This window comes from Mytilus trossulus, unplaced genomic scaffold, assembly GCF_036588685.1.
Source record: "Mytilus trossulus isolate FHL-02 unplaced genomic scaffold, PNRI_Mtr1.1.1.hap1 h1tg000373l__unscaffolded, whole genome shotgun sequence".
Lineage (NCBI taxonomy): Eukaryota > Metazoa > Mollusca > Bivalvia > Mytilida > Mytilidae > Mytilus > Mytilus trossulus.
This window is the reverse complement of record NW_026963340.1, coordinates 2,444,429-2,567,888: the sequence shown is the minus strand read 5'-3', so window position 1 is coordinate 2,567,888 and position 123,460 is coordinate 2,444,429. Positions and strand designations below refer to the sequence as shown.

Sequence of the window (123,460 nt, the reverse complement as noted above, 5' to 3'; positions counted from 1 at the left end):
TTCCTCAGAATATTGTTATGAGTTTTTCTGTGCAATGTATTCTTGTAATGATAAACCAATGTCAAAAACCATGCAACAGATAAATTCAGAATTTAATGCGACGTTTTTATTATTGCAAAAAATGCTATAGAATTATAACCACAATAATTTAAACTTGCATTTTGAAATTTTTTATATGAATTAAACAGGATTTTTCTCAATATCACAAAAATTAAATCGCATTTTAATCTAAAATGACAAAATCGCAATATCAAATGCATGCAATTCTGAATTTACGGTCAATAGATTAATACTTAAAAGACGTAGTGTTTCATAAAATTTTCTAGTAAAAGACTTTACCTTGGCAACACATTCACATCCACAAATTTGTTGATATTATTTATGTATTCCTCTAAATTTTAAACTTTTCATTTGTTACCTCTTTTACAAATACAGAAGACAGAAAAGGAAAGTGTTCTCTCCATTATGATTATTTTTTGAAAAAGTGTTGGTTTTTGTTTTGTATGCTGAAAAAGGGTTTTTTATTTTATTTTTGTATGTTTGTATGCAAAGGAATATGTATGGAATATTAAAAAATTCTCTGTCCTGATTGTCACAATTTTGACATATATAACTAATCTTCATTTTTTAGAGCAGTGTATTAAAATGTTTCCTAAATGATCTTGTATTTTTTTTATTACATAAAATCATGAAGTCGTACCTGTTTTAAGGTAAAATAGTTATATAGACAAAATGGTTTCTTTTATTTTTATACTCTGCTCATTTTTTATGTTTAATCATGCTATGTCCAAATCAAAAATAAAAAAAGTACTAATTTGTTAATAAATAAAACTGACCTTTGCAAGAGAAATATTATATTTTTCCAAATTGGAAATTTTTTTAATGACCTGTGGGTCTGATTTTATTGGACATCTATAACTCACTAAGGTAATATGGTTATTTTCAATCAAGAGGGTTATTAATAGAATGTATATTTCTATTCCTATGGGTATAGTTATGAAATAAAGTTCAACGATTGCTAAATTACTTCCTGATGTGAAACCTGCATGTTCAATATAAATCATGTATGAAATTTTTATCTGGTAATGTATTTGAAATTTTGTTATGTTCTTGATAAATGTGTAGTCTGTCGAAGAAAAGAAAAAAAACATGATTTTATCTATTATTTCAGGTCACAAAGAAGTAAGTTAGAAACATGAAAATGAAAAGAACTCTTAAAATTATAAGTGGGCTATTCTAATGAAATAGAAATTGAGGGAAGGTTGGGTTATTGGTATTTTCTAAGGAATTTTACAATTTTCATTTCTATAAGTCATTTTAGGCTATCCCTTTTAATTGAATCTGAGATGGTAGGAAGGATAATTTATTTTGGATGTACGTTAATAATTTAATGCAGGCAAATTATGGGGGAAATAAATTGTAGGGGGAGTGGTGTTGAAAGTCTCTTCCTACCGTCCTTCGTCCATTATAATGGAATAGTCCTTATGAGCAATTACAGACCTTTACATTTCATTTATCTTTAGTTTGGAGTAATACAAAACAGCTTTGTTAATGTTCAAGTTTTGAAAGTTTTTATGAAAAGTTACATTGTTGATATTTGTATATTATGTAAACATTGTTTATGTCTCGCTGTGTATAATATACATATCATATCATTTTGTATATAGTGTTCATAGGGGGTATGTTTAGTACACTATAAGTGTGTTTTATAAGTGTACTAGTGTTATGTGTACAGTGTACAGTTTTGTATATATTAGTGTACAGTTAAATGTATTAGTGCTACAACTATAAGTGTTGCTTATTGAATTGGTAAATATTCATGTCCTTTGTACAAACAAAAATGAAATTTATCAATAAAAAAATTGAAGAATTATTTATAGATATTTTTTTGAACGTAACCTAAACCATTCAGCTTTAGTTGCTTCTTGGTAGCAGAATTTCAGGGATTATATACTTGCCATGTTAATCTTCCAGATTTGAGATCGCCAAGCAGAGAGGAAGAAATAGAAAGGGATCACGTAAAAACGGTTAAATTCTATATTTTGCATTTTTTTTAAATTTTTATAAAATGTTAACCATCTCTAATGAAGAAATATATTTAATCAGAATTGATGCAATGATAGAATCTTTATATACAGATGCAAAGATGTGGTATGATGCCAATGAGACTACTCTCCACAAGAAATCAAAATGAAGTAGAATTCAACAATTATAGGTCACCATTTGAAAACAATCTGCCAAGCCCATACTACATCGTTTGCTATAAAGGGTTTTGAAATGACAGATTTAAAACAATTAATATCGAAAAAATTTAACAGCCACATTTGTAAAAACAAATATGATAAACAGAAACAAATGGCAACCACTAAGCTAGAGGCTCCTGAATTAGGACTAGCACTTACAGAATGTGGGTGTGTCTGAACATGTTTGCTAATATGAGACTCATTACAAACAAAGCACCAAAATTTTCTTTTTTTCAAAAGTTACAAAATTTCAGACAGTTTAATACATAAGACTCATCAGTGACGCAGATCAAAATCGTTTTATAGACAAAGTTGAAGAGCATTGAGGCCCAAACTTCCAATTAGTGGTGCGAAATACCGCTCAGGTAATCTATTCCTGGGATTAGAAAATCCTTTGTTAAAACCTTATCTAGATCATTGGAAAAATCACAGCTATAAGACTTAGTTATCAATCAGAACACTTCAACATTTAAAGGACGTAAGATATCATTAACTGTCAGATAATACCAAAATATAGATATCAACAGATTTTAGGACCGTGATTGATTTATACATAACAATCACATTTTGTTTGGTGTTAATTTACAGTTCATAAAATCAATATAGGTACTGATAAACACAATATACAATGACCTTATTACAATATTTAATTGGTAATCTTTTAGAATAAGTTTACCCGTATCATATCTGAATTAAAAGGCTTGATAAAAAGAATGTGCTATCCTGCAATTAACTTTTTAGGTACAGCCAAACTTCCAAACAATATTTTAGTATTTGCCGAAAAATTCACTAAAGGTTTTAGGTAATATCTGTTAATGAAATTCTTTACCTAATGATTAAAAAGTAGCCTACTATTAGTTCATTGTTTAGCATGAAGAAAATATCTGTTTCTATCAAAGGTCTGTGGTTATCTCCGTCTATAAAAACTGACGCCATGAAATAGCCAAAAAGTAGCGTTAACATACCATCAATTAATTTAGATACTTGTTTATCTGCAAGTTTATGTTATATAGCTATAGACACACAGTTAGCTCCAGTATTTAAGAAGGGGGACGTCCACGCAGCTGAAAATTACAGACCAGTTTCACTGACCTGTGTTTTATGTAAGCTTTTGGAACATATCATCTGTAAACACATCCTTAAACATCTGGAAAAGCACAAAATACTGACAAATCATGGATTCAGATCAGGTTACTCTTGTACAACACAGCTCTTAGTCACAACAGAAGACCTACTAAAGAGCTTCGACAGTGGCATTCAACTCGACATGGCTATACTCGACTTTTCAAAGGCTTTTGATACTGTGCCACATAACAAACTTCTGGCAAAACTAAACAGCTTCAGAATAGATGGAAATCTGAACAAATGGTTAGCAGCATTTCTGCAAAAACGATCAATTCGGGTTGTCGTAGAAGGTGAGCACTCAGAATATGCCCACGTAGAATCTGGCGTACCACAAGGCACAGTACTTGGACCGCTGCTTTTCCTATGCCACATCAACGACCTCCCGGAAAGCGTAAAATTTCAAGTTCGTTTATTTGCAGATGACTGCCTACTCTATCGAGAGATTAAAAACACAAAAGACCACCAAACTCTCCAAGAAGATCTAAAAGCTCTGGAAGTATGGGCACTAAATTGGGGAATGAAATTCAACGCAAAAAAATGCTATATAATGAGCTTCAAACAAAAATCGACACACTTCTACCAACTAGACAACCACATACTAGAACAGGTACAAACAAATCCTTACCTAGGTCTTAACATATCTGATGACCTAAAATGGACCAGCCACATAGGGAAAACAACAAGCAAGGCAAGCTGTACACTAGGGTTCCTGAGAAGAAACTTACGCCAGTGCCCCCAAGAGTGCAAAAAACTTGCCTACTTAGCCATGGTAAGATCCGGACTAGAATACGGTGCTGTCATCTGGGACCCATTCACCATCAGGGAAATAGAAAAATAGAAAGTATACAGAAAAGAGGAGCACGTTTCATTCTGCACGACTATAAATCCAGAGACACCGGATGCGTCACAAATATGCTTTCTAAGCTAAAACTACCACCTCTCCAAGAGCGAAGGAAACATCAGAAGCTGACTATGTTCTACAAAGTGGTTGAGGGATTGGTGCTGGCTATTGATCCAACAGATTATCTACAAAAGACAAGAATTAAACGCCAAGTCAAAGCAAAAAATATTAGCGACTTCCAATATACAAACATAGTGGAAAGACAGAAACCAGATCGTATAAATTAATAGACTGCAAAACAGACATTCGAAAGAACTCTTTTTTTCCCAAAAACAATAGTTGAGTGGAACCATCTGAACGAGGTACATGTATCTGCATGTCAAAAGACAGTTGAGGGTTTCACGACTGCCCTCCAACGGTTGGACTAACCAACCCGCTCTCCTTCCAGTGCGCATATATCCGCGATCGGATCCTGCACTGTGTAACATACAGATACAGATACAGTTAGGAAAAATCCAATACTTCTATTTTTTAAATGATATGAGCAAATAAGCCCTAATACGGATAAATCAGCATGTGCAATACTAAAAACGTTCCACTGTCGATATTAATCAAGATTTAATATTGCTCTTCGAACAGGGCCAATACAGAAAAAAAGCGGGAAAAAAAAGCCGTATTAGCCCTAGGGCTAATACAGGACGTTCACTTCCGGTTTTCAATTTTCTTACGCCATTACTTAGTTTAAACAATATTTATTCAGATAAATCAACATTAAACATATTATACAATGAAATAATATTAGGGATTCAGAAACAAGCAATTTGCTTTTACAAATCTGTCTCCCTTTTCGCCATTACTTAACTTTGGAAGTATCGTTATGCATAAAAACATTTGTATAATATTTTTTAAATTAAAGTCATAAAATAAACAGGTTAAATGATGTGCAATGTTTTGTAACGTCTGAAAGTTTTGAAACGGAAAAAAACAGGGCCAATACAGAAAACAGCGGGAAAAAAGCTGTATTGGCCCATGGGCTAATACGGGACGTTCACTTCCGGTTTTTAATTCTCCTATGATCATTTAATAAAAGTGTTATGAACTGGCTGTTTCTGTATTGGCACTGGTATAGGGTCTCGAGGCCAATACAGCAAACCTTGAATCTATATCAGTGCCAATACAGAAACAACCAGTTAATAACACTACAGTAATACGCTAAATCAAACCACCAAATAAATATTTAACTCGTGCTATCCTAATTTAATGAAACCAGTTGGTGTGAAAGGGCTATTTTAGTTTTCTGGAGTGAAGAAAAATCACTTTCTAAATGATCTTTTAGAAAAAATAGCACTCAAGGCATTGTTAATGTTATGTTTATTGAAACATGTTGTTCCGCAATCGTCCTTTACTTCTATATTGATAAGTTTGTCTTATAAATCCTAAGTACTAGTATCTGTCTGGTAGGTCCACTAAAGTCAATATTTTCTTCATAATTCCGTGAAATTAAAAATAGTAATAATAGTAGTGTTGTCAACAGTTAACCGTTAGAACAACCGAATACCGAATACCAAAAATGCTAACTGGTTAACTGGACTTTTTTTCAATTCTATTTGATTTGATATGAATTTGTATTAAAATCATTAAATAGTTCTTTCTTTAAAAATTGTCGTCGTGGTGATTAATTTGACGGATCAAAGGTCCAGTATATTAATTGCTATTGTTAATCCAAAACTATAAAATGAATCAGAAGTGGTCTTTCAGCTCAAGTCAAAATCTTAAGGAAACATCATTAGTTACATTTTGTTTTAACAGTAATTTTTAATCAGTAACACGATTAAATTTTACAATTTACTTCATTATTTCATTTTTGATCTTATTTTGTGTAGACCTACATCTGAACATGCAATCTCCATTGTGCAAGTCTTTGTCATACTTTAAACTAAATTATAACTCAAGCACTGTAAAAAGCAAACCAACGTAAATGTAATCAATGTATACTTGATGGTACGAATATCAGGATTAATCAATTTAAATTGAAACACCTCACATTATTTTCGGAAACAACAAGACACAATGAAAGAATCATAGGTTTCAGACATATTCAATTCTACGAGATCATGACATGTTTTTTTTTCATGCTGAAGTAAGTACAAACGCCATAGTTGGTATCGTGTATTTGATTATTAAAAGTCAAACTTCGCTAGGAATATTCACAGACAAGCCTTATAATACTAAAGGACAAACTTCAATTCATCGTATTATAAAAACGAAAATATATGATTTATATGGAAGGAAGCCACATTGCGATCATATCACATCTTCTTATACTGATGTGTAGGGTACTATTGATAAGGCTTTCAAACATCAACTTAAACTACCGGGTAATCGGTTAATCGGTCGAACGATTATACGAGTAACCTATTAGGCAACAGTGTACGATTTGACAACACTTAATAATAGTAAACATATCTGACAAATAAAAAATGAACAAGTTGGGACGCATCAGAACAACCATTATGTTATTATGAGATCATACGTGTGTGCTCTTGTGAAGAACATGTTAAATTTGACTAAGTTTTTGCTAAATATCATCCAAGTGAAAGGTTTAGCTAGCTATAAAAGCAGGTTTCATCAACAATTTTCTTCATAATAAAATGCCTGTACCAAGTCAGGAATATGCGCTTGTTTACCATTCGTTTGATGTGATTGAGGTATTGATTTTACCATTTGTTTCGGGTTTTTCCGTTTTGAATTCTCTTCTGCGTTCGGAAGTTTTGTGATTTTACTTTTTTCAATAGTATTTGCTTCAAATAACATTGTTCAAAAGCAGGGACCACCATGATATGTTGTTAGGATATGTGTCTGATCCATTGACATCTTTGTATAACATTATTTTTGACCAAAGGATGTTGCCAATGTTTTCAAAGGGAATATTTCAAAATGCATCAAAACTGTCATTCTGGCTCAAATCCTATATCATATCATACCTTTCAAGCTGTTTGGCCTTTCTTAGTCTTGTGATTTTTAATTTGAGTTTCTTGTGTATCATTCGGAGTTCAGTATGAAGTCCATTATTACTGAACTAGTATACATATTTGTTAAGGGGCCAGCTGAAGAACGCCTCCGGGTGCGGGAGTTTCTCGCTACATTGAAGACTCATTGGTGGCCTCCGGCTGTTGTCTGTTCTATGGTCGGGTTGTTGTCGCTTTGACACATTCCCCATTTCCTTTCTCAATTTTATTTAAAGTTAAAAACTAACTTCATTCAAAAATGGGATTTAGTTTTCTGAATTCGAATGTTTAAGATCACAATTGTAGATTTTTGTAAATGAAACCCGTATTACAGAGTGCAATTTTGAAGTCGATGTGACCCTAATCCCTTGTTCGCTGAAATGAGAAAATATGTAGTATGACTGCTAATGAGTCATATTAAGATAGTCAACCCCGCACGACAAATTTAATCAGGAAAACTGACGGCCTGATTAAGGCTTAAACAATATATGACAAATATACATGGCAGACACCAAAAACACATATTACTGAATGCCCTGACTTTGTACAGCCATGCAACTCATATGACATGTCAGTTAAAGAGGCATGTAAGCGACCTAATTGAAACATCATGTAAGAAAAGGATTGACTCAAACATTCACATGAAACAAGCAAAAGACTTTTAGTAAATTTTCAGATTTATCACAGTTACTGAAAGCTAATTTAAAGACCGTTGCATCGAATAATTCATTTTTTCCAGACTAAAATATTATTGATTACATATCCAATTACCTTGACAGATGCCCTAAACAGTCTGATAAATGTTCGTGCTGTAGTCGAAGTTTCTTTCTTCGTAGTATATTAAGATATTCATAGGAAATAACAAAAACGAATTCCTAAACGAAGTTCCCAAATTAGACAATGTCTGACTATTCAAAATACATTGTGAAGGATTAAATTTGAAGTTTTTTGGAACAATGATTTATTGTCAGTTAGAATACGCGTTAAGATGACTAATACACTATTATAATTTTGCTTGTGGGGAATATATTGAAAATGAATCACCATTTATTCCAGCTTACAATTGACTATTTCAAAAAATCATAGTTAAATTTACCAGACCTCTAAAATGGAAATATTTGTATTGTATTTTTTTTTGTTTTTAAACTAACTAAACATCCAACTCAATTGGGTTTGTAGGCACAATTTCGCAATGTTTTATACAATGTAATCTAAATAGCAATTCATATTCATCTGTTTGCGGTAATTTGATAGTTATCTATTTTAAAAATGACTTTTAAACGAACGTGACCGTAAGGGCAGGTTGGAGGACAAAGTTCGTGCCCATCGTATACTTTTTCAAAGATCTCCTCTGAAACTTCTGACAAAATTTCAATCAAACATCAGATGAATGATCCGTATGATATCTTACAATTTTTTGGGTTTCTTTTAGGTCAGTTGATAAACATTTGTTTGCATTTTTGTCGCTTTTCAATGCTCCAAAAATTATTCGTCATTCATTGGATATTACAAATGTTATCATATGAGGGCCAAAGATAACTCTTTTGTCTTGTGTAGACAAAATACTCTTCTGGTGTACTTGTATTTGTTTTTAGATTACACCTCACAAGAAGTTGCACAGACGGACAAGCATACACAAAATTGATATGGTCTCTTTGAAAATGTTGCATAAAAATATCCTCTCATTTTATTTTACACTGCATCGCTTATCGTATGAATATAACCTAATATGATGCAAAAATGCAAATATACAGATTATGTGATAAATAAGAAAATATAAAATGATAAAAGCAAAACAAGAAGAATCCACTTCACAAAATATATTGCTAAAGTAAACACTGCTTATAACAATTCATGTAATTGTATTTGTTTCTAACTGGATACTGACAAACTAAAAAGACATGTAGATAAACGCCTTTTGGTGACATTCAAAGACTAATTAAGAGAAATTGCATAAGTTGATGCAGTCTTGAGGATGCATCTATTTGGAGTATCAAAATGCTGACATGATGATTTACCAAATACAGACTTCAAATATTTACTTAACTGTAGAAGTCTTTTAATCAATAATTGATGAGGCTGTACAAACGAAATTGCTATTGACAGTTGATGGATTGGATTGCATAAAGTATACAATCAGCGCTTTATAAATTTCATACGTTCAAAGCGCTTTTCTTTATCAAATTCCCTTTGGACCGATATTTGAAAGCTAATAATGTTTAAGAACCAAATTAGTTGAAGAGCTATATGAACATAAAGGACCTAACCATAATAGCTAACTCTATCGGAAGAAAACTTTCCATGATGTTTTTGAAACCTTTTCTTACATTCAGAACAATATTATCAAAACAAAAATTCATCTTGAACAAGTGGTACGAGGTCGTTGACATGCAGATTTTAAATATAAACTATGGCATGATTGAACGCCAATCACGTGATGGGAAAAATATGAATAACCATCACTTAAAGACAAAGTATCTTTAGTGAACGTTCAACATTGTTAAATCTAAATTGTTTGTTTGAAATATATTTGTCGTTTCATATATTTCTAAAGTCAGAACTGTAGAATTTGGTAAACTGTTCTGGTACGAGAAACTACCCACAAATGTGCAAGTTGAAGTTGATGCTTGTCATGGCATTAACTACTTTAACGCCAAATATACCAAAATGTAAAATAACAAAAATATCGAACTCCAATGACAATTCAAAACAGAAAGTCCATCATCAAATGGCAAAACCAAAAAGCTCAAAACACATCAACGAAAGTGCAAAATGTTGTTTGATAGACTCATAAGGATAACAACAGATATCAAATTGTGTTTAAGAATCACACTAAATTAATCTGGTTACCCCTAGTCACCATACACAGATACATAAATATCAAATATTCAGTTCCATCTAGTCACCTTACGATTTATGAGTTTGACTGTCCCTCTGGTATCTTTCGTCTCTCTTTTACCTTGATATCGACTTAGCTAACACACAATATTGACTCCATGTCACCTAATAAAGATGCACACTGACTTTGGTTACAACCTCTGGTCACCACACACATACTAGTTTAATGAATTTTGTTATCTATGGTCACCTTACATAGATATATTTATTGAGGATAACATTGGTCAGTCACCGAACACATTTCACTGACTATGGTTAGCTTTGGTTATCTTAATGACGCAGATGTTGACGTTGATTAACCTTAGGCACCTTACATGGCTATCAACTTGGGTGAACTATGGTCAACATACACATGCAAATATTTACTTTAGTTACATCTGGTCACCTTACACATATATTCATTTTGGATTGATTGATTGATTGGTTGCTTTACCTCTTATATTCACTTTAATAACATTTGGTCGTTGTTCACAGATATTATTGTTTGGGATCTCTGGTCATCTACAGAGATGATTTATTGGTTACCCCTGATCACCATATACATTTATCTATGTTGGTAACCACTGGTCAACTTACAAAAATGTACTGGGGCTACCATTGCTCACCGTACCCATATATTATATTAACCTTGGATATCTGTGGTTACTATGTATCTGCATATATTGACTAAGATTACTTCTTATCACTATACACATCTATCTTAATTTCTGAATCCCTGATCACTTACTAATACAGTAATCATATATACACATGGAAAAAAGTATTGCAACAACAAAATTGAATTTCAAATAAAAACAACACTCTTTATTTTTTTGAGTATAATTTGTTGAAATAGAACTAGTTAAACGTTATTTTTATATCACCTGAGTTTAATCAATAAATTTCGACTCGATAAGTTCTTACTGTACTCGTAAACAGCAAAACAGCTGTTTTTATCCTCATTGTTTTCAACACTTTAAATAACCAAGTTTATAAAATGTTGTGATTGACACCTTGTAATAGGTCATCAACAACTCATAACTGCAGCAAGATGGCAGATAATAAACATGAGAGAAGCAGATATGTCGCTGTGACAATCGCACGTATTGTTGGTCATCACTATTTCACTATAAGTTGTTTAAAGAATACAAATCAGGCAACAAACGATGTTAAAGACCCCAGGAGATCACGAAGACCCCCTATAACATCAGCTAGGGAAAATCAAGCATAATGAAGGTTGGTCAGAAGGAAACCCATTACAAACAATACAATCCTAAAAGGGAGTGATGACCATACATGAGCCTTTCAACAAGAACTGTTCGAGATCGGCTTATCGCTACTGGTTATCGCGCAATAAGACCATGTCGGGGACCTTTGCCTACCAACAGACACACAGTTGCCCGTATCCCATATAAGTTAGAGCTCGCCAACGTTGGAAATACGCATCGTGGAGGAAGATCCATTGTTCCAATGTAATTCTGTTTATCTTCCTTGTCCCGATCGTATCCCGAATTTGAACCATCTCGAGCATATATGGGACACTTTTGGGCGTAAAGTGCACGAAAGGACACCCATTTCAAAAACGTCGTGAAATAAATAATACCCTTCGTCAGGAATGGTTGCTGCTACCTTAGTAAAAAATTAGTCGACTTATGGCAGGTATCAGAAGACGTTTAGATGCGGTTTTTCATTTGAATGGAGGCTGCTCACAAAGTACTTATTATTTGGCCAGTAACGATCAACCATGATGTGAACAGTCATCTATAGATTAATTTTGAAATGTCTGACATTGTAAAGTTCGACTACAGTAAAAGTTGTAAAATGCATTTTTTTTGTACAAAAAACACTTCATTTTGTAATAAAAATTTTATTTCCATAACACTTTTTTTGTTTAACCTAACACATAGATTAACATTAGTTAACTCTGGTAATCCGCCACAGATATTTACTTTGGTTAACTGTGGTCACCATTAACACAAAGATATAGACTTTTTTTACCACCAATGGTCACATCACACATATATAGAAAATGGTTTTATAGGGTCACCAAACACAGATGTTTAATTCCAATGGTTACTCCTACATGTCGTAGAAGTGAGAGGTTTGGCGCTATAAAACCAGGTTAAATCCACCATTTTCTACATTTGAAAATGCCAGTACCAAGTCAGGAATATGAAATTTGTTGTCTATTGGTTTGATGTGTTTTTTCATTTGATTTTCCATGTGATTAGGAACTTTCAGATTGAATTTTCCTCGGAGTTAGGGTTAGTATTTTTGTGATTTCACTTTTTTTCTAGTCACATGAGCGCGAGTCACCTAACTTTTATCATTTCTGGTAAACTTACAAAGATATTTACTGAAGTTAGTACTGCCCTGGCAATACTTAATATGTCAACGTTGGTCAGCTTACACATTCGTATATCAACTTTGGGGTCCTGTGGTTCCCTTACACCTATATATGCAATTGGCAACCCTTATTTTATACGACAAAAACGCATTACAGCAGTACGAACCGGCATATGTATGTCTTTCTTTGTTGTGATGTTACACTATTGTTTCAGATGAAGGTACATATTAGTATCTATTTAGACGTTTAAATCACCTGTTGTGTGCACCTGTCCTAAGTCAGAAATCTAATGTTCAGTAGTTGTCATTCATTTAACATGTTTAAGTGTCCCTTCCCCTTTATTATATAGATTATACCGTTGGTTTTCCCATTTCAATGGTTTAACACATGTCATTTTGGAACCCTTTATAGCTTACTGTCCGGTGTGAGCCAATGACTCGTTTTAAAGACCGTACTTTAACCTATTAGGGTTGACTTTTACAAATTGAGACTTCGATATAGAGTTGTCTCTCTGGCACTCATACCACATATTCTATAACTACATAGTAAATATCGTCTGTTTACAGCAGGAATACTTAAGAGCATTTGTTTTCTATAGGATTGTTGTTTCAAAGGAAGGTGATGACGGAATAGCACTTATTGAAATCATCATTTGGAAATGTAATGATTTGTTGTTCATTACGACATTCGTATTTCTTCCTTTTCTTTGTACTGTATTATCGTGACAAAAGACTGATTAAACAAAAGCTAACTGTTTCAGTTTAAACGTTCTTGTATACCTAAAAAAAAATACATCATCTTTAAGGATATTAATCTCGGAAAATTACATTCTTATATTTGTTTTAATTGATTTGATTTCACTCCTTTGGTTGAAAAAACGTGACAAAATGTCACGATAAATAACAGTTATACTAATACATTTTCAACACGTTTTTCTACGGTTTTTTCTTTTTCATTATGTCAAGGAAAATGATGGAAGGTCGATCTGGTCTTCATTGATTCTGATTTGATTTGATAATTATTTTATTCGCCAACCGTGTTCAGCATGCTAATATATGTGCGATCTTTTCAAAGACAATTTGTAACACTCTTCACAATTTAAACTTATTATTCTGTAGATAAATGGTCCGTTTAAAGTACTGACCTTTCGAGATCATCCTCTATTTTTGTAAAGATTTTCTTAAAAATTCTGTTCAAACTAGATTTGTTTTAAATAATTATATAAATTTATAAAAGTACAATTTGAGATAGAATTGTCAAAAATTCACGTCAGAATGGAACTACTGCTGATGTTATCTTTGAGACTAATAGTCCACCAACAGCAGTGTCGATCCAGTGCTGTAAAAAATTAAAACCACAACACTTTACAACTTTCATATCCCACATGATATTTTCTAGATTGACCTTAATCCGGAACGATCAAAGGCGAATATTCAAAACCAAAGGATGGAAAAGAAACGAACATTTGAAAATTATATGCTCAACAAGGACATAAAAATAAAAGCCAAATCCATCGAAGATCAACTTTGTACGAATATGTTGAACCCTTAGTTTCGTAATAATTAATGAATCTATAAACTGACAATATAAGACAGGTTAATTATAAATCATTTCAGTAACGAAGTATTGACCAATAAACTGATTAAACTTCCCTTGAGGAATGAAAGTTTACCAACAGGGGTATCGATCCAGTGTAAAAATAATTTCAGCTTTCCAATGCTTAGCTTAGAAGACTGCAAATGAGTGAGTTCCAAATGTTAAAATAGAAATCAACTTTTCGAAATTTTTCAGACTCTCTCACCATTTGATTGACCGTTATGTTTCATCTATATATCTAATGATGGCGAACTTGTTCAAATTGTTGAAATCATGATCCAGTCATCTTTAATTGAATGTGACATATCGATTAAGAATCACTAGGTTTGTACTAACGGGTTGTGATAATCTAGAAGTTCTAAAACACCTATGTAATTTAATAATCAGTCTCTGGACTGAGAGGGATAAACTGATAAAAAATGTAAATAATGCCAATTCGCTGACCCAGTGAATCATTCATAGATCAAATTTAAATTTTATGGCACTAATGGTATCCATAAACAGCTCAATAACATTTTTACATGTTCAATATATGCATATATATATATAAATATCTGTGGTTTTAATTTTACTTTTGGGCTCATTTTCTTTATTCTATATTTTGTCATTTGCATATCATTAAGAATTAATTACAATCATTGAAACAAATTGCTTGTAATTATACTGCTCTTTTAGGGCGTCCTTGATTGACAATGAAAATATTGTATTGTATTGTATTGTACTAACACGAGACAAAAAGAGTACCACATCTGAAGCGGGATTTTTTCCCTTCCAAAGCACCTGAGAACATATTGCTATTTTTTTTTTATAGTTTTTTTAAGTTTTGTATACGGTTGTTTGTCATTTTCATCTTGTTTTGTTGTTTTTTCATGGCATTGCCAATTTGGTTTCGTCTAATGCGATTTAATATCACTTAGTGCTCTTTCGCCTCCCTTTTTTGTCTCGATCAACCTTATTGCAAAATTCTAGATGCAAGTTATTTTTTTTGGTTGAGAAATTTTGCATAAAGGTAATAGACGCATACTGAAAAAAAGGCCCATGACCCACATTCAATAATTAAACTTCCCTTCCTAGCACTTACAATATTTAGAATCACTGCGTTCTTGTCCTACTGACACAAGAGATAGAAACATCCTTAGTTTAAAAATTAAAAATTTTAGCAGCAGTAGTTTATCGGTGTTTAAAAAATCTTTTAATCAAAATCTGTCTACTAAGCAAATTATTGTTATTCGAACTTTCTCTACACAATGTAATCAACATACTGTCGTGTTGGTGACTATCAGATATTACATAACTCGTATTCAAACTGCAGCTCAAAGAAAGACATTTATTTCACATTGTGTTTTCCCATTCTACTTTAAGTTTGTATTTACATCAATTTAATATTGTAGAAACTAATTTGAAATACTAAACCTAAATTATAAACGATTTACGTAATACTCTAGAATTTTATTTATTGATGATTCAGATTCCCTATATATGTCGGTCGGTCGGTCGGTCGTGATTTGATTTTATTTGTAATTCTGTTCAAATAAAGTAAGATGATTTATTTTTTAAAATTAAATGTAAAGCAGTTGCATGCTACAAAAATGGTATGCAATAGATATAGGAAGATGTGATAGAAGTGCCAGTGAGACAACTCTCCATCAAGGTCAAAATCTATAAAAGTAAACCATTATATAGTGCAATATGCAATACGCACTCTGAGTTAGATATTACAATTTCTAGTTAAGCTTTATACCGCATTTATTAATAAGATAATTTTAATAATCAATTTTTGATAATTTAAAGTTGACTTTTCGTTGACAACACAACGATATATTGTGAACCATCAAACCAATGATGAGGAACATTCCGTTTTAAATTTCCCTCTGCGTTTGGTATTTTTGTGATTTTACTTTTTTTGTAAACTAACAAACCAAAATGTGACTCAGAGTACGGGTAAATGATTTATATATTTTCCACAATTATTACTGCGTTTTAAGTCAAACTAATTTTTATCAAGTCTTGTTCATGCATATTGCTTCCTTGTCATTATAATACACTTGACATTTGTCCCTTGTAGCTTTACTTTCATTTGAAGCTTGCTTTTACCTCATTATAAAACAACTCATCAAAGATACCAGGATTGAAATTTTGTACGCCAGACATGGGTTTAAAAAAAACCCTCATCAGTGATGATCGAATCAAAACAGTTAATAAGACCTCACATTTCGTAATGTTTTACCAAATACACTCTTAGTTAAATTCTTAAGTTTGACTAAATATCAAAAGATTTGTTAAAGGTTAATGTATAGCCATGATCATTTCAATGATAGTTTATGTTAACACATGGTTCATTCCGCTTATTGTTACTTTTTATAAATCTGGTAAGATAAGCTAAAATTATGTGTGCGAATAGGGATGGATGGAGGGATGGTTGTTTAACGTCCAGTGGCAAGTCAGATGCATATTCAGGACGAGAACATGATAATGATAAATGAATATTAACCCCGCTTTGTACTAGACCGACACGCTAAGCCGGATTTTTAACGTGCTAGCTCACAAGGTAACAGTTCGCAGGAAGACATGTCACCTTACCCGGACACATTATTCTGACTCCGGGCCGACCAGTCTTTGCTCTAACTCCTTTATGCCGCGTGCTTGGCGGAGAAGCAGCAAATACCAATTTTCAAGTCTTTGGTGTGACCCGGCCGAGGGTCGAACCCACGACCTACCGCACTCGAGGCGAGCACGCTAACCATTACACCACCGAGGCGGTCGCGAATAGGGAAAAAGCTTGTGCAAATAAAGGATTATACTATTCAAACATTGTTAAATCAACTTTTAATTGACAAGTGTTATTTTTTGAAAATGTACTTGGTTAATTTGATATGTGTATGAATGTTGTGTTTTTGATATAGATACACATAAATATGAAAGAAATGGAAAGACTTTTCCCACCGACTCATATAACGAATCATGTGCAGGGATTAGCTTCCTCATGTGTCAGTAGTTAATGAGTGTGAAGATATTTTGATGTGGGTGCCGAACAGCTTGCTTTGCCACCCTTCTAGAAAATGTGTAGTCCTAAGTCCCTGTGTTGTGTAATGGTCACATCACCATTTTGTCAAATAGTGTCTGTCAAGGGCTTGTAGTTGATGTTAGTATCAATCTAAAATATGGTTTTAAGGAAATAAACAACATATCTTCTACCTCAGTCGAAGTTCAAGTGGAAAGAGAGCACTAGATCACTGGTTTATTGTGCTTTTCTTTAGGTCCATGTGTGTATTGAAAAAAAAACAGTGGTTTGTGTTGATAATGGATATTCATAATATGCTGCATTTCGGATGGCGACTTCATAGTCAGTCCAGGAAAATAGTGGAATTCTGGATTTGTTTGTATTTGGTGACATACATTTTTGAGAAAATTTAGGAACCTTGTGCATACTAATTCGCTTTCGGCTGGGATTAAACTAAATTAACGTGGATACATTACACCGTCAACCATTGCGGAATGGGTAAAGATTAAAAAATATGCATGGACAGTAGTAAAATGTTGTTTTACCATAATAGTATATGATATATACTGCAGCTATCGTGTTATATTCTTTCACATTTTATAAATTAACTGTTAACAAAACTTTTGAATTTTTGATTTACTAAGGCTTTCTACCTAAGAATTATATGACCTTAGCTGTATTTGGCTAAACTTTATTTGAATTTTGTTCATCAGTGCTCTTCAACTTTGCCTTTTTTTTTGCTTTTTTCATGTTGTTTTTTTATTCGAGCGTCATTGATGAGTCTTTTGTAGACGAAACGCACGTCTGGCGTAAATACAAAATTTAATCCGGGTATCTATGATGAGTTTATTGAGTACTAAAGATAAACATACACTTCTAACTGTATTGTCGTCTGTTAACATGAACTGATCACCTCTGGTAGTACTTGTCTAAACTCTGATGGTTTCTTGTACCTTTTGTATGGTGAAATTGGCATGTTCATCTTGCGCTTACTGTATATGGATATCTTGCAAGATGGGAAAGTTTATTTTAATATTATCTATCATCAATTTATATGTTTGAATGACATATTTTTAGTTTTACAATTTCAATGAGTTTTAATCTTACATATATGTATCTGTGTGATGTTATACTATTGTTTCAAGATAAGTAAAATCACAAAAATACTGAACTCGGAAAGTCCATAATAACATGGCAAAATCAAATGACAAAACACACAAAAACGAATGGACAACAACTTTCATATTCCTCACTTGGTATAGGCATTTTCAAATGTAGATGATAGTGGATAAACCTGGTTTTATAGCGCTTTACCTCTCCCTTTGTACGACAGTCTCATCAAATTCCGTTATATTTACAATGAGAAAAGGGTGAAAGTTTGGTACCACTAAAACGTTTAATCCCGCTGAAACTGTTTGCACCTGCACTTAGTCAAGATTCTGATGTTCAGTTGTTGTCGTCTGTTATATGGTTCATAAGTGTTTATCGTTGCTCGTTTTTATATAGATTACACCATTGGTTTTTCCGTTTGGATGGTTGTACACTTGTAATTTTGGAACCCTTTATAGCTTGCTGTTCGGTGTGAGCCAAGGCTCTGTGTTGTAGGCCGTACCTGAAACGCGCGTCTGACGTACTAAATTATAATCCTGGTACCTTTGAGAACTATTTACACCACAGGATCGATTACACTGCTAGTGGACGTTTCGTCCCCGAGGGTATCACCAGCCCAGTAGTCAGCACTTCTGTGTTGACATGAATATCAATTATGTGATAATTTTTATAAATTTACTGTTTACTAAACTTTGTATTTTTCAAAAAACTAAGGATTTTCATATCCAAGGAATAGATTACCTTAGATGTATTTGGCACAACTTTTTGGAATTTGGGGTCCTCAATTCTCTTCAACTTCGTCCTTGTTTTGCTTTATAAATATTTTGATATGAGCGTCACTGACGAGTCTTATGTAGACGAAACGCGCATCTGGCGTACTAAATTATAATCCTGGTGCCTTTGATAACTATTTACACCACTGGATCGATTCCACTGCTGGTGGATGTTTCGTCCCCGAGGGTATCACCAGCCCAGTTGTAATCCTGGTACCTGGTAATAGTGATTTCAACAAAGTGGGAATAGGAAGAAGACACATAACACGTTGTTTCATTAAAATGATTTTTTATGTAAGTCTCCCTTTTAAGTTTCCCTTGAAGTAGGAAAATGTCGTAACAATATATCAAATTGTGCTCATTAGTAACAGGAAATTTCGCCATTTATATTTTTGAGCTTCGTAATAACCGGAATAAGACTGACTTGACCTTTTCTTATTATGTAATATTTTGGCATCTGGCTTAAATCATTGAGCTATTAATAAAATACGTCTCGTGCTACAAAGTAAGTAACGTCGTCGCAAATTGGAGCCCTCGAGGTTAATCAATCGTATTTAATGATATTTGACTTGTTTACACTCTAACACAAGATTTGTATAAATAGTGTCGCATTTTCATTTCGAAGACATCTCGCATCAGGACATAATCGTGTACGTTGTATCTAGGATATTTTCTTTCAAAATATTTTTTCGATAGACACGACTTTATAGGCTTCTTCGCTTCGTGTATCTTTACAAAACTGTTTTCTTTAAAGGAACATTAGCTGCGAGATATACAAAAAATATAATATACAATTGCAATCATTAATGAAATGAAAATATTGAAAAAATAATTCGCTTTTAGCAGCCATGATACACGGTTCAATTTTGTCAAAATAAGCTACAAAACATGGATTATCAATTATTCACCTGCAAATGAATAATTCGACCTCATTGAATCCGTATCCATGTGAACTTTAATTTAACCCATTTACTTGAGATGAATACCACGTGAGTTGTATGTTTAAAGTTATTAAAAAGAAAAGAGTGTCAACATCGAAAGTGAAACAAAGGTAAATCATTTGATTGACTGATTCGAACACAAAACATTCGTATAAGTTGAAAACGATGATAAATATAAAATTAAATAGACCTAGAAAAATCCAACAGTACGAGTTTGCTTAGGGTGGTACTCAACACCTTGACTAATATTAATTTAGCTCGTTTAATTTTCATAAAATTTTGACAAAATGTTTACTTTGACACTTCCACAAAAATATATTCAAAACATTTGAACCAACCACTTTATTAGAAAAATTTCATTCGTAATAAAGTAGTTTGACATACACTAATTTTGATCATTGGGAAGCTTAATACTTCCTTGACAAGACAACGTAATTAAAACGTTTAGCTGATTTTTACAGAGTTATCTCCCTGTATTGTTAGGTACCATCTTAATCTATTTATATTTATATGTATGCTATCATCGCTTATATAGTCATCATCAGATGACTTTAGAGGTCAACTCGGTGGCTATTTGATGGATTCTAGACTTAAATACACATGAAACGAAGCAACGTATTTTCGTGCTAGTTCCCTTTTCATTGTTTATTTTAGACTTTTAATACTTTGGATAAATGTTTTACATTGCTATCATCTAAATAAAAAAAAATGATAAAAATCGGTGAACATGAATTTGAAAGCTAGCGTCCCTTTAAAGTTGTCCGTATTCAATATTCTTTTTTTTTAATTGAACTTGAGAACAATGTAAATTATAATAATTATCTGTTACAATCGTTATTCCATCATAGAACGCATATTTATCTTCTGGATTTAATTGAATTTTTGAATTATGACTACATTGTGTTAATAATTCTTTTGACCGAGTTAAGCCGTTTTTAGTGATATTCTAAAGTGTGTCTTTCTATGTGATTATGTTATATTACTGCTGCAGGTACGGGTGTAGTCAGGAACATGTTATTCAGTGGGTGTCGTGTCTTGGTGTGGTTCATACGTGTTTCTCTTTCTCGTTTTTTATACGGATAATACCATTTGGTTTTTCTGTTTAAATGGTTTTAAATGGGCCAAAAATGCATTATTTCAATGAAACAGTTATTAAGCGCATTTGAATGTCTTCCTTGGAGGCTTTTACGAAAATGTTGATATTTGAATTAATCGACTGTGAGCATTGATTTGACGTCTATTTCGTATTTACCAAGACACACGCATCAATATTTGTTTTTCTTACATAACTTTGTACATTGTTTTTTTTTTATAAATTACTCCATCATTTCTCTCGTTTAAATTGTTTCGCCTTTTCCATGTTGAGCTGTTAAATACAACTACTAGTATAAGGTGTGAGATTTTTAAATCATTGTTATTCAACCGTATTTGGCACAACTTTTTGGAATTTGAATCCTTAATGCTCTTCAACTTTGTACTTGTTTGGCATTATAAATATTTCAATTTGTGCGTCACTGATGAGTCTTCTGCAGAGGAAAAGCGCGTCTGACGTTTTAAATGATAATCCTGGTACTTTGGATAACTATTTAAAGGTCGAACGCAGACTTATAATTGCAATCATTTACTTTTTTAAAATCTGGTGGGTAGCTTCACGACTTTTTCTGCTAAATTAGAAAAGATAACAAGCTTCATTAATAACGTCTTTTCGTAGTTAGTTGACAAACACAATAAGAGCAAGGATAAGACTATTTATTAAATCCCATTAAAGGGTCTATTTCCTAGCATAGTATTAATTATCTAGTGATAATATAAATCTATGAGTCAATTGTAAGGCGTCATTATCTTTCTGTTTAAATGGTTGGTTTTTTTTTAAATCGGCCGCCACACAGTTTTAATTGTATTATATATTTATAGTGAAGTGTCTTAGGATAATCTAATATTATCTATATATTATATTTCATATGCTTTATTTTTCATTGTCAAGTAAAGTGTGGGAAAAAATATCATAACCACATATAATTTTTAACATTATTATTAAGGGACGATTAAGAAATAATTCTATTATGCCATGCTCTATGCTCATTTTAACATGGGTAGGCATTATATTTGTTAATATCTTAATACCGAGCGTTAGCGAGGTATTAAATGTTTACAAATATAATGCCTACCCATGTTAAAATGAACATAGAGCATGGCATGATAGAATTATTTCGATTCTAATAGGAATATTTTGAACTTTTGTACTTCGAAGCGGACCTATAGTAGACGCTCGAAATGTCGCCATTTTGATTTGGTGAACAAAAATGTTATAGAAAAATCAACAGTTAATCAAGAAAAAAAGAACAAAAACATTTAAACTTACTTTTATTAGAATGTTTTATTTAATTTCCTAGCGAACAATACCATAAAAAATATCCATTTTGATCTCTGGCGTTGTTCAAAATTCATCTGACGTTGCAATTTCAATTGTGACGTTAATCACGTGCAGCCCATTTTCTTCTTGAATTAGAACATGGCTTTGTATCCAAAGCTAAATAAGAACGTCATATTAGAATTTAGATTTTGATATATCGGAATATAGGACACTTGTCTAATGTATACAAAAAACCATGTGTGGTGATCCTTGATGTTCTGTTGTCATATTTGTCTTTTGGTTGCCATCGTTTAGAGGTATAACCACAATTTCTTTTCATTAATATTATATATCAGAATACCATACGATGATTAAATTGATATTCCGTTACACTGGGTCGATGCCACTGCTGATCCACGTTTTGTCTTTTGTTTAGACATGAATATCAATTATATGGTCATTTTTATAAATGTCTTCTTTACAAAAGTATTTTTTTTCGAAATACTAAAGTTTTCTCATCCCAGGCCTAGATGATCTAAGCCGTAGTTGACGCAAAAAGAATAAGAATTAGAAGACAAATAAGTTTTAAGATTTATTACATTAGAAAAAATTATTGAAAAATACACTCCATACTAGATAGTGTTTGAATAAAAATAAAAATAGAATAATAACCCTCTACAACCTACAACTACTACGCGTATATTTAGTTTCTGGAATGCAACTACATTGTACTATCTTATTTCAAAACAAGTACTTATAAATCTTGACTAAGGATTATCTTATCCCACAAATAAATTACCTTAGCTGTATTTGGCACAACTTTTTTGGAATTTCGTTTTTGAATGTTGGTTCCTAAATGCTCTTCAAACTTTGTACTTGTTTGGTTTTATGATATTTTGATCTGCGCGTCATTGAAGAATCTTATGTTGACGAAACGCGCGTCTGGCGTATTAAGTTATATAAGCCTGGTACCGTTGAATACTATTTTGTATTCAGTTGACGCAAAAAGAATAAGAATTAGAAGACAAATAAGTTTTAAGATTTATAACATTAGAAAAAAATATTGAAAAATACACTCCATACTAGATAGTGTTTGAATAAAAATAAAAATAGAATAATAACCCTCTACAACCTACAACTACTACGCGTATATTTAGTTTCTGGAATGCAACTACATTGTACTATCTTATTTCAAAACTAGTACTTATAAATCTTGACTAAGGATTATCTTATCCCACAAATAAATTACCTTAGCTGTATTTGGCACAACTTTTTTGGAATTTCGGGTCCTCAATGCTCTTTAACTTTGTAATTGTTTGGCTTTATATCTATTTTGATCTGAGTGTCACTAATGAATCTTATCTTGACGAAATGTGCGTCTGGCGTATTAAGTTACAATCCTGCTCATGACATCCTGTGTAACGATTTTTTTCGGATAAGTTTGGTGCTCTCAGTTAAATTGTTATACGATCATTAGCAAATTAAACATCTTTACGATTCACTATTGTGCATGCCTGTTTAAGCAATATCTTGCAAATGTATTCTTAATTGGTTTAGGAGGTTTGAATATCAGTTACGTTATTTTTGCCTGCAACAATATCCTTATATTAACCATACTCTGTTTAACAAGAACATTTATATTAAGATATGTAAATTGGAAAGACTTTCAATCATAATTCATTTCAAAGCCAAGTTTTCTGAATTTTGTATCTTGATATTTATTAAAATTTAATTAAATTGACGTCTTTTCGTTTTCTGCTGCACAGTAAACTTAATAACGGTTATAGACAGTCTTATCGTATTCAATGATTGAAATAATAATATGTAAAATAGATTTCTTTCTCACAGATCTCTGTAAAAGAGGAACGAAGGATACCAGCCAGAGGTACAATCAAACTCATCAATCGAAAATAAACCATTATTTGTTTTATACCTGGATTGTACTGGATGAATGAAATTTGAATAGCTATAAATATAGATTTAAGCCGATGTGGTATAAGTTCCAAGTCACAATTTATAAAAGGGAATAGTTGTGAAAGGTACCAGGCTTATGATTTGATAATACAAACGCGCGTCCTGTGTACATAAGACTCATCAGTGACGTTTCAAAATAGTTCAAAAAGAGCATGAAGTTGAGGAGCACTGAGGACCCAAAATTCCAAAAACATTGTGCCAAATACGGCTAAGGTTATTCATAACTGGGATAAAATAAAGTAGTAGTATTTCAAATAATGCATACTTTTGCAAACAGCAAATTAAAAAAAAATAACCTTATATATTGATAATAATGTCAGTACCAAACTACTGCTAAACCATTATAGGTCAAAGTAAAGTCTTCAACACGCGTATGGCCCATTGGCCAAGAACAAACATCAAGCTATTAAGGGCCCCAAAAATGACTAGTTTCAAACTTTTCAAACAGGAATACAACGGTCAAATATATACAAAAAAAAAGAAATGGTAAAAACTTATAAACCACATCAACAAACGACAACCAGTGAACATCAGGTTTCTGAATTAGGACAGGTATAAATAAATGTATCGGGCTTTAAATATATTTGCATTTTATCTACTAGTATATCAAAGTTAACTGTATACTTTCACGATCTGCATTCCGATGTATTCTGTTATAGTAGTATAAATAGTTTTCAACTTTATAAGTCTACTTGACCTTTTGTATATAAATTTGTTTACACGCAGATTTAAGTGTATCCGTCCTTTTAAGAAATTATAGAACACCATACTTAACCATGGCCAATTTCGGATGGAACTCGAGTTCTGACTAGAGTTCCATATGAACGGTAAACAATTTTGAAGAGTAAGGTCTCTAAATTACCGGGAGTACAAGGCCTTACTCTAAATACATTTACATTCAAATTTGGTTGGATCGATGTTATTACATCCGGGATATCGAGTGGATCTTTACGAACCATGCCACAACCCAGGTTCTCGAGTGTTAATGGCAGGACAAATATATCCAATTATAATCGTTGTTATAAATGATCGACGTCATAACATCCGGGATATTGAGTCGATCTCTAGGAACCATGCCACAACCCAGGTACTCGAGTGTTTATGGCGGGAAAGCTATATCAAATCATAATATGTGTTATATATGATCGATGTCATAACAACCGGGATATCAAGTCGATATCTAGGAAACATGCCACAACCCAGGTTCTCGAGTGTTAATGGCGGGAAAGCTATATCCAATCATAATCGGTGTTATATATGACCATGTCAATCCCATCTACTCTAGAAATCCATCCGAACTTTGCCAATACCCGGATAGTTAGTAATGATATAATTGAGAGGGAAAATTTATATATTGTTTTTTCCCTTTGTGTTGCACAAGTAAACGCTGAAATGACTATTTATATCTTAAATAAGTACGGCTCATACTTTTCTTAAACGAAAATCCAGTGCATTATTGGTATCAAAGATACAGAGTTTCAGCTTACTAATAAGGTTTTAACTATTTTACGGACTCTAACATAATCTGTTACATATTATTACAATAATTTCATGTTTTCCCATGATAATATCATCTTTGCTATTTTATTTGTTTTTTCGCTTTCATATCATGACAATGAGTTTGTCTCATTGACACTCATACCACATCTTCTTATTTATAGTGTCTGTCATTCTTTGACTTTTTATTATTTCCCTTGTGTGTCTGGTTCCTTTATTTACTTGTTATGACAGATAACTAGTACAAATCCTAAACTCTTTATTAGATGCAATTTCATCTAACATATAGCACTAAGATTTTATCATAAAAAAATACTCTTAAGATTAGGAAATGTCATATGCAACGAATTGTCTTTGAACAACAAATAGAAAAGAAATGATGCATTTTCTAAACATCTGAAATATCATTCCGTTTACATAAAAAAAGTCAAATGTTTTGAAGCGCAATAAATGCAGCAATACACTTGTTTAGTACAACACTGAAAATCCAATATTTGTTTACAATGTATCACTACCCAGTACAGATGAGACCTTTGTTTTCTTTTCCCTGGTATTATTCTTGCTACAATACATGATTTGCAAATTCAGATGCATTGAAATAATGTATTGTTGTTTCACTAACGAAACTAGCATGCGTGTTGATTGTATATTACCAATTCAATTTACTCGAAATAAGAATCTTAAAAAGCATCCAAACAGATGGAGTTCAGACAGAGTGTAATTGCAAAATCACATCCAATATAAGTACACAAAACTGGCGACGGATTAGTAATTAGAATATGAGGCTAGGACTGATAAAATACATTTATTCCGGGTCAGTACGCTAATTTTACCATTCAGGGTTTATCTATGCATTTTTGGAACTTTTCATTTTATTTAATCTTCATAGGGTATATTAGATTTGTTTTCTTAACATACATATCATACTTAAAACTCAATATTTTCAGATGAAAGTCAGACAAAGTATTTCTCAAAACGTCTTTGTTTTCAAATAATTTGATGTCTGGCTGTTATTTTCTGTTTTGATAAATATTGTTCTTATTTATATACCTCGTTTGCCAAATTTTTAACAAATTTTAAGTAAAGACAAGCAAGAATCTACAAAAAACATGATGTATACATGATGTACTTTATTTGATCTTTTTTTTTTTTTTTTTTTTTTTATCTATAAGGAGTTTATTCTAAAGAGTTTCTATCTTCTTGAAATATTTTTTCGAATCCCTACATTAACTTGAATCAGTATAAACAAAAAATGCTGCATTTCCATATTGCCGAGACTTAGCAATGACAATCTTACAGTGACCTATAGTTGTTAATGTTTGTGTCATTTTGGTCTTTTGTGGATAGTTGTCTCATTGGCAATCATACCACATCTTCTTTTTTTTAAACCAATACCATGTTGCAGTAAGGAATAGGTCAACGAAATATCAATATAAAATTTCACGTCAGAAATCCTTTCCAGTAATTATAACAACGGCACAAGTATACGAGATTTTATATAAATAAAGGCAACAGTAGTAAACCGCTGTTCAAAACTCATAAATCCATGGACAAAAAACAAAATCGGGGTAAGGTGTAATACCACCAAATCATGGTACGCCACATCCGGTTGCATACGAAAGTAGGCCTAAAAAAATATTCCCTTGAATTTGACAGTTGTAGAAAATTAACCCTGCATTTCAATGCACTTAAATTTTTCTGAGTCGTAAATATGTATGTTGAATGTCTGAATGCATCATTCTTTTTTTATTTGATGGTCTTATAAAATATTTTGGAACGTTAAGGTTACATAGTTACCAGATCAAGTAACCAGTAAATAACAGTGTAAAAATTGGGTTGTTTACTTCCGGTGATGATTATTTTCTTATATGCAATGAAATGTAGTGTGAAATTTTCACTGTGTCACTGGAAAGGATTAAACTTTACACATGCAAAGTATTTCTTTGGTTGAAATAAAGGTAAATACTGTACAATTTTTTTAAAAGTGCCAATTTAACAAAGACTAATAGGGAAAAATCAATGGTGGTATTACACCTTGACGAAAACCGAGGGAAACGCATTAGATATAAGAGAAGAGCAACGACACAACACTGAAATGTAACACACAGAGAAACGGACCTCATCATAGATACTAGGATTGAAATTTCATATTTACGTCAGACATGTGGTTCGTCTACAAAAAACTCATCAGTGACGCTCGAATCAAAATATGTTATTAAAGCCAAATAAAATACAAATGTAAATGACCACCCACTCCCAGGATAACCTAATGTGACAATATCTTGTTAATAAAAATGTATATATGGGTAAAGGAAAACATTAATGTAGCGAATAGAAAATAATATTTGTTACATTTTTATATGCAGCCTTAAATATTACAAGTAATAGTTTACTATTTGACCATCAATATAATATATAATTGTCATTAAAAGACATTTTTTATGCCTGAAAAATAAGTCATCAATAAGATAAAAGTGTAGGAGAAACAGGAATGCTGTCAATGAAAGACTTAACAAAAACATGAAGTAATATTTGTTACATTTTTTTGTATGCATAATTTGCTATTTGACCATTATATAATAAATAAATGTCATTAAAAGACAATTTTTCTATGCCTGACAAATAATTCATCAATAAGATAAAAGTGTAGGAGAAAGAGAAATGTTGGCGATGAAAGACAAAAACAAACAAGATTTATCGATAATGAAATGGTATGACGTTGCATTGATTGCGCATTGATTTCAATTTCTTAAGAAATAAAGTTCGCTTTGCAAGCATTTGAATCATTTATCGAAAGATTTTCAGTATGTTCAACATAAAGATATAACGCAAATATTTTATAATGGCATTTTTTCAAGACGTTGAAAGTTTTAAAACATTTGTTCATTTAAATAACATTACTATATCAGAGATAAGAGTTATACAGCAATATTATAAACAAAATCAACATTATGAATGTCCAGTTATAGTTATTGCTTTATTTGCCGTTGCATATGGACTTGTTTCAATCATCGCCGTCGTTGGCAATTCGATGGTTTTATTTGTTGTCAAATCGAGGAAACGAATGCAATCTGTCACAAACATATTTATTGCAAACCTTGCTTTTTCCGATGTACTTCTTGGAATGTTTTCGACGCCATTTCATTTTCAGTCAGCTTTGTTGCAGCGTTGGTTTGTTGCCGATTTTATGTGTAAAGTCGCGCCATTTGTAAAAAGTGTGTCTGTAAATGTGAGTGTATGTTCATTAACACTGATTGCTATTGACAGGTGCGTGGCAGTTTTGTTGCCATTAAAGGCTAGGTTTGCAAACAAAGTTGCTATTTTGATTTTAATTGGCGTGTGGCTAATTTCCATCGGATCTGCGTTGCCAGAGGCAATTTATTATGAGATCGAAAACCGGTTTATGCTTGAAGATTTAACAGACGGCAAGGTTTGCTTACCAGTTTGGCCTACATATAAGTTTAATATATCCTACTCAATTGTACAGCTTTTGATGCAGTATGTTATCCCTTTATCCGTCATTTCATTTTCGTACATTCGTATAACACAGCGCTTATGGCAAAGCACATTTCCTGGAATTAAATCCGGACTTCATAGGGATAACAGAAGGCGCAAAAATATGAAGAAGGTAAGCTAACTTGCACACCTTGTTTTTTTATTGAAAAGATAACACTCTGATTATACACTTTTTATCAGAAAATAAATGTGAGGTGTGTTAATAGTAGGAGTTTAAAGATAAAAATCTACTACAATAGTAATCAAAGGTACCAAGATTATAACAAACAAGATTATATAGATACAACTAAGAAATGCACAATGCATAAAAATATCTTATGTAAAATCATAATCAAGAAAAGGAATAATTAACAAAGAGAAAGGAAACAATAGTAGGTTTGAGGAATATCGTCCACTTTTACTACAAAACTACGATTATAATTTAGTACGCCAGACGCGCGTTTCGTCTACATAAGACCCATCAGTGACGCTCATATCAAAATATTTATGAAGCAAAATAAGTCCAAAGTTGAAGAGCATTGAGGATCCAAAATTCCAAAAAGTTGTGCCAAATACAACTTAGGAAATCTATGCCTGGAAAAAGAAAATCCAGTTTTGTGAACAGGAAATTTTATACGTGTTTCTCATTTCTCGTTTTCATATACTGTGAATTCATTATTATTTATTGGATACCAAATTTCGTGGATTTCGTGGGTACAGGAGAACCACGAATTCAAAAGTTCAACGAAAAACATTTTTTTAAAGGAAAGAGTGCAGACTTTGCCATAACCACGAAATCAAATATCCACGAATATTTCAATTTTCCTCAAACCACGACAATTGGTATCCACGAAATTAATTGAATCCACAGTAGATTAGAACGTTGGTTTTACCGTTTGAATACTAGTAGTTTTACACTTGTAATTTATGGGGACCTTTATAGCTTGCTGTTTAGTATGAGCCAATGCTCCGCGTTGAAGGCCGTACTTTGACCTATAATGTTTTACTTTTATAAATTGTTACTTGGATGGAGAGTATACACCTTATCGCTATTTATCCGCCATTGCTGGATTTCACACAGGTTCCCGTAAAATGTTGACGTCATAAAACAAAATATCTGACGCCACAATGGAAAAGTGATTGTTGTTGACGTCAAAAGTTCAAGCGGCAGGGCCAGCCAGGATTAACGATAAGGTGTATTGGCACTCGTAACACATCATCCTTTATCTATGTTTATGAGTTATGTGTATGAATGTCTTTATGATATACTTTGCATCCCCTTTACTCGTGCTATCGTAGTCTGGAATGCATTGGCTAAAGAGTTCCAGAATGGCGAAGCACGCATCCTTCCAATGTAAGGGTCCTTTTTAGTGGTAGTTTATTGTCATAACTAAATGTGGTTCGTTTTCAATTTTCGTGATGTAAGAGTCTCGAAGTTTAAGCACCTTTTTACGATTTGTTGCGATTTTAAGCACCTTTTTACGATTTGTTGCGATTTTAAGCACCTTTTTACGATTTGTTGCGATTTAAAGCATCTTTTAACGATTTGTTGTGATTTTAAGCACCTTTTTACGACTTGTTGCGATTGTGTATACATTATCAAAACCATTTGCATACCTTTTGATGTCTTTTGTATATAAAAAAAACCAACCAAAAATTATATGTTTCTGAAGCACTTTTGTAAATTTATAATCATAGATAACGCTCCAGAAACAAACTTTTAAAGTTAAACATGATTGAGACAAGACTCACGAGAATAGTATGACCACATTATAGCGTTATAAGGTTTATTTCGTTTAATGTAGATTCTTAATCCACTAGGGAATCAATATACGTATTTAGGAATTCTTAGTCAGTGTCTCGGTACTTTCAGTCAGTGTTTCAGTACAGTACTGGAATTATTATTTGGCCGTTTCAGAATCTAAAGCATCATGGGTAATTTAAATGTTCGTACCCCCAGAAAAATAAATTCACGTCATTGGTTAGAATTTCGCTTGTTTATGACATTTTTACCCAATCTGGACGTTTTGGTGTACACTTTTGAAAATATTACCCAGGATGCATTAGATTATGCAACGGCGATTATCCACTAAGAAGTTAAGATTCTTACTCACTCAGGCATTTTGTTATACTTTATGGGCCACTATTGGTCACATTGCTCATCCTGTATTTAGATAATTATTATAAATGAGAAGATGTGGTATAATAACCAATGAGACAACAATCCACATAGACCAAATTACACAGAATTAAACAAGTATAAGTCACTATACAGCCTTCAAAAAACGATTAAGCCATTCCCGCATAGTCAGATATAAAGGGTCCTGCCATGCCAAATGTGAAATAATTCAAACTGGAAAACTAACGGCCTGATTTATGAACAAAATAATGAACAAAAACAAAATCGTAACAAAGCAAATATGTAACATAGTATTCTTTGCTTGCACAGGGTTCTTTTTTAAGGTTACTTCATGAATATATATCCAGTGTGATTAAAAAAGCACGAATTTTTGCATAGGATAAGACTTCCCAGTGATGAAGTTGAACATTCCCTTCGTAAATTGTACAAACGCCATCACGAGGTTTTTGTTTTTTTATTTAAAATTATTTTTCTTCTGAAATCTTCTAAAATCAAAAATGAAAGTTAAATTGCTTTTCTGTTTTAGGTTGTGAAGATGTTAATTATCGTTGTTTGTCTGTTTGCCTTTTGTTGGTTGCCTTTACAGACCTACAACATTGTGTACGTGTTCTGGGCTGACACGATGAATCGGTACGTATGGCATCAATATATATTCATTTATATAAATACAATACACAAGTGTATGTATAGTTTGTATAACTGTTTCGTCGTTGATACAAAGAAACATTTAGTATTAGTAGCTTAAGGTGGTACCCAACACCTTGACTAAAATAATTTGGCTATTTTGATTTTCATAACATTTTGACAAAATAATCACTTTGACCCTTTGAATTTTTTTAATTTTTTTTAACCAATCACCTTCTATGAACATATTGGTTGGATATATAGCAGTTTGACAACACTAGTTTTGATCATTTGATCATTGAGAAGCTTAATATTTCTATAACAATACAATGTGATTAAAACAGTTAGCTGATTATACAGAGCTATCTCCCTGTTGTGTTAGGTACCCTCTTAAAGGACCCAGCTATGCATGTTTTCATTGGTCTGATTTTTATCATATGTAATAGATAAACTATCGAGACGGACGTTCATGTAATCAAATGAAATAAACATCATTTAAGAAGACAGATTTAACTATAGCGTCTAACAAGTTGTTTGAGGAAGACGAAACCGATCTAAAATGATCTTTTAATCTTTTGTTGAAAAATAAAAGGCATATCCTACATATTTTGACATTACTTCATGACTACATAAGTTTGGGATTACTTGTAATTTTAATATTCCAATAAGATTGACATTTCATTTTTTTGTAAAGATAAACAATAATTTTAAATTGTGTAGCCGTGCGTAAAATGAAAGTCGTAATTTTTCTTTTAAATGGAATAAAACGTCTTATTAGTAAACTTTCTTTTTTTTCGCAATAAATTTGAGAATGGAAATGGGTAATAGGCTATTATGAAATAATTTATCTAATGTGTATGTTGAAATTTTTGTGAAAATATAAGATGTGGAAATTATTACCTTTCATACCTTTAGTTTCATTGTTAAAACGTAATATGGACTCGACCAGTGGCCTGTTCGAAGGTTATTTAAGTTACTGTTCACATTCATGCACGGTCTGATTTGAAAAATATACTTGTTTGAAAAGCCTAAACAGTTTGAAAGTAAACTTATACAATATTAAACTAATCAAATTGCGTAAGATTCAATAAAAATGCGCGGTCCACATCATAATAATAAGTAATAGGGGTAAACTGGATAGGAATAAAGTGGAAGATATTTGAACTAATATTTATGCAATAACGAATAAAAATTGGTCAACCAAAAGTTTTGCTAGAATTTTATAAAAAAATTCATTCTGTATTGTTATAGTTTTCGGATCTTTAATTTGCGTATTTAAAGCGATAAAAAAGTGTGGGCTTCATAAGTCAATACGTGATTTCCAAGTAAATTCATTTTTTAAAACACTGCAAAAAATCGTTCTTATTGATATAGTAGTGTTGTAATAAATTGCGTTGAAATGAACAGTGGTATAGCAAACATTGAAAAGTAAAAACACAAAAATACCGAACTCCGAGGAAAATTCAAAAAGGAAAATCAAAAATCAAAAGGCAAAATCAAAAGTCCAAACACATCAAACGAATGGGTAACAACTGTCATATTCCTGACTTGGTACAGGCATTTTCTAATGTAGAAAATGGTGGATTGAACCTGGTTTTATAGCTAGCTAAACCTCTCACTTATATGACAGTCGCATCAAATTTCATTACCTCACAAAATGTTGTCACACACTTTAATGTATAATATCACTGTTGTTAACGAACTACGGTATTTATTTCGTAATCACAATTAAAATTAATATCTATATTTGGTTATTATTTCATTTTTAGTCGAAGATTGTGCTTTTATATTTTTTTCGGATTTCTAAATATACATTCGTCTTTATTTTATTTAGCCTTTTAAAATCATCATTTGTTTCGTATTACTGGTGTAATTCGATTGCTTAAAATTAAACTATTCGTTTCCTTTTCCAGATTTAAGTATATTAACATCGTTTGGTTATGTTCCTACTGGTTGGCTATGAGCAGTGCATGCTATAATCCGTTTATATATGGACTTTTAAATGTAAGTACATGTTATTCAAGAATCACTTATGAATACAAAAGTAGACATAACGTGCGTCTGGCATACAAAAGTATAAGCCTTTTATCTTTGAATTATTTAGACTTGATAAAATTAAGGATTGTTTGTTTAGAGCGTCATAGCATATTTTCAATTAAATATGTTTAAAGAGGACCGGTAGATATTGTCGTTTGAAACGTCATAGCACATGCATAATACTATATACAGTGGATACATTTATTTTCGTCAGTAAATAGTTATCAAAGGTACCAGGATTATAGTTTAGTACGCCAGACTCGCGTTTCGTCTTCATAAGACTCATCAGTGACGCTCATATCAAAATATTTATAAAGCCAAACAAGTACAAAGTGGGAGACAATTTTCGTGGATTGAATAAAATTTCCATTTACGTGGATATTTGATTTCGTGGTTTTGCCACAGTCTGCATGCATTTCGATATACCATTTGTAATTCGTTAGACGTTAAAATTCGTGGTTTCAAGGTAACCACACAATCCAGGAAAATTGGTTTCCGACGAATGATAATGAATCCGATATATGACTTGCAAAACATAATTTTCATAGCCGTGCATCTATTTGTCAATTACCACATATCGATTCTTTGTTTTTGGTCACCGATTGAAAAATTGAACAGTGTGTCCAGTTTGTATCTTTTGTTCTTTCACTAATATTGGAATGAATAAAACAATAAAGAGATACAGGTCAATGAGATATCAATCATCCTAAAATCTGAAACAGCATACATCTTAGAGGCAATGTCTACAAACATTAAAGTATTTTTATAAAATGCGCAGCTCTTGTTGACTCCGGTACAGATATGTATTGAACTACCAAAGACAATCAAAAATCTATCTAAAAATGTATAATCCAAGAAGACAACAACACGTCAACATACGACTTTGGATTTACAAATGCGTTTGCGTATGTGAGTCAAGCAGCACGAACCTCACAGGATGAAACTAACTTTCCATCGTTTTATTTAAGGAAGTTCGCGTGTCATGTTTTGTAAATTTTTGTCAGAGCTTCGGAATCCTCTAGTTTTTATTAATTTGAATTCCTCAAACAATTTATGCCCATTGACCCCCATTTTTCTTTTTAAAAATCGTTAAAAGTCTGTAAAATCGTTATTATTTTTTAATAGTTTTTGAGAACTTGTCATTGATGAAGCTATGAAAAGTCAAGAGAGAACATTTTCCCGCCACAATTTAAATGACTTATATCTCAAAAACAAGCTCATTGACCTATATTTTTTTTGCTCCTGTGATTCCTTTATTGATCCACTATCAATAAAAACTACAGTTTTGGAAACTTGTTATTTTGAAACTTAGCAGCGAACTTCCTTAAGCAGGTAATCACGGATGTCTGTTCGATATTTTCTAAGAAATTAGTGATATGCACGTTAAGATAGAACAACGTTCAATTGTTGAAAGATTGGACTATAATGTGAAAAATAAGGGCTTTCAATCATACAACTTGATTAATTCAAAAGCAACAGTTTACGCAGTTTTGGGTCATTTTAATTTCATCCATCTGTTCCTATCACACAAATCAGTAAAAAAACAAATATCTAAAATTCAAAAAGACGAGAATTAGCGAGAAAGAGTGAATGATGCAGATTGGTTTAAAAAACTAAAAAGAAAACTTTTTTTTTTTTATCAAAATTGAATGATGCTAACTATAACTGACGGATTCGGAGCATTTGAGATACTCCCAAGTTTCGTTGGAATAAGGGTTGACGAGGGTTTTTTCTAAGTTTTCTAAAAATAGTTTTGTGAACTTGTCTTTTGGTATGTTTTATCGTCGTCTTTCGTTTCGTTTTTGCGTTGCTAAATTTCTCTTGATAACCCGAATTGCACGTGTCCCTTTGGTGTATCACCTCCTTTTTCTAGCAGTGGTAAGAGTGTTTCGATTGATTGCGTCAGTATAACCAAGGCCAAATATTAAAAAAAGATTGTCAATTATATCAAAATGTCTTAAAGTAAGAACAAATTCAAATCATTATGACACATTTGGTTTCGTAGACTGTTATATTGATTTTTTAATGAAACAAAATTTGTCCAAGTGATCACAGTACATTCAAGTTATTCTTAACTTATATAATTCTGACGAAAGCCGGAAAAATATGCCGACAGGTACGTAGGCTGTTAAAGATTGTTAGAAAGTTAATACGAGTTCGTCTACAATATTAATTGTATGTCTTGGAGGTATCTTATCTATCATTAAAAAATATGTAGCTTTTATTTAGTTATATCATCGGTTTTATTTACCATAAGAAGTTTTCATTATTTTTTTTTAAGGAAAATTTCAAGAATGAATACAAGGTTATCATGAAATACTGAAATATTATCGGTTTTGATTCTTAATAAGAAGTTTTTCTTATATTGTTTCAGGAAAATTTCAAGAATGAATACAAGGTCATCATGAAATTCCGAAATATCATCGGTTTTATTTCTTAATAAGAAGTTTTTTTTATATTTTTTTAGGAAAATTTCAAGAATGAATACAAGGTTATCATGAAATCATGCTGCAGATGGACAACGAACTCCGACATGTTAGACATGAGAACACAAACACGATTTACTCGAAGTACCACTGCGGTCAAGCAGACAAGCTTGCAATGATTAAATTACTATAGATACAGCATTCAAATAGAAGGAGACAAACATGCTAATTTTGGGAGTCACCAATTTTGTTGTTTTGCTGCAACGTAGATACAAATCAAAAACGATGAAAGAGATATGGGATGTATAATTTGATTGACCCTTACACCAAATATATTTTTTTAACTTTTAATTTTGAAATGATTAATTGCATTTTTCATTTCGAAAATGTCTTGTTCTTGAGTTAAAAAGTACTGACATAAGAGAACGTTTCTACTTCTTCGTTATAAAGCCGAAGCTACACAATTATATGAAGCCATACATGCAGGAATTGTGTTCACTTATTTGTCGACAGAAATGTATCTATGTTTCCCATTTCAATTCTCAATTTTATTGCTCCACAAGGATCACTTACAGTACAGCAATGTAACACTTACTTACCAGGTCTCCGCTGACATTGACTGAATAATTCTTTCATGTCATGCTCTTTACTCATATCACATCAAGAAATCACCCCTGGTTTTGTAGAGTTAGTGTGTGCTGGGTCTTTAGTTTCCTATGCGGCGTTTTGTATACTGTTTTTTTTTATCGATATGGATTTTTGTGCCTGATATTTTAAATTGTTTTGACTTTCGAGTTTAAATATCCCTTTGATTCCTTTCGGTTCTCTTCTTTAACTTTTATAGACATTACATTTGTATATATGTCAACCATGAGCAAAACCTGTTTAATCCCGCCACATTCTGTATGTATGTGATTGTCCCAAGTCAGATGCATGTAATGCCGTGGTTGTCGTTGCTGATGTGTTATATATTTCGTTTCCGTTATTTTTTATTTGAACATAAATTAGGCCGTTTTCTCGTTTGAATTGTTTTATAAACTTGTCATTTCGGGGCCTTTTATAGCTGAATATGACGTATGGGCTTTGCTCATTGTTGAAGGTCGTGCGGTGACCTATAGTTGTTTGTTTTTTGTGTGATTTGGTCTCTTGCGGAGAGTTGTCTCATTGACAATCCTACATCATCTTCTTCTTTCTTTATAAATAAGGTAAAATATTGAAAAATGAATAGCGTACCATTTTTTTTAATTAAAACAATATACTGATCATCAAGGTTAATTCAAAAATGAAAAGTCCATAAATGTTCGACTTTCTAGCGCAACTGAACGAATGGAAAACCGGTGTCATATTCCTGTCACAAAGGTTATAGAAAACAGAATTCAACAGATGATCCCATTTGGACGATGACGTCGCGTACGTAAACCCAATGTTTTACTGTAAATAGCTTTTGAGAGATGAATAAAATTGAGAATAGAAATGGGGAATGCGTCAAAAAGACAACAACCCGACCAAAGAGCAGACGAAAGCCGAAGGCCACCAATACACCTTATCACTAATCCCGGCTGACCCGGCCACTTGAACTATTGACGTCAGATATTTTGTTTAATGACATCATATATTTTGTTTAATGACGTCAGATATTTTGTTTAATGACGTCAAAATTTTACGGGAACCTGTGTGATATCGAGTAATGGCGGACAAATAGCGATAAGGTGTATGGGTCTTCAATGCAGCGAGAATCTCGTGCATTCTTTGCATTCTATGAAATTTAATTTTATGTTCTAAGATATAATCCCGCACCCGGAAGCGTTCTTCAGCCTTTAAAAGAAGAACTTCATTGAAAAACTACATGTGTAAACAGCTTCCTTTCTTGATTTTAACATGACTGATTCATTCATTAACATGTATTTGTTAGATGAAGTTGAGGCACAAAATCAATCACGGCATGCTTTTATCATTTCCCGTCAGGTACAACATTTTAGCAATCAAACTTTTATTTAAAAAAAAAGGAAATACTTTGAGGGAAAAATGTCGCTTAAAGTGGTCGGTCTATGTGAAGTTAATTTGTCGAATATTAGAACAAATGGTAATGATAAGGATTTTTAAAGTTGGTTCTTGATAAAGAAATATTTTGAGGAAGGAATTTCGCTTAAAGTGGTCGGTCTATATGAAATTGATTTGTCGAAATTTAAAAACAAAATGGAAATGATGAGGATTTTAAAAGTAGAATCTTTATAAGTACAAGGATAAACCTGAATAGTACAAATATATAGGTGGTAAGATTCTTGTCATTTCGGAATAAATTTGAGATCTTGTAATTTACGTTGTTTTTAAATTTGCTAACGTTTCATGATCTGTTAATTTGAATTCAAATTGAAATTTAAATGCTCAATTTTTAAGCGTAGGATTAATTTCTATGTAAATGCCTATGACTTACTTTGCTAAATTGTCTTTTTGGAAAACATTTGTCGATTAACAGTTCGAATATATCACTCCATTTATTAATATAAAAAAAATAAAATCACATAAATACAGATCTCTGAGGAAAATAAAAACGGAAAATACCTATTATAAATCAAATGTCAAAAGCATGTGCAAACACATCACACGAACGGATAAGGACTGTCCTAAACTATAGAAAAAAGGTTTACAGCTAGCCTAAACTCTCATTTGTATGACAATCGCATATAATTTCATTATATTGAAAACGATGTGTAAAATAAAACCAAGCAGACATAATAGGAACAATGTACCAAGCCACATCAAATCGACATAAAGTTCTTCCCGGAATTAAACTCATGACAATTTGGTATTGAGACAACACATCCAGTGTAGTATACTAGTCTACTGTTGTTTATGTCCTGTAACAAGTCAGGAATATGTCCTTTGTTATATTATAGTTCGTTTCTGTGTGTGTTGCAATTTAACGTGGCGTCGTTTGTTTTCTCTTACTTTTGAGTGTAAATTCACACTGCGATAAGACTTGTCACGGTACCTGTCTATCCCAAATTCGTGTATTCGGTTTTGATGTTATATATGTTATTCTCGTAGAATTTTGTCTGATGCCCGGTCCGTTTCTGTGTGTGTTTCATTTTAGTGTTATGTCGTTGTTCTCCTCTTATATTTAATGCGTTTCCCTCGGTTTTAGTTTGTTACCCCGATTTTTTTTTTGTCCATGGATTTATGAGTTTTAAACAGCGGTTTACTACTGTTGCCTTTATGTATACACTAGTGTTTAAAGTTCATTAATGATTTTTCTGGTAAAACATTTTGTTCCCTCGGATTTGTTTATTCTCAATCAATATATGACTATTAAACAGCGATGTACTACTGTTGCCTTCATTTGTTTTGAACAGCGGTATACTACTGTCGCCTTTATTTCTCTACTTTCCTCCGAAAGCCATTCAGAATGATTTAATTATGAGTGGTACATGTAAAAGGAAAAGGAGCGCTTCTTAAGTATTAGTTAGCGAGTTTGACGTGTACACCTCAACTAACAAAAATTTGTTTCCTTGTACACTGATAATTAATATTAAACTTTAACAACACCACGTATGGCTGTTCTTACCATTCTTGATCACCAATGATGGTCTTTGATGGGGCTCGTATTGCGCAGTATTGAGTTGTATATGTTATATTTTCTTTGTTGTTGTTTGTCTTTCTACATTTGGTATCTTCAGTCTCTCTACGAGAAGTAATAGAAAACCTGTAGTTGCATGATGATCAAATGAGAAGATTGTGTAAATTAGATTGTATGCGAGGATAGACATCCGATCTGTGAAAAACTGGCTGTGTCCTATTCCCTGTAGTATCATTATGTTCATGCGTTTGGCCTAAATATAAAATTTTAATCTTGGTATCTATGATGAGTTTATTTGACGGTCGAAAGATATGAAGGAGACAATCAAAACGTCGAAGAAAAACTGACATCACAATGGACTAAAAACTAAGAAAAACGACGAAAATACAAGCATGGTTCACAAAAGGTGCGAACCAGAGGAATAGTTAAATACATAAATCGAAAATATACTGACAACGACATGGCTAATAAGGAATAAAACAAACAGACACAAACCTACTAAGAAAAATAATGATAGAGCAACAAGAATCTTTTAAATTCTTTATTACAAATTACTATTATTTTATGTATTTTCTTTATTTGATAGCTCTTCCACTGTTTCGGTTTTAAGCATGTTTTGACATTTTTCTGCATAACCTTGAAACAGTTGTATGTAAGGAGAGAACATAACTGTTAAAGGAGTCCGTATAGAACGTTACTATGAGATATATATAATTGGATTGTTTAGTACTCACATACTTGTGGGAGCTATATAATACAAACAATTGTTTTTAAGATAAGTATTATCATTTTTATTCTTTTTGATATACTTTTTTCTTTATAATAAACATAAATGAATAAATAGTTTGACGTTTGTCAATTTTTCTAATTGGAATTTTCCTTTGGTAGTCATTAGCAACTTATATAGCATAACCAAATGATAATTTTTAATCTGCTTCTATCATTAAAAAATAATATAGCAAATGAATGGATCATTGTTAAGGGAAACAAATGATAATACATTTCATACAAATAGTTCCCTCTTTGAAGGTTTTATGCTTCAGTCTTTCATTGTAGCTTAATAATAATGGAAGGATTTAATGATTTAATGATTTTAAGGCATAGAATACAAGTCCTAATTCATCAGATATTCATGCTATAAAATGTGTTTCATCATATGCGGGATATGTTTACGCCAGACACATATGCGATAAGGTTGAACGGTTTATTCGAATAACGAACGAGCCAAATAATTCGGGAGATTGTGAGAAATGCACTGGGGCTATTTATTAATAAGTCTTAAATAGGATGTCATATAAAATGCACTACAACTATACTAAAAGTAAATTAAGAAATTATTGCATGCATTTATTATTCATGTTATTGCGATGTGCTATTTCAGACCAAAAGTATTTTTATTTCTGCGATACCGAAAAATCCGGATTCTTTCATAACAAGAAAAAAATATCGCCTTTTTCATTAATAATAAAAATATCGCTTTTATTTTCAAATTTACAACAAGAAGAAAGGGCATGATTGCCAATTCGTTGTTTTAAAATCAAATGCATCTTGGGTAATATTTCCAAAAGCGTACACTAAAACGTTGTGATTGGTTTAACACCTTCTAAACATTGAAAATTCAACCAATGTCGTAACGTTATTTTTTCATTTTGGTTAATAAACAATGAGATTACACATAGTCCTTTAGATTCTGAAACGGTGAAAAGGTCAATAAGACAACTGTGTAAAGAGTAAAAAATGAATCAGATGTAAGTAATTATAGGCAACCTCAGAATAGTCGGAACTAAAAAGGCCTCTAAGGATACAAATAACTACTAGTATCACGTTTTCCAGTCATTGTAATTGTCTCTGGTTTGAAAGAAGATAATCCTTTATCTAACGACTATTGAGGTCAATATCTTGACGATTGTATGATTTACTGCTTTTTGGTCTTAAGCTATTTACAAAGTACAGTACAACGTTTCGGTTACGACTTGAAATGTAATGACTTTTTATCATGACTATTTTTTATTGGTTAAACAGATTATGCTCTCAATATCTAATACAGAAAAAACAGAACTTTTATTAATGCTACATTGACATGTGATCATGGAAACTTTGCACTTTTTGTTTTTGTCATCACATTTCAGTGAAGCCACCATCGAACATCAGCTTAGCCATCAGCATTATAAGTCACAGAAACCGAACATCACACTTTAGCGTTATCTAAATGCACTCCAGTGTCAAACAATCGCACGCACACTAGTGTTACTATGTCGATTTGGAGTACCATAGCTATTCAGAGTCTAACACATTTACTATCTTATGTGACGTGGAATTTTGTTCTTTTTAATAAAGTTAACACATTTTAAATTTGATCGATCTCTTGGTTCATGATATTTTGTCATTAGAATGGAAAATGAATTTCAAAATCATTGCATTTATCGATATTGATAAAATGACTCGTGTAACTGTTTATTAAAAAGAAACAAAGAAACTGCAAGTTCTTTAAAATCAGAATGTACGTCGACATATTAAGAAACTTATATTGAAGTTTAGTGTTTAATGTTTAAAGATCTAAATCGTTATTCCTGATAAAGTGAAATCAGAACTGTCGTGTTGACTTTGTGTGATCGGGTGCAATTGAATTCTCATTGAATAACGTATTTTACCAATGTCAATTCCCAAAAGGCTAGGTTTCGTCCCTTTAAACTTTAGTTTTTGTCAAATGCGGTGAATATGGAGCGATAATGAAACTTTTGTTCGACCCTTTTAAACTAATTCATTATTAAAAAAGAATCTGGGTGATTAACAGCGTTCACGTGTGATAATCGTTATTGTCTTTATTTATCTGTTATTGGTTTTTCTGTTTGTTTATTATCTTTTAAAATGTTCCATGACTTAATCAACATCTCCTTTTATTTATATTTGAAAGTGATTATTAAAAGAAAACCGAAATAAGAGACATACAACGACTACAAAACAAAATCTGACCTAAAACCTACAAGACAACAATAAAGTGGTTCAGACGTAAAAAATGCAGCATGGTTAAACAAAAATACTAAAAAATGAGGACAATTCACAAAGGAAAGTCTCTAATCAAATGGCAGAATCTAAATCTAAACACCATCAAACTAATGGATAACAACTGTCATACTCTTGAGTTGGTACAGAAATTGTGGAGTAAACCTGCTTTTAGCGAGCAAAACCTCTCACTCTCAACCCTTCGTTTTACTTGGAATAAACAAAACACAACAAATCACACAGCAAAACTCAGTTAAAAAGACGTTTGATGTTAGCATATCTCTATTTAACAAAAGAAACTAAGCAAAGTGACAATGATTAATATAAATCAACAAAGGACTAGTAAAAGTAATTGACATAATAGATCCAGACCCCATTCAAACTGATAGTAATATTATGTCTTCATGATATAGAAAATCAACCACAGCACAACCATTAGGGGCTTAGTATCATATGATCATAGATTATACGAGTAAAATATAACCCGTATTATGTCAACAACTTGTTATAGAATAAATGAGCTAATATCTGATGTAAAGACAGTATAAGTGAAATAACCATCTATTTTTCGCAGTTTTCACATGGCCTATATTCGAATTTTATCTCGAATAGTGATGGTTTAAACGTACGAATACAATTGCTAGAGCCATGTGAAAATGAAAAAAAAAATCTATTGATTCTAGTATGACAAATATGGTAGCTTAAAAACTGAGGCAAAGGAAAGTTTTCCGAAAGATACAGCGTGCACATAACGGAATAACCTTAACCATTTGAGTTTTTATCCATATGACCGCATTTTTTGACAGTTAATTGCCAATATCATTCACGAATTATTGCAAAGTTGTTGTTTCTGTGATGCGTTAATATCAGAATGACGGTTGCGTAGTTTCTTTTCTAATTTCGGTTTGAACATAACATGCACAACATATCCACATGAATTTAACACATATGTTACGATACAAGGTGATTTACGCTGGAGATACTTCATCTTTTATATAAGCTTTGGATTTTACATATTTTGGCACGAGCATCACTGAAGAGACATGTATTGTTGAAATGCGCATCTGGTGCAGAAAAATTGGTACCGTTAATGTTGTTAATAGTGACAGCCACTAATATGTACATCTCGCAGTCTGTGCTTTGTACAGATATATATATCAAGAACTTATGGCATAATCTGTCAAATTCATGTTCATTGATTTTATTCATATTTGATTTATAACATACTAAAACATTTATCCAAATTACAATAAGTCTGAAATTAACAATTAACTCGATAATAAATATCAACATTTCGTGTGCATTTTACTCTAGACGCCATCTGATTAACCATCTAGATTACTTCCGACTGCCCACGGTCACATAACTCGATTTCTTGTATAAGTTTTAATAAAACAAGTCAAAGTCAACCATAATTTGTGTAACTTTATTACAATACATATTTTTGTAGATCATTTCAGTCAACGAAATGGTTTACTTTTGTTTCATTTTCAATGCCATCGTCCTTTTCCTTTTAATTGCTTAAAACGTCTTATACTTACGTAACCAAACTGTAGTTAAGGAATTAATGTGAAGGTCACAAAAATATGATCTCAAAGAGGTTGAATTATTCCCTTGCAATTAAATAATTCATCATCAATGTTTCTTATGTTTATTTTGACTACTTTTAACTATTATTTCATTATTTCAATTTCATTAATAATTGGACAAAAACAAGTCATATTTAAGAGAAATCATATCTCGTAGCTAATGTCCCTTTAACAACAATTTATTTTATCTATATCCCTTGTAAATGTTTGCTAAACTTTTCAGGTAAATAAAGGCAATAATGATATACAGTTCATATCGCTTTTCCAAAGTGAAATACCCGAGCATTAAATATGTATGCACGTTGCTTTATATTTACGAGATATGACTTGGTACTTCTGATAAAATTAAGCAAATATTTGGAAACTTTTATGATACCGAAAACCCTGGTGAATTTATTTTTCATTTAAACAGAGATTTTTCCAGTTGAAAAATAAAAACATTGATACAAGTTGTAATACATGAACATCAGTTGATAGTGCTCGGGGAACTTTTATAGAAACAGACAACGCATATGTTTCACTATTTCTCTTTCATTGATGATCAAACATACATCAATCATATTTAAAAGAAATCATATCTCGAAACTATGCTCCTTTAACTCAATATTGGTTTAAACTCATCATAGATACCAGGACTAAATTTAGTATATACACCAGACGCGCTAGACGCGCGTTTCGTCAACAAAAGACTCATCAGTGACGCTCGAATCCAAAAAAGTTAAAAAGGCCAATTAAAGTACGAAGTTGAAGAGCATTGAGAACCAAAATTCCTAAAAGTTTTGACATATACAGCTAAGGTAATCTATGCAGGTGGTTTGCAAGACTTAATACTACATTGATGTTAAGGTGTAAGAGATCATTTAAAACCTGATGATAAATACCGAAGGATAACATTGAACAGATGTAAGCAATAAATCGATGTTGTTGTAAAAAGCATAACAATGATAAATGTGCATCAGGTTTGAAATGAAGTAATACAAACAATTTTAAAAGGTGGTAAAGTGGTAGCAATCAGGAACGTCTACCCTTCGATATCAACACACTTGTATTTACCTTATTTATACCCAAACACCATGCATAACAATAGCAAATGTTCATCAAGGTTTGAGAAGAAGTAATAGAAACAAATGTAAATGCGGTATAGCGGTAGCAATAAGGAACATCTCTCCTTATGTCATTACGATATCAACAAAGTTGTATTTACTTAATTTATATCCAAACAACTGAGATTTTGTTTATAACTGTAATGTATGTAAGATGGTGATTGGGACATCATACTTTGTAGCTAATGACCCTTTAACAACAATATATTGTAACTATATACCTAATATATAAGTCTATTAAAAGTTTTTCAGGTGGACAAAAATGCAACAGTAGTGCACAGTTTATATCACTGACAGTATACCTCTGTTCAAAAGTCAAATACTTGAACGTTTTTAAGATGAGTGCATGTTGCTTTATATTTACTAATTATGACCTTGTACCGATGATAAACGTTTGAAAAAACATGATTCATCAAATTTTGAAAGAAGTAATACAAGCAATAGCAAAGGGTGGTATAGCGGTAGCAATCAGGAACGTCTCTTTCCTCTCAACAAAATTTAAACTACGTTGAATATGCACCCCAACACCTGAGTGTGTATTTATAACAGTAATGTAGGTAAGCTGGTGATGATAGCATGACATGATAAGTGGGTCAAAGGTTTATTGTCGATAGTTTTTCGATTGAATAAAATATGTGAATATATTCCCTCGCATGAATTGTTAAAGAGGGGTGGCGTGAAGAAACATAAAACCAATTCGCTCATCTGCAGAAACAGTGTTAATAAATCTGGTATTTTAGCTTGCATGAAATGATCTTAACATTATTACTTACTATCTATTGTTTACTATTTTGTGTTGTATTCATTTAAGAATTGAATGTTTTTTTCTGTAAATTTTTTGAGGTATGAATAAAAGCAGCAGTAGTATACCGCTGTTCAAAACTCATTAAACCATTGACAAAAAACAAAATCGGGGTAACAAACTCAAACGAGGGAAACGCATTAAATATAAAAGGAGAAGAACGACACACCACTAAAATGTAACACAAACAGAAACGGACCCAGCATCAGACAAAATCCCATGAGAATTACAAATATAACACCTAAACCAAATACATGAATTTGGGATAGATAAGTATCGTGACACGTCTTATCGCAATGTGAATTTACACTCAAATATAAGAGAAAACAAACGACGATACATTAAAATGTAATACACACAGAAACGAACTATAACATAAGAATGGCCATATTCCTGACTTGGTACAGGACATTTTCAAAGGAAAAAAATGGTGGGTTGGACCTGGTTTTGTAGCATACCAAACCTCCCTCTTTTATAAAAGCGTTGACTTAAGTTTATTTTGTATATATCGAGGAAGCGCTTCATTAAAAAATATGCGCATGGTCAATGCTTTAATAACCCAATAAAATAATTATATGAAGCATCTAATACTTATAATTACAATTTTGTCTATAGCATCAGGGAAAAAACAATTTATATCAATGGTTTGGTCGTTTACCTGTGCACTTTATTGTGGAAGTTTTGTGCCATCACGAACGTTACGCCTCATTTAAGAATTGAATGCTTCTTTTTGCGAGTTCATTAGTGTGTAAAAACATTGACCGAAGTCCATTTTGTATGAAGCGTTGAAGCGCTTCATTTTAAAAATGTGCGCACGGTCATCGCTTTTATAACCCTATGAAATTACTAAAAGAAGAATTTAATACGTATACTTAAATGTTTTATCATTTATTTGGGTACTCAAAGCTCTTCCACTTTGTACTTGTTTGACTTTATTTTGATATGAGCGTCACTGATAAGTCTTATGTAGACGAAACGCGCGTCTGGCGTATTAAATTATAATCCTAGTTACTAATTATCCAATCATAATAACGGATTCTTCTTAAACATATATGAAATAGACTTCCTTTGAAATACAGGTTAATTTCAGATTGATTTAAGGTTATCAACATAACGTATTATAATGAAACATTCATGTAATGTGATTACTGTGACCTACATTTTAACTAGATCTTCCAAAAATATATTTCTGATTATATGTTATATCATATTGCAAGAAAAGTTTTTAACAGAAATAACAATCAAAAGATCAGACATTTTAGTTTTAAAAATTGTCTGGTTATTTTTGTTCATGACATTTACTTTTAGATTTCTCAATTAGGGTAATGCATATGGCATCTATTGACATTGTAAAAGATCGTTGCCTCTGATGCACTTAATTTAAAAGTATGTCTGTGCATTAAAAGTCAGGATGGACGTCGAAATATTAAGAGACGTAAATTGAATTTAGTAAGATCTTATTTCGCGTGTTAGTGACATGAAAATTGTCATGTTGAACTGTATGATCGGGTGAAATGAAATTCACAATAATGTATTATACCGATGCCAATATCATAGAGTAAAACTTTCTAAATTGATTTCTTTTCTGAGATCTGTATTTAATTGTCCAGGTCAAGTGTGTTAGGTTTTTGTAGATTTATTGTTTGCATGAACTTGTGTATACTGTCTGATTGACCTTTAATGTATGATTCAGCTGTGTTTTAACTGTAATCATTTCTAATTAGAAGCTGTTTCATGTTTTTTCTGTTTTTTTATATTCTGTCTATATAGCTGTGTAATCTTGAGGTTAATGACGATTTTAAAAGTGTGAAAAGTAAAATCAAGAGAAGGAGAGTGGAACAAAGTTAGCGATAGAGAATATACGTGTTTGTTTCTTGAACTATGTAATTTAATGAAAGTGTAAATATATTAACTTGTACATAATAAATATGTATATATGAAAATTACTTTTTAAACCCAGTCGCTTATAAGAGCCCCTTGATAGCTATCCCCATAAGGATAGCTTTAGTTTTTCCCAAAACGAATTTTCTTGTGGTGAGTTTGATGTTTATATGAGAGTTTTAGTTACCTCTTTTAAAATTAATCCGTAATAAACAGTACCATGAGAGATTAACTGCATTCACGCGTGAAAATCGTATAATTCTATATTGATTTTGTTGATTTTGCTCTTTCTCTCATATATTGTTTACAGTGTTCAATGAGATTATTACATCTCATTTTATGTATATTCTTGTGTGATTGTTGATAGAAGAACTAAATGAGAGACAACACAACAATATAATAATAAAAATACAAACCTTAAAAAGAGTAATGATCTCTGACATGGGACAGGTGTATTAATGAAGGAATTTTGAAAGATCTCAACCCCCTTTGTTTTTTGAAGTTACAGGTATCGACAGATTGTAGATCCATGTATGTGTATATATATATAACAATAATTTTTAGTTTGTTTATAATTTACTGATAACAAAATCAATATCAATACCAATCAAAACAATAGTCAATGATCTAATTACAGTGTTGCATTTGTAACCTTTTAGTAGAAATTTGTTTAAATGATCGATAAGACTAGAAGGATCGTATCTAAATTTCCGGGCAATGGCGACATTTCCGTAAAAATGAGGATTTGCTATCCCGTTTAAAATAAGTTCAACCAAACTTCAAAACCAAATTTTTATATCTATGAAGGTATTAAGTAAAAGTTTTCAATAATGTATGGTAACGAAATCTCTGGCTTATAATTTACCAGTATTACATTTTCTATATATTCCAGTACACCGTTATTTTCTATTCCTTGGATATCTTGGGGGAACTATATCTCTATATTTCGTATTGTTTTACCCACTTTTAACTATTTTTCCTTAATCTGTAATAGACGCATAGAATTGTGTCAATTTTCTATCTTTTTACTAACGTATTTAAGTGCAGTGAATTTTAATCTGTCCTTTATCCCTGAAGTTCTAAATGAAAAATCAAAGGTACCATGATTATAATTTAGTATGCCAAACGCGCGTTTAATCTACATAAGACTCATCAGTGAAGCTCATATCAAAATATTTATATAGCCAAACAAGTACAAAGTTGTAGAGCATTGAGGATCCAAAATTCCAAAAAGTTCTGCCAAGTACGACTAAGGTTATCTATGTCTGGAATAAGAAATCTTTAGTTTTTCGAAAAATTGAAAGTTTCGTAAACAGGAAATTAATAAAAATGACCATATTATTGATATTAATGTCAACACCGAAGTGTTGACTACTGGGCTGGTGATACCAGCAGTGGCATCGACCCAGTTGTTTAAATAGTAATCAAAGGTACCAGGATTATAACTTAGTATGCCAGTAGCGCGTTTCGTCTACATAAGACATACAAAGTTTGTTTAAATTGATGTTTATCTTTCTTTAAGTTATGATGAAATAGAAAAAAAGCTTCTGTTACAGCAATTCAATATGATAAAAACGTTTAAAGACGTTTTCTGTTTAATAAATAAATAGTTGTTCAAAGAACCGCTACTCTGGCAATATGGTTGAAGCTTCTTCCATAGACGAAGAGTTGTTTTTTTAACGAACATGACTACCCTTGAGCGTACTGCACGTCGGTAAAAGCTACCGTGATAATTGTTATGTTTCAAAATCATACCAAAAACGGGGGTGATGTCGTGTGCTCTGGAAAGATGGACGAATCATAATCCATATATACAACTGTCGATTTGCTCAAGTAAGGACGAAGCCGGTGGTAAGTCTTTTTCAGAAAGTCACATTCAAGTGAATGAACGGGATTATGGTGACAAGTTTATTCGAATTCAATTACCCACTAGGCACTGTATATATTTTCTTATCTTCAATCCATCATTTTCTACATGAGTAAATCTCAGACCAAGTGAGGAATATGACAGTTGTTGTCCATACGTTTGATTCAAAATTCAAAATTTGGTGACTATGTGGATCGCATCTATCCCATCGAATAGGAGATAAAGGATACTATAGATACAGTTAAGTCTGCTTCATATATTGACTTACATCTAGAAATTGATAATGAGGGTCGGTTGAAGACAAAACTTTACGACAAAAGAGATGATTTCAGATTTCCAATTGTGAACTTTCCATTTCTAAGTAGCAACATTCCAGCAGCACCTGCATACGGAGTATATATCTCCCAATTGATACGATATTCCCGTGCTTGCATTTCCTATCATGATTTTCTTGTTAGAGGGTTACTGCTCACAAGGAAGCTATTAAACCAAGAGTTCCAAATGGTGAAGTTGAAAGCATCCCTTCGTAAATTTTACGGACGCCATCACGAGTTGGTTGACCGTTATGGAATAACCGTTTCACAAATGATGTCGGATATGTTCCTTACGTCGTAACTACAGTCCCCTTCCCTTTCATGAATTTGACCTACCGAATTAGACTATTTACCGGATTTGTAATCACATAAGCAACACGACGGGTGCCGCATGTGGAGCAGGATCTGCTTACCCTTCCGGAGCACCTGAGATCACCCCTAGTTTTTGGTGGGGTTCGTGTTGTTTATTCTTAAGTTTTCTATGTTGTGTCATGTGTACTATTGTTTTTCTGTTTGTCTTTTCATTTTTAGCCATGGCGTTGTCAGTTTGTTTTAGATTTATGAGTTTGACTGTCTCTTTGGTATCTTCCGTCCCTCTTTGATGTATTTTATCCTTTTATTTTGCCATTGAATTAGGACTTTCCGTTTTGAATTTTCCCAATCAGCCATGTGCATTTGTTAATAATCTATTAAGGATGTACACCTCTGAGGAGCCAAAAATTTCTAGAATTAAACTTTTTTTCTTAACCTGATTTTTGGGTTTATAAGACTGTAACAAAATAATTGGTGAAGAAAAAATCATATGGTGGTGCACTTCGTTTTTTGCTACGGCCCTTTGAAAATGCCCAATGTTGATGATTTTACCATTTTTCATCGACTTTTAGCTATTTTTTGGCCATAATCATGAAAAAATCACAGTTCCACAATTAAACTTTTTTTCATACTTTCTATAAAGATGAAGTGGACCAATCTGAATAAATATTACTTACAAAAACCATAGGTAGGTGTTAATATAAGAAAGTTTTATCATATTTTGACGCTTTTTTGTGTAAAATTTACCATGCTGTCAATTTTGTATTTTTGTGATTTTTCTCAGTTTAAAGACCAAAATGCATATAATTTAAACTTTTTTGTTTTAAATGATTGACAAAATACATATCTAAGAAATTGGAAAAGACCAAAATGATATGGGATGTACATGATTCTTGTTAAATCATTTTTTGTATCCCTCACCCATTTTCTCAAAATTTTGTCTTAAAATACTGACTTGATTGGTCGTAAAATTTGAAAGCTTGATTACTCAAAAACCATTCATTATAAATACACAACTTTTTCGCAGATTTATGTTTGATTATTATATTTTTAAAATTCATTGACATTTTCCACTTCTATCACATGTTTTGGAAATAATTCAAGAACGAGATTTCAACGAGACTGAACGAGACTTAAAAGTCAGAAGAATACATCCTTAAGTATAGCTAAAACTAATTAACAATACAATATATGAATAAAAAAGTAAAACCACAAAAATACTGAACTCCGAGGAAAATTCACAACGGAAAGTCCCTAATCAAATGATAAAACACATTAAACAAATGGACAAAAAATGTCATATTCCTGACTTTATACATGCATTTTAACACTTTTTCCTTTGTTCATGAGTATTTAAAAGTAACAAATAGTGCTAAAACTGAATGAATTTAAATGAAATTTATTTGTTTTTGCATTGTGCTTCCTCAAACAGATATCATGATTCTATCACAAAATGATTGAATATTATATATTGGATTGTCCATAAATTAAACGAAGTAATATACTTGAAGATTTATATTGTGTGATGTTGTGTCAACCGGATGTGACATATTTGCGTAGAAAACTATACTTTACATTTTTTGCTACCATTAAATATCAGGATTTCACTTTTATTGCACTTTACATGTTATTTTGGAAAGCTTGTTCTCTACTCTTGTGTTTTTGTTGGGATCTTGTATTAGAATGTATTTCGTTTCCATTGACATTTGCAGGTATTTGCAAAAAATATAGTTTGAAGGAGTTACGTGATCTAGATATCATGCTTGAATTTATTAAATTGTACCAGAATGATGTTAAGAAGTTATCTAAACAAGGTTACAAGAAATGACTTACGTACCCTTAAACGAAAAAGACTGATTACCGGGTTTGTAATTACATGAGCAACACGACATGTGGAACAGGATATGTTTACACATCCGGAGCATCTTAGATCATTTCAAGTTTCTGATGGGGTTTATATTGCTCAGTCTTGTTTGTCTGTTGATTATTTTACAGGCATGGCGTTGTCTGTTTATTTTCGACTTATGACTTTGTACGTCCCTTTGATATATTTCGCTTCTCATTTGCAGATATAAATTGTTTACATGTACCAGCAGTTTAACTGTCCAAGTGGTAAAAGATCGTAGACTTTTTTTTATAATTCTATATGTCTACATTAGATCTACCAGTCATATTTGAATCAAAATAGTTATAGGCCGACACAATTACAAAGTTTATGATTGAATAAAGTTTCTACGTCTACATTAAACCCACAAGTGATTTGTGAAACAACATATGTATAGGCCAAATCAATAACGAAGGTTATCAGGACTGAAAGGAACAAAAGTATGGCGTTTTATTTCTATGACATAAAAGAAAGAATACAAACACAAACATGTTGTCATTGGTCAAAGAAAACCTTACCAAATGATGACAAAAAAAAAGAAACACAATCAAAGGACAATCAACAGTCAACAAGACATTTAATGAAAAACAAACCCGACCAAAATCATTGATTCATCCCCTTCGTTATTTAACCAACGTTAACAATAAAAACACATCTTTATACAACTACATTTATTGTTTTCCATTTTCCAGTTTGTTATTGTACCAATTAGTCATTTACAGATTTGTGACAATCGCATCCAATATAAGTGACATATTAAATTGTTGATCTTTGACCGTCTGTAGCCCTGTTAACCACGTGCTTTTCGATGTATCATAGAACAGGTCGAGGTAATTCAAGGACCAAGGAATTGCTTCTGTTTTAAGTGCATTTACAAAATATTTGCAAAAATCAATTACTTCCGTCTGGTTTAAGGTTCCACTTTTATTGTCGACTGCTGACCAAGCTCCCCAGTAAACTGGAAGCCCTGAAGTTGTTTTATTATTGGTTGCATTATCGATATTTTTATCTACAATTACTTTGCCAATTTTTATGCCATCATCTTCCCAACATCTAGGTGGAGAGCTAGAACATTTTTCATCTTCATATTGATTTTGTGGTCCAGAAGCATATGTATTAGTTTCCACCATGACATAGTCATCATCTTTGATGGGTGATGCTAGCATTACAACTCGGTTCTTATTGTTTCCACCAGAATTACGAATTATCTTTACTGCTGCTTCAGTCCAATCGGCAAATAAGCTAAAAGAAAGTCCATAGTCTTTGTCCTTCAATTGTGTAGCAACATCTGTCCACCATTGCAAATAGTCCTGTTGATTTGCTGCCGAGGCATTGCCTTCCATTTCAGTATAGACCCAAGAAATGACAGGTGTGACACCAACGTCAAGACAATCGTCTACAACTGTCTCTAAATTGGTTAACAATACTGTCATGTTCAAACCCTCAAGATTAGCTGTGCATGGTATTCTTAAGTTCCTGAATCCTTTAGCGTAAACATCCTTAACATTTTGCTTATCATAGACATTGTCAAAATTTAGAGTATTGAAATACTTTGTGGAAAATCCTTGTTTCAGCACCTTAGCATACGCCGATGGTGTTATTGGAGTTGTTGAACCTAATATTACTTCAACAGTACAGATGCAAATGAGCAGTATAGAAAACATTGCCATTTTTGGTAAAAACTTCCTGCTTGTTATACAAGTCTATAAAAAGAATACATAGCATGGTAAAAACTTGTAAAACGACAAAGTAAAATTAATATTTGTGTAAAGATAAAAAAGTTTACCGTGTATACAGTTTTTTTTTTTAATTGAAACAAGGTATTAAATAAAACTGGAAATCAACATCAAGTTTAGAAAACCTCCATTTCTTCTTACCTCTTAATTTCATGGTGTTAGTTCAATTATTTTTTAATTTGATGTAATTACCTTTTTTTTCTGTTTAGATGGTTTTTTTCATATTCAACCTATTAATTATGTTTTACATACATATTGTGCATTATAACTTACCTTAGGAAATAAATTACAAAACTTGATAGTAAGGCTTAACCTTTTCATGATTTGTAAACATGACAATTTAGAAACTAAGCTTACTCCATACATGCATGGACGAAGGTAACTAACGTTAACTTAGTCCATGCATGCATGGACTAACACAACAGACTTAGTCCATGCATGCATGCACTAAGGCAACTAACCCTAACTTAGTCCATGCTTGCATGGACTAACACAACAGACTTAGTCCATGCATGCATGGACGAAGGCAACCAAGGCCAACTTAGTCCATGCTTGCATGGACGAAGGCAACTAAAATTAACTTTTTTAAAGTTTGAAAAATTTATAAATGCAAAATATTTCAAAAAAATCTAATTTTTCAAAATTAAAAAAAAAAAAAAAAATATTTAAAAAAAAAAATTTTCTTTTAAAATTTAATTCTTATAAAAATAAATGAAAAAAACATGAAAAATTTACAAAATGCTGAAAAAAGTTTAAATTCCATTTTTTTTTTTCAAAATTAAACAAAAAGAAGAAAAAAATGGTTAGTTATCACCACGAGATATAGGTACCCTTGGATATTGGTATAAATGCCACCTGAGAATATTCACGTCTGCCAAAAGATTGGAATGTGTTCACATTTCATTTCAATGGTAAAAACTCTTCACTGAACAGATCAGTTGGAGGTGATTTGTTTAACATAACCTGGACAGTAGCTGCAATTAGTTCCTGAAAGTTCCTATTCATTTAGTAGTGGTAAGTGTTATTTTAGTTTGTTGTTATTATATCTGTAATAAACATGTTTTGTTGCACTATGATTTTTGCCTTTGTCTCAATAGCAGCCAACTTTTTGTATATATTGTACATGTACATGCATTTAGTCGTCAAATCATCAACCCAACAATGTAAGATCTGTAAATTTGCTTTCAAAAATGTTTTGTTCTTCCCATGCCAGGATTCTAATCCATGCTACTGAGATATTGTGACACCAAATCTGTACAATTTTTAAACACCAGAGAAGAGCAGATGATTTAAACACTTTTGTGTAATCCAGCATTATATAAGATGTTTTTGTATCTAATGTTATTATTGCAGTTTGAGCATTTCTAAACATGTTCATTATGTCCATTGGTTGTGTTTGGTTGCTGTCAGCCATATAAAATGGATTTCCTTTTTTTGTTATTTGCTTAAATTTGTCTATTAGCTTTCTCTTTTGAAATTTAATAAAAACAGTTCACAAATTAAGTGTGCTGGGCTTATTTTATTTAACCTTCATCAGAAACATACTAACAAAAATTTGAAAGCAAATGATGTAGATAGCATTATCTTGGGACTTAATAAGCCCATGTATAACGATATTTAAATTCAGGCTTTTGCTCATTGTTGAAGACTTCAGGTGACCTGTACTTGTTTACATCAATGCCCTACTATGCAGGGCTAGTAGTTGCCTCAATTGCAATCATTCAATGTATCCTTGCTTTTGTATCATTTAAAGACTTCAATTCTTTAAATCATTTCAGTTAACACATTTTAATTTCAAAACATTCAACAGATATTTCCAAATAACAAATTTTGTAAACAACAGATATAATTGGTAACTGGTAATTATTTTACAGTCAATATGTTTTTATATTTATCAAGAGGCATCATAATCATGTTCATTAAATTCTTTCCTTGTCAGACTGTTACTGATCTCAAAACCAGTGAAAATTGCAAGTAGCTTTTAGTTTCTAGTAGTACTATTTTGATAAGATGTGTAATTTTTCGTCATTTCTTTTGATGTTCTGTCATATCCAGTCAGACTATTTCACATGTTGATCTTTACTCACAATTATATTTCATCTGTAAATGCTAAATTATGCAACTTCTAATGCAGGGAGACATGAGGGTTACTAATTTTTTAAATGTATAACTAGTATTTTTCTAATACAGTATATTTTTTAATATCAAAATAAAAATAACTAAAACTGAGTATTTAATAACAATATTTATTTGCCATTTTTTTTCGTTTTCCGTTATCTAACTTTAGTTTGCCTCAACTAAATGTTATGAAACTTATAAATCTAGGAAATGTGTAGAACATATTGTTGTTAATTGACCATGTTGATTTGCCATAATTTATCACATTCACACATATTCATTGCAAAAACATCTTCTTTTTCATAAGTGTCTACAGGAGCTTGTGTTTCTGTATCTTTTCTTTAAAGAATCATCATGATAGCTTCTGGTCCCTTCACATTCGAGACATAAATGAGATCTTCAGGAAAATATCTACTCTTTATATCTTAATCTGAAAAAACAAAACAAAAAATATGCTTTGACATAGTTTGACATATTTTTACAAGATTGTACATACTGAAATGTCTTGCCTGCTTTATGGTCATGATTGAACTTTCTGTTGCATGTTTCAATCTGAAGAATATACCACAATTAGTTCCTAAAACATATACACATGACTAAATTTTTCTTCCAACATGATTTTTATTTATTTACTAATCAAGGTGAGAGTAGACAATGAAAAATAGATAAACATTTAAAGATTACCGTAGCTTCTCAACTTTAATTTGATATCAACAAAATGTATTGTGGCAATTTCTCAAATATCAGTGGTGGATCCAAGGGGAGGGTTCCGGTGGTTGGAACCCCCCTTTTTTTGAGACGATCAATGCACTTGAATGGAGGCATTTAGTTTGAACCCCCCCCTTTAGGAATGTCTGAATTCACCCCTGAATATAATACAGGTTACCCAATCATCACAGTTGGTTGACCATTATGGATAAACCATTTCACAGATGATATCGAATGTTTCTTACTTCGTACCTACAATCCCCTTTCCTTTCATGAATGCGACCTACCGAAATAGACTATATATATATACCAAGTTTGTAATAACATGTGCAACATAAAGGGTGCCACATGTGGAGCAGGATCTGCTTACCCTTCTGGAGACCCTGAGATCACCCCCAGTTTTGGTGGGGTTTGTGTGGCTCAGTTTTTAGTGTTTAATGTTGTTTCTAGTGTACTATTAATTGTCTGTTTGTCTTTTTCATTTTTAGCCATGGCGTTGTCAGTTTATTTTCGATATATGAGTTTGGATATTGCTATGGTATATTTCACCCCTCTTTTTTTTAACAGGAGGTTAATAAGCTGTTATTAGCAATGGATGTTAGTAGCCATTTAATTCTTTTAAATTAAAACTAGTCTTAAGTACTGAACCATGTTTGATTGAAATATTTGTAGATGCTATAATGACACACTTCTTCAAACATCAATAACAGTTATAATCATACCTTTGCTGACTTCAGCATTTGGTTATGTCTTCAGTTTCTTTTCTCATCTGTCATAGTATCAATATTATATATATGTAGCATACCACCATCTTGATGCATTCTGTATTACAAATAGTTACTCAACAGTTTTATCTTAGCAATCTTTTGGTGTTTTTTTTTATCAGGAACTACATGTTCTATATTCTGGAAATCTTACAATGCATGGAAAAGCTGAAATTATAAATTAGGTAAATAAATTTTAATTAATATGAAACGACACAATCAGCTTTTTTAATGATAAATGTGTACTAAGTTTCAAATTGATTGGACTTTAACTTCATCAAAAACTACCTTGACTTAAAAAACTTTAACCTGAAACTGAGGGAACACTTTTAATTTCTATGTTCAGTGAACCATAAAAATGGGGTCAAAAGTCTTTAATTTTGTTTTAAAATAAGAAAGATCATATCATAAGGAACATTTGCACTAAGTTTCAAGTTGATTGGACTTCAGCTTCATCAAAAACTATCTTGACCAAAAACATTAAACTGAAGTGGGAAGAATGGATGGACAGACAAACAAACAGACGAAAGGACGCACAGACTAGAAAACATAATGCTTCTCTACTATTGTAGGTAGAGCATAAAAATTCATAAAAGAACTAGCAAAAAAAGGCACCAACAAAAAGAAACAAATCTAAAGTAATTGTCCATTAACCAGGAAACCCTTGTTTTCCCCTTTTGTTGCTCCTAATTCATAAACAGATTGAGTCATAACTCCAATATTCCAACCCTTACTATCCTTTGTGGTGTAGAAACTTCAGGCAATTCTATAAACTGTACTACAAATTATTGTCTGGACAATAGAAAATTGATTATTTGGGCCCCTTTTATACCCCTTTTTCCTACACCAAAGGGACCATAAATTAACCCCCAAATCAATCCAAACCTTCCTTTTTGTGGTTTCAAACTTCAAAGATTTATATTTACTTTATATGCTAAAACTATTGGCATTTTTTTTAATTAAACTTAAGTTATCATATATAACTTCAAATAACTGATTTTTACTGAAGTTATATATGTTGGTAAATTTCAAAATCACATCTTTAAGGTGGTACCCAACACTTGAACTAAAATTAATTTGGCTCGTTTAATTTTCTTAAAATTTTGACAAAGTATTTACTTTGACTCTTTGACAAAAATATATAATAATTTTTTATTTTTTTTGAACCAACCGTTTTATCAGAAAAATTACACTGGTTATATAGCAGTTTGACAAACACTCATTTTGATCATTGAAAAGCTTAATATCCCTTTAACAACACAACGTAATTACAACGTTTAGCTGACTTTACAGAGTTATCTCCCTGTGGTGTTAGGTACCACCTTAAAAGTTGTGTGAAATAATTCAAATATAACTTTTGGATTACCTCCCTTACACAGCTTTCAAATTGTCTTGACTATCCTTTAACCAGAAAAATGATTGTTTTTCATCTTTTTTGCCCCTTATTCATAAATGGTTTTATCTATACCCTCCAGTGTTCTCCCCAGGATTTTTGGATAGCGCTGTGGTAAGCGCGTGATTTTCCACAATTCTCAGTAACTTTGTCGCGTCGCGCGGTTGGTTTGTAATTGATTTTTTATGTGGTTTTCCTATATAAATATGCTATTGATGTTTTCTCTTGTAATGATGTCCTCATCATGCTCATGGAAGTTACCCTTTGTTTGCTAATGTTATTGTCTGGATATAGACATGATAGAAGAAAAGTCTTTTTCTCCATTGTAAATTCATATAATCCTCATATTATTATCTGTCTGTAAAACTCAAGGAGAAGTCTTTTCCATGGTGGGTCTATACCAGACTGCCTATGTGAAGATTTCTTTTTACTAACAGGTGATGTTTCAGAACATGTAGGACCAACAATAAAGTCATTGTCAGCTTCTGTGAGAAAGTTTTCAATGACAAGATTGGTATTTTTTACATTTACTTTTATAAACATTTCTAGCAAAGTGCAACTTTGCAATAAAAATGAGTATAGCATTTTAAAGGAAGAAATGAACTTGCCCTTTCAATAATATTCAAATGTTATCAAAGATTTGCTTAAAAAAAGGCTAAAATATTCCAATTATGAATACATGTATAACATGTATGAAAGAAATCCTATAAAAATATTTTAAAGATATTTTTTATTTTAAAGGTAAATTACCAATCAAATACATTATGTATGAAAATTGAAGCAATTACCACTTTTAGAGGTTGTGCTTGATAATTTTAATTATTTGAATTAAACATTTGAATATGTGCCACAAGATCGGTTTGTCAAGATTTGACAATACTTCTTTTAGGTCTTTCCCTCCCAAATTATCTCCCTTACTGGCTGATATAACTTCCTGTTTACATTTGTGGCCTTTTTAGCATTAAATACTATTCCTAATCCAAGCCATCCTCTGTTTACATTAAATTTAAAGCAGTATTTAAATAATATATATTGATGATTGGTTGACAAATATCGATATTTCAAATATATCTACACCAAATTTTCGTTTTGTCTTATTCCCTTATCCATTTGAAATAGAGCCACGGATGGACAAGTAATCGTAATATACGGGCTTATAATGAATCCCTTGATAACAGGGTTGCCTCCTTCAAACAATTCAGGGTCGACAGTTCGGTAGTAAACGCGAAAAAGTAATGATATAGTCATAGATTGTTCAAGCAATGGTCAGAGAAGGGGGTAACACTTCCCTTATATTTGTTAGAAATGAACTTTTCAGCACCCGAGACATGCATTAAATGTCTCTGTCCATTCCTTTCATAAGTTTTGGTATCTCTTAAAAGCGAAAAACTCGAGGAAGGAAAGGTTAATTTGGCAGCAAAAGTTTTGCAAATGGCGCCATTTTGATCATTTATTGAACTGGTCCCTACGATATTTGACATCGTTGGGTGAATAAACGATCTCTCGGATAAATAAACCAGTCGATCACGTGATCGGAATGTGTACAAAATAATACAGGATGTTTGAAATTCAAAAACAATAGCGCTGATTTTTGATTGGATAGTGCCGCGGTCTCCCCAAATACCACCGCGGTGAATTCAAATAGCGCTGAACATCGCGGCGCTAAAACGGCCTGGGGAGAACACTGCCCTCAGCCAATCCTAACCATCCCATAGTAGTATAGAGCATTGGGGTATAATTTTAGAAAGATCATACATGTACACTTTTAAACAAGTCATTAACTTAAAACTACAAAAATGCTTGTGTTTGGCCCATCATTCATGACTGTTTGCCCCATAACCCTAAAAATAAATTCCAACCTTCTTCTTATAATATTTAACATTGTGGTACAATTTCAGAGGAATTGAAATACTTATACACAACTTATTGTCCTGAAACTAGATAAATGCTTGTTTTGGTCCCCTTATCCTAAACCTTAGGGACCATAACCCCCAATATCAATCCCAAGCTTCCTTTTGTTGTTTTAAACATTGTGTTAAAATTCTATTCATTTCTATTAACATGATTAACTTATACTAAAGTTATTATCTGGAAACCATCCGTCTTCGAAAGATGCTCAGCTGACCACAAAGACGATGTGATACCAATATAATTATATGATTGCAAAAATTTTATGGTTGTATAAAAAGGTATTCTAGACTTTAAACTAGAGGCTCTAAAGAACCTGTGTCGCTCACCTTGGTCTACATGTATGTGAATATTAAACAAAGGAAGCAGATGGATTCATGACAAAATTGTGTTTTGGTGATGGTGATGTGTTTGTACATCTTACTTTACTGAACATTCTTGCTGCTTAAAATTATCTCTATAAATAATGAACTTGACCCAGTAGTTTTAGAGGAAAATGTTAGTAAAAATTTACAAATTTTATGAAAATTGTTAAAAATTGACTATAAAGGACAATAACTCCATAGGGGATTAATTGACCTTGTTGACCATTTCGGTCATGTTGACTTATTTGTAAATCTTTCTTTGCTGAACATTATTGCTGTTTACAGTTTATCTCTATCTATAATAATATTAAAGATAAAAACCAAAAACAGCAAAATTTCCTTAAAATTACTAAATCATGGGCAGCAACCCAACAATGGGTTGTCTGATTCATCTGAAAATTTCAGGTCAGATAGATCTTCACCTATTAAACAATTATACCAATTATACTCTTGTCAGATATATGCTCTAAATGCTTTGGTTTTTGAGTTATAAGCCAAAAACTGTATTTTACCCCTATGTTCTATTTTTAGCCATGGTGGCCATCTTGGCTGGTTGGCCGGGTCATCTGACATATTTTTTTAACAAGATATCACAATGATGATTGTGGCCAAGTTTGGTTTAATTTGGCCCAGTAGTTTCAGAGTTCTAGAAGATTTTTGTAAAAGTAACAACGCCGGATGCAAAGTGATGGGAAAAGCTCAGTAGGCCCTTTGGGCTAGGTGAGCTAAACATTACTTTTTTTCTAGTTTATATAACTGAGTGAAGGCAATATCATATATATATACCCAATAAATCATTAAATTCTAAACATATTTCTATGTTGATTAAAATGAAGCTTTTTATTATTTGATGCAAATTTTATGTTCGGAGAGCATTCTACAGCTATTTTCCAGTATTCATTTAGGAATTACTTGATCATCAAAAAAGCGGTGTTTAAAATATAATACAGGGGACTCATATTCATTTTAACTTTATTTCGTGCTGCTACTTTTGATTTTACACAGTTAAGATGGCTCAGACTTATTCAAAGTCTCTATCAGAATGCCGTATTATTTTAATCTTTACAAAGAGTACCTCAAATTTGTCGAAAAAATAGGGGTTCCAGACCATTTAAGCTCAAATTTTACTTTAAATAGGTACAATCATGTTAAAGGGACCATTTTCAATGGAATGATAGGGAAAATAGAGGTGCTGACATATTTTTATGGGATATCAAATAAAAACTGTCTGTGATACCTCAGGTGTGACCTGGTCCAAATCTGTAATGTACAAAGCTGAAATATAGCTTCAAATATTAAGCAAATACAAGTACTTATATATACATGTATGTGTCCCTGGCAAATACAAGGGTCACCAATAAGGAAAAATAAAAATTTTGCCTTAAAACCCAAATTTTGGAGGGAAAATGGTGAAATTGGGTGAAATGTCAATTTGAGCCTTTAGCAGACCTGTACAGAAATTGCTAACAAAACCACATAGAAGCACATTTCAGAGATGCAAGTAAGAATTGTATAGCTTAAAATTTATAAAAAAAACATAAATATTTAAAAGTTTTTAGGAAAGTTAATTGTTCAATAACATGTAAATTATTCTCACTGATTTTTGTGATAATTGTCTTTTGATGGATCAATAATAAAAAAACAAACTTTTTGTTTTGATTTATAAGCTAGTAGTCAGCTTGGAATTAATAAAAACAATGATGTCATGGATTTATGAACTGTAAATCACGAAAAACAGGAATTTAATACAAGGATTTACAAGTTCGTTTAAAATTACATTTTGTATATTCTGAGACTTGTATTAAAAAACAAATTATTTTGTTAAAAAATAGCAATGAAGATAAATTAATACATTGTACTCCAGTGTTCTACTATCATGACAGTGACTAAGCAAATAGGGGAAATAATAAATTGGTTGTGGCAATACAAAAATTCAGCAAATTTTTCAACAAACTTTAACATGTAATGTTCAAATAATTAACATTATGCCACTGGAGTATAAAAAAAAAATCAGAGCAAATTGATCCAGGGCAACAAGTACAAGTGTGAGTGATAAATTTGTCCTGGTAAAATATGTCAGGGCGGACAAATATTACTATATAGTATAAAAAGTCCATGGTTACAAAATTTACTAGTATATATTTAGTCCGATATTAGTTATATATGTCCCCAACCAAATTTTCCTAGGTAATCATGTCCTATAAAATCCTATAAAAGATTCAATTACTTGCATTTGCAAATTTAAATCTTATGTTTTAGTAATTTTTAAGAGTCACATAGTTAAATTTTTGATAAAATTTATGTCCCCAGACTATTAATTTTCCCACAAAGTCATGTCCATGTCATTAGAAGTCCTAGGTTTAAATGTCTTTGCCTTTAATTTTTAAAAGTGAATATGAATGTAATATGTTTTAACATTGTTATAGACAAAATGAAAGAGTTGTGTATCAATCTGTTACAGCTAATTTCCTAAAGCATGTAGAGCAAGACTTAAGTTAGCTTGCTTGCTTTGTATTTAAACTGTACACTCATTAGGATAATATCCAATTAAATTCAAATATTAAATATACAGGTTAAACTATGCCTATATATATATTATATAAAGATGACCATCATGTCAATCATATTAACAAAGCTTGTATAAACAATTATACAAACAAAGAAGGCAAGCTAACCAAAGTTTTGCATTACATGCATTAGGAAATTAGCTGTAAATAAAATTTGTCTCCAGACTAATTTTCCTAGGAAATCATGTCCATGTCATATTTTCCTAGAAAATCATGTCCATGTCATTAGTATTGAATTCCTAGGTAAAAATGTCCTAGTCCAAATAATTATGACAGCTTGAAAGACTATTATATTTTTTTTCTTTGACGCCTTACTTCGACGAACTATATAGTAAGGCGTCAAAGAAAAAAAATATAAAAGCCTTTCAACTTACAAGACGTCATAATTTGACGAAGTAAGGCGTCAAAGAAAAAAAATATAATAGCCTATCAAGACGTCATAATAATTTGGACTAAAAATGTCCATGTCTTTTATTATAAAAATGTTATAAGCAAAGGAAACTGAATATTTATGTTTTTAATAATTAGGTTATTAAGGAAATATTCTTCATTTTTATTGGAAAAAAATTTCTTCTATTATCCAATCTTATCTATAAAAAAAAAATCTTTTTATTTTAAATATATTTTATGATACAAAAAAACTATTAGAAAAACAAGTCTTGTGACATATTTTCCTAGGAAAACACGTTACAAACATAAATTACTAGCTATGGACTGATTTTCTAAGGGAGACAGGGAGAAAGGAGGTAGGAGAAAGGGGGTAGGAGAAGAGAGGAAGGTTGGGAAAAAGGAGAAGTTGGAGAAAAAAAATAAAACATGAAGAAATAAAATATCTCTTTTTTTCGGTAAATTAAAAAAAATAAAATAAGGAGAAGAGGGGTAGGAGGAAGGAGAAAAGAGATGAGAGAAGGAAAAAGAGTACCCCCTGTCCTCCCCCTCATATAACTGCATTTTCAGATCCTTTTTTCGCTTGTTCTATTAAAATCTTACCACGTAAATTCCTTAACTCTCTTTTTTATTTAATTGAATGTTGATTTTGTTTGCCTCAAAACAAACTGTTTTTCCTGTGAATAATTTTCAATCTCCTTGCTTCTAGAATGAAAAATTTGCAAATCATCTTTGACAGACGACGCGAGCACGAATCGCAATCTGTCAACAAAGTTCTAAATGCACATAAAAATAGTCCGCTGTCGAGTTTTAATTTGATTTAGAATGACAAGACATTTCATCGTTCTTTGTAGAACAAACCATGATATCAATACACATTTGTATTTTATTGATCTTTCTAGGGATGTTGCGACTTTAATAATAAATATTCGTGTAGTAATATGCTCTAACTTTTCTGTACGAAAGGAGACCGTAAAGGCAGAGCAAACGAAACTTGAGGATGAAGATGAAGATGTGTTCATAAGATCTGAAACGTAAAATGCATAAAACTTAAATTTTCTCGGTAAAAAGTCACTTACTATTATTTCTCTTTCAAAACTGCCATTAAGGAAACACGCATTAAAATACCCGTTTGGAAAAGGGGGGGGGGGGGGGGGGGAGGGTTCTCAACGGAAGATTCCGGGAACGTTCGGCCTGATATATAATATTTAGCCGTCATGTTAAGAATGTAAATTATTTGAATTAATATGGGAAAGTTTGTTGAAATGTTCGCCGATTATGGCCAGATAATTTTTTTCCATTGATTTGTGACGGCCTAATAAACTTTTGAGCTGCAAAAACAAACAGTTTCTTTTAACGGAGCTATACATTTGATTTTAGGGGGGGGGGGGGGAAGTCAGGATAAACTAAAAAAAAAGAAGGCAGGACCAGAGACATATAATACAATGTATTATATGTCTCTGGCAGGACCGAACAAAGTGAAAAATAAAAAGGCAGGACAGAGATTACAGCTAAAAAAAAGGCAGGACAAAATTTACATCCTAGCCCCCCCCCCCCCCCCTAAAAATTAAATGGTAGCTAAATGGGGAGGCTAGGATGAAAAATTTTGTCCTGCCTTTTTTTTCAATTTTCATCCTAGTAATAATGATACAACTGATACAAATAAAAATATAGAGAACAAAAATCACAACTTTTCTAATACATCCCTTAATGTCCCTATTACACGTAAAGAAATCAAAGACTGTATTAAGAAGTTAAAAAAGGGAAAATCTGGAGGTCCTGATTTGATAAGTAATGAATTTCTATAGGTGTGGTCAAACACTCTAGTTTTACTTTTGACCAAACTTTTTAATAAGATACTTAACTCAGAAAAATTCCCCAAAATTTGGAACATTTCTCTATTGACATCAATTTATAAATCTGGTGACCCATGATGGCATCTGATTGTGGGAACTATAGAGGTATAAATCAAAATCAAATATATTTTATTGTCAATTAAAGACGCCCATTACAGGCAGAATAATCACAAGTTAAATTTGGTACAATGATTACAAAATGATTACAATTATTTGAATACAATTAAATCAATGATTACAATGAAAAGACAAGAAAGACACACTAATGATCACTAATTTGCATTCATAAAATGTATCATGTTTCAACTTGACAAATACAGTGATCCTAAAAAAAAAATGAATATAGGAAACTAAATTTAGATATTCTGGGTTTTCCCCTGGTGTTTTTATGATCCTACATTTAAAATGAGAAGCTTTATAAATATCTAAATTTCTAAATTATGCCTCTGTCTTTTTACAGTAAAATATATAAGTACACTAAGTTTCTAATAGTTGTTTTCGAACAACATTTAAATTATTAATTAAATTGCTTACTTGATTAAAAATGTGACTATCTTCATTGGACATTAGCCAAATAAATTGTGATTGATAGTCTAAATTGTGAAAGTTTTTGTAACTTTTAACTATGTTGGAAATAATGGAAACTCTCTCATTTTCCAAAGATGAACATTTAAGTAAAAAATGGAGTTCATCTTCCACTTCTTTTTTACAAAGATTACAAATTATATCCATTGCCTGAAGTCCCCTGTATCTGCCTCTCTCTATTTCTAAATCATGATTACTAATTCTGAATTTTGTCATCTGAATTCTCAGATTCCTATTACCTATAGCCAAATAAGGTTCAAAATATATATTTCTCTTAAAAAGTCTGTATGTTCTAAGTTTATTTCCAAATGACATATTTTTTCTGTCATCGTTTAAAGATGAATACCACAACTTATTATACTTTAATTTAAGTTTGTTTAAAATAAATCTTTTCAAGTTTGATTTCATATTAAAAACTTGTGATAAATCTATGTCTTAATATTTTGCTAATGAATTTATAGAATTAAACCAACTTTTCTTACTATGGTTTGATAAGGATTTTGATACAAGGAGAGCTTCAGACAATAATTGGTCCTCTGTACTTGTTAAACGTTATAAGTACGAAAAGGATATCTCCCAAGCCCACCTATCACTGCCATATTTGTGCTTCTCTTTCCTACTCCCAGTGAAAATTTACATATTTTAGAATGAATTGATTCAATTTGCAGTTCTTTACATAATTTTTCAAAATAACAATCTCCTTTTCAGTTAACTTTTTTGAATCTAAAGCACCCCAAATTTCACTTCCATAAGTTAAAATTGGTTTAACTGTGTGGTCAAATATATGAAGTAAAGTTTTAATTTTGGGTTTAGGACCTTTAAATATTTTATAAATTTTAAAAAGAGCTTTTAGTCCTCTTTTATATAGATCATGTTTAGCCTCTGTAAAGCTTCCAGAGGCACTAAAGTTTATTCCTAAATATGTCAACTGTCTAGCTTTGTCAATAGGACAATTATTTAATTTAAAAGATGAATGATTTATTTTTCCTGTACAGTTGAAAACCAAACTTTTAGTTTTTTTAAGGTTAATTTCTAATCCCCGTTTATTACAGTACAGACACAACTTATCTAAACTATTTTGTAAGCCTTCTGCAGTTTCAGACAGCAAAACTACATCATCAGCATATAATAAGCAGTTCAACTGAATTGAATCAAGTTGAACTGGGTCACAAGTTTTATCAAATATTTCAGGGAGGTCATTAATGAATAATTTAAAAAGATTAGGGCTGAGATTATCCCCTTGGCGAACCCCTATATTAGATGAGAAGGAGTCTGTCATGTGAGATTTGCTCATTCTCACATTCAACTCAGTCTTTTTATACATGCTTTTAATAACATTATAATATAAATCACTGATGCCATATTGTCTTAGTTTATAGAAGAGACCCATATATGCCAAACTGTATCAAATGCCTTTTTGAAATCGACAAAACAAGAAAAGAGAAGTTTAGGGCCCATTTGAGTATATTTTTCTATTAATGTTTTGAGAACAAACATATGGTCACTTGTTCTTTTTTTCTTGCAAAAACCAATCTGTTCTTTACATATTATATTTCTCTTTGATAAAAAATTCTCTAGCCTTATGTTTAATATTTTTGCAAATAGTTTTCCTAGTGCACTTCCAATGGTTATACCCCTATAATTTGAGGGGTCATCAGTAGAACCACTTTTGAATATTGGCACTAGAATTCCTTTTGCCCACATAGTAGGGAAGGAGCCAGTTAAAAGAATATGATTAAATAATTTTTTTAAACTTGTTAATAGAAATGACTGGCTACATTTTAGCATTTCATTTAGGATCATGTCAAAGCCACTTGACTTCTTATTTTTTAATGTGTATATAGCTGTAATTATTTCTTTATCACTAATTTGGAAGTCAAGTTCTGAGAATATTTTTTCCTTTTCCAATTGCTTAAATCGATTAATAAAATTGTTATCGGTTGCATTAATATTGCTTTTATTTAGCTCTTTAAAATAGTCAAACCATGTATTACATGTACATGGAATGTCTGGAGATGTAGATTTCTTTGTATCTTTTGATAAATCCTTTAGTAAACTCCAGTATTTATTAGGGTTATTTTCATGAAGGTTGTCAAGTTCATCCATTATACTTCGTCTAAATTCCTTTAATTTCTGTTTTCTAGTTTTTCTGTACAATTTTAATAGTGAAAAATAAGATGTTCTTACAATTGGATCTTTGCTAAACTTTTTAAGGAGTTTTTCCTTACTATCTAATAAGCATAACAAGCTGTCTTCGTAAAGTCTTTACACCCATTTTACAAAAACGACTTAGTGATTTTCTTGAAACACATAATTTATTTTTTTCAAATCAAGGTGGTTTTAGAAAAAAATTACAGAACTGTAGATCATGTCTTTATTTTAAAAACAATAATAAACAAATATTTGTTTAAATGTAAAAAGAAACTATATGTGTGTTTTGTAGATTTTAAAAGGGCTTTTGACAGTGTCTGGAGATCAGCTCTGTTCTTAAAATTACAAAATAAAGAAATACAAGGCAAATTTTATAATATACTGCATGACATGTACTCTAATACCTTATATGCATGTAAATATCAAAATATGTTTACCAAGCCTTTTCTTGATAATCAGGGTGTCAAACAAGGTGACAGTTTAAGTCCAACTTTATTTACTGTAAATTCAGAAATTATTGCGAGGTTTTGATTATTGCGAAAAATGCGACAGACTTGTAAACGCAATAATTTTAACTCGCATTTTAAAATCATTGATATGAATTAAACAGGATTTTTCTCAATATCAATATCAATAATAAATGCACGCAATAATTTCTGAATTTACAGTAATATATTTGTTGATGACATAGAAAAATACTTAGTTACAAACTTAACTAGTGCAGTAAATTTAAATAGTCAAAAAGTGAACCATTTATTGTGTGCTGATGATTTATTATTGATATCGGAATATGCAGATGGTCTCCAGAACTCTCTTGATTCTTTACAAAAACATAGTACTGAATGGAAACTGGACTTGAACCTTAAGAAAACAAAAATTTTATAATTTTCTCTAAAACTAAAAGTAAATTAATAAAACGTTTACTATTATTACAGTTCTAATGCAATTGAAATTGTTGATTGTTATAAATACTTAGGAGTTGATTTTCATAGCTCTGGAAAATTTAAACAAGTAGTGTCAAGCCTCTCAGATAAAGCTAAAACAGCATATTTTAATATATTAAGTCAAAACTACCATACATATATAGTGAAAATTTGTCTGTTAAGACTTGGCTCCAGCTTTTTAATTCAATGATAACTCCTATTTTAACTTATGGATCAGAAGTATGGTTATCAGAATTCAAACCAAATTTTGAAGCATTTATAGACAAAAGTACATTAGACAAAACACAAAACTCCATATTTAAAAACATACTTGTGGTTCATTGAAAGTCTTCCAATCTAGCAGTGCGGTGTGAATTAGGCACTTTACCCATTCGCATTAAATGTTATCAACTTATGTGTAAATATTATGAGCGTCTCAATAATATTGGTGAACAGTCTGGTGGTCCGCATGAAATTTTCAAGGCTGCTTAAGCCTTTTGAAGTGGACAAAACTCTCACAAATAGAGAAAATTCATGGTCTTATAAACTATCTGAATTAATGAAATTTGCAATACTCTTTAAAAAGCATTGTAATAGTAATTTCAAACAGAAACTAGAAGATTTCTACAAAAATAAAATTATATTTTAACTTTCTAAAATAAAAGATGGACACTGTGGTAAACTTTTATTTTTTAGTAAAATTTAAACAACAAGAATATTTAAATTTTAATATTCCTAAATACCTTTAATTAACCCTTTCCTCCATAATGACGCCTTTTGACGCCACCCCCCCTTACTCAATAATGACGCCTTTTGACGCCTTTGTAGTACCTCAGTTGAAACACTTTGACTACAAAGTGTCTGCAGTTGACTTAATAAAATTGGTATCCATTATGAAAAGGAATATCATAGGAATATATATATATCCGACTCAAATTTATTTGATGAAATAGTTGTTTTTCGCAATGCCTTAATACTTTAAAGCATATGTTCAGCATTTTATCAAAAAAATCCTATGCGAATCAAGTATGCAAAAAAAAAAATTCAATGGAGGAAAGGGTTAATTGAAAAAAACTCACTTAATTAATAATAAGAATAATGCACACTCATTAGCAATAGAAACAGGGAGGTATGCAAGACCAAAAATACCATCTAATGAGAGATTTTGTAAATTTTGCACAGGAAAAATTGAAAATGAGATTCATTTCATTTTCTTGATTGAATGTCTGCAATATAACAAAATTAGATCTAAATATAAAATTAATGATATAAAATTAAAAATTTGGATGAAAATTTTACCAAAATGTTAAATCCTATGTCGGAAAAGGAATTAAAATCTATTTGTATGTATATTGAAGAAGCTTTTGATTTGAGAGTCACCACCATACCGTTTCATCAGATAATTATCCTTGACAGTAGTTTGTCCATATACATATATATTATATATATAAATATCTTATATTGTGTGTTTTAAGTAAATATATGAAAATTTAGAATAATACTGAAATATAAGTCTATGGTATCAATATCAGTTTATAATGTATTTGTATACATAGAATTGGCTTGACTTGTTCCATGAATCTTTATTTCATTTGTGTGTTGTTTTAATATTATTAATTATCTGTATTTGGATCACGCCTCTATTGAGCTCTTTCCAATAAAATATTGAATTGAATTGAATAAACAGGAATCTCGGGAGGGGGCACTTCCTATACATATAAGGTGTCAGCTGGGAACGGTATATTTAATACATGTACACATGTTCCCAATGCATAGTCGGATCCTTGGCCCCCCCACCTTTCGTGGGAAAAATTGGTTTATCAGGGGCGGATTTATCATTAAGGAGAGGGCCTTCCCCCCCCTTTTTAGCTCACCTGGCGTCCGGCGTCGTTAACTTTTACAAAAATCTTCTCCTCTGAAACTGCCGGGCCAAATTAAACCAAACTTGGCCACAATCATCATTGGGGTATCTAGTTTAAAAATTGTGTCCGGTGACCCGCCCAACCAACCAAGATGGCCGCAATGGCTAAAAATAGAACATAGGGGTGAAATGCAGTTTTTGGCTTATAACTCAAAAATCAAAGCATTTAGAGCAATCTTACATGGTGTTAAATTGTTCATCAGGTAAAGATCTATCTGCCTTGAAATTTTCAGATGAATCGCACAACCCATTGTTTGGTTGCTGCCCCTGAATTAGTAATTTTAAGGAAATTTTGCTGTTTTTGGTTATTATCTTGAATACTATTATAGATAGAGATAAACTGTAAACAGCAATAAATAAATTTGGTGTATTTACTGTCTTCTGATTGGTTAAAATTATTAGTTTTATTTTCAATGTTGTCAATTTTTATGGCGACACGCCCACTCTGATGTTGTGTATTCATACGCCAACATGTGTGTATGTTGTTATTGTTAATATAAATAATATAAAAAGTTCTTTGAGCCTTGTTTTTGATGGAAATTTATTTATAATGAATGGCAATAATTTATTTTGATTTTATTGAACCATAAAACTAATATTTGACTCTTCACATTTTACATAATCCGCTTCGCGGATTATTCAATGTGAAGAGTCAAAAATTAGTTTTATGGTTCAATAAATTCAAAATAAATAATAGCCATTCATTAAATAATGTTCAGCAAAGTAAGATTCACAAATAAGTCAACATGACTGAAATGGTCAGTTGACCCATTTAAGAGTTATTGCCCTTTATAGTCAATTTTTAACCATTTTTCGTAAAACTTAGTTATGTTTTACAAAAATCTTCTCCTCTGAAACTACTGGGCCAAGTTAATTATAGATAGAGATAATTGTAAGCAGCTAGAATGTTCAGTAAATTAAGATGTTCAAACACATCAGCATCACTAAAACACAATTTTGTCATGAATCAATCTGCGTCCTTTGTTTAATATTCACATAGACCAAGGTGAGCGACACTTTTTGGAAAAATTTGGTTGCTTATACAGGAAATCACTGAAGCGTGACTGGAGCGGCCCCCTCTTAGGTCAGTCAGTGGGCCCCACTTATGAAAATTTTTGGATCTGCCACTGTTTATATATAGGGAATCATTGAAGCATGACTGTAGCTTAAATTTCACATTATTATACAGTTTTCTATCAGAAGCTTTATTTTGGCTAGCATACCAATTTCTAATATATTTAGTGTGAATTAATTTGCTAGATATGTTCAAAAATTTATATTGTCCGAAATGTTTTACTTCTTGTTTAATTTCAAAAACTTTTTCTACTAGCAAATGAGAACTGGCAGAAGAAGTTATGTTAGATTTGTGAAGCATTTATAAGCATTTATAAGCATCTTTCAATAGACTGAATTCAGTTGTAAGATTTTTAAATCTATACCAGTATTTTACAATTTACTTTACAATATCATAATGTTAGGGGAAAAGACTGAAGTGGGGAGCCCCTCTTAGGCAGTCTTTGGGCCCCCTCTTATGAAAATTTCTAGATCCGCCATTGTTTTCTAGTTTAAAAATATGTGAATAGGTGTTGAAAATATTAAGAAATATATTAAGTCAACAAATTAAAAAGAAAATGTGGTACACTGTATGATTGCCAATGAGACAACTCACTATTATGTTTCTAGATAGGCAGAATCAGGGGGCCCTGTCTGACAACACCTTTTGTTAGAAAAATTTAGTTGATTGTATAGGGAATGACTCGAGTAGGGACTCCCTCTTAGGCAGTAAAAGGGCCCCCTCTTATGAAAATTTCTAGATCCACCATTGATTTCTAGTTTAAAAATATGTGAATAGGTGTTGAAATATTCAGAATATTAGGTCAACAAATTAAAAAGAAAATATGGTATACTGTATGATTGCCAATGAGACAAATCTAGTCTCTAGATAAGATAAGATAGTTTATTCTCATAAAACCATGCAAGTACAAAGGTTACAGAGAAGTTTAAAAATAATATACATGTATATAAAACAATTTATGCATTTAAAATGCACACAATAGACACAATTACATTAGAAATTAACAACTTTAGGTCACTGTATGGCCTTCAACAATGATAAAACAAGAAACTACTATAAGTTACAATAAGGAGGCTCGAGGGTACATGTAGAAAAATTTAAGAGAAAAATAAACATTTATTTTTTCATTACAAAGGAGTAGATTCAGTAAGACTCCTTTTTGGCCCAAAAATATAGCAGTTTTACAAAATTGTGAAAATGTAATCCTTAAGCTATTTATTGGAAAGTAGCATGCTTCTGCTAAATAAATATATGATGTTTTTGACAATACAATGCATATATCAGGTACTAGCATCATTAAGTTATGCTAAATTACTGAAATCTTCAAAATTTTAGATTTTTTGGTAAATTTTAGACGGTTTCTGTCTTAAACGAAAGTGTAAATTTTCCCCTTACATTATGATATTGTAATTATTCGTGTTCATTTATAACATTGAAATGTTAATTTTACCCCATGCAACGATTGCGGAGGGTATAATGTTTTTGACCTGTTCGTCCGTCCGTCAGTCCTGTTTCTTGTCATCACAACTCCTTTCAAACCATGCATCAGAATTTCATGAAACCTTTTCAGATAATAAGGACATACTATGTAGTTGTGCATATTGACGGGAAATTGCGATTCAATTTTTTTTCTAGGAGTTACGCCCCTTTGAACTTATTTACTTTAATGTACTACTGCAACAGTTTGTCATCGCAACTCCTCTCAAACCACACAACAGAATTTCACGAAACCTTTTCAGATAATAAGGACATACTATGTAGTTGTGCATATCGACGGGAAATTGCGATTCAATTTATTTTCTAGGAGTTACGCCCCTTTGAACTTATTTACTTTAATGTACTACTGCAACAGTTTGTCATCTCATCTACTCTCAAACCACACAACAAAATTTCATGAAACCTTTTCAGAAAATAAGGACATACTATGTAGTTGTGCATATCAACGGGAAATTGCGATTCAATTTTTTTCCTAGGAGTTACGCCCCTTTGAACTTATTTACTTCAATGTTCTACTGCAACAGTTTGTTATGGCAACTCCTCTCAAACTACACAACAGAATTTCACGAAAACTTTTCAGATAATAAGGACATACGATGTAGTTCTGCGTATCGACGGGAAATTGTGATTCAATTTTTTTTCTAGGAGTTACGCCCCTTTGTACTTATTTGCTTCATCAATGTACTTCTGCAACAGTTTTTCATCTCAACTCCTCTGAAACCACACAACAGAATTTCATGAAATTTTGTAGATAATAAGGACATACTATGTAGATGTGCATATTGGCAGGAAATTAATTTTTCTTATACAATTTTTTTTTCTTACACTAATTTAATTTCTCCAATGACAATGTGGGGACGAGGGGTATGTGAGTGTGCTCACTAAGGTTCTTTAATTGTATTAAATGATAATACATAATATATATATATACATGTAAAGGTTGAGGATGAACACAGATGCGGCCACTTTCATTTTTTGACAAAAACCATCAGAAAAGTTACATTTTTTGGCAAATTCAATAGATTTTTCATTCGAAAGCTTGAATCTGAGCGTTTTTAATGACTAAGTCAGTCAAAATCTTTCACATTAACTAATTGAATCATTTGAAATAGACAGTTAAGAGTTTAAAAAGTGTCCAAAATCTTTCGTTAGATGAATTTGAAATTTGAGGCCAAAATCGGAACCTTACCTATACTCCTTTTATTTGTTACCTTAATTAAGTAGTTGTTACTTTATCATATGGTACAAAAATAATTTAAAAAAATCTATTTTTTATGGCCTCAGATGAATTGTAAAATGTAGATCATCATTAAAATTGCTCAAAATTATCTCCCTTTGGTATTAAAATGCCATTTTTGGAACTCATCTGTGACCTTTATTTTTTATTATTATTTTCAATTAAGCTGTTCTTAATAAACTTAACTATTGTAAAATTTGAGCGATTTCTGTAATTAAGTTCTCTTATTTCGGTATTACCTCTATTTCTGCTATTAGTTCAACAGAAAAAAGGTACCTTTACAAAAATGTATGCTTCTTTCGAAGGCAGGTTGTGAACGGTGACCCCATTTTTTTTTATTAAGTACAAGATTTAAGTACGTTTATCATTTTTACAGAAACAATTTTTCCTTGTAGATGTTGCAGATACATTCATACAAATGATGTTGAAGAAACAAAGAGAAAAGGAACTTGGACTGTACCAGTTTGTTTGCAGCTTCTAAGGTGAAGTATACTTATTTAAATGTTTTGTAAAAATAAGAAGATGTGGTATGATTGTAAATGAAACAACTCTCCATGAGAGACCAGTGAGACAAAAATTAACAACCATAGGTAACTGTACATCCTTCAACAATGAGCTATACAACGTCAAGGACTTGAAATTACCAATGAACAACTTAGGGCCTGATTTATTAACAAAACATTGAACGATAAACTGTTATGATATACAGCAACAAACTACTGAATTACAAGCTCCTGAATTGAGACAGACACATGGAGTTTGTAAAACATTAAAAATGGTTGCTGGCACGAAACCCTCCTTCTAACCTATGACAGTGGTGCAACATTTCAACTAGCAAACTATAAAAATCATTTGAAAAGGGCTTAATTCTAAGATCAATACAAAGTCAAAGCACAATAAAAAATCCTAAAACAAAAACACATGAAATACACATCTGAGATTTATAGCAGTTACTGAAAGCATGTTCTAATAATCAATATTTTATCCTTGTCCTTACACAATGGCCTGAATTTCTCTTAAGGGCATACCGTACAGTTTGATCCTGTATTTACAAGTTCGTGAAAATTTGCATAGAGGCTATTTTTTACCTGATTAAATCAAATATGTAATAAAAAATATACCTTCATGTGCTACTTTTTGAGAAAAATGAGGTCGAAATTTTGTATATTTGCTCAAAATTCAGATATGTGGCCGTATTTTCTTCTTTCTAAAAAAAGACATATTTTGTTTGTTATAAAAGATAAACGCAAATTGTTTTTTGTTAAAGTCATATGAAACGAGTGAGTGGTGAAAAATAATGTTTGTCCAATTCTTGAACCAATGGATGTATACATTCATAAACTTAGTCCTATGTGCAGGATTTTATCATTATTTTCGCAAATATATCATAGAATCGCCAATTTTTTTCTCTCTCTGTTTGTTATGATGGAACAAATATGGCTGCTCATTAAATGCCGTGATTTGAAGCCGAGTTTAACCAATTGTCCCCTTATAGTAAACAAATCACAAAAAGCATGGGTATTGAGCACGTGTTTAACATGTATAATCAGATATTTGTTTATTTCAATGACAGATCCATGCGTATTGTGGTCACCGGATTTTTACGAGGAGGGTTACGCTCGGGTCACTATGCATACTAAAAATATGTCGGCAAATTGCTTGCTGGCAGCAAGCAATTAAAAAAAAGTACTCTTCTTCTAAATGTGGACAAATTAAAGAATTTTCATCAGAAAAAAGTATATGTACATAAGGCCACACCAATTTAATTTCTTGTTCTACGGATTTTTGGACTACAAAAATTGGGGCGAGCGAGCGATTTGAAAATTTTAATAAAAAAATATTTAATTTGCAAATTTTTGAGGCGAAGCTTAAAAATTAAAGGCGAGCGATTATAATTTTTTTTTGTAAACATAAAATAGTAGGTTTTGACTATATTAAAACTTGATTTATCACTTGTACCTTCACATTTTTTTAATTTATGAAGTATTTTTTCCCTGTTCAACAAGAAATATTGAATAATCAAATCTGGTCTATATATGTGTGACTGACAATGAGACAATTCTCCATCCAAGTCATAATCAGGTTCAGAACAACCCCTTAATGTTATGAATATCCCTTTTATGAGGGGTCAAAATATTAAAATTATAATATATTTTTTTTTGTAAAAACACAAAAGGGCTTATGTTTTCCCAAAGAACTATAATATTTGGTATTAAATGGTCAAATCATGTCCAAGAATTTTGTAATATTCCTGGACTTTAACCATGTTAACACATTTACTTTAACAGTTTAATATTATTCAAAATAAGTGGACCCATCCCTCTTATAATATAATGTATTTCTCCTCTTTTTGAGTAAAAAATTCTAAGTTGTCAAAGGTTTTGTATAGTAGCACTGTACAAATCCTTAGTATCCTATCCTATTTTCTTTTCTACAACAGACTGAATAGTAAACATGGTAAAATGACCCCTTCAAGGCCCTTGTCTGAGGGAGGGTTGGTTTATACAACCTGATAATAACAAACATAGGTCAAAGTACGGCCTTTTACACAGTGCTTTCATCAAGACCAACCAGTAAGCTATAAGGGACCACAACTAAGTATTGTACACAATTCGAACAGGAAAATACCAATGAACCACATCAACAAACGAAAACTACTGAACGACAGGTCTCTGAATCAACCAAGACAGGTGCACAAACCTGCAGCGGGTATGACCGCTACCATACATTATAATTGCAGTTGAAGGCAAATCCTTCAGAAGTTCTTTGTACTTTATTTTAACAACGAACATTTTTTTATAGGGAATATAAGTTAGGGGGAAAGAAACCAACGTTTTGTTCTGTATTGGTATTTCTATTTATATCGGAGCACTCCCGCTTGGAGCAAATATTCCCGCAGATATAATACAGTGTTGTGGGTGCTGATAGGTTTAAAATCGTTATATTTAAAGCTAGACTGTGATTTTAAAAAACAAATGTTGAGATCTTTATATAATATTTACCAAAAAACGGTGCGGGAGATGGACATGATTTCATTTCCGGATGCGGGAAGCGGGAATATAATAAAAATAAAAAAAATCTGTTTTGAAAAAAATAGGTGCGGGCGGGTCCGTCGAACAAGGAATCAAATTGGTGTGGCCTAAGTTGTTTAATGAAAACTAACCATTTAGTTATAAAAAACATATGCATATTTTTTTTTAATTTGAGGTTTCTTATGACTATAAATAATCGGTAATTTCTGTATTTTATAAGTATCCTAAAAAATTATGCATTTTTTATTCCGAAATAACTCGTATTTGTCAAATGTTCATGAATTGAGGAAAAATATGTCAATTTTGGCTTTATGTTTATCAAAATAAAAAAAAATCCTTTATTTACAGTTTTATAAAATTTGGGTCACATAATCTCCCTGCAAATTGAAAGTCAAACAAATTGCTGTTTTGAAAAATGGGGTTCCATGAACTCCTTTTCAAATAAATTCAGTTTGAATGATAAAAATCAGTCGAAAAATGCATTTTTCTCTGGTATGTTAAAGTTTGATGTCGCGAAAATAACATTTTGCATTAGCAACGTCATTACCTCCTCTGTAACTGTATTGTATGCCCTTGAAAGCTAACCTAGACCTATAAATGAATGATTGTAGCCATCACTTGATGTCATCTAAACAAATAACATATAGATGGAGAGAAATTTTAGTTTAAGTCGCAAAAATGATCAACAATGAAAGATCATCAAATAAGTATCATGAATGGTTGAAATTGTCAGTCAACTCCTAATTATTTAATAAATTAGCCACAGAGTTTTTTGTACGGTCTAGTTTTAATTAGGATTTTATTGTAGATAAAGGAGGTAAATTTCCTCTGTTGACAAAAAATGGTTGAGGAGTCGGAAAGTTTGACTGAAGCTTAAGGATATGAAATGAAGGTAAACATACATTTAAAGTAATGTTTATATTTGTATTAATACATGTACCTCGAGTATGCATCAATGATTTATTGGTGAAGATGGTAATAACTGTATGTGAAACAATAAAATTTGTTAAAAGTGGGCAGTACATGTATATTAAAACATACCATCAACATTAGCACAACTAAAAATGCAATCATAAAAGCATCTGCAAAGTTTCATAGAAATCTGTGAAAGTATGACACAGTATCCATGGTATCAGTTATGTGATGTCCATGTCATTCAAGGTGGATATTGTGTCATTGGCAATAGACAAATTTCCTATTTACATGTACCCACTTTAATCGGAACAAATTTGAGGGAAGTTAACTGTTTAATGCATATGCCATTATGTTTTCTATACATGACTAAATCATCAGAAAACAGTAAACCTTCCGCCAAAATTGCACCATTTACATTTTTGAATTTATTTCTTTCGGGTGTTTGTAGTGACAGAGTTCCAAGATGTCTTACCACAGAGAAGGTATTAAAACATAGAATCCGAGTCAAAAATTGATAATGTGAAAATAGACTTTTATACCACATCATCTTATTGTCGAGCCTGCAACTTTTGTTGCAGAAAGCTCGACATATATATAATGTTCTGGGGGCCAGCAGCGGAGTTAGCTGAATTCTTAAAAGCTTTATATTTTAGAAGGATGAAGACCTGGATGCTTCATACTTTGACTATATACCAAAATGCCTCAGGTTACCAAGTTTCTCTCCGTCACATGTCTAATGTCCTTGACCTAATTTTCATGGTTGAGTGTCTACTTGAAAAAAAGTTAAGATTTTTATACGACTGCAAAAATTCAAAATTTTGGTCGTATATTGGTATGAGGTTGGCGTCGTTGTCGTTGTCATCCGAAGACATTTGGTTTTCACACTATAACTAGTAGAAGTAAATAGAAACCTATGAAATTTAAACACAAGGTTAAAGACTAGAAAAGGAAGTTTCAAATTGATTTTGGGAGTTTTGGTCCCAACAGATTAGGAGTTAGGGGCCAAAAAGGGCCCAAATAAGCATTTTTCTTGGTTTTTGCACAATAACTTTAATAGTATAAGTGAATAGAAATCTATGAAATTTTAACACAAAGTTTATGACCACAAAAGGAAGGTTGTTATTGATTTTGGGAGTTTTGGTCCCAAACAGTTAAGGAATGAGGGTCCAAAGAAAGCCAAAGGGTCCAAAATTAAACTTTGTTTGATTTCATAAAAAAATGAATTATTTGGGTTCTTGTATATATGACATATATGTCAAATCTAACTGTGTATTTAGGGTGCAATCAACAGTTTTTTTCTATGACGTCATATTTTGAGGGACCATCTATAATTGACCCTTAGTGGTGTTAATGTTAATGAAGATACTTGTATAAAACTAGATATCATTAGAATCATATGTATAAGTTTGTGATAAGGTCAGTTCAAGGGGAACCATTAGTGGTAGGCCAATGTTAATTGGTGTTCAGTTTTATAAACATTAGCACATCTCATTTCCATGGTGAATATTTGGCCCTGCCCCCTCAGTCATGGTCTAATGACTTTAAAACTTTTGCTTAGTTTACATGTATTAGTGTGTGATAATATCAGTTTAAGATGAACTGCTAATGTTAAGTCAATGATATTTGGTATGCAAATTTATTGTCATTTGAAAGTGTTGTTTTCATGAAGATTATATAGCCCCACCCCTGATCATGGTTCATTGACTTTGAAACTTTTACATAGTTTAAAAGTTAATGTTTGTGTTTAGGTTCGTTTAAAGGGAGCTACTTATTATGAGTCAATGGTAATTGGTATGCAGTTGTATTATATTTATCATTGGCACATCTCATTCCATGGAGATTGTTTAGCCATGTACCTTCAGTCATTGTTCATAGACTTTGAATATTTGCATTACTTACATGTTAAAATATTGCTATTTAATTTCAACATTGCATTATCAAAATTACATGAATATTTACATAACTTACATGTTAAAATATTGCTATTTAATTTCAACTTTGCATAATCAAAATTACATGAATATTTGCATAACTTACATGTTAAAATATTGCTATTTAATTTCAACATTGCATAATCAAAATTACAAAAAAGGGATACATATCTCTGTGATAACAGTTTATTAAGTGTAAGTTCTTAGACCACATTCATTCTGTGTCAGAAACCTATCTTGTGTCAACTATTTAATCACAATCCAAATTCAAAGCTGTATCAAGCTTAAATGTTGTGTCCATACTTGCCCCAAATGTTCAGGGTTCAACCTCTGTGGTCCTATAAAGCTGTGCCCTGCGGAGCATCTGGTTTGTAAAGTGAAATTCTCTCTTATTATAAGTAATAGGATAACTATATTTGGTATGTGAGTACCTTGCAAGGTCCTCATGGCTGTCATACAGTTTTCACTTGACCTTGACCTCCTTTCATGGATCAGTGAACAAGGTTAAGTTTTGGTGGTCAACTTGACCGTCAAGTCCATATCTCAGATACTAAAAGCAATATGTCTAGTATATTTGGTGTATGGAGGACTGTAAGGTGTACATGTCCAACTGGCAGGTGTCATCTGACCTTGACCTCATTTCCATGGTTCAGTGATTATAGTTGAGTTTTTGTGTTTTTTTTCTGTTTTTCATATACTATTTGCAATAGGTCTAATATATTTGGTGTATGGAAATAATAACAGAATGATTGTTAAGTGTACATTTCTAGCTGGTATGTGTCATCTGCCCTTGACCTCATTTTCATGGTCAGTGGTCAAAGTTAAGTTTTTGAGTTTTTGTCTTTTTATCTAATACTATATGCAATAAGTCTACTGCTATAATAACTATATTAGGTGTATGGAAATATATATTAGTTGTATGGAAGAATTATTAGCTGTATAGATGTGTGCCTTGTATGGTTCATCTCACCTTGCCTGTCCTTGGCCTCATTTTAATGGTTTAGTGGTCAATTTTTAGTTTTTTTGGTTAATGTTAAGGTTATGTTTCAATTGTAATAAAGCTTTATTTTAAGGACTACAAAAGAAGGCGAGACATTTCAGCGTGTGCACTCTTGGTTTTATATTAAACCCTAGAAAGAAGCTACAGATTAATGTTAACTGCAAAAATACTAAAATCCTTTATTAATTAGATCATGTAGATACAGGAAATGAAATATTTTGAAATTTTTTATCATAAAAATGGTTATGCTCATATATTCAAGTTTCACTAAATTCCAAGAAGGGTTTCCACAAATAACAATGACTGATTTTCAAAATGATCATCATGTAAAAATGAAGAGATGTGCTAAGATTGCCCATGAAAACTATCTTTATGAACAATGACAGTTCAGTGGTTTGCTTTCAGCCTTTAGCAAAAATAATTACCATATATATTGTAATAAGCTATAAATAAAAGCCCCCCATTGTAAAATGTTAAACAATTAAAAAGTAATTAACAGCGTCCTGATCTTTATAAGTTCGAAGAATAAAATTGAGTCATATTATGGTATGATGTTGTTGTTAGCGATGTTTGTCAACACATATGGTTTCCAGATAATTATATAGTTTAAGCGAATGGATATCCATGAAATTTTACACAAGGTTTAATACCAAAAAGGAAGGTTGGGTTGATTTTTGGGGTGATGGTACCAACAGTATAGAAATTAGGGGCAAAAAAGAAGCATTTTTGTAGTTTCCAGACATTAACTTGTGTGCCAGTGTACTAATCTCTCTGAAATTGTTCTTCAAGGTTCCATATCACAAAGGGTAGACTGGAATTGTTTAAAGGGGTAATTGCCTCAAACGTTCAGGAAATAGGGGATCAAAAACAATCATTTTTCTAATTTCCAGACAATATTTTGTGTTTAAGTGTATGGATTTCTTTAAAATTGTACTGCAAAGTACCATACCACAAAGGCTGGGATTAAGTTTTGGGGTAATTACTGAAAGGGGGTTGAAAACAATTGGGGGGAGGGGGATTTTTTTTTCTCATAATTCTGATCAAAATCCAAATACAGACAGTCTGTCATGCTTGAATATTGTGTCCAAACATGCACCAACTGGTCAGTCAAATAACAAGGCTGCGCTGCACATCATTTTCTTAATCATATTAATCTGACATGTTAAAGTTTGTACATTATGAAGTTACTAACCTGTTGATTTTGTGTATTTCAGATTATAATTGAAAAAAGAGCACTTTGAAGTACTAGGAGAATTTGAAAACATCTTGGTGAAATAGTCTGACTGATTATGACAGAACATCAAAAGAAATGACGAAAAATTACACATCTTATCAAAATAGCACTACTAGAAAATAAAAGCTACTTGCAATTTCACTGGTTTTGAGATCAGTAACAGTCTGACAAGGAAAGAATTTAATGAACATGATTATGATGCCTCTTGATAAATATAAAAACATATTGACTGTAAAATAATTACCAGTTACCAATTATATCTGTTTACAAAATTTGTTATTTGGAAATATCTGTTGAATGTTTTGAAATTAAAATGTGTTAACTTAAATGATTTAAGAATTGAAGTCTTTAAATGATACAAAAGCAAGGATACATGGAATGATTGCAATTGAGACAACTACTAGCCCTGCATAATAGGGCACTGATGTAAACAAGTACAGGTCACCTGAAGTCTTCAACAATAAGCAAAAGCCTTAATTTAAAGATCGTTATACATGGGCTTATTAAGTCCCAAGATAATGGTATCTACATCATTTGCTGTCAAATTTTTGTTTGTATGTTTCTGATGAAGGTTAATTAAAATAAGCCCAGCACACCTAATTTGTGAACTGTTTTCTTTTAATTTCAAAAGAGGAAGCTAATAGACAAATTTAAGCAAAAAACAAAAAAAAGGAAATCCATTTAATATGGCAGACAGCAACCAAACACAACCAGTTGACATAATGAACATGTTTTTGAGTGCTCAAACTGCACTATAACATTAGACACAAAAACATCTAATGCTGGATTACACAAAAGTGTTTAAATCATCTGCTCTTCTCTGGTGTTTAAAAATTGTACAGATTTGGTGTCACAATATCTCAGTAACATGGGTTAGAATCCCGGCATGGGAAGAACAAAAAAATTGCGAAAGCAAACTTACAGATCTTACATTTTTGGGTTGATGTTTTGACGACTTGCATGTACATGTACATGTACAATATATACAAAAAGTTAGCTGCTATTGAGACAAAGGCAAAAATCATAGTGCAACAAATAAAATTGAGAAAGGAAATGGTGAATATGTCAAAGCGACAACCACCCGACCATAGAGCAAACAACAGCCGAAAGCAACCAATGGGTCTTCAATGTAGCGAGAATTCCCGCACCCGTAGGTGTCCTTCAGCTGGCCCCTAAAATATGCATAATAGTACAGTGATAATGGATGTCATACTAAACTCCGAATTATACACAAGAAACTAAAATTTAAAATCATACAAGACTAACAAAGGCCAGAGGCTCCTGACTTGGGACAGGCGCAAAATTGCGGCGGGGTTAAACATGTTTATGAGATCTCAACCCTCCCCCTATACCTCTAGCCAATGTAGAAAAGTAAAAGAATAACAATATGCACATTAAAATTCAGTTCAAGAGAAGTCCGAGTCCAATGTCAAAAGATGTAACAAAAGAAAATAAATAAAATGACAATAATACATAAATAACAACAGACTACTAGCAGTTAACTGACATGCCAGCTCCAGACCTCAATTAAACTGATTAAACATGTTTATTACAGATATAATAACAATAAACTAAAATAACACTTACCACTACTAAATGATTAGGAACTTTCAGGAACTAATTGCAGCTACTGTCCAGGTTATGTTAAACAAATTTTAAGCTCCAACTGATCTGTTCAGTGAAGAGTTTTTATCATTTAAATAAAATGTAAACACATTCTAATCTTTTGGCAGACGTGAATATTCTCATGTGGCATTTATACCTATATGCAAGGGTACCTATATCTGGTGGTGATGATACACAGTGATAATTAACCATTTTTTTTCTTCTTTTTGTGTAATTTTGAAAAAAATGGAATTTAAACTTTTTTTCAGCATTTTGGAAAAAAATAATTTTGTAAATTTTTCATGTTTTTTTCATTTATTTTATAAAAATTAAATTTTAAAAGATTTTTTTTTTAAATATTTATTTTTTTTTTTTAATTTTTGAAAAATTTGATTTTTTTGAAATATTTTGCATTTATAGATTTTTTAAACTTAAAAAAAGTTAATTTTAGTTGCCTTCGTCCATGCAAGCATGGACTAAGTTAGCCTTGGTTGCCTTCGTCCATGCATGCATGGACTAAGTCTGTTGTGTTAGTCCATGCAAGTATGGACTAAGTTAGGGTTAGTTGCCTTAGTGCATGCATGCATGGACTAAGTCTGTTGTGTAAGTCCATGCATGCATGGACTAAGTTAACGTTAGTTACCTTCGTCCATGCATGCATGGAGTAAGCTTAGTTTCTAAGTTTTCATGTTTACAAATCATGAAAAGGTTTAGCCATACTATCAAGTTTTGCAATTTATTTCCTACGGTAAGTTATAATGCACAATATGCATGTAAAACATAATTAATAGGTTGAATATGAAAAAAATCAACTAAACAGAAAAAAAGGTAATTACATCAAATTAAAAAATAATTGAACTAACACCATGAAATTAAGTGGTAAGAAGAAATGGAGGTTTTCTAAACTTGATGTTGATTTCCAGTTTTATTTAATACCTTGTTTTGAACATAATCTGAATAAGAAGCATGTTAGGTTAACAATATCGATAAAGGAAACATGAATTTGGTATTGCAAATTAGTTCACGTATCTCATCTTTTGAAATATGCGTCACTTACATGCGACGAAGATTTGTGAGAGGCGTATTACAAATTTTCTACAATTATACTTATTTGTGAATAACACTATGATTCAGTTGAATAAATTTTACGAATTATCATAATATAAACATATATACTGCAGCTGTGCTATTTGAGCAGTCAAATTACATTGACCGTATATTCATATGTGATATACAGTCACGGACCGTATATCACCTTGTTTATGACGTGGACAATATGTTTCCGTAGAATCTATTGATGACGTCAATTAAACAAACAGGTTCACGGACATTTTACGTTTTTCACTCAAAATTAAGAAATAATTGTTTTTACCCTAAAAACTTCATTTAGAAAAGTTATAAGAGTTTCAGTATATAAAGAATAACCATACATTGTCTCGAAATATCAATGTTATTTGTATTCGGCTCAAACAGGGGGAAATGTTCGGCACAACCTCGCTTTCTACCTGTTTCTACGCCTTGTACAAATAACATTGATATTTCGAGACAATGTATGATTATTCTATATTTTATTAGCGCCAAATTTCACAAGATGATTAAAGCAGGTGATTTCACTTATACAAATAACATATTTTAATAAGCAAGAACGTTAAAATAATCAGTCGATTTATAAGCTGTTTTGTCCGTTAAACTCTCAACACTGCTATCAAAAGGGAGTGACAGAAATACCAAGGATAAGATACTAGCAGCGCCCATTATTTAAAAATAAAGGACAATATCGAGGTCTCGAAAATAAAGAGAGATACCCAGAAGTCTTCACTACATAAGCCAATGAAGACAGAGCAATCTGAAGCCTACCAAAACAGGAAATAATCATAGATGTTCATGAATAGGAAAAGAGGAACGAAAGATACCAAAGGGACAGTCAAACTCATAAATCACAAACAAACTGACAACTCCATGGCTAAAAATATAAAAAAAAAAACACCAGACAAACCATAGTACACATGACACAACATTTAAAACTAAAGAATAAACCACACGAACCCCACTAAAAACTAGGGGTGATCTCAGGTGCTCCGGAAGGGTAAGCAAATCCTGCTCCACATGTGGCACCCGTCTTGTAAACTATTTGGAAAAGAGTAAACTATTTGGATAACCAAAATATAAATTTATGTTTTTGTTAATATCAAATATGTAGAAAGATAATCTTATATAAAAATTGTCAAATACATTGATTTCATTTAAAACTTTAAAAATGTAATTATAAAAAAGGTCCTGTGAATTAGAGCATATGTTTTCATAACTTTTGTTTAGATATCCAATCAGTCAAATTCTGGCAGGTCCAAATAAATTGATAAAATGTGGTATGATTGCCAACGAGACAACTCTCCACAAGAGATCAAGATGACACAGAAATTAACAACTACAGGTCACCGTACGGTCTTCAACGATGAGCAAAGCCCATACCGCATAGTCAGCTATATACTTGTAACTTACCGCTTTGAAACTGCTATTAGTATCCTAATAAGCAACACACAAGGTTGTATATTATACGACAGCTCTTTATATATTAAATAGATATGACATTTAACCCAAAAAATAACCTTTGATATATACAGTCTAAGAAATATCCTTAATGCAACTGTAACAGATGATTAATAATAAAAAGGTCAACTATGAAACATACAACACAGAAATGGTTATTTAATTCTGTAAATGTCTAGTTGGAGAAAGGAATGCATCACTAATTAGAAGGCGTGTAGGTTTGTTAATGTTATTTTATGAATCCTTTTAAATTAAGAATACACACGTATGATCGAGATATATAATTAATTGTTGATTTCATTCAATTAAGCATAGATATGATTTACCCTGAACAATGAAAAAGAAGGTGTTTTTATTTTTAATAACATGCCTATCGTTGTAGAAAATGCAACTATTTCGATCACTGTGTTCTTTATTGATTGGTCTATTCTCATCATTAAAAGAAAAATAAAACGTTACACATTGACAATATCTAAAGACCTTACATTCAATAAGAAGTGCAATGTTTCAATTAAATTCGAAAAATTCTCCACAATCAGACCTGAGTTAGTGAGAGCTCGAATTTTGATTTTAATCGCATCAAATACTAGTAGATGCTCTTTTTTAAAAATTGCATTAATTAATATCCAATGTTTTGTCCACTGCATATACAAATGCTTGCGGTTCTTTTTGAAATGCAATATTTGTATTTGATTGATTTTATAGTTGAATGATATCCTTCTGATACATTCTTGGAATGTGAACAATTGGTATGGAAAAAATTCAAAACGGAAAGTCCTTAATCAAATTGCAAAATCAAAAGCTCAAACACATGAAACCAATTCATGACAACTGTCATATCCCTAACTTGGTACAGACATTTCCGTATGTTGAAAATTGTGGATTAAACCTGATTTTATAGCTAGAAGAGATATCCTGCTGGTAGACAGTCTATTCGGGTCTATAATTCTCATGGAACAGAAAGAATTCCATCTATATATAAGATTAACAGTGAAGAAATACTCGGACAGATAATTATTTTGCTGTAAGATAAATAAGATTTTCGTTTGTGCCTGATGGCATATAGGGTATACAATATTTTACCAAATAGTCACAGGTATTATAGCACTGTTTAATTTCTCAAGTAAGGAGTATGTTAATTAAATAGGTCATTTGTACGAATGTTGGCGTTTGTGTTTGCTGCACTTTAAAGTATTCCTGTTGTTCCTTTTTCCCTCTTACAGTTGATATGTTTCTCTCATATTTAGTTTGAAACCCGAATTTTTGTTCTCTCAATCGATTTATTGATTTTGAACACCGGTATACCCCATTTGTTTTTATTTGTTCATAAAAAAACTCTGTGAGGAGGAATATAAAAAAGTTGACATTATAATAGATACTAGAGCGTTCGATAATCGTTATTTCGGCAAGATAAAACTTTGGCCATTCTAGCATGTTGATAGGTGCATCAGTTTAATTGGGAAAATCGATAAGAAATGGCATAACCAAACCATCAACTTAATCAACCGGCAGGAATACAACTGTCGTATTCCGAACTTGGAACAAGCATTGTCTGGAGAAAACATAGGGGTTGTGAAATCTAGTGTCATAGCTACCTAGATTTCCCACTTGTATGACAGTTGAATTAAGTTCTATTATATTGATAAACACGAGTCAGCAACCAAATCAGACTTAACCGGGTTCTTGACAATATTTAAATAATAAAATTATTTTGCTTTCACATTACAATCAAACTAATGAGCTAATGATGAATAAAAAGAATAATTTATTACGATGCAGAATTGGATTATGGGAAAAAATATCATCTGTCAGCATTATTCTATGGAGAGCGAGAAACCATAGTGACAGGTATTGTAAAAGATAAATAATTTAATGAATGATTTTATCAGCCGTTATTCGTAATGAAATGGTTTCTTCTTAAGATAGAAAATTACCAATAATGATTAAACTAAATATGTTTTTTTAATTGCTTGGAGCAACTTTCTACTGCATATTGAACAGTAAGACTGTTTAAAGATGCAGTGCAGTCGACATTTCTGATTTTTTTTTCGTATGCCTACTAAGTTGGAGAACGTCAAAAACTATATTTATATATATCTGTTTTCAAAAATTAATTGTTATTTCGTTTGATCAACAAGATGTTACAACTTTCCAAACAAATTGATGAGATAATTGTCTAAATAGATGAAAGAAGATGTTGAATAAGTGCCAAGAAACAAGTCCCCATACAAGTCCAATTTGTAAAAGTACAAGTTATATATTACCAAACATGTTTTTTATTAGACGACAAGAATGCAAAACAAATCTAAAATACAAAATATTTTTTTGTTAAATAACCTAGTTTATGACAACAACTACATGCGAGCACCTTACTCATAACAGATGCAAAAGAGGGACGAAAGATACCAAAGGGACAGTCAAACTCATAAATCTAAAACAAACTGACAACGCCATGGCTGAAAATGAAAAAGACAAACAGACAAACAATAGTACACATGACACAACATAGAAAACCAAAGAATAAACAACACGAACCCCACCAAAAACTAGGTGTGATCTCAGGTGCTCCGGAAGGGTAAGCAGATCCTGCTCCACATATGGCACCCGTCGTGTGCAACACATAATAAGAGTCTAATAAATATTCTTAAAGAAAGTGTTAATTCATGCGTGTCGTCTGTTATTTGCATATCTTAATCTGTAATCTTATTTGACATATAACTGTGTATTTCTTACTCGATCAGCCATGACTGTTACCGGCAAGACACCTTATATCTGTTATCTCCATCTTGTTTGCGGGCTTATTTTGGTAATTAGTTATCAAAGGTACCAGGATTATAATGTAGTACGCCAGAAGCGCGTTTCGTCTACATAAGACTCATCAGTGACGCTCATATCAAAATATGCATAAAGCCAAACAAGTACAAAGTTGAAGAGCATTGAGGATCCAAAATTCCAAAAAGTTGTGCCAAATACGGCTAAGGTAATCTATACCTGGGATAAGAAAATCCTTAGTTTTTCGAAAATTCAGAATTCAAAGTTTCGAACATTAAAAGTTTTGTAACATGAAATTTATTAAAATGACCACATTATTGATATTCATGTCAACACCGAAGTGTTGACTACTGGGCTGGTAAAACATTTCTTGTTAAATAATTGAAGGTTTCATAGCAGATATACAGCGGACGCCATCACGCGTTTGTTGACTGTTATGGAAATCTGTTTCACAGATGATATCAGATTTGTTCTATATGTAGTAATTTCAATCTTGTTCCCTTTTCACGGATGTGACCTACCGAGTTAGACTATTTACACCTATAAATGAGGGACAAAAGATATAAAAGAGACAGTAATATTATAAGTTATAAGTAACAAATTATAAGTGAAATTTCAACCTATTGTGTCTGTTTGTAGTGTTCAATTCGTATACTAAGTACATCATGTACATCGTTGTCAATATAATGGAAGATGTTTAGCTAGCTTTAAAACAAAGTCCAATCCAACGTCTTCTTCATAAGAAAATGCTTTTACCAAGTCAGGAATATGACAGTTGTTATCCATTCGTTTGATCTGTTTGAGCCTTTGATTTTGTCATTTGATTACGGACTTTACATTGTGAACTTTCTAGTTTTTTATATGTTTTATGACAGTTAGGTTCCTTAATTACGTTTAATTATATATAAAAAACTCAACATGAAGCTATAATATGATTTATTGTACTAAGAAAGGATATTTATTTCACTATAAAATTGAAATTGTTTTCCCTGAGAAGGATGTGTGAAATATACCAAAGGATATTCAAACTTAAAAGTCGAAAACAAACTAATAACGCCTAGGCAAAAAAATATAATAAAAACCACAAGACAAACAACAGTATTAAAAACACAATATTGAACACTAAAGACTGGCCAACACGAATAATATCAAAACAGTGGGTGATCTATGTGTTTACGACGGTTAAGTCGATCCAGCGCCACATATACTAGTAATTCGATATTTGAGAATCATCTAATATAATAATTCTCCGACCTATGAAAGCTATACTTATGACTCATACTAGTCTTGTGCGTTTACTTGAAACAATGAAAATTAACAGGATTAGATAATGTTGAGATGTATATTGACTGTAAAGGTAATAAAAGCAAAGGAAACACATTGTGATATTGTTTTTCAACTAGCTACATATAAATTGAGGCGGAAGTAAATTACCGAGGTTTAAACCCCATATAAACCGCTTATCAATTCAATCATTTAAAAATATGCATGTAAATAATATGATGTGCAAAACAATATAATCTAATTTGGATGTAACGGGTATTCCGATTAGCAGACAGTGTTAGGTTTATCAGCTCATAGACATATTATAGTCATGTGACCATGGCGTCATTAACGTTCTTCATTTTTACTTCGGCTTGAAATGAAATTTTTAATTAAATTTTAAGAAATTACTGTATTTTTATCCTGTCCATTTGAAATAACATATGAAATGTGGTGCACAATTTAAAAAAACACTCGAACACTTTTCATATTATTTCTTCATAGACACACACAATATTAGATTCCTTAAATATACATTTTTTCACCTAGAACAGTATATCTTTATATTGCTATTCAAGTTATTCGCAGTAATTCACCGAAATTTTCTTATGATTCAAATAAACTAATGAAGGAAATGTAAGTCTGCAGTCACTGGTAAAGGAATGCAAGAAAATGTGAAACTTTCAGATGATTTACATAGTTATTTCTTTATAATTTTGATATATAACTTCCTCCAAACATCAATATTGAAAATATTTACTAGCGTATTAATAAGTAATAATGAGATCAATTGTTATTTCAGCTCAACTATCACATTGTCAAGATAAGAATCATTTGACATCTTAGTGATAACGGATTTATTTAATAAAATAATTAATATTTAATATTTTTTAATAATTAACATTTGTTATTTTTTGTTTGGTGATGCTGTACCGTTTTGTGTACTGCTTATTGTATAATATATTTTATAGTGTACTGTATAACACCTGTATGACCCATCACCTCGTAAGATTTATCTTTAACTTATTGAATATCTCATTTGACCAAAATATCACTTGGTGTAAATTAACCAATTATCAGAATTGACGAACAGACGCCATTGATGCCTTGATTTGTATTTCAGTACAACAAATAACAAACACTGATTTTATTTGGATATTGAATTGTCATGGCAACATTTAATCAAAATTCATTCATAAAACAACAACAACTGTTACAACAACAGTACACAACCAAAATATTTGTCAATCAATAAAATGTTGATGACGATTGAACTAATCTTTGTATCACAGCTGGGCGATCCAAAGCTGGTGTACTGAAGGGCGGTCCATTCAGCAATATTTCAGAATTAGCAGCTGGGCTATCCATAGTCTGCATAAAATGAAGTAAATTACGCCAAAATTATCATTCGGACTTTAGTACAGAATGATAATCCGCCACAAAATTTACCCATGACAATTCAGTTATCTCCAATTCTACAATCAACTTTTCAACAACATTTAAACAATCAAAATAATAAAAGACATTGCGAATTCAACATTTATATAACAACCAAATTTCATAAAATACATGTATTTTCATCCAATATCAGTATGAACTGTGTTTATTTTAAATTAGAGGTGATCGTGAGGAAATACAACACAATGTGGATACTTTATGAATGTTTCTAGTGCTGACTGAATTTGATTCAAGAAAATATCATTTCCAATAAATGATAGATGTACTCCATCGTCAGAATATAGCGCTGGATGACGATCATCAAAATCTGGATATTTGATAACGTATCCTCCATGTTTGAGTATATAAGATCTCACTCCCCTATTTATTCTCTTTCTTGTAACTTCCATGGCATGGTCATCACTTGAGTAACGCCATGAACGCCTGGGAAGAATGCTTGACCATATAAGAGAACAATTTGGGAGCATGCGAGACAGAATTATTATTTTTTCAAAAGACCTAAATTACTACCTGAAGGTCTGTTCTCCGAGTGATCACGAGCACTGCATATTATTGAAGAACCAATAATCCATATTTCATTACTAAGACAAGCTGAAATTATAAGTTATTTGGTTAGCTCAATTCTTATGTAACGTTTAAAGGATGCAGATTTCCAACGACCTAAAGTCATAATTTCTTCATCAGTATGACCATTCATAGCAAAATGTGTAGTTGCTCCTATTCGAAATGAATGCGTGTTGTACTCATTTGGAATTTCATGGTCTTGCATAGTACACTAGAAAATTGATATCGTGTTACACCGGTTTTGTTAAAATGACAAAAAAGTGGTCCATTGTTTTGGTGTCTGATTGAAATAAAATTTAATAACAAACTTACTGGGCAAATATCTACTTGATTAAATCGTTCAACTGTTAATGTTGTAGATAAACCATTTTGGTCTGTTTTCGAAAAGGGAATTGTGATATATGCAGATTGTGAATGATGTAAAACCTTGACATCATCCTTGTTAATGACAAGTTGCGTATTTCTATTAATTGTAATTTCACCGATTCTCAATAATGCAAAAAATGCTAATGAAAACATGGATCTAAATAACGTACATTCATATTCTGAAGAACAGACAAATTGCAATGAGTTTATTAATCGAGCTAATATTTCTAAAGTTATAGGTTTGCGACTATCCACTATGCCATATAGTTTGTCCATTCCTTTCAACATTTTTTGTATAATGAACGATAAAGTCAAACCAGTGAGCTCATTTATTCGTAAATAATAGCTTAAACCTGACAAGTACACCTTAACCGTTGCAGGGGCATATCCTAATTTTGATAAATATGCAACATAATTGACTAAATGCGAAATACTGGGCGGCCATGTATTTCCTAAACCTTCTTTTAATCTAAATGAAACAAATGAAGTCAGTGCATTGTTATACGTTTTCCATGTATTCTGAGAATTCGATGCGTCCAATAACTTTGCTACTTCTGGTCTAAAATGTACCAAAATTCCTCCGGAATTGTAGCTGGATGTGTATCTGCTGTTAGAGCCAGACTTTTGAATTTCTGAAATTTTTTACGAGAAATACAATCTGCAATTATATTTGTATAACCAGGAATGAACTGTACCTTAATGTGAAAATTGCCTAATAATGACCAATATACTATGTGTCTAACAAGGTTCATAATTCGTAAGGATTTTGACGTCTTCTTATTTAAAATTTCAACCACGGCATTATTATCCGAATTAAATAAAATTTTCTTTTTTTGAAAAAAGGTTACACCATAAGTAAACAGATAATGCAATAGGTATCATTTCTAAATATGATATATCCCTGAGAACTTCAGTACCAGACCATTCTACAGGCCATTTAAGAAAAGCTCATTTACCTTGGAAATAGCAGCCACACCCTTTTGTTGAACCACCAGCGCTGTCAGTAAATAGTTGTAAAACTGAATTTGAAGTCCAATCAATGTCGAGCATGTAACTAATACCGTTAAATTTGTCTAAAAACAATTCCCATACCAATAAGTCTTGATACATGCCTTCTGTGATTCTGACATAATGATGTGGTTTCTTTGCATGACTACTTGCCAAATAAATTTCGTCTGCTAAATGCTCTGACTGCAGGTAGAGCTTTTGCACAAAAAGCTAATGACCCACACAAAGATTGTAGGTCCCTTAAAGTTATCTTTTTCCTACCCAATACCCATTTAATTTTTGACTTTAACTCCAATACTTTGTCCTCTGGAATCTGTATTAGCATTTTTTCTGTGTCTATAAGCAAACCTAGATAACTAAGTTTTGTTGTTGGGTCTTCTGTTTTTTCATGAGCAATTGGGACTCCAAGACGACAACATACTCTATCAAAACTATTCATAAGATTTTTACAATCCTCAGTATTACTTTTACCAGCAAATAAAAAATCATCCAAATAATGATCAAGATTATCTGAATTGGACTCATTCATGAAAGCCCATTGAATGAAAGTTGAAAATTTTTCGAATAGTAATTTGATTCTGAGTACCCCATAGGCAATGATTTATCTATGAAATAATATTCATTGAGTTTAAACCCTAATAGATCAAAGTCCCCTGGATAAATGTTTTTAACAATCTGAAGGCGGATTTAATGTCCTTTTTTCCAATTTCAACATTTGAACCCAATCTCTTAATCATATCAATAGCATTGTCAAAAGACGAATACTTTACTGTAGTAAATTTTTCATCAATAAAGTCGTTTACACTCAAATTTGGCGGAAAAGATAAGTGCATAATCAATCTAAATCCACCCGTTTTCTTAGAAATTACACCTATAGGCGAACACCTTAGATTAGATATAGGTCTAGTAAAAAAAGGACCAGCTATGCGACCATTTTTTACTTCACTCATGACTTTTTCCCATGCAACCCCAGGATTTTGGATGACTGAATGTAAATTTTTTGATTCAATCCTACATCGGGGTCCAACATAATTTAACCTAAAACCTTCAGAAAATCCCTTGCATAATATCATTGCATCATGTTGATTTGGGTAATTGAAAAGAAGTTTATTTAATTCTGTGATATTGATCGGAGTAAAGCCAAGACACCATATGTCCAACGGATTAATTAAAGATTCTGAAAAATATAAAATTTAATTGTTAAATGTTTGTGGTGCGGCCATTCGAAGGGCAGGGAATCTGCTTCCTCGAGGTCTAAATCCTTGATTCGAATTTGCTCCTCTTTGAAAATGTGTTTGACTTCTAGGTGCAAAATTTCTAGCAACTCTTGTTGTATTTTGATATGTGCCTCGGGCTGCATTTTGAGAACGAGCATATGCCTGGTTGCTATTTACCTGTTGACAGCCAGCGAAAGGGTGGGCCATTCCGCATTTCATACATAAATGGGTATAAAAACAGTTTTGACGATTACAAGCTCCCTTGAAATTATAATCATAGCATGGTCTATTACCTACACTTGTCTGTTGAATTGTATTACCCTCCGGTTCCCCATTAGCTATGACGGTGTACCATAAAATGCAATCAATGGAAGACCAAGATCTTGTAGAATTATTTGCCATTCTTAATCGAAATTGCTGGTCATAACAATAAATCTTCTCAAAAGACACTTGTGTACCTCTAATGATTGACATATAAGTGGTCAATTCACTAGCTAAATTTGGAAAACGTTGAATTAATATTTTCATATAATTTATAAATGCATCAGTCCGTGACTCAATGTTTTGAATAGATTTAACTTTGCTGTTTTTGTTTGATGTAATTACAAGTGAACCAGCTGCATTATCATAACTTATAACATTCTGAGGTCTGTCAACTTGACTAATAAAATTTTGATAAAAAAGTAATGACAAATCTATAAATTCTCTATTCCATATTTTTTCTTTCAAATTTTGAGATACGTAAACATCACATTCTGACTGATTAGGTATAAGCATAGGATCATTATTTATCTCACCATTTTGATTAGGCATTGGCACAGGAGCTGGTATTTCAACTTGCGCAAATGGCGCTTGCACGTTCATTGCTGGTGTTACGGGACCTTGCATGGCAGGTTGTCTTTCAATTGGCAAAGGAGCCTGGATTTGTAGAGGAAGAGGTGCTAGTACTTGTACTTCAGTGCTAGTACTTGTACTTCACCAACAATTGCCCCCACATCTTGATTTCTTGGTGTAGCAACTGCACGGTTTCTCCTTCCGCGTCGTCTCTCTGGTGGTTGCGCTTCAACAACGGGCACTCGTGCGCGCCCATTCCCATTTCTTCGTCGACCAATTCTAGGCATTTGTATAAACGAAATAGGTTAAAAATTGAAGTACTTACTAACATCACATAGCTAGTATTCTGTCTTTTAATTTGATTTATTTTTGTAATAGTTTCAATGCATCGACTTCAATATCAATTTTTATTCATATCTATCAACTCAATCATTTGAGCTTAAATCAATAAATGAATTCCTTTGATTGTCTCTTATCTAATTACTTTTTAATTATTTTTTTTACCGGTACATGTATATCACGAATTGTGATATGTACAATATATAATTTATTTATGATTAATTTAACCTGTAAACATGCACCTACCTGTCTCTACGAATTATAACAGGTATACTTTAACATGCTGCATCAATGATAAAATAAACTGTGAAATTAAACATGTTTAGGCAATGCATGTACTTATAAAAATTATTCATTTAAAAATTCAATACTACGTGGCTCAACCGCATATTTAATTCGACGGAGTAATAAGTTAATTTAATTATTACAAAAAAATAAATTATAAATAAAATCTTTAAATCCGAATTAGATTTAAAATATGAATTCTTAAATAAACTTATTAAAACAATACTTATCTTGATAGTGTATGTAGAATATTTCTCTTAATTTTTTTACGTCCTCTCCGTTCGGTTTTCAAGGTAAAAGAGACAGTTAAATTGCACGGACTTTTACTACTCGGCTGTCACATGCTCAAATTAGCATAATAAGAGTAAAGGACGACTCGATTTGTCGATTCTCAATACATGTATATGTTAATTCACTAAATTAATTTAATTTTCATTTAATTAAATTCTATTATATTCAAACATTTAACTTTTTGGGATTCGAGAGTCACTGATGAGTCTTTTGAAGACGAAATGCGCGTCTGGCGTATATACTAAATTTAGTCCTGATATCTATGATGGATTTATTTAATACTCACCTCATGTACAATTGGCTGAAAACTGTGTACACCAGATGCAAGTTTACAAAAGTCTTATCAGTGACGTTCGATGTTCTAATCAAAAGGGGTACAAATGCAAAAAACCAAAAAAAAAGTTGAAGAGCATGTTTGCACGCAAAACTCCATAAGGTTTTGTCAAATATATCTTAGATTATTTATTCCGGAGAAAAAATGCTTCAAATTATAAACAGGTAATTAACAATATAACCAAAGTATCAAACAGTATTGCTTCAGCTAAATGTTCAAACATATTAGTTCTGATTTAACTGTCAAAAAGTTTTTAGGTAAAGCAACTTTGAGTTTAAGAAGTGTCCAAATGGTTATCATGATGGATAATATGAGATGTGATTAAATGAAGATTCATTATTTCTACTTTAAAAATATGAAAACACATCCGCCAACATTCGGTTTTTACTGATTTTATGATTACGTTGAATTGATTTATAAAAAAAACTATGGAATTGACAAAAGCCTTTTTCTATGAAACAATTAAACTAACAACCACTTAACACACAGCCTGAAGATTTAAATTATGTCGCTAAAATTTATAGTTTATGGTTTATGTCGGTCCATCCGGTCAATTGAACATGAATTTTTCTGTTTTAGATGAAAATTTAAACATTAATTCTATTACTATTTCAAATAACTCGTCAATGTCACTGCTTGGTGTAAACTTTTTTCGTAAAAAAAAAATATTACCCAAAACATTACTTCATACCTTCGCAATAAAGAACACTTTTAGAAAGGGAGTTGTGAACATCTTATACTAAAGAATGCAATAACACAATTGTTATTATGGTGAAATTAAACAGTCTATATACTGTGATACATTATTATTTAATTAATCACTAAATCTTGATCATGGCAAATATATACTTTAATGTTCACAAAATGTGAAAGGAGACTCATTAATTTAATTTCAAAACTTTCTACGCTCTCGTCACATGGGTATATTTGTTGTGCAATTATATGCTTAATTTAGTCTTTAAATAAACACAGAAAGCTCTAATATTCTATCTCTTTGCTAAAATAGGTTTTGACTGTCCCTTTGGTATCTTTCGTCCCCCTTTTATCGTGTATTGAATACAAAATTTTTGAAAAATCTCAAAAACTCCTTTTCATCTGAATGTAAAATATTTCATATTTTTCTACACAAGATTCGTCCCTCAGTTTAAGAAAGTATGTTCAGTTGATACTGCATATTTTGTCCAATCACATTAATCAGATGCATTGACTTTACAAGTAGGGTACACAAAAGAGCTACCAAATATCTGGAATGCAAATACTACCGTGCTACATAAAAGTCTACATATACTTTATAAAACAAAGACATGTATCTTACTTGAAAATGTCTAGTACTAAAGCAGGAAAATTACAGTTGTTATCTTATAGTTCGTTTTCTGTGTGCGTTGCATTGAGGTTTGTTTTTGTAGCACTTATTATAATAAGTGTTTCTATTGTTTCGTTGTTTTCCTCTATAGTTAATGTATTTCCATCGGTGTCAGTTTGTAACCCGGATTTGTTTTCACTCAATCGATTTATGATTTTCAAATAGCGGAATACTACTGTTGCCTTTATTTGTTTTTCCTGACGTTGTCGACACCTTTTAAGGATAATAACTCAGTTGACTCTTGAAAATGTAATACCAAATAAAACCAAAGTCCAAGAAAAATCAAAAAATGAAAAGACATATCAAACATGTCAAATGGCAAAATCAAAGCTCATACACATCAAACGTATGGAAAGAAAATCACTGTGAAATAAAAATAAGATTATGTGTTGCGGCCCATACGACAATGACGAATACGAAAAAAAAAATTAAAACAATTTCAATCTTATGCAAGAGCACATAGCTAACATGGACACTCTGTTCATTCAAAGAATTATTGTTAAATTGCTTCCAATTTGTGGTAATCCGCCGTTTCAGACTCTAATGCATTCTGGGTAAGATTTTCAAAAGTGTATACCGAAACGTCGTGATTGTTTGAAAACGCCAAAAAACCATGGAAATTCACCCAATGTCATGACGTTATTTTCATTTTCGGGTACGAACAATGCAATTACCCATATTCCTTTAGATTCATAAAAGGCCAGTTCATATTTGACGTTACCAAAAGAATGTAATGAAAACAAAATATAGCAGATCTTTACAACTGTTTTCAATACTCGGGATAGTATGGAGTTTAACCATGTATATTAATACGATTTGTATCTTTCGCCCTGGATTGATTTTATAATTTTTATTATTAAGAAATCTTTTCTTTTACGTCAACAATCATTTTATTATAGTATAACCATGCAATCTGTTAAAGTGTTAAGAGAGAGGAAAAATAAAAGAGGCGGAATTTAAATCGGTCACATTCAAACTGAGAACCCCTTGGCAAAAATGTCAAAATCGACAAATTTAAGAAAGCTTATGTTCCGTGTCTAATTCATTCCTGTGAACATTGTGTTAATTTTGCGTATCAAACTATTAAGTGAAATTATTCACTTGTAAAATGAACAAAAATCGTACATGTTTGAATGCGTTATAATGATGGATTTGTATATCCACCGTTTCACATATTAAATGTTAAAATATTTGTAACGTTTTGGAATGAACAAAACTGCTAAACTGCTTCTGAAACAGATGATATGTGTAATTGATTTAGTATATGAACACTGTAAACGAGGTTCGCATGCGCTATTTGACATACACAATATGCTACAGTACCAAGATAACGTGTTCATAGATATCCTACAAAATTATCAGATTAAAACCGAATCCCAAGTCGAATATAGAAAAGAAAATTCTTTGGAAACAGACAAACTCAAACGTAGACTCTATCATCCAAAGGAACGAATTGAAGTTGCAAATGATTGACATGGTACAGGCTGTTTTGAAAAAAATGATGTGCAATTTTATGCTAAATCGGATGTAACGTTAATAGTAAAATAATCGAAAATGCAGTTGGTAAGTATTTTTTATTTAGAAAAACATAGATTTGATGGTCAGTATGTGGCAACTGATCTTTAGCAAATTGATAACTACTGTTTGGTATCTAAGATCACTACTATTGTTCTCATCTTTCTATTGTAAATTTAAAAAAATCACTGTTTTGTAAATGAAATATAGATTTCCATCTTTCACCCAAAACGTGTTGTTTAATCAAAGTTTGTGAAACGAAACAGGTCGATTTGGTTATATTGGCGTTCTATTGATTAAACTGCAAAGATGTCACACAAAACAAAAAATAACTACAAAGAACTATTAAAAACAGTCTACAGAACACAGAATAGAAAATTAAATGTCTAATTCATTTCGAAAAAAAAATGAAAAGTGTTTTTCATATTATGCATTAGCAGAGCAGTGAAACATAGTTTCCTGTCGCTTAACTCTTGATCAAGGATTTACATTTATCAGTTGATCGGGATCAAAAGCTAAACATCCCACATGATTACGTATGAGAACATAAAAAAATCCTATACACGAAAAGTAAAGTTTACCTTGGGTTGCACCCATAGTATAAGTAGATACAAATCCACATGACTAAAAGGTTTTAACAATTGAAACAAATGAAAATAATAACATTTATCATTGATAAAAGGACTCCTCCATCATACTGCAGTAGTGTCTACTGGGCGATCGGTACCATGTGATTGTGCTAGAGCAACTGCTATGACCCAGTTTAAGAAAACTATTTATTATTTGATATTGATATTTATGATTTGGTGTTTTGTCTGATGCTTGGTCCGTTTCTGTGTGTGTTACGTTTCGGTGTTATGTCGTTGTTCTCCTCTTATATTTAATGCGTTTCCCTCGGTTTTAGTTTGTTACCCCGATTTTGTTTTTTGTCCATGGATTTATGAGTTTTGAACAGCGGTATACTACTGTTGCCTTTATTTGAATATCAAGTGCTTCCAAATATTTTTAATATACAGTTTACAGGCACTGTTATATTTTAGCAATATCAAACATTATGATATATTCGCTTATTGACAATTTTCATAAATCGAGTTTGAACCTAAAATATATTCCTGTCTGTGTTTTGTCTAGTCTGTTCTATGACAAACTATAGATAGTACTAACACAATCAGTGTCGATCAGATGGGTCGAGTCATTTCAAACTAATAAGTAGAATTGTTCATAACGTGCACTATCATATACTTATCCCCGATTATGATTAGGATTGAGACCTCACAAACATATTTAACCCGACTACTTTAAGTATGTGCTTGTAGAAAGTTAGGAGCCTGTAATTCCATGGTTTTTTTTCTGTCGTATCTTTTTTTTGGTTATTGATTTGTCAAAATTTAGGCAAATGTTAATTTTTCTTTTGTTTGAATTGTTCAAATTTTTTGTCATGAAGAGACCTTTTAACCAACAATATTGTATGGGTTGCGGTCATTATTGAAGGTTGTGCAGCTGTCTATTATTGTTTTAATCAATTCAAAACAGTTGAGGTACAATAAGCAAAAAAATAATAAAAATTTGTATGTACAATTTCAAGTTGAAAGGTTTTAGACAATGTTAGTAGTTATCAAAGGTACCAGAATTATAATTTATACGCCAGACACGCGTTAGGTGTTTCATATACTTATAAGTCCGTGGCCAAGTTATATAAAATAAACAGTTATGTGTTTGGGGACCATGTTTGTCTTTTTATCAGTTATCTGTTTGACCATATGGAATATATCTGTTATACTCAGATCGACGGCCGTACCCAGAATCGATGTCACTCTGCGTCACATTATCTTATCAGTGTCCAATATATTAAGGCACTTATAGACGGTCACTGTGACTTTATGAATCACAAAACGACGTCTGATCGATGAAAGTCGTCTCTTATCGCGATGTCTATGAATTTTATTGAATTACTTATTACTAAAATGGATGTCTGTTTACTTTATCTGTATCGTTTTGTCGTTTTGTGAAGTAGCTTACAGAGGAACAGTCAAACTCGAAAATAAACTGACAAACGCCATGGCTAAAAATGAAAAATACAAACAGACAAAAAATAATACACAAGAAACAATATAGAAAACTAAAACATGTGCTAGACGAAATCAAACTAAAAACTTGTTGTGATATAAGGTGCTCCGGAAGTATCATGTTATGTTGAATTACTACCATTATGTGAATGCCATTGTGTATTGCAAATAACTGAGGTTTAACTAACTCTATACCTGTTTTTATTGTTCTGGTATGATAGTGTTTTGATATTAATCCTCTAGACATTTGATGAAGACAAAAAGATGATTAAGGTTTGCATCCCGGTATAAGTACTCTTTTAACTTGCTTGTGACGTTACTTTTGGTTCATTTAATCGACATTTGATAAATTGAGCTTACCAATTTTTGGTTACATTAACATATGAACTTTGTTTTGTAATCTTGATCTGCTTTCACACCACTGGTGGACAGCATGTCTCCTTTAGAACGACTTGTCCGTCAACAAATTTTGTAAGTACAAGCATACCGTTTTCTCTTTCCTGATTAAATTAAGACATAACTGTCTGGTGAAGGTTAACCAATATTTCTTTTTAAAGTTCGATTAACAGAATATATGTTTGTTATAGCTCTCGCTTCTATATATAAAAGTCTTGTTTTTTTTGCTTGGTTTGGGTGTTCTTTCTTTGGTTTTTTTTATTGTTTAATATACTGTGAAAGTACTTTGATTCGTGGGGTATCAATTTGCGTGGTTTTCGTGTATGACTTTATCAACGAATTTGTTGTCCAACGAAAAAAAACAACCATTGTCCAAATCAAATCATGGAAAGATCCCCATGAAGGTTTGACTACTGATATGATCTAGAGAATATTTTGAATAACCTCGAATCTGAGAATACTTAATTGCAGTCAAAGAACTACGACTGTTAATAATCTAAACTGTACAAGTTTTGATCTTTTAATTCTCATAAAAATATTTTTTTTCGAAGAAGTTAGATTTCCGGTATTGATATGCTTGTATGATAAAGTGTTCATTTTATATCCTCAAGATTTTTTGGACAATTCAAGATACATTTATAGCATTTGTTTGTGATACTGATTTCTTCAGGTGACATGTTTATGGCCTAATTAACACCTTTGATGGTCCTTAATCTGTTGATCATTTTATATTGGGTTAATTAGTGTTGTCACTACGATTCACACAGGTCAATGTTTACTTTGCAATTTCCTTCAATCCAGACTATGTGTAACCTTCGTTTTAAAGGCTTTATTTTTATTTTATTGTTTTAGAAAACTAAAATCCACGAATTTAAAAACCCAAGAACATGTAAATAATGCTCAAACCACGAAAATTGAAACCCACGAATTAAAGTACTTTCACAGTATTGGGTTTATTGTTATTTCGGGTAGCAAAACTTGGACTGTGCCAAGTCTATAACAGGGAAATCACCGAAACAGTGACTTCATTTCAAACTATTGAAATATTATTTTATACTTGAACAATCATATCTATAGAAATAAAGATAAATGGCGAACGTTGTGGTCCAGGTATGAAATAAACAACGGATTCTTTCAATCGTACAAAAAAAAATGAACGAAAAAAGATAAAACAGAGCAACCAACGACAGACACAACCACAAAACTTTAACATTATATAGTCTCATATGGACCTCAGATAGGTACTGAATGTCTGCGTCACAAATGACATATGATCTGATGCACAATTTCATTTCACGGATTTGGCTATACTTTTTGGACCTTTTGAATTATAGCTCTTCATCTTTTATATAAGCTTTGGATTTCAAATAGTTTGGCCTCGAGCATCACTGAAGAGACATGTATTGTCGAAATGCGCATCTGGTGCAAGAAAATTGATACCGTTAATTTTATTATAAATACCACTGCAGAGAATCAACCTAAATGATATATCACGTCACGGCCATATGTCACACATATTTGGTGTATGCCAAAAAAAGCTGAATATGTAAAGAAAACGGCAAGAGAAACTTAACCCAATAAAACAGTGCATCAGTTAAATAACCTTCCTCAACTTCTGTAAGCTCATGATGTTTGATAAAAGTTCGTATTGACCACGTGATAACTTTCATTTTCGTTTGTATTTTTAAATGTTATGTATCAAATAAACTCATCATAGATATCAGGATTACAATTTTAGAATTACGCCAGACGCGCGTTTCGTCTCAAAAAGACTCATCAGTGACGCTCGAATCAAAAAATGTTTAAAGGGCCAAATGAAGAACGAAGTTGAAGAGAATTGAAAACCAAAATTCCTAAAAGTGTTGCCAAAAACAGCTAAGGTAATCAATTCCTGAAGCAGAAAAGCCTTAGTTTTTCAAAAATTCAAAGTTTTGTTAAAAGTTAAAAGTTCGTTTTGCCCTCTTGATAAATTTCATTTTCGTTTGTATTTTCAAATGTTATGTATCAAAATATCATTCCCATATTACTGAAATTTGACAAATAACCAAATAAAATTAAACAAATATATTATCGGTTTAATTTTTGGGGAAATGTACTATTTTCCGATGATTTAGTCTTGTAAAGAAAGCATTTAAACAATTAATTTCCCCGAAAAATTGTACTGTTAAAAATCTTCAATTTGCTTATAACATTGCTCTTGCTTCACTAAGTACCAGGATGTCCTACCACAGATAAGATAACCTGTTGGAAAAAGGTTAATTCCGGAGTCAAAAGTCGGTAATATGAAAATGGACTATTCTGTACTGGTCTGGAACCTTTTTTATATTACCTGTGTTTTATTTTGGAACCTTTTTGGTTACTCAATCACATTAATAAGAGTAAACGTAGATTTCGTATAAACGGCAATGACACAACATAGTTAACAAAACAGTTCAATAGTATACCGTTATATTTAATCAATATTTCTTCACAGGCGTACAACATCTTGCATTTTATTAATTTGCAAAGTTTTGCCTGTTGAAATTAATCAAATCACATATTTTCAACAATTGCGTCCAATACGAGTGTCGTATTAAACTCCTGCTCTTTAATTGTTGATAGCTCTGATTTCCACTGGCTTGCCATGGTATCATAAAATTTATCCAGGTCATTCAAAGACCAAGGAATTGACGCATCTTTAAGACTTTGAACAAAATAGGTACTAAAATCAATTACTTCTGTTTGGTTTAATGTTCCTGATGTACTGTCAAATGGCATCCATGATCCCCAGACGATCTCAATACCATTTTCACTTGTAAAATTTGTTGCAATTGCAATGTTTTGGTCTAGAAGACTTTTACCCATAGTGTCACCATCACCTGTCCAACAGCTTAAAGGGGAACTCGTACACGAACCATTCGCAAATACGTTTTGCGGTCCTGCTGCATATGTGTGGGCTTCTATCATCAAATAGGTATCATTCTGGTAAATTTTTGGGTCTATTTTTTGTAAGCCTTCTACAGATTTCTCAGGAGATGCAAGAATAAGAATACGTTTATCGTTGTTTCCACCTGTTTCACGGATGATTTCAATGACAGAACGAGTCCAATCATTATAGCTGGATGCGTTTTTACGTAGGCTGTTATCTGTGTCAATTTCATCAATTAAGTTAAAAGATACTCTGTAATCTTTATCTTTCAATTGCATTGCAACAGCTTTCCACCAATCAAAGTAACCTTGTCGATATTCCTCAGTGGCATCAAGTGCTGCTGCTTGGTTCATCCAAGAAATGTAAGGTGTGACATTAAGACTAAGGCAATCATCTACAACTGTCTCTAAATTAGCTAAAAAGTCTGTCATATTTAAAGCGTCAAGATCTTGTCTGCATCGTAATCTCAAGTTTGTGAATCCTCTTTCAGCAACATCTTCGACGTCCTTTTTATCGTAGACTTCATCAAAATTTAATTGTTCAAAATATGTGGTTGCAAATCCTTGTTTCAGCACATTTTTGTAATCCTGAGGTGAAATTGGACTGCTTGAACCAACTACTCCTTCTAGGCTAAAGGAGCACAGAACCACTAGCAAAAGCAAAACCATCTTGTTAGGGCGCTTGTCTGTCTTCTATCTCTGTGTGACTTTAAATCGGACACTATAGATAAAAAAAAAACATTATTGTTGGATAGCATAATTTACTCAAATAAAAAGTATCTTTAAAAAATAGTTTATGTATGTACAAAGACAAAAGGCAAAGTTGTGTCAGTTTTCAACCTCTCCTGAACCTTAACTATCATCATGCGCTAATCCTCTATGTTTGTCCTCTCCCATGTGATATATATACTAGTATTTTAAGAATTTAGAAATGCATCAAAAAATAATAGAATGACAAATAACTCTAGCTTGCACATGATTTTGATGTCCTTGACAAGTAAAATCACAAAAATACTCCGAGGAAGATTCAAAACGGAAAGTCCCTAATTAAATCATAAAACACATCAAACGAAAGGGCAACAACTGTCATATTCCTGAAATTTGCCCTTGATAATTGATTAGTTATACAAAAAAAAGGTAACATCACAAACATACTGAACTCAAAGATAAATCAAAACGGAAAGTCGTTAATCAAAGCATAAACAGATCAAACGAATATATTACAACTGTCATATTCTTGACTAGGTACATAGATTTGCTTATGTAGAAAATGGTGGATTAAATCTGGTTTTGAAGCTAGCTAAAAGTTTTACTTGTATGACAGTCGCGTCAAATTCCATTACACCGACAACGATGCATGAACAATACGAACAGTCACAATAGGTAAAAATTTCATAAATCCACCTCTATTCTTTACATCATACAAATAATGTTTGTGACCTCTATCAAGGGTAAAATATCATAGGCAATTAAACAAAAACGTTATTGTAAGTAACAACTGCTATATATTCACACAAATGGCCTAGGAATATCGACAAGGTTATTTTACATATATATCTTTACATGAATACACAATATTTAATCAAGTAAAATTATTTCAAGGATTTACATGGTGCTTGTTCGTCTAGTGCAAATCGTTCAAATCGTTAAATTTTTTATTACAGTCACCAGTATGGATAACTTAAATTTGTTTTTTATTGTATTTTTTATTTACAGTTTGACGTCCTGCACTGTTAAAAGTTTTTGCAAGAAAAGCGGGCATTTTGCCACATGTAGAGCAAAATCTGCTTACCCTTCAGGAGCACCTGAGATCACCCCTAGTTTTTGGTGGGGTTGGTGATGCTTATTCTATAGTTTTCTATGTTATGTCATGTGTACTATTTTTTGTCTTTTTCATTTTTAGCCATGGCATTGTCGATTTATTTTTGATTGGTGAGTTTGACTGTCCCCCTGGTATCTTTCGTCCCTCTTTGGTAACAGAAAATACAAATCAACTCAATTTTTACCTTAATAATTAAAAAACGAATTTTAAAAGAATTCGAGTCGGTAATTATCACAAAAATTCGTCTTCATTCAAAACTGTGCCATGAATAAGCTTACAATAGAAACCAGGATAGAGGTATTTAACGTAAGGGTATGTTCGGTCTACAAAAGACTCATCAGTTACACTCGAACCAATAAAGTAAGAGGCTTAAGAACATAAAGAATTCAAAATTCCGAATACAAATACAGTAATCTATGAATAAAATCATGTTAATTCTTATTTCTGACCTTGAAGACCGTACTTTGACCTATAATAGTTATTTTTTGCAAATTGTGACTTGGATGGTGAGTTGTTTCATTGGCACTCATACCACATCTCCTTTTATATACTAATGAACCAGGTCAACAAATTATTATTAATGTGTTCAACATAGTAAAATGTGTAAAACTCTTGAAATAAGCACAATACAGGATACGTTCTGATTATCTTACGGAATTGAAATGATGAATCAAATGGGTTAGTATGAAACAAGAAATAAGTAATTTAAAAAATACATTTAACTAACCCATTACGAAAGACATCAAAATACCCCATTAATGCATTTCCAGTTAAAAAAAAATTTACAGAATAAAAAATAATAGGCAAAGAAAGAATAGAGAATAATTGAGTCCTTAAATATAAAGAATGAATGCAAAAATTACAGAATAAGGTAAAATATACTGATTATTGTAAATGACAAAGTCCTGATCTAAATTTGTCATTTAAATACAGAAAAAGTTCCTTTTATAAAGATACAGAATAATGAGCGAGAAAAAAGGAATACAGAAACGTGGGACTCCTCACACATACTTTCCTAAAATGAATTGTACTTAGTCGAGAGTAAAAAGAATTTACTCACCGTTGTTTTAAGCCTACAACTTTAAATGTCCTGCAGAATCAGTGTACACGTTTGCACTTTTTTATTACTAAACTTTTTAAAAAAGCTTATAAATCCTTTATTGCAATCTATTAGTTAATATGTAATTATATGCGCTGTTCCGTATGATTTTGTGTATGTGGATGTTAAATTAGACATGAAGCAATAAGGTATAGAATGACACATATATCAGAAATGCACATTTTATATTATGCAATTCCAGGTTAAAAAGACATCAGTCAAAATTTGCAACTGGTGCAGTATAATTGGTTGCGTTTATTGCGAAAATTTGATCGTTGGCGAAAAAAGGCGTTATTTCCATTATGACTAATAACATTTCAGCTGGTACCCAACACGCTGAATTTTCATAAAATTTTAACAAAGTATTTACTTTGATACTTAAACAAAAATATAAAAATTTCAAACATTTTGATCCAACTATTATATCAGAAAAATTACACTGGTCATATAGCAGTTTGACAAACACCAATTTTGATCACTGAGAAGATTGATATTCCCTTTACAACACAACGTAATTAAAATGTTTAGCTAACTTTACAGAGTTATCTCCCTGTAGTGAAAGGTACCATCTTAAATTAAGAGTTTATGGTTCTAAAAAGTTATACTAAAAAATGTATCTTTTAGAAGTTTCAGTCTCGTTGAAATCTCGTTCTCGAATTATTCCCAAAACATGTGATTCAAGTGGAAAATATCAGTGAATTTAAAAAAAACATTTACAATTAAACTTAACTCTGTGAATAAAAGAGTATTACGAATGAGTCGGTTTTGAGTGATAAATCATTCAAATTTTATAACCAATCAAGTCAGTCTCATTAGCCAAAATGTTAAAAGTAGATGAGAGGTACATGAAATAATTTTACCAAAAAACATGTACATTCCATACCTTTTTTTCTTTTCAATTTTCTTAGATATGTATTTTTCAATGATCTGAAACAAAGAAATTGAAATAATATGCTTTTGGTTCTAAATAAAAGGTAAAATACTAAATTGACAGCATGATAAATTTGACAAGCGAAAAAAGAAAATAAGTCAAATTTATTCAGATTGGTACAATTCAACTTTTATTTTTTGCCATACTAATTTCCAAATTGTACACAAGAAACTAAAATTAAAATAATACAAGATTAACAATGGCCAGAGGCTCCTGACTTGGGACCGGCGCAAAAAATGCGGCGGGATTAAACATGTTTGTGAGATCTCAACCCTTCCCCTATACCTCTAGCCAATGTAGAAAAGTAAACACATAACAATACGCACATTAAAATTCAGTTCAAGAAAAGTCCGAGTCTGATGTCAGAAGATTAAACCAAAGAAAATAAACAAAATGACAATAATACACAAATAACAACAGACTACTAGCAGTTAACTGACATGCCAGCTCCAGACTTCAATTAAACTGACTGAAAGATTATGTTTTCATCATATGAAAATCAGGCACAATCCTTCCCGTTAGGGGTTTAGTATCATACCATCATAACATATATGAGAAGAACATAACCCGTGTCATGCCAACAACTGTTTTTTTTCATAAATGTGTTTAGTTCTGACGCATGGACCCTATAAGTGAATCAATATTAACGCCAAAAATGTTTAATTGTGGAACTTATTTTTTTTCATGAAGATTATCATAGCCAAAAAATGGGTACAAATTGATAAAAATTGAAATGCTTATTTATTCACCAATTACTTTTTGCAGTCATAATTGACAACAACAAAAACAGGTTAGAAAAAAGTGTGATTCTAGAAACGTTTGACTCCTCAGAGGTATACATCCTTAATTAAAAACATTTTTACAGATAATTCAAAATATTTATGAACGAAAATTATAAATGGCAAATAACATCGTCTATTTCGAATGTTACAAGTTAAAATAAGTCATACACACCGAGATTAAGATTGTGAACGTCATATGCGTTGTTTGCTTTTACAAAAGAATCACCAGTGACGCTATAACTAAAAGGTTAAAACGGCCAAACAAAGACTGAAGATGGAAAGCATTGAGGAATAAAAATGTCGGAAGTGTTTTTGAAAAATATAGATAGGTAATCTATTCCTGAGGTAGAAAAGCCTTAGTATTTAAAAAACTCAAAGGTAATATTTTCCTTGGGTAAAAAATCCCTAAAATTTGTCAAGAAGATCCGACTTACCGTTGTTATGAATTTACAACTGTTTGTGTCCAGAAAAATCTGCGTTTGTACTCATCTTATTACTAAATCTCCTTATATATCATATAATTCCCACATTGAAATAAATATTACATTTAATTATATATATATAAATGCCTTATACCGTATGATTCTGTTATCGAGCATGTTAATTTGAACATTAAATAAATTAAGAAGAAAACACATCATGCAGCAATGCACATTTTTATTTATGGCATTTTTAGTTTGAATGGACAATAATGGTCGACACAAGCACCTGGTGCGTTAAAATGGGTACCGTTAAATGAAACTGAAACGAAATGTTTGGTCAAACCTTGAATAGGCGTTTAATGTCATCACGATTTTATATTTCTCAAAAGATGACTAAGAACATTTAAAGTACAAGTTTTATTGCACAGGATTCAAGGTTTTGAAAAAAAATCCTCAGTGCTGTTGAGTTAAATATTCAAAGCCCAAAATATAATAAAGACGACATTAATCTATATCAAATATAAAGACAGAATCACAAAAATAATATACAGCAATAAGTGTGGCGGGATTAAATAGTTCGCAGTATGACCTGGGGCACTGGTGTTATAGCACAATATGTGATAAAACTATAAAGATCGGTTGAAAATGGCTTAATAAGTTGTCAAACGTACCAGGATTTTAATTTAATACGCCAGACGCGCATTTCGTCTACACAAGACTCATCAGGGGCGCTCAGATCAAAACACTTAAAAAGCCAAGTAACAAATACAAAGTACACATAAACAAGTACAAAGTTGAAGAGCATTGAGAACCAAAAATTCCAAAACGTTGTACCAAATAAGGCTCAGGTAATCTACTCCTGGGATTAGAAAATCCTTAGTTTTTCCAAAAATTCAAAGTTTTGTAAACAGGAAATTCATGAGAATGACCATATAATTGATATACATGTCAACACCGTATTGCTGACTACGTGATCGGGGACGAAACGTCCACCAGCAGTGGTATCGACTCAACACGTCAGATCGATTAAAAGCAGAACAGTAAGTAACAAGTATTTCATGTTTTCTTTCATATTTTGTTAATATGTTCAAAGGATCGTTAACTTAGCCGTATCGTTTTTAAATTTCCGAGCTCTGTAAACAAATCAAGTTTCCGTAAACAATTAGGATGAACTTCCTCGTTTGAAATAAATTTCAACAGGTACAGCAAACAATAGAAACCAAATCTTTGGTATCTATAGAACAATTTATTAAGGGTGTTGTTAAGTAATGTGTGGAAAAGTATTTCTAACGAAATAATACACATATTTGTACATCCAACATTCATGTTTCTATTATGATTTTGGTTGGATAATCTGTTATGTCTTAGCGTTTGTAAACCAAATAATTATAAAGTTTTCTTTCCATAACATCATTGTCATGAAAATTGTTTTGACGAGTATTGTGTAATAATTGTAGAAAGTTCGAGATTAACTGTTGTTACTGAAGCGCTGATATATTGTGATGTATGTCGTTGATGGAATATATTAGTTGAAATTATGCAGTTTGCATGTTGTGTCGACTTTTACATTATTTATTTGTACGCTTCTCACTGATGATTTTTTTTGTGTATGTTTGTGCTGTATGTCTGTCACGTAGGTTTGGCTATCCATAAAATCAGGTTCAACCTTTAAATTTCCTGTACCATGTCAGCAATGTGGCAGTTGTTATCAAATAGTTTTTGTATCATTTCTGAAATTGATACGATATATTTATCAACAAGGTCTTCTTATCCTCCGATTTACTTTTTAGATAAAAGACGAGACGATTTTTGACATAACCCTGGTTCATCAACTTTCTGTCCAGAAATGTTTATCGCATATGCAGGTGAATTTGATATATTGCAAAATAGGTGGGAACATCACCATTCAAAATAATGAGAAATTAGCAATAGGAAAAGAAAATCGAGAGATACCCGTGTAAAAATGAAATATATGAATAAAGGAAAGGATAATCATAAAAAGTAAAATCACAAAAATACTGAACAAAGAGGAAAATCAATTCGGAAAGTCCATAATCACATGGCAAAATCAAATAACAAAACACATCAAAAACGAATGGACAAGAACTGTAATATTCCTGACTTTGGACAGGCATTTTCAAATGTAGAAATAACCGTTATATTTGATTTCTGCAAAGCTTCATTTTGTAAACGTCGGAAGTATTAAAAAAGTGGTTTATCGGTATAATCAATTTGTCAGGATTTGTTTTGATTTATCTGGCTTGCGCTTAATCAATTTTCTGGATTTTTATCTAACTGTAGCCGGAATTTCTTCTTCCAGCTTTCTAATTGGGTCATTTAACTTGGTCTTCTGTGTTTTGAACTACAATAGTTTATGAATTGCATTATACGTATTCTTCAATTTAACGCTAAAATAACCAGAACCACATTTTGATGCATAGAAAAGAAACGTCGTACTGGGTACTAATGCCCCTGTTTCTATGAATATTCAACTGAACAAAGGATCAATACCAACAATCGTCACCATCGAGATCAACAACCTACTAGAGTCAAATGCGTGCAATTTGAAATAATGTAGAAATTGAATTAATTGAGTGAAAAAAATAGGTTTGTAACTGAAAACAGTGAAACAGATTGCTATATTCATGATATCAATTAATTCATATGCAGATTTCCGAAAGACTTTATTTACTTTTCATTTGCATATATACTGAGTGCCAATGAAAATGCAGCACTTTTGTTTTTCAAAAAAATCTTATAATTTTTATTCTATTTATATGAAAACTTTGTATAGTTTGTTTAAAATGACTTTTATGACAATTGACGACAACTTTACGGTTGAGTGATTTTTGGAGCAAATGAGAAGTAAGGATTATTTTGAACGGACATACACCGAGTTCATCGCTTTTCAACATACGCACCATTTTCACGATTTTGTCATTTAAAGCTTGGCTAATGTCATGAATTTTCCCGCCCTTATTTTAAGGAAACTGCAATAAACATCTGAGTAAATCCCAGGACTGTCTGACAACCAGCGACATGCAGTTTTGGGCATGATCCAATGAAGCCTTTCACTGCATACAATTACGAGAAGGCTGAAGTTGTAGCCTCTACAATAACCCAAATCATCCACAAATTCAAACAAAATGGATCATTTAATGATAAGCGGCATCCCGGGTACAAAAAGCAAGACACGCTCAGCCAGACCGATACACTTGGTCTTAAACATATTCGATATTGACTCTGATGGGTGTACAAAGGTCACGAGAGTTCAATGGTGGTCACAGTAGATCCTTTGGAGCAATTTCAGTAAAGCACCATTTGCGCAGAAATTGTTAAAGAGCACAAAAGTATTTCCTTAGTGACATCTAAACGGACGTAAGACGTAAATATCGAATTCTGTAGACCAAAAATTATTCATTGTGTACCAAAAACCGTCGGTGGCGGTTACATAGACATTTGGCACCCATCTTGGCCAAAAATCATGTGTTTCGACCGATTATGGTCCGACCGAGCAAATTTCGCATCAGGTTGGACATGGTTTAGACGATGAAAACCACAACCAATATCATAAAGTCAGATTGAGTTTGATATGCGGGACAAGTGGAACAACATTCCTCGAGATCACATTAAACGTCCGGAATGATTAATTCCACGGTGCTGTCGAGATTGCGCTGCACAACGGTGTTGTAACATGTTTTGTTAGGACTGTAAGTTGATGAATCGACATTGAATGTTTCGTTTACCTATAGCGTCTAAAAGATGACAATGAAACATTTTTGTTTGATATCGATCTATTGTTAGGATTGTTAATTTTTAAAAACAATTAATTTTGAAAGATTATCATTTGTAATATAAATTTTATTTTTGAAAAACCAAGTGTTGCGTTTTCATTGGTACTCAGTATATAATTCAATTATATTTGAATAAAGGAAATTACAACGTATGTTATATGTTTCTAGAGAAATGAGGGGCCACTCCACCACTGACAAGTGGTGATCAGTATTTCGGTACTGACATGATTTAACAAAGTTTTTTAATATTGTCCGGTTATAAATTTTCAAATTATTTAGAACTAAGGTTTTAACTCCCTCATGCAAAGTTGAATTTAGATGAATTTGGCTTTATTCTAGGTATTTTGTCATATAGCTCTTCAACGGTTTCGGTACTTTTACATCTTCGGATTTCAAATGTTTGGCTTTGAGCGTTCCTGATGAAAGTAAATCCAGAAAAGCGCTTCGACGCATAGAATTATTAAACGTGTCGTCTTCAATTTGTTAACTGTTGTTCAATAAACCGTTATTTATATTTAATGAAAATTTAGTATCAATGTTGAACCATACTCACTTTTTTCCAAATTGAATTGTTAAGTGCGTACTTCAACATGTATTTGCACTTTTAGGGCAACAAAAATTATAGTCATCATTATCTTGATTTGAAGAAGAACTTATCGCATTGCAGTTGATTTTAAGATCTGGACACAATGCGAAAAAATTGGCAAAATAGGTTACCGATGTCAAAATCTCATAAGGAAACTACAAATCAATGTTACAAGCAATAATTGAGTGAAAAGCAATAATTGAGTGAAAAGCAATAATTGAGTGAAAAGCAATAATTGAGTGAAAAGCAATAATTGAGTGAAAAGCAATAATTGAATGAAAAGCAATAATTGAGTGAAAAGCAAACTGAACCATCAAAGCCTCGATACCAGAAATCAGCAACCATTAGAATTAACGGTCAGTCAAAATGCCACATTCGGGAATTGGACTCAACTGATAAAATGACAGATTAGCGGACTTCTAAAGATCAAGACGGCAAAAACATTTTACCAGTCAACCAATTTGTGATGTGATCGTAAATTCATGTACTGTGGATTCGTTGTCTACAAATTTTCGTGGGTTTCGTTGGTACAGGTGAACCACTAATTTACTTTTTAAATGTTCATCATTTTCTATCAGGTTAAATGGAGATTTTTTGCAAACCACGATATTAAATATCCAAGAAAAGGCAAATTTTCGCAATCATCGAAAATTGGTACCCATGAAAAAAATGATTCCACAGTATTATTGATATACACATAATTCTGTTGTATAAAATTTGTACAAGGAATCAACCCTGTTAATTATGTCATACAATTTAAACATACAAGACACAAGTATAAGTTGAGATATCTATAAACACCATTCGATTGGGGAGAAGGTATGTAACTGCTGGGAATTTGAAAGATTGTGGAAATAATCCCTTTTGATAAACATTCTAGTTTAAAATCCTTAATGATTCAATGTCAATATCGATCAAGATGCGAATATATAAAAAAGAAGATGTGGTATGATTGGCAATGAGACAACTATCCACAAAAAACCAAAATGACACAAACATTAACAACTATTGGTCACCGTACGGCCTTCAACAATGAGCAAAGCCCATACGGCATAGTCACCTATAAAAGAATGCTATTAAGGTTTGTTAATATCATTAATCAAGTTCCCTTGCAGGCATGACTTAACAGTGGATAATCCAGTAACAGGACATCATCAACACATCTGAATATCTTGGAAATTGCATTTTCTTTTTGTCTTTGAAAAGGAGTCCGGTCCGTTCGCACACGATCATGTTCGCGCCCTTTCACTTTCGCACCCTACACATTCGCGCCCACTTTTTATTGGTTTTGTGTAATCAATTGATTCCTTCTAGAATATTTGTTATTCATCATCTGAAAATAAAATGAGATAACGTGTGTTTGTGTTGTGTAAATCTTAATCATGTTTTGGATAGTGGTTTGCTTAAATATGTTTAATCATTGTTTCTACATAAAGTGAGATTCTGACATAGGGATTTTTTTTGGATGGAATAAATCTTAAATTTTGATCATTTTTGGTTAGTGTACTGCTATAATTTTTTGTTTAGTTGTTTCAGATCAAACAATTATATTTTGTGTTTTTCATTTAAAATTTTCAATGTTTTACTTATACGAAGCTAAATACATGCAGCATTTACATCAAAGCAATTTAAAACAACAATCATGATTTTTTTAATTATTCAACTGGAACTTGTTTTGAATTGGGTGCGAACGTGCAAGGTGCGAACGTGTAGGGTGCGAAAAAGTATTTGGCGCGAACGGACCTGATACCTTTGAAAAAGGTGCTACATACATTTTGCGTAATACATTATACATTAGCACAAAAAACCTGTTGAAATGAAGAACACAGGTACTAAAAGTTAACTAAAATAAACAACTGTCAACAAACCACAACATCGAAAGATGATCATCATTCATAAAATAAAGCGGAAATGAACTATATATTATAAAAGAGTTATAATTTCCAGCGTCTCTGTATATGTTCCGGACCATATGAGTATTTGGACCATACGCGTATGGTCATGACCATATGCGTATATTCATATGGTCCGACCATATGAGTATAATACTCGTTTGGTTATTAACGGGCCGGACCATATGAGTATTTCGACCATAAAAGTATTTTTTTCAAATTACATTATAAACGTATGAATACAAAAAATATCTAAAAAAAGCCCTTGTTGTGAACGATCCTTTTAATTTACATCTTTTGTTTGCGAATGAAAAGTTAGCCCTTTTGCAGCTGCGTGCAGTGATATCAAGGTCTTGGGTCATTCCGGTATATTTACGATGTTTTAAGAAGCTCTAGATCTCAAATATCGTAACACGACTGCAGTACACTATATTCACAAGACAACTTAAATAAAATGTGTTACTTTCAATTAATTTCTTGTGCAACAGTTCATTAAGAAATTTTTGGAAATATTTCTTTAAGTCGACATATTGCCATTCACTCGTTATAACAAATCGGTAATGAATATCGGTAATGACCATCGGCAATGACCATTGGTGTAATATGTGTTTATTATAGTTTTGACAAGTAAATAAAATTAACTATTTAAAAATTCTAATTTTTTTTAGCTAATCTTTTTGTTATGATTATATAAATTAATATAAAATTACCTATATGATAGCGTCTTTTAAATGAACAGTCATACCACATGAAGAGTTGAGACGTACTTAAAGTAAACTGTGACAGAGTGTACCTTACCCCGACCATACGCGTATGGTCGGACCATATGAATATATACCCATATGGTCATGACCATACGCGTATGGTCCAAATACTCATATGGTCCGGAACATATACCTGTAACTATCGTGTTCCCTATAACAAACAAAATTATAAGTATAAGTCAGATTCGGTGATGACTCTTGAATAAACAGCAGAGTACCAAACTGGTGTTAAATAAATATGGGTGTGACAAAGATTTAATGTATCAGACAAACTGGTCATTAAGGATGCTCGCGGGTATAAGATTTTTAGAAAAAAATTTAACTGTAATTTTTTATTATAAATTTTAAATAAGTACCTTTAGTAGTTGTTACTTTATCCTATGGTACAAAAATCATTTAAAAAATCCATTCGTGTTGGCTCCAGGTGACTTTTAAAATGTAGATATCATTGAAAACGCTCAAAATTATCTTCCTTTGGTGACAAAAATGCCATTTTTGGGGCATTGAAATTGAAATATCTTTTTTAACTCATCTGTGACCTATATATTTTACTGTTGTTTTTTTAAATGCTTTACATAAACTAAATAATTGTAAAATTTAAGCGATTTCTGTGATTTAATTCTTTTTTCATTTCGATATTACCGCTATTTCTTTTATTAGTTCAACAGAAAAAAGGACATTAACAAAAATGTATGCTTCTTTCGAAAGCAGTTTGTGAGCGTAAAAGAAACGGTGACCCCATTTTTTTATTTCATTTTTCTATTAAGAATAGGATAAAGTTCATTTATAGAAAAATAAAGCGAAATCCTAAAAAAAAAAAATGATTTAGACCCATGAGCCCCCTTAAGATAACCTGTTTTACTTCTACTTTTTTTTCTAAATTCAGTCTAGAACCCATTTAGTCAGTGTCCTCTATCAAAGCAACAATTCTTTACTTCCTTTATTTACTGAAAAATTTAATAATACGTTTACTTTTTAAGTCATAAAATGATTCAATTTAGGATTAGTACAAACATTTAATCTTATTCATTCGACAGGTCCAAAAACACCTTTTTTAAAATAAATTTGTTTCTTAAAGTTGAAAATAATAGTCACTTGTGTAGAAATGTGAAAAGTGTATAATAATCAATAATCATTTTAGATATAATCTTTATAATGACTCATATAAATAGACATTTAAATGTATAATTCTAATATGCAAATGCTAACATCGGATAAACTTGACTGTCATAAATACAAGCTTACAGCAACTAATTCGGAAATTATTTCCTGTTAAGATTTTGCTGTTGATAAAACAATTTCATAGATGAAGTAATTTGATTTATATTAATATAACTTAAAATTTGTTTCATATTTATTTATTATAACGTTTGTTTCGTGTCAAATAATGAATGAACTGTACTACATGAAACTTGTCACGAGTTGGTTGACCGTTATGGAATAACCGTTTCACAAATGATATCGGATATGTTCCTTACGTCGTAACTACAATCCCCTTCCCTTTCATGAATTTGACCTACCGAATAAGACTATTTACCGGATTTGTAATCACATAAGCAACACGACGGGTGCCACATGTGGAGCAGGATCTGCTTACCCTTCCGGAGCACCTGAGATCACCCCTAGTTTTTGGTGGGATTCGTGTTGTTTATTCTTTAGTTTTCTATGTTGTGTCGTGTGTACTATTGTTTTTCTGTTTTTCTTTTTCATTTTTAGCCTTGCCGTTGTCAGTTTGTTTTAGATTTATGAGTTTGACTGTCCCTTTGGTATCTTTCGTCCCTCTTTTAAGCCAATTTAATTATTGACCCAGCAATACCAGTATTCGTAGATCTACTATTTAATGAAATATAAACCACAAAATTTAAGTCATTTAGCAATGTTATAAAGGTTAAGACTGCGTAAACATGTCATCATAGCAGAAACAAAAAGGTACCGTTAATTTTATCGATTGGGAAATATGGATGCAAGCAGTCACTTACAAGTGGATTATGAAGTGACATCTTCAGTATATCTGAAAGTGTTATTAGTGATATTTGATGGAAGTTTTTTCTTGTTGTCTTTAATAAAGTTTTCTTTAAGCTCTGTTTAATAAGAGTACAAAACAATTTTACCAGTCGTGTGCACATGAAGTACCGATTGGCATTCCGATAGTTTGTTGAAAAATAAATTCACCAATATCAACAAATATATTGACGATCAATGCGACCTGCATTTCGATAATACCAAACACGAGGTATTGAACTTTTAAATAAGTCCAATAAACAAATTTTGAGTTCGGTTCATTTCCGTCAAAACACTTTGGTTTTAGTAAACAGCATTCGTGCGTTAAGAGCCATCGTCACTTCCGTTCTCATGTTGAGTGAGTGTATGGAAAACTATGATGCTATATAACACGAGTAATACGAAAAATTAAATTCTCTTAATTCACCATCAGTCCTGCTTTCATTACAAAATTGTCCCAAAGTACCTACAGAACGAACGTTATTTCTAGTTTAGCCAGCACAATGACGATCACTAAGACGCATTTGAACCTTAAAAGTGCAGGGATACACATGATACAGATGATTCCCTCTATCTAGTAAATGACGTCACAAAGGCGCGCCTAATTGACGAGGTTTTTTTTGGTGAAGGACAAAATCGAAAGTGGTCTATTCTTTCAGGACCTTAGATAAGACATTTGTGTCTATGAAACCAAGTGTTGTTCTTTTTTTTAATAAAAACTGTTTTATGAGACGATTTATTCAATCTCCCAATTAAGAATTAGGAATCAAATTCAGGAAAAATCAAAACTCTTGATTTTTCTGTAACAATCATTGTCTCTGGTGGTTAGTTATTTCATGTGAGACTATACTACATCTCATAATTTGATCTCATATAAAACTCATTGAGATGACAGGCTTTGAATTGTGTAAGCATGATCTGCATGTTGTCTTCAGTAACATACGAATTAAATCAATAGATGCGTCTATAAAACCAGAGTATTCAGAAAATTGGTTCTAAGTTATCTACGTACAAACATAATATCAAAACTTACACAACTGAATAGAACGTAATGACGACATAACGTACACTATAATAAGTCTTGTAAATGAAATATGATATGCTGCTTAAGCTTGTGTATTTTTATGCATTATTGCTCATGTCATTCATGTTGAAATAACAAAATATTCGTTGAAAAAACAGACTAGTTATAGCAGTATTGAATCGTTAACTCAACTAAATAAATTTTGTCCTCGAAATCTAAATTGTTTATCAATTGTTTTTCGCTCGGAAATAGCCTTTAATACCTACGAGTACTCTATGGTCGGCGCCTTGCGTCTTAAGTATTTTTGTTAGGTGTGATTTTCGTTGAATCGATCTGATGATTTAAATAGAGGCAACAGTAGTATACTGATATTCGAAACTCATAAATCGATAAGAAAAATACAAATTCGGATTACAAACTTAAACTGAGGGAAACGTATCAAATATAAGACGAAAAAGACGACACAACATTAAAATGTAACACACACAGAAACGAACTAAGCATTGGACAAAATCTGATGAGAATTGGAGAGTTTTATCTTTCTTATACTAGTGTGGTCATCGTAGATAAGCCCATTTAAGTCTATTTTAGCTGTATTGTATACTGTGTTAATTTGTTCGATTGTTTAGTAATGTTGCGATACTGTCCCGAATAGTAGGTAGGGCTGTTCGCCCGAATTCATGTTTAATCCTGTCAGATTCTGTATGTGACTTTAGATTCATTAATTCAGGGATTATTGTGTATTGCTGTATATTATATGAGCCTATGAAAGACAACATGGAACACCTATGAACCACATTAACAAACAATAACCACTGAATAACAGGTTCCTGATTGTGTACATGTGCAAACAAATGAGGTGTGTTTGACTGTTTTAAAAACAGGCATCAACCTTCACACTAGCATGAAATTATAGTAGTTTAACATTACACCATAGAAGTATAATATGAAATATCCATTTAAATGGCTTACTAGATAATAATAAAGTGTTAACCAAAAGAGTAAATATGCACTAAAGAAATTGATTTAATCTATGACACAATATTAAAACAATGTTAAGACAATGTCGAAACGGCAACTATAATCTGGGACAAAATTGTGTTTAATAAAATAACGTACACAGTAAATTTTAAATAAAGAAAAATTGTAAGGAGTACGGAAATGTGTTT

At 31.8% G+C, this 123,460-nt stretch overlaps 3 protein-coding genes and 3 long non-coding RNA genes across 6 annotated transcripts; 2 read left to right on the top strand and 4 right to left on the bottom strand.

The window, feature by feature from the left end:
* Nucleotides 1-28,528: 28,528 nt before the first annotated feature.
* LOC134702021 (neuromedin-K receptor-like) lies at nucleotides 28,529-36,587 on the top strand. Its single transcript, XM_063563129.1, has 5 exons — nucleotides 28,529-29,314; nucleotides 30,880-30,906; nucleotides 31,848-31,951; nucleotides 33,859-33,949; nucleotides 36,450-36,587. Exons 1-5 carry the CDS (start codon nucleotides 28,529-28,531, stop codon nucleotides 36,585-36,587), a joined length of 1,146 nt encoding a protein of 381 aa, XP_063419199.1.
* A 16,870-nt stretch (nucleotides 36,588-53,457) lies between these two features.
* On the bottom strand, nucleotides 53,458-54,411 carry LOC134702020 (uncharacterized). Its single transcript, XM_063563128.1, has one exon. The coding sequence runs from the start codon at nucleotides 54,409-54,411 to the stop codon at nucleotides 53,458-53,460; it is 954 nt and encodes a 317-aa protein (XP_063419198.1).
* A 2,276-nt stretch (nucleotides 54,412-56,687) lies between these two features.
* LOC134701974 (uncharacterized) lies at nucleotides 56,688-65,719 on the bottom strand. Its single transcript, XR_010104280.1, has 3 exons — nucleotides 65,291-65,719; nucleotides 58,026-58,235; nucleotides 56,688-57,025 (listed from the first exon to the last, which is right to left on the bottom strand). It is a non-coding gene; the product is annotated as an uncharacterized LOC134701974 (long non-coding RNA).
* On the top strand, nucleotides 65,653-84,512 carry LOC134701973 (uncharacterized). Its single transcript, XR_010104279.1, has 4 exons — nucleotides 65,653-65,750; nucleotides 76,328-76,414; nucleotides 79,773-79,856; nucleotides 84,025-84,512. It is a non-coding gene; the product is annotated as an uncharacterized LOC134701973 (long non-coding RNA).
* Nucleotides 84,513-93,394: 8,882 nt separating this feature from the next.
* Nucleotides 93,395-97,737, bottom strand: LOC134701975 (uncharacterized). The gene is made up of 3 exons (XR_010104281.1): nucleotides 97,642-97,737; nucleotides 94,200-94,280; nucleotides 93,395-93,706 (listed from the first exon to the last, which is right to left on the bottom strand). It is a non-coding gene; the product is annotated as an uncharacterized LOC134701975 (long non-coding RNA).
* Nucleotides 97,738-106,777: 9,040 nt separating this feature from the next.
* LOC134701972 (cellulase/esterase CelE-like) lies at nucleotides 106,778-107,843 on the bottom strand. Its single transcript, XM_063563091.1, has one exon. The coding sequence runs from the start codon at nucleotides 107,841-107,843 to the stop codon at nucleotides 106,800-106,802; it is 1,044 nt and encodes a 347-aa protein (XP_063419161.1). The 3' UTR covers nucleotides 106,778-106,799.
* Nucleotides 107,844-123,460: the final 15,617 nt, after the last annotated feature.

Excerpts from the sequence above, each read along its gene's own strand:
- LOC134702021 (XM_063563129.1), top strand. The coding sequence starts at position 28,529 with ATGGCATTTTTTCAAGACGTTGAAAGTTTTAAAACATTTGTTCATTTA. Across the intron at positions 29,315-30,879 it reads GGCGCAAAAATATGAAGAAG|ATAACGCTCCAGAAACAAAC; the intron begins GTAAGCTAACTT and ends TTATAATCATAG. Across the intron at positions 30,907-31,847 it reads TCCAGAAACAAACTTTTAAA|GTTGTGAAGATGTTAATTAT; the intron begins GTTAAACATGAT and ends TTTCTGTTTTAG.
- LOC134702020 (XM_063563128.1), bottom strand. The coding sequence starts at position 54,411 with ATGGCAATGTTTTCTATACTGCTCATTTGCATCTGTACTGTTGAAGTA.
- LOC134701972 (XM_063563091.1), bottom strand. The coding sequence starts at position 107,843 with ATGGTTTTGCTTTTGCTAGTGGTTCTGTGCTCCTTTAGCCTAGAAGGA.